Genomic DNA, 119,171 nt, shown 5'->3' with positions numbered 1-119,171 from the left:
GGAGGGTTAAATCATTTAATGTCTTTGTGAAGAGTAAGTTGTCCCCAAATTGAATTGAATGGTCCCGTATGATCGATGACCTAGGTAAGTACTATAAATATGATAAGTATTAGTTTCGGGGTTGTTGTAAACCGTTGAAATACGTTTTTTATTATAGGGGTCTATGGTTTTTCTAAATCAAAAGGTTAATTCAGGGTTATTTGCTAGGCCTCTTCTAGATTGATATCAGCTGAGGACGTATTTGATTATTTTGTTTCATGTTTTTTGTGACGGTTTTTTTTTAATTTTTACATTTTATTTAAGCATAAAGGGTTTTTTACAAACTATACAGTTACATAGTTTATACAATATACCTACTCATAAACAGTGAAATAGATAAGACAAAATAATTGTACAAGGAACAAATTAAAGATACATAGTATCAAAAAAAAATTGACACCCTTAGCCATCGAACCAACGCTCTTTTGCACGGACAACAGTAGGTATCACTAAATAAAATAACTCCACTACATGAAAGAAAACTATTTCTACCGATTTATAACAAGTTTCTCGTGAATTCCTTAATTTTTTAAGTTCTAAAAAAAGTTTTTTTTTGTATAATATATCTATACATTTTTATGCCGAAAGGTTATTATATGAAATTCCCTCTATAGAAAAAAATCGCAAAGTAAGTTTGTTCTGTTATTTAATATGTTATAGGTATTAAAAAAATCACAGTGTATATTTAAATGCAACTAAAGCATTTGTCGGGAGATTTTTGATCTATTTCAAGCGAGTCGTGTTTTATTAAATATTTTCACCATTTTCACTTAATTACTATCGTTTTTTAATATTAGTGCACTCTCTCTAGCATTTGCACTTACATATCTCCCTTTCAAAGCATCTTTGAAGGCTTACTACGGGGCCTTAAAGTCAGATAAATATTAATGAACTAGATAGATGTAATATCAACAGCATCGGAGTATATTCCTGAATAATAATTGTTACAATGATATGGTAGGTAGGCACTGTCTTGTAACTGTCCTGCCAGTAACATAAATATGTCAATTTATTTAAAGGTAGTATTCAACATCGAATTTTATTTATAATTTTAAACAAACACATTGAAATCACCAATTTCCTTTCCGATAATTTTAATAAATTAAATACCTACTATAAAATGACGCTATTCATTACTAATCATAGTAATAATTTGATAATTTGTACAGCGCCATTTTTGTAAAAAAAATCACTTCAAGGGCGCTGTTCAATTTATTATGAGTTCCTAGGCTCTATCTAATTTTATAATTTACAAACAGTTACAGAAAAACATACTCCAGATAAACACTTTTATTAAAAAGTTTACGACTGTAAATATACTGAACATTTTTTTTATATTTGCTATTTCACCTTCCATTACCATTGTTATTACATTTATCAGAAGATTAGTGGCAAAAATATTTATTTTGAAAGACTGGCGATTCTAGGACTCTTTAGGACTGAATTTTTAAGAAATGACCTTAAAAGCTAACAAATTCATATTTATTTATATGCTTTTTTTAATTACTAGTGGTTAAAATATAATCAGTCGCAATTCTTTGATCAAATGTTTCATTGTTGATCTAAATAGTACTGAAATGTTAATTAAATTTCTTGTCCATTGATTGACATCGAAGCAAGTTCTGTAAAACATCGTACTTAAACAATAATATTATTTTTTTTTACATACCCACACAATATAATATTTACCACATCAGTTAAATGATTAATTTTTATAATTTGTTTTTGGAAACTGCATTATCATGGAAATTGCTTGACACCACTAGTCACAAATTAATAGTCAAACCAAGAAGTAAGTAGGTTAGGTACTTAACTACATATTGGACAACATGATACCTACAGATCGGCACGGATAGCTTTGTATAAGTGAAGATTTTTTGATTGTATAAACAGAAAGTACTTTAGCTGATAAGTTCCTTCTTTGACCGCCTGCAAAATTATGTTTATGAAACTTTTTTTTCAGGAAAACTTCGAACATTTTAATATTCCTCCAGAAATTTGGTTTTTCCTTTATTCAAGTACTTACATACCCCTACTTAATTTCCCTATAGTACCTACCTAGGTATATTGGAGGACTGATGTTGCCATATTGTATAATAGACACTTAATAGGGTAATATGAATTTAAGAAGTAGGTAGGTACCTTTAACCTCTAAAAATAAATACAAACACATTCCCTAGAAGAGAAGCGACGATGACAAATGATAGCTATCCATCATGACACAATGGCTGATGGTTTGAGAATTAGGCATTACTTGTTGAATCAAACATCTGTCTGATCCTTACCGGAATAAAAATAGGTTTGTATCTTCACCCTACTGCTTTAAATTGATACAGATATACATAGTTAGACAAATATGAGCAAACTACCAAAAGAAGAAGGCTAGAAAATGAATAAATCGATGTAAGTATAGACATTGTAGAAGTAATAAAATCTTTACAAAAAAAACAAAAACTCTGTGCGCTGAAGCAGTAGCGAATGGTATGACACATTGAAATTTGCAAAGCTTTTCAGTCAGTTAAATTTCTCATTTCGATCAATATCTCTCAAAATGTAACACAATACATGGCATATGGTTTTTCTTTCGTTCTTATGATTCATTATTTATTTAGGCTTTTGCATCTAATAAGCACGATTTGTAGGCAATTTTAAAAAACAAACCAGGTTTCTCATTGTAGTGGAGAATTTTTTTAGATACCTATTATGAAATTAATTATTATGCAGATTACCTATGACAACTTGTTAGAACGAAACTAATATGATAATAACCACAATTTCATCAACTAAAGAATTGCTTGGTGTAAGTATTGATAAGACTATAAGAAGTTGAAGTTCAATCACAAATTTGTTGCGTAATATTCAATTTTCCCTCCATTTTCAAGCCGGGAAAGCGTCAAGCAACAAGCAACAAGTTAGTAAAATCAAACGCAGCCAAACTTGCATTAATCGGCTTTGGTGAGGATTTTCACAGAGTAACGGAGACCACGATATAAAACTTATCTTTATATCCTAAACAATAGTGTGCTAGAGGAGAGCCGATATAGTTTTGAACGTCTGTCAATTTCGTTATAACAACTAGACGGAGTAAAAAACGCATACAAAAACTAGAAAAAACGCCAAAATGTGACTTCATTTTAGACTTGTGAATCATTATTTAAGAACATATATTACGAACTTTTTACTTGTTGGCCTTTTCTACCGGTGTCGAGAGATTCGTAGAATTACCACCGATGGCAGCACTTGCCGGGCGAGTACCAGTGACACCTCGTGGCCAACATTGAGAATTGTTGAGTCATGCGGGTGCTTATATTATTATCATTTTACGCTTTCAATTTGTTCATCCAGAGGGCTAGTTTGCTTAATAATTATGCATTATCAATCTCTATATTTTGTTAAATTTCTTTCAAAGTATCTCTTTTAGAAATGCTAATTATAAGGTAAATTTGTCAGTGATGATTTAGTTAAAAATTATCATTTTTTTATTAAGTACGTATTTCATGTTATGAAATTATTGCCGCGTATTAAGAATTTTTTCAAAATGTGTTTCATGTTTTGAAATATTTTTTCCATGTAGATAAATTTAAGGGAAAATGGTTTAATTTTTTCGAATGTAACGTACAGCACCAAATTAATCAAACGTAAAAAGCTTTGGCAATGAATACTGCAAATTTTTCATTCAAATATTAAAGATAATAATAAATTGACTCATTCGTATGATGCCGATTTTGCCAAACGTCACCTAGAGGGCGCTTTATTTAATAAAATAGAAATATAATAAATCACGTAGGAAAGTGCCCTTGAGGTGAATTTGCACACAAACGGCGCTATACAAATCATCCAAGTATTATTTTATTATTATTAAATATTTAACTTGTAAACTTAAAGTGATATAACCTGATGATTTTTCTCGAAAATACCGTTTTTGCAAATAATTTAGGGTGACGTCAATGTTTTTCTTTACTTATTTTACACATTTTATATTAAAAATCTTCGTATTTAAATTTCACTTACTGTGAACATTATGATATAAATTAAAATGTTAAAAGATGTTTTACTTTTTAAAAAGTAACCAACTATAAACATTTTATATGTTGTCAATATTCGTACGCAGGTTTTTTTCTATCTAGATCAATGACGTTGTCTCTATTTTGTTGTTTTTATTTTGATGAAAATGTATTGTATTTGAAGTTTGAAATTGTTATTATTGTATTTAACGACAAGTGGAATTAGTTTCTGATATCTCAAAAAATCACGAATTATATGCTTCCAAAGTGAACTTGGGAAATACGACCACTTAAAATACATATGACGTCACGAGATACAATTCAGTACATTTCACAATTCGAATGACAATACCCATCGATATAAGATATTGTTGGTTTATGGCGGTACCGAATACTACCGCGCCAGTCATTTTACGTATTGTGATGTCACACGCTTATCGGCCGGCGGGCGGGAGAATGTCTTCTAAAATATCAACATTTTGACGGCTTGTATCTTCGGTACTATTAGTTATTTTCCAAAAATTCTAAAAGCTCAGTTGTCAGCATCCTGTGATTTAAATTTGAAACATTTGTAAGTAATATAAAATTTCGTTGTAGGAGACAACCTCATTGTTTCATTTCGAGTCGATGAGTAGGTATGTCATCCTCTTTGCTGTCTCTGAGACTTCGACGGAGACGTATTATTATAATAAATTACGTGTAGAGTTAAGTGAATGAAATTTTTCCACAGTTTTGAAAACTCACCAACATTTTAGAGTTCTCTATTAAAACTTCATAATACATATGTGGAGGACTCGAAGCCAAAAGCTTAATCATTATATCTAAATTTTTCAACCTCCCAGCAAAAAATATTTGTTTTCTTTCGAATTGTGTTACGTGGATTTTAAATCTTTTTAGACGAATTCCACTATGTATTTATAATTAATTACTAATAACAGGAATGAAACTTGTGTAGCTTCTAAATCGCAAGCGTGCTAATATATAAATAACTAACAGCTACAGAATAATATTAATTTATTTACGCTCATGGTATTAATATTTTCATCATTTTATAATAACAATGTTGGTACATTTAGAGCAAATTTAAATACATCAAAATAAAGTATTTATAATGGAAATAATTAAAATAACATTATTCCTAAATATTGTATAATATTATATACTAGTATTTAAAAAAAATTAGTACCGACATGAAAGCTATAAATAATTTTAAAAAAATAGCTGTTTTTCTAATTCAGTTTTTGAAAGTAATAAGTGAACAGTAGTAAAAAAAATATTTTATAAAATACGAGTCTGCACTGATATTTCTGAGATCGTTCACGTCGCTAGCGTGTTGCTGCCGTCGCTAGTGGCCATTTCGATTTTAGTGGCTCCCGAGAATCGTTGCGCGCCGGACGTGTCGCGCGCTCCGTCAGTTATATCTTGGGCGAATCCATTTTAAAATTTGTGCTCATCAACAAATACAAAAACCAAAGACCGCGAAATATATTTACATTGTCAGAATTGAAATATCGCAAATATTTCTAATATATGGTGTCGTTACTTAATCTGTACTTCGTTATTCAGTGTATAAATAAACCTGTGTGATTTTTATTTAAGTTTTTGCTGGTGTTGAAAAATATTGCCTTGTGGACTTGTCAGTTTGTACAAAACTCTAGAAGAACCAAATATTGGATCGTTATTATCGTGCATTTTTTGTAAACATTTGTTTTAAATATGTAAGACTAGGACATTTATGTCTGATTTTTGTTATAAAGTGACGCGAGCCAAACACGGCGCAAATCTGGTAGACACATACAACTACAACACGTCTGTAGAAGCGACTCGTACTCTTATAGTGTGCGTTACTATCGCATCAGAAATACTATCATCGAAATAGTGCGAATATCGTGATAGTTTTGTAAGTTTAATATAACTTTAAATATGTCTACAATGAGTGTGAGTGTTTTGAGTCCCGCGTTGTTGAGGAGGATCAGGGGTCCGAAGGGCGCGAATGGCAGGGCGGCTGCTGTCGCTGGGGTCAGGAGGAATCTGTTCGGCAGCCCCGGCGCGCCGGCCAAAGCTCTGGCTGATCTAGAGCTGAACAAGGCGACAGACGAGGGCTGCAGGAGATGGGGATTCGACTTCAGGGCCGAGTGTCCGCTGGCGGGCAAGAACAGGTTCGATTGGAAGAAGATGGAACCGAGGCAGACGATTCTTCGCCCCGCCGTTATCAGCAGCACTCCGGCCATTATCACGCCGCTGGTCACACCTATGGAAGTCGAGCTGCAGCCTACGCAGAAGATCGAAGAGAAAAAGAAACCAGATCCATCGAAGATTCAGACAAGAATTACAGGTAGGAAACCTCTCCATTATTTGTTGTGCAATAAATCTTGTGTCAATTTTCACGCCTTTTTTGTAGTAGTAATATTTTGTTTATGAGAGCGAAATTAAGTTGATTCGAAAGGATAACAATAGTGAATTTAATATTATACATATATGATTCGGTAAATATTTACCTAACCGCCGCACTTGTTTCTAATCCGTGCCTAATAAAAGTGCGGCAGTTAGGTAAATATATACCACTACCCCTATCTATTCCTTGATTTGCAATAATATTCTCAGCTCTGCCAAGTCTACGTAATATTCTCCTGCAACTCGCGTTGAGATGATCCAACACTAATCCAAGGCTATTAACACAATTATTATTAATAATTTGAATTCAATCAGTAAAACTCAATCCGTACAGCCGATAAACCAGTGAAAGTTGCCTACGAATATCTCATTAATTTTATTTGTAAATTTGCTTTTACGATGAAAGTTTCGTTTCCCGCCACAAAAAGTAGAGGGAAATTCATTCGCAATTCTGATTTAAAATTAGATTTTTTTCAATTGAGTAGTTCTTGTTTCGCCTACGCCATAAAATAATTGCGTAGGTACCTACTCGGATGATTTTATTATTCAATAGTGCAGTGAAAAAACGCAAATGGCATTTAGTTCTTTGCACCAAAATATTGGGCTCAAATCCACCAGTTTGCCGAATTTGCAATTTCCATCTGATTTCTGCTCTCCGGTGAAAATTGTAAAAAAATATCCTGATTTAAAAAAAATCAAGGTTACGAAATCGAACTTATCACTAAATAGTAAAAGATGTTTTAGCTACACAAAATATTATAATACAATACATCCATTATTATGTGGTGAATTATAAATTTAAAATGCATTTAATGATAAAACGTAATTTAAATCCTATTTTTTCAATTATGTATACACATAAAAAAATAAAACCTAATTCAGATTTTTATTGCTAGTACAAAGATTAATTTTCTCAGTAGGATAAATATGTATATTTATACCTACCTAGTGGACAAGGATGGATTCACGAATAAAATATATTTCCTATATGCCATATATATATATGTGTGTGTAATTTCCCCAGATCTAAGGGTATTTCCCTAAAAATTCTAACATTAATTTTTACCCAAATCTAGGGAAATTTTATATTTTCCCAATTCTTCCACCTTCTTTTCAGATAATAGAATATAAAACATGAAAAAACTTTATATTTTCTATCATATATCTTGGGTTTGTTTACAGCAGCGACAGCAACTCATTTTTTTATTTTATTAAAAATAAATATATATATGTATATATTATACAAAAATTTTAAAAAATGCCGCTGCTGAGAATAAGCTACCATAAGAACGGCGATATAAATTCAAAATTATAATGAAGTTAAATATCATGTAATAATATTAATATTTGAATGATTTGTATAGCATCGTTTTTAAATTATCTCAAGGGCGCTGTGCAAATATATATAACTATAAACTAGTATTATCAAGACTATTATCAACTTATTGAAAACAGATTGCATTCACCGGTTCGTCGATCACTAATACAAAACAATATGTAGGTACAATGCATTTGACCAATGAACGTAATGCTGCGTGAGAATGAACATATAATTTTTTTAATATTCTGTACAGACAGACCATTCTTACCTGGGAGGTCACTTGAGATTAACATTGTTTATATTGTTTGTTCGCATTCACACTCGAAACAACATTGTTGAATAATTAATAGCTAGGTACATAATAATTTTATGATTTTTTTTTACCGACATCAAGATAAATTTTCTCATTTTCTCAATTCTTCACTGCCATTGTAGTCTAGCCATCTCCGACCATGATGCGTTTAGAACTTGACTTTTCAGATACACAATTATTATCAAAGTAATCTCTAGGTTCGTGAAGAATCGCCCCGGCCGCAAATGATGGTACCTACCTACCCAAGTTGTAACGGTACCGCGGCGGCCATAGCACATGATTTGGCAAGTCGGCCGTAGTAAAAATTCGTTGAGGCAATTCACGTCCGTTAGTCGCAGCTTACTACTATTTAATTTACAACCAGAGAAGACGGCGACATTCCTCTGCCACTACTACGCTACCTCGTTCTACTTTCACGACATTTTGTTTACCAACAAAATGATATAAATACTGTATTGTGTTTTTATAAGATGATTGTGGAGATGCCGCGGAGAGTTCGTTTTACCTCGCTTTCTGTTACGTGTGTCGTTTTTGAAAAAGACGAAAAGGTTATAACGGAGTTATCAGCCGTAGTATATAGTAGCATTTGAAAAAACATGGCGTCCTGCGTGGGGTTAGTGTAAAAAACAAAAAATCTATCGATTGAGCTCTCGCAATGGCAAGACGGTGTAAGAAAATTAATGCAATTTTTGTGTATTTTGTATATCCAAGCACTCGTAACTGTGACGTGGATTTCTTAGCTATCGGTAAAGGAAAAAGGACAGATTTTGAAAAATTGCACCATTATACCTTGTTTCTATCTGTTCTTCATTGTAATAATATTATCAGCATTTCCTAAGCGATGTGCCCTCACCCCAATACTTTATAAAACCCTAATAATAAAGCAATTATGTAACAGCTCAAGTTCATTTCCTTCCCCTATAAAAGTAAATATTCCCCTAATGAATGTAAAAATCTTACCTTTATTAGGGCACTTTTCTGGTGGGATCATACTTTTACGCTTAGATGCGCAGACCCTTACCGAATCGGGGTCGTTAGAGCGTGCCGTGCGCATCTGCCACAAATGCCAGATGCGAAATAATGAATCAAACAATTAAATTGTTTTGGTACCATGTTAGTTTCGTCATTGTTGATGGGCCATATTCATTGCCGATGAAACCTTCGGGTTCTTAATAGAACGTAAGGTGTATAAAACTTTCTATTGTTGTTCGACAATATGAATCTTAGATCACCTGTGAATTGCACCTTTTGTAAAAGTACCTTATTTTTCTTTTGGTGCAAGGGAAAAGGTCTATGAACTTGTTATATTTCGCTGGGTGTATTATTATTATTTGTGAAGGGATCTTTACTGTATACTAGATTTATTTTATTTTATTTTTATTTTTGTTTATTGCAGAAACAAACAGTACATAATTACATAGATGACAATAGTTACAAAGTTATAAAAGTTAGTATAATAATTGGTACCAATGACATGTCGCTGACATATACAGGGTGTCCGGAAACTCGTAGTACAAGCGGGAAACTGGTGAATCTACATCACATTTGGAGTCGATTTTGTAGTATATTTTTTTTTTATTTGAGCTTCCGTTATCGAGTAAATCGAGTTTGAAGTTGATTTTTTTTTTTTTTTTTTTTTTTTTTTAATCAAATTCTTATAAATTATTACTGAAGATCAAAGTACCCAACTAATTAAAACTATTTGAAAGTAAAACAAATGAAGAAACTCGGATTTGAAGCATTATTTTGAAATCACCCTTCATTTAACCCGGTGTAATCATAAAATATTTCTGCTCTGCAGGGTTAAAACATCTGTTATTCAACCCTAAACACCAGAAAAAACTTTAACCCTTAAATAGCCGAAAATTTTTTTTTTTTGTTTTTTTTTTTTTTTTTTTGAAAATGCTCAAATCAAAAAACTTTATGTTTTTTTGGGTTCCCCATGTGGTGTAGATTCTCCAGTTTCCCGCTTGTACTACGAGTTTCCGGACACCGTGTATACATAGGAGGTATATTATACATTTACGGTTAAGTTACATTTTTAAGTTAAGTTAATTAGTGTGCTGGGGAAGGAGAGAGGTGTGTGTGAGTGTTTGTGTGTGTGTACGTGTGCGTCTGTGTGTGGTTGTATGTGTTATGTTGGCGAATTTAGTGTGCTAAAAAAGTTTTTCTTAAATAGAGGGAGAGAATCAAAAAATATATCGGTACTTGTGCTTGTTTGAATTTGCTACCCGGTTTCGTCCTGTAGTAGATTTCGACAACCAACACTGTTTCTTATTTATCAATATGAAAAATATAATCATAAATTTCGTGTTTTATATCTCAATAGCTCATTATGGAAATTAAGTTGTAATTTGAGAGTAGTAGCGTTGGCTGATAAGTTTCAGTCAGAAATGAAAAATTAACCTATGAACCTAACCTGTTTTTGTTTCTTCACTTTTCATGACTTTATATCACTTTTAAAGGTGTGTTGACTTGCCATTTTGATGAGTTATCTGGTCACCATAAAACATACTTTAATTCAAAGTTTTTATAAATTATCTAAATCGATTTGCTTGCTTTACGGGCAACCTTCAGGTTACTTGCGTTTTCAATAGTTTTTCATCGTCAATTTATAACACTTAGACGGGTTGTTTCACAAAATTAAAAGTTTTTATTCAAGTTCTGTTATTTATCATTATTGGCCAGTTGCTTCACACAACTGAAATAATTATAGAACCTTTACAGAACTTTAAAAATTATCTTTGAAATTTGATGAAATGTTCAAATTCTGTAAGCAATCGTATAAAGACGCGAAGCCACATTCGGCTGATACTGGAAATGAATGAGGAAAAGAAAGAGACACATAAGTCTCGTAGCAGTCGTTGACAATGTGTCAAATCAAAGTCAATCACAACGTACATACAGAAGTCGGTTCATAGATAGATTAAAGTATTTATTTTTATTATAGAATGAAGGCTATTATCAACGTGTTAGGATGTACTTACCTACCACCTCTGAAAGATATACAACCACTCCTTTCTCTTCAAAAGTAACTCGAAAAAACCTCGGTGATTGAGAAATGTAGAAATATTATTTTTTTAAATAATGACAAAAATGCGTCGGTTCATTTTTGCTGCGTTTTTCATGTGCATCGCGTAAGACCGGCAGCTTCGCTTGCGCGCAAGAGAAGATCCTCCTTATTGTGAATTTATTGTAATAATAATGCCGATCTGTTTGCGTTATCTCTGTTTGCGCCGCCGACTCCCGCGAGCATACGTGGTCGAGACGAAAATAATATCATACGCGCGCCATTACGCGCTCTTTGCCCGAAAGAAATCACATTCACGGATATTGTATTGTACCTACCTATACGATAATATCACGAGACCTGCCGCGCTGTCATGCCAAACTACGCACACGCCGACAAGCGCAAATTCCCACAAAAGACAAATAAATTCCAAAATACAAATTGCTGCGTTCTTTTTACTCGTACGATTTCGTGATGTTTCACATGCACGCACGTACGTTCATCTATTGTTTCATTCATCGCAAATGGGATAACTGCGTGTTAGAAAGAGATAGGTAAATTCACGCCGGACGTTCGTTTTTGTCTGTGCGATCCGTGCATGTTGGAAAGGGACAAGGTATACGCGCCGCCGTGCTTGCTTGATTTCTTGTTTGTACGTACAGAAATACACGCTGCGCTGTGCGTGGAATGGATTCGTTTAAAATTTGAATTTTCCTCAACGGACCTCCGATCGATTGCGGAGACATCTGGCGGCAAGACTGCGAAGCAATAATGGCGGGAGTTTTGAAAATACTATTTCTACGCTAGTGTTATTGTTTTTTTCGACGAATTGCCAACGCGTTGACATTTTTTTACAGTGACATTATTTACGATAACAGTGCACTATTGGTATTGAGATTGACGCTTCTGCGGAAGGTTAAAATAAATAATATAATGTCTATTATAAACATTGAGGACTACATTTGATTCGTTTCAAAATAAACAATTTGATAAATTTAACTTTGTACCTATTTAGTGATTTTATTTTTATTAATTGTATTTACTACCTAGTTTCGCCCAAGATTTCAGCACAATTTTTGTCATTGAAAGATTGAAGAATATGAATTAAACAATATTACAATATCTTGTTTTATACTTTTTTACGGTTTCGCGATGAAATTAGCTTGCGTTCGGACAACATAGCGGACTTGTGCAAATTTCGCGACTACAGACTCACTGTTTGAGGGTTTTAACTATGCGGGTACTTCATATAATCAGATTTATTCTTTAGTACCAGGTACAGGTACATCGGTATTTGTACAGCGCCCTGATGGTTTTTCACAAAAAATTGTATATTAATTATCCAATCATTATTATGGAAAATATCAATCAGATATTATTATAAAATACAATAACAATGCTCCGCGTCATCTCTCCGCAGGGGTAAGTGGAGGAGGTCGTACAGATTTCAGATGAAACAATTCCACAATAATGGTAGCATCGGTAACCGGTTGGCTACTAGGTACAGTAACTGTGGCCAGCTGTTATACCCCCGGCCTCTGAATGCGGGGGTTGTTTTCCAAACTGGTTTAGCCGAAAATAGGGGTGGATATTATTGGATTCAACACGACGTCAAACTCAGCATTGCCTGGTCTCTATGGTGTTGCTGCTGAGAACTCCGTTGTGACATCTATTTCTTGTGAGAAACGTGGAAACGAACGATGCTAAAAACGAAATACAATATTTTTCTGATCTGCAAAAAATATCTAACGATGAAATTTGAATCGCTTTTTATTTCTATACCAATTAAACTATTTTTTAGTTAGTAACGTTACGTGAGTTCCACCATTAGCTGTTTAGTTTTAAAGACCAAAGTCATTATTACGTAGTTTTTCAATTATTTTTTAAACTTATAAAAAAATAGCGTTAGAAGCTCGGGCAAAGCCGGGCAGTATAACTAGTTACATATTTTATGAATGATATGAAACGTTATTGACATATATATAACGAGTTATGGTGTCTGGATTGCATTGTAAATTTATCTAGGTGTAGAAATATTGTATTTTTTTACATTTTTTGTATCTATGCAAATTTCTCAAGGACTTATAGTTCAATACTCCAATTTGATATGACCCCTTTAAAATGCGTTTGACCCCGTTCTTATCGGCTTTTCAAAGGAACCAATTTCTTTCAAGACGTGTTTGTAAACTGAATTCAATAGGTCGCACCAGTTACTCACACAACTACATAATGAAGACTACGTAGTTTTATTATTATTACTATTTGCGAGGATTTACTACCATCGCACTTATCCCTCTAGCGGAAGTAGTATAATCGGCACTCATACATAAGTAACTTTTCTTTGTGTAGTATCATTACTCGTTCCATTATAAATTTACTGTAAGGTTGCTTCAATGCGATCGTGTAATAGTGTTTGAATATCTGCCCTGATAAAGGACGGGTTTGACTGCTTTACTCAAAGAGATGTCGGAAGTTTTGGTGGCCTTGTATCCTCTGATGCAACGTGATGTAATAATCTTTATTTTTCTTTTTTATGTGAATAGAAAAAGGTGAGGTATGTATATATCATCTGCTCTCGGCTGTCCGAAGCTAGTCTCACTAACTATGACATCCCAGAATTGGGGTAAGTTTGAGGCTGCAGGGAGTGAAGAAAGGAAGAAGAAAGTTGGGAAGAATCTGGCTATTCTGATCTGGTCACCAAACACGTTTAAAACAGATGCAAACAACATTTTCGGGAATATTGTGGGGAGTCGAATTGGGTTGTCAGTATTCTTTTTTTTATATTAACCCTAAACTTGAGGTCCTGAGGACATTAATTTTCCTAATGGTCTATGTCATATTTTTGGATGCTGTATGTAGGGTAAGGAGAGGAAGTTCTGGGAAGGTAAAATATATGAGGGTTGGGTAGGAATCTGGGAATCAGTGGGTCCAAGAGTGGCGGACATATGCGGCGCAGTAGAGAGATCAGTTGGAGAGATCAACGGGTCTCCCCAAACCAGCCTATCCCGATCTGGCACGCCACGTAGTTGGTGGACAGGCGCATACTGAACACACCTCACCAGATGAATCCGGGTACCTCCGCTAAATCACTGAACGTAGCGAACCACTTGGATTGACCAATGGCTGAGATGCTGGTTATCCAATTAATGGTTCCCGGGGCGGCGGTATCCAAAACCGCCTCTCAAATAGCAACTTGACGAACGCGAATATCTTTGAGCCAACTTTAAAAAGCTACTGAAATATCGGCCCTTACAACATATAACATTCTAAAAATCTCATTTGTAAGTTTATTCCAAGCCTGATACTCAAAATCTATACTGCGCTTTGTTTCCTTCAACCTTCCGATAGTATAGGGTTTTCCAATAAGAGGTGTTATTTTGAATAGCCCGCTATTTCGGTAGATGTTACTTTTGAAGCTGAAGCGATACACGCTTCAACAACGCATTGAAATTATTAAAATTCACATGGTGAAAATTTGGCAGAGACGGTTCGTAAAACATTTTTGGGTCGTCATGAAGCACCTTGTCGGACCGCAATACAGAAATTGGTGGAAAAATTCGAGCTGTTGGGACAATTTAGTGATGTGAAGAATAAAACCCGTGTACGTCGCTCAAGATCAGCCGAGAATATTGCTGCTGTAGCCGAAAGTGTTGAAGAAAACCCAGGTTTGTCCATTCCTCGTCGTTCTTTGAAATTAGGCATTCCACAAACGTCATTACACCGTATTTTGCATGAAGATTTGTGTCTTAAGGCTTATAAAGTTCAGTTAACATAAGAACTCAAGGCGGCCGATCATCAACAACACCTCTAAAATAAAATAACACCTCTTATTGGAAAACCCTTTATTACTTGCTGATAAATATCGTTTATTTATTCAGTTAGATAGATGTTCCGACACGCTTTTTTACTATCATTCCGATCTGCACGCATATATCTGACATCTCACGTCTGTTGCGAACAATTAACGCACCCGTTCGACATATTTCAGTTGTACAAATTTAGGTAATCTCTTGTTCCATCTCTGTGCGGCGCACAGGGGCGCGGGCGACTAGGGGTGAACGCGGGTCGATAGCGCACCTCGCTACTAAGCACATCTGCCTATCGGGGGCGCCCGTCAGACCCAATCATATAGCACTGTTCCGATGCAGAACCCGGGGAGGGTGGCGAAAACCGTTACTGTTTGGTATTTTGTATGATGTCCTCCCCGCGCGGCCGTTGACTCGCGCGTGTGCGTGCATCCGTCACCCCTATTGTTTTAGCCGGGGCGGGGTGGATTATATTATCATATTGTGCATTAAGATGACGGAATTATCATGTGTTAAGAACTTATGCAGTCATGATGAGGCCATTTTATTGTGGAAACACCTTTAGGAGTAATTTATTATTCAAAGCTTTGTAAGAATTGGCTATGATCATCGTTTGATGGTTTTGACTATAAATTACCGAGTGTATTCCAATTCCTGGTATTCTAATTTCCTCAGTTAATTACTTTGGTCTTATACTTAACATTCCCCAAAAGGGGGGTAAGTCAAAGCCAAAGTAACCAAAACAACGAAATAAGCTGAATAATCGTTTAGTAGTTGCAGTTACGTTTAGAAAGTTTATACCGTGAAAAACCTAAATATTATAAATCCTATTTAAAAAATATTGTTTTCTTAAAATATTATATTAAGAAGTATATACTTAATCGCTTGTCTGAATTCATCACAGAATCAGTTCCAATTTTGAAAATGACACTCACATCCAAAGCAAAATCGAGTTAGTACTTTTACTACCGGAGTTAGTACTTTTTAAAATGTCCTTACGTCTTTGTTATTATTAGATTATCTTTACAGTTGTTATTATGTGGTTAATATTTAAGGATAGGCTAAGTTAGTTTTTAAGTTTCCTTGTGTTTTGGCCTAACTGAAAAACGTCCTAAGGCTGAATTCTCACACAAAGAGTTATAAATAATGTACATTTTTATCATATATATAAATAACTAATGCATACTTCAATAATTAAACATCAGGAATGTTTACAGAAAAAAAAACGTCACGTGCATAATTATGAAAATACGTTCGTGCATAATTCGCGAATAGATTCCTTTCTCTTCGATTCTTTGCGCACAAGTGACCAGCTGGCATTCCTATTTCCTATAGCATTCATCATATATATCCTATACTCTTGCCACCATCAATCAATAACAATTCCATGAGAATCGCACTATCGATTAACAAGCCCTTTCGCTCTGCGTTACCGTCGCCATCTATAAACGGCAGTTATCGCTGCACCCCTGTTACCGTGTGAAACGTTTTCGATGATATGCTAGCGTTACCGCCTCCTACACAGGAGCGTTCTAACTATCATGATATCGTAACGCCAATAAACCGTTAACTACCCCATGCACCTGATAATCACCATGGGAATCATATTAGCCCTTCAATGCAGTATCGATCGTTAATGGCATTCGTGGGAATAACTTGTCGATTGGACTGCTGCTCTCCAGTCCAAGTTCCGTAGCCCATAATGGAATCGACATTGCGAGCTAAAAATAGTTGCGTTGTCATAGAGTTGTCAGACGGCAAAATCTGTGCTAATTTCATGATCTCGTGATTCTTATATGAGAGAACACAAAATAAGTTCTCGAAAATTCTCATAGCAAATTAGAATAGCGAAAAAGAGTTTCAAAAGTAACTAAAATGTTATAGGAACTGAATTGACTTAATAGTGAAACAGATGCTGACCTTGAACGCGATGATATTTATACATAAAATAATAAACAAACTATTACCATTTTTTTTCAAACAAATTTATATACCAGAACATTCACAGATATTACAAAAGAACGTGATATGAAATAACGTTATAAAAAAAGGACAAAGCCAATACACAAAACAGTACTATTCAAAGGAATGCAGCTCTACGATAAAGTTTGCACCGATTAATAAATTCGACATTTCAGACTTGGATATACAAATGGAAAAAAATTAAAATAAAATTGGTATTTACAGATGTCACGGCCTGTGAAAAGATTTACATTTCTGAATAAACTGAAGTGTGAACAAAATTCAATTATATTTCTGTTCTCTTTAACCCACAAGAAGACATTAATTTGGTGCGATGTTCACTTTTCATGCCAGCTTTCCAGGCATTATAATGAAACCCCTAATTAAATCACAAACATCTGTCTACGATACATTCCTTTCCTAGCTGTTATTATTATTAATACTAGTAAACTAATTTAACTATGATTTATCGATCGATAATCCAATCCCCCTACAACACAACAACGGTATAATATTAAACTTAATATAACCATCTGCTGCCAGGTTCTTGACATGCAGATGTATCGGGATCACAGCATACCCCGGCGGGTTATTCGTGCCAATTACCACTTCATTCGGCCGTCATCATTGTGCATGTTCCCCGCTCTTAATTAAATAGCATCATCACATCATTGTGTCCCCTGTCCCCTGCACATCAATGAAAAACTGAGCATCAAATTAATGATCTAATCAAAAATTCTTTACTTTATCAAATTTTACCAATGTATACGAAGAACAATGTTTACAAAGGGGTTACAAGTTTGATAATTTCTTACATTTTACCTATATTTATCATAGGTATTGCATAAATTACTGTATCTGTGCACCAATTGCCCTGGTGGAAGATTATAATTCAAATGGAATTATTGCTTGGGGAGGAGCAACAAACTCGGCTATCAATTACATAGAAACCGCACAGAAAACGATCTTAAAGGTAATACTAAAAAAACATAGACTGACTGATACAGACCAAATATTCAACAGCTGTGACGTACTAGATATACGCCAATTATACGTTAAAACACTACTAAACTACATATTTGACAAAAAAAAATTTCAACATACACAAAATAACACTAACAGACCAGTTAGACAAGCGTACAAAGAAAACATAAAAACTCCGACAGTAAATTCAAGCTTTGGATAAAGACACTACCAATACCATGCTATAAAAGCTTTCAACCGTGTAAAACTTGAAATTAAAATTGAGGAAAGTGAAAATAAATTCACACACAAAATTACAAAATGGATTAAAGAACAAAAAAGACAATATTACCAAAATTTCATAGCATAAAATAAAAATAAAACCCACACGTAACACACAAAACCAATATAAACACACATCACTCACAAACACACAAGATTATATTTTAAATATATTAATTGTGTATGTAGATTATATTTTCATATTATAAAATGAAGGCCTCAGCACGGGCAAGCATTACTGGAAAACCTTAAAATGTAAAAAATATTGTACCAAATAAAAAAAAATAAAAAAAATCAAAGCGTTGCTGGATATGGATAAAGAGGTCTTCGCGGTAACCAGATGTAAATAGCCACGTACTTCCCTACCTTCCTTTTCCTTGTATCCTTTCCCTCCCCGCTCTGATTGCCTTACTCCTTCAGGGATGCCATAGTCCCACTGGTAGACGGACAGTTGGGACTCTTGTGTGGACTCTCCAACCTTTATAATAGTTTGACAACACTAAATTTACAATCTTTATGGACAGGTTAACGTAGTGTAAAGTATTTAGTTCTGCTTAAAGCTCCAGTGTCCCTTTTCAATTCTTCGTCAATTCTGATTGCTTTTCCAAAATTTACGCTTGCAATCCATTTGCTTTGAATGCCGACTAAAAGTATTTCACAATGCCAGGTCCCGGAGCCTGGTATGGACTCGACGGAATTTAGAGCAAAACTCACCTTTTCAGAGAGTCGTATCCATAAAGTCTGAAACCTTTTGCCTTCACAGTCCATGCTCCAGTCTTTAAAAATAAACTTAGCCAAATTATCCAATTATTATTACTCGTTGACCGCGGATAATCGAAACCGTGGTTAAAAAAAACCCGGATAGTGAGGAATTTCTTTACTACCTCTGAATAATTCGTACACGCCGAATAGTAAAACGATGATTGCACAGGAAGTCGTGTCCATACGGAAATTGACATCATGATATAACAGTTGGGTTTTTTTTGGTTTGGCGATCGCTTTTTGAAATCGTTTGACAAATAATGTAGAAGTGTATTCCGTTTATCACACGAGCGTGATTATGCGGATTATGATTACGTTCGTGATTATGCCTTCATTAGCGCTGTCACAAAAGTGTTAAAAGTTATCAGGTAAAACCTATTAATCAATGATAATGAGTTGATACATTTACGTAAGTCGTGTAAAGATTAAAATGCATTAAAAACGTTGATAAACTTCCATAAAAATTGAAATAAAATACTACAAGAATGATAATTTTCAGTTTTTGTTCGTATTAATGATTTTGAAATGAGATTCACAGTAAGGAACTATAACTTTTACTCGTAACATTAGGTGAAGGCGAACTTTTCCGGTTTACATATAACTTGACAATATTTTGTGCATTCTCCTACTCCCACCCATCTTTGAAAGTGGATATTGTTGCTTATGTAATGGTGGAGGACTCAGCTAGCCGAAGATCAAACCCGCGAACCCTGAGTGGGAAACCAACGCTTTGGACCACTCAGCAGTTAATATTTGATGGGACTATTTTTTAACAAAGGCGCATGTGTTAGTAAAAAGTCGTCTGGTAAATTACTGATTGAACCATTCAAGTACGTGGCGGTTTCTTCAAAGTATTTTATTTGTAGGTCGGATGCGATAATTTTTTCCCACTTGACGTTTGTGTAAAATATAAATACGCTCTCTCAAACACATGACGAGAAAATGGTTCCGAAGTATATATGCACTTTAAAATTAGCCGAATTGCCGGCATATCCAGTTTGACTTTGTAACACCTCGCATCTGGAATAAGTCCTCAAGTGCCTATAGATGCACTCTTAGATCTTAAGTGGTTAGTTAAAGCGATTCCTTACTTACTTTACTTAGCAATATATTATAGTCTTTAAAAATTCCGCTAAAGCTCTTCAAAACGTCTATCCAAGAATGTAAAACAAAAGACATTCTATGTAAAGTTTTGTGTGGTATGTTGAAAATACAAGCCTAAAACGAGAGTTAATGAACATTGTTTTGTAAAGCTTATGTGGAGTTTATTTCAGGTTTCAATGTTATGATTTGCATGCGAATAATTTCTGCGTACGGGATTAGAGTTATTACAAATTCTACTTTCTATTTGAGGCCCAAGGTGTCCGCTAACCTCGCTCTATTGGCGGTGCAATGTACCTACCTGTACACATTAGTTGGAGGAGAATGGCACGGCACAGATTGTACAGTTTTATTACACAACATAAAATAGCTTGGTAATATTTACGCTGTTTCTCTACAGGGAAAGGCAGATAACACAACGTCACACATCTCTGTCCTGGAAAACACTCCTAGCTTCATCAACGTTCATACATATTCATTCTTCTGCTTTCCGATTCAACCATTTGATTTGATGTACCAATATATTTCCCTGCGACTCTCGATTTCTTCCGTCCTCTTGCTGTATACTGTATACCTAATTACCTAACATTTCTTGTTGGAAAATTTTTATATGTTGGAACTCAACAATTCGATTTGATATGGCCACCACGTTCATATTGCAACAACTATTTTTTAACGGTCATAACTAACTAACCATCACGTTGTTTCCTCGCAGGGGAAGGCAGAGAGGACGGACCGCCAAACAATCGGTCTTGGCACACACTTCTTGCCTCATTAACATTCATACATCGTCTCATACATACTCTGTTATTCCAACTCTTGAAATGGCCAGACTTGAGTATCTGGTTCACTTGGATCGTGCCATGTCTTCCTTGGGCGTTCCCGACTCCTTACACTCATTTATTTGCTCTAAACGCGCAAATCATCTAAGCGATCGTTTCTTAATCTTATTCATTACCCTTACATCAGCTTTGCATTATTTGCGAATCTTCACATTTGTCACACAATCATACATGGTTTTACCACACACACGCCTCAGGGAGCTCATTACAACAGCATCTTAATAGTATAAAATAAAGTCGCTATCGGCGTCTTTTTGTGGACTTCGTTCTTCTAAACTGCGCAACGGATTTTGATAAGGTTTTCACTATCAATTAGAGAATTTATTCCTGAATGTTTATATATATACCTATAATACATGTATATTATATTTATAAAAGTAGAGAAAAGTCAATGTTTATCCTTAAAATTCACAACCTCAGAACGTTATTCCGAATCATTCATAACGCCGGGAACACGTCAGCTAGTCTATATAATTAATTCATTGTGAAAAGGAGGATGTATTGATTTTCTAGTGATAGCTCGATCAGATGAGCTTGCTAAATTTTCAATTATTTTTCTAATACTGGTACCGTAGTCTGTACTGTACCGAACGTCCATTACTTATTGTCCGTTGTGCAAGCTTCTGTCGGCAATTAAACATTCGGAAATTTAAATATAAACGGTAATGTTCCGGTGGGTGGTCATGTGTCCCCTCTTTTATATCCCTCCACCATTTATTCCTCCAATACCAGACCCGCTTCAAACCTATCTAGCCCTTACGATGTAATGAAATGGGGTGCAATATCGCTGACGCTACCTCTCATCCTTTGAATAATATCCCTTCACCATATGAAATTTACTTCAAGCCAAACCGATCCTTATGATTCCTATGACTACTGCGATAGGGTGCAATATTGCTTGCGTTAGCCCCATGGATGGCTCGTGCCCTATTGTTTCCGACAGCTGCTGGAATCTGGTCGGCTGAAGTCTGTTCGGAGAAAGTAAAGCATACAATAATGTTGCTTCAGTTGTTACCAAATCATAGTTTATTTGTTTTGTCGCCTTGCTTTCGTTTGTTTGTGCTGTTTCAACGTTTTTTTATACTACCGTTGAACTGCCTCACTGAAATTCTATACCCTATTCACACAAAAAACGGTTAAGATAGTACTACAAGGATAATAGTAATAATTTAGTGGTGATCGTAGAAACATATCTTGGATTCTTATGAAACGAATATTTTTTATCTGTGATATTTCTTATTTCCTACAGGTCACTTATGAATTGCAATAAAACACAAACAATAACCTCCAGAGAAAGGGCAGAAGTCTACAACATTAGCTTGCATAATTTGTGTTAATTTTTAGTTTTCATCGGAGACGGAGTGTCAGGAGAATAATATTATGTGCAAGTGGATGGAAGGAGATATCGGACACGCCCTAGGAAGACGCAGCTAGATCAAGTGCTTTGAATAATATAATAATATCTTTATTTAGGAAAGTTTACACATTACAACTATACATACATATTATGGTGTACATTGATTTGTAACTTTTATATTTAAGGTTATAAAATTGAAAGAACTATTAATACAAACATAATATTGTGAAGGAAGAAAGAAAATAAAAGTACAGTTGAGGTTTCTCAAATACCGCCTCACTAGGCTAGCCTGTGTTGAGGCAGAATTTTTCGTGTTAGTTCCTAGTACCTTTGAACATACCTATACTTGTAGAAGTATTCGCTCAATAATGTGGTGACTTCAATAACTGCGAATTTGGGTGAATGCACCGGTGAAGGCCCTATTCTTATTTTTGATCCAATTTTTTACATTATCTATTATGTAGATACTTATGTTAGGTTGTGTTAAGATTTGGAATAACAGAACGTTCGTATAATTATGAAAGAAGCCACGTAATGAGGTACATTTTAGAAGATAATCATTTTTGTTTTAGCTGGTTTCGCGCAAATCTCGTTCTATGTTTACGTCGCTCACTTTGCTGTTTTTTTAGCTCGGAAATTTCCGCGTCATATTCCGTTAGGCGTTTGCTCGGTTTGCAGTACTATGAGCCCGCAAAGTGGGTCGGTTCGGCCAGCGCCGCTGTGGCTGGCCGCGCGAGACCAACCAACCAACCAACGGTCGGGGGAATGGCATCATTCACAAGCGAACAAACCTAAACACCAAACAATGCGTAAGGCCGAGCCATTGCCAAATAATCGTTCACTAGCCAATCATCTACTCTTGTGGCTTTGGTGATGTGTCGCTTTGCGATAGCGCTTCAGAACCGAGTCTTGGCTTTCTTCTCGTTTATCGTTACTTCTGGCTCATAACATAACCCTAATCTTATCTTACCCTAATCTAACATTCCAGCAATAACGGCCGTTGTCACCATCAAAACTGAGCAGCCACTGAGTTCAAATTTGTCAACGCTAACCTATCTATTACCTATCTTCGATCTATATAATGTCGAGTTTCCGTGACCTGTGAAGGGCGGGCGGCGTGAATTTGATTTTTGTACAAATCTATATTTTATTCCGAGATTGATGAAATTTAGCACACTTGGCATTTAAAACGAGAGGAATGTCATTGTCTACATTAGATTTCTAAAAACTTTGTGTTAAAGCCATCGTACATAATTGTGTGTTTGAAGAAAGTGTAATAATCGACTGGCTGGCGAAAGCATTCAGATAATAATGGAGTGTAAAATAACTATGTATTACAATCCACCAAATTCTATAAATGCGAAAGTCATTTAAATATGAAATCAACGTTAATCTGAGACCGATAAAATTGTGAACAATGTTCCTCTATCGTATATTGTATAGATACTATTGTACAATATCCCTAAATCTGAACAATGGCTATCTTTGTATTGTGTGGCGATGTTGTGCACGCACATCTCCTAGTCCTTCCTTCTTTCCATTACTATAAGTAAACAAGTAATATAATAGACTGGGAGGAAACTGTGGATACCCTTCCAAGAATCGCCTTTCTTTCTGCCCCGTATGGTGTTACGTTGATGGATATGTCTCGTCATGATGTGATCTGCTACTGATTCTGGATAATATTGTCTTTGGGCCACAAGGCGAGACGAATGTAAATGCTACAACGTTTTTAAATAATGCCACCTGAATCAAAGGCCCATAAGATGGCCGCCAATCCTGTTAAAACAATACGCAGACAAATAATGTGTAGTTCCGTTGTAACCTCATCCTAAGGAACGACGCATGCAACAGTAGAAGTTACGGCGGAGCTTTCAGCAGCAGGACCACTTTTTTTTCATAAAGTGTGTATTTTTGTAGCTCTAATAATGTAGCAGCTAAACAATGATAGAAATTCAAAATTGCGGAACTTTGTTCCTTTGATTTATTTCTGTCTCAATTTGGCAAACAACACTTAGGACGCGTTATTTCACAGAATTGAATTATCAAATTTCAACGTTAATTTTGCAGTTCTGTGAATGTCATATTCAAATTTCGTTATTCTATCATTATTGGCCAGTTGCAACAATGAAATAATAACAACGTGACTAGAGCTTTCACAGAACTTGAAAAATAACTTTGAAATTTGATGGATTGTTCAAATTCTGTGAAACAACCCATCCTTACCCTGGGTATTACTCTGAAAATATTCGAAAACTATTACAATGATTTGAGATTTATAGTACTGTAGAAAAGTTGTCGTGGGACTTAGAACTCCACAAGAAGCTAATACATACATTTTAATGTTGTTTGCCAAGAAATTATCTGCCAAGTATGTATGGACAAATTTTGTCATTCATCAAACCCTATTTTACCTGTACAAAGTATGCTGGCCTTTTATACAAGCGGCACTTGTTTAAACCTCAAACTGTGTTCTAATCTCTACAAAATCTCCTATTCCGTTTAATATAAGTTTAGTCATCCCCCGTAATGAAATTCGGTTCCGAGAACTTCAGTGTTTTTTTTTCATGTGGAACCATTTTTTTCCTCAAAAATCTCGTGCCTTCTGTGTGTATTTACAAAACCTCGCCATAATTATTATATTGATCTTGGCATTTAACATGCCACACCCTCGTATTTTTTATTACTATAAATGGCCCTACATTTCATTCGGGTAGTATTTAAATTGCCCACGGTAAATATTTATGATTGATGTATATAAATATTAATGATATATGGATCATTGCGGTTTTTTTGTGAAAAATCACAATTATCGGTAGAAACCTACTTTATTAATATAAATTTTGCACAAACATACTACAGTATTATCTTATCTCAATTTTCAACTATTCATTATTTAAATAACCAGATAAATTTGTAATATAGTTCATTAGTGAACACCATATAAAACAATATGTATAAAATGAAAAACGCGCTTTGTAATAGGGACACCACTTTTATTTAATCAATACACGACACCAACCAGGTTTCACTTAACTCAAGCTTCGTCAGGGCTTATGTATCAACTAATTATAATTAAATACAGACAATTATATGAAAATAATACAATGACGGAAAGAGATACAACTAGAAACGAGGGCGAAAAATAATTATTGGAGTGGAAGGTAATCCCGAAGGATGCTTTGTTGCAGAGGTGTTGGTTATCCAATAAATGGTTCCGGGCGTAGCGAACCATTTATTGTTTATTAAGTCCAAGTATTTACTTCCTTCGAAAAATTAATATATTAAATAAATCCGTATGGTTAATAAATAGATTATCTAAGCATACATAATATTTACAAATCAGGTCATTTTTGAAAAATAAAGTTATTTTTACAAGTCTGAATTTAGATAATAATAAAATATCGTATTATTTTTAACGTTATTATTACTATCATGTTTGCTTAATGCGACCGTCAATGATAAAGGTATGCAAGTTTTCTTGATATGTAATTGAAAATTGACAAAAACAAAATTAAGTATGCGATAAGAAAGATAGCATTTTTAATTGATAATGCTTTCCACGTAAATTTGATTGTACGATTTTAGATTTATCACCTTTATCTGTAATACCTACATTATGTTCAATTATTGAAATGGCTACTAACTGATCTAATTATTATTTGATTCCCAAATGTTTGCCTTTTATCTTCAAAAATAATATTTGAACACTCCTTCAGTGACACTCAGGTAGTTATATTGTAATATATATAAGCAGAAATAGCGTATTTCCCTAAACAGACTGCATACAAGATATAAGTATGTCGTATTTTGTTATTTATTATTATTATGAAAATATTTGCATGGCGGATTTCCACCGACGCCCGTAAGTATATCGAATTATGTGGTACGGCCGCATATCCTCTCTGCGTACTTACCACAGACATAGGAATTAATAGACGAGAAGCTAATGGCGAGGGGTAAAATCAACTGTTGAAGAACGAAGGGAGTAAGGCTGACTGTGATTCGTCAATAAATCAATCTGACAGTAAATAGGCATCTCGCATTATAATATCACCATTTAGTTCTTAAAAGTAAAATCTGCTTTTGAATGAATAGACATTTCTACATGGGAGCGCAAATTACTCGCCACGTTATGAACTAATTTGCGAAGTCCAAATTCGGCAAAGTAAGGCAGCTTCTATTTTCAGAGTCGTAGTTAGTTTCAGAGTATTTAGTTAAGACACTTTTACAAATGTCTCATAATTTACTTACCCCAGTAAACAACGATGAGCACACTTGAGAATCGCTACATTGAGATGTGATAGTATATGTTTCTAAAACTGATCCATATAATACGGTGTGAATAAGCTTAAAATAAAGTAAAATAATGCTTACTTATGGAATGTAATACGACAATTGGGTTTATTCTCTTTTTCACATCTATTTTTACAAGTTTTCATATCACAAGTCAACATTTTGCCGTTTTATTTCGTAAAATGAACCGATGATGCCTCGACCATAGTTCGCACAAGAATGATGACGTCACGTTTTCAAATTTCACTTGAGGCCATATGCGAGCCCAGCCGGCTCAATGGAACCGGTATGGGGAGTGGGGATAATACGCTTTTAATCACTTAGGGCAGGTCTACTAATATTCATATGTCTATGGTACTTACTTACAATGACGACATTTGCAACATTTGAAGCAACGTAAATGGTAATCACTACATGCATAAACACAAAATCTCACAAGGAGAAAAGAAACACGCTCTATGAGTAAAGTTGTCACTTTACTTTTTTGGTAGCTTTGTAACAATATTTGAACCATGCCAGAATAGTAACACGAGCTAACCTAATCTATTAAATTCTAATGTATTTGTATAAATATAGTTTTATATTAGATTTCCTAGGTACTTACTTAAATTATCGTTCATTTATAATTAATTTGGTGTTGAATGCTCATTATAGTTTCCAATTTAAATTTGTAAGTGAACAGCCAACCAAAAACAACAACTCTCAGTTTTACCGTCCTGCTCAGGCAAGTATAAACCTGACTCCGGCTTTGTTCTAAGAAAGGCCACGCTTCGGTCTTACTTCGCATCTCTGCCTCAAGGGGAACAAAAAATACCGAAATCCAAGCAAGCCTGTTATTTATAATAATATTATCGTCCTTAGCGTGACGTCAGTTCGGGATCCAGCGTTTGTGGGTCATTACACCCTGGGCTTCTTGACACTCGAAAGGTCGGGCGTCTTATCCCTCCACACAAGCGATTCCCATCTTATTTACTAGGCTCCAAGCGGTCACAAGGAGCTGTTTCCCTCGATGGTGTACCTAATCGAAGGCGTGATTAGAGACCGCACGAAGAAAGGCCACGGTGATCGTCCATCCTTTTCACACGAGCACGTGCGTAGTTTGTGGGAAAGGGAACAAGTATCCTGTTGTATTATGAACACCAAGAAGGCACAACGCACTCTGAAGAAAATAATAATATTATTTTGTAGTGTTTTTCATATGTTTTCGTGCCGTCTCTCTCACTCTCGTAGAGCTTTTCGTCTTTTATCCCACCTTGGCATCCCACTGGGAGCGGTCTCCATTCACATTCGGTTTTCCTTTACTACCATGACCACTATAAGCCAGAAAGAAAGAGAAGAGGATATAAGCGAAGATTGTGATACAAAGAATATCTACGCACCTGAGTTTTTTTTCTTCTATTCTACGAGCCCGTTCGGAACAACGTTAAAATATTATGGACGCCAACAGTTCCCGTAGTTTTTTTATGTCACAACCTACCTACTGAACCTATTGGTTGCGTACATCGTGTGATTAATATTTAAATTTTAATGTTACGCCCATATCGGAGGTTTGATGAACTCAATGTCACGTGGAACGTCGCACAAACGGTAAAACAAACATAACGATGTTTACTAATTCGTGCATAAACATCTTAAATTTGTTTGTGTTAGCTCTGTGTTCATGTATTGCGATGAGGTATAGAATTGAATCGAAGGATAAATGTAGACGGAATGCAGTAGAAGGAACGTTGCACAAACGTTAAAACCAAAATAACGATGTTTATTAATTCGTGCATAAACATCTTAAATTTGTTTGTGTGATGACTCTGTAGCCTCTTGTATGGCGATGAGGCATAGACTTGACGTAGGAAGGATAAATGTAGACTAAATGGAGTAGAAGTGAAATCATAAGCATATAGAGAATATTATTTTTGACGTCAACGACGCACCATCAAGACATCTAACGATCAATTGAATCAAACATGAACTTGAGTCGGGTCATATCAAGAATACGTATGAGACAATATATGAATTTTCTGCTTATCCCGTTAAAACTGATTTCACGACCACGTCGTCGATAATAATGTTATGTTGTTGTAACGTTGTCTTTTGCATCATCTTACGCTACGTATACATACGCGAGCCGAACTGAACCCCAACTTATGTCAAAGAAACAAAGCAACCGCGAATGGCGCGAAACGCAAATGTATACGTACCATTAGAGAAAAGGTGAAGTGGTTACAATTGAGTTATTTATCGGGATATGATATATATAACATAATATCCCCTGAAGAAAAATAAACGAAAATCCATGTTGTTTTTTATTACTCGGTTTAAAAGAAATGCTTACAAGTCGTATTTACTACATAAGCCAGGCACGATAATCCTTCGAGAAATGATGTTTCAAAACTCGTGTAAAAAAGCTCGACCCAAAACACGACCCTCTTATCCCAAATCGGGATTTGTATTTCTTATTACTTCCATATCTCCGACACTAAATGCACACAAGAGATGCATTTCGAATGCATCGTGATCTAGAAAATGCTCACAAAGCAGGCCTTGGCTAATGTGAACGACTTAATGCGCTCATATCTTCTCGAGTTCCTAGAAAAGTCGTTATTCTCATAAAAAATACAAATTTGACCTTTTCGAAGAGTTTAGGCTATACTTCAATCCGGGTTCTGCGGTCCACTGAAACCTATGCGTTAAGACTCTACTATTGTACAAGATATTACATTTAAATGTTTTTTCTTGTAATAATTAAATTATGTTTTAAGTGTTAAGATTAATTTTGAAATTAATTTCTAATGGTAACTAGACTAATTCGTAATTTTAAAGAGCCCTAGCTATAAGTTTTCATTTAAAAAATGGCGCTATGTAATATGTTATTTTATGTGAAGAGTTAGAATAACAAGAGTCCCAACTACTACCCTCCGTCTGGAGCCAATGAAATTATGGCATCCCCAATTAGGGTATGTTGTCAGGCTGAAGGTAGTGAGGAGGGGAAGAGGAAGGGGGGGGGGAGTACCTGGGTTAGGTAGGTACTACGTACTAGTATTCCTAGGTTAGGTAGGTACTACGAATAACGACGGTGAAAATTTTTCAATTCCTAGAACTTCCATTATTGTAAGCGGAAAAAGTTGCTTGTGCAATGATGGAGATCTTAACTAACAGAGATTTGATGAGAACATTTGTCCACTCGGCTACTAACCGTTTATATTCACTACTAGCTGTACACCGCCAAGCGTTGGCGAGACTTAGACTGTCTGTGCAGATAGAGAAACAATAGCGCGTGTTGCTTTTACTTACAAAAGATGGCCCTGTTTTTTTAAAAAGCATGTTGACATCTATATAATAAAACACACACGTATTCGAACGCAACGTTGTGTCAAAATTTCAAAGCAATCAGTGAAGAACTTTCCGAGATTTAGGAGTTTGAACCACAGACATAGGAATTAATAGACGAGAAAATAATGGCGAGGGGTAAAATCAACTGTTGAAGAACGAAGGGGGTTAAGCTGACTGTGATTCGTCAATAAATCAATCTGACAGTAAATAGGCATCTCGCATTATAATATCACCATTTACTTCTTTAAAGTAAAATCTGCTTTTGAATGAATAGACATTTTTACATGGGAGCGCAAATTACTCGCCACGTTATGAACAAATTTGCGAAGTCAAAATTCGGTTCTATTTTCAGAGTCGAATATTTCGTTTAAGTATTTAGTTAAGACACTTTTATAAATGTTCATAATTTACTTCCCAGAAACCAACCAGTTTTGTGTTTCGCATCCAGACGTTTCTCGATGCGATAGTAACAACTGATTCATATTATACGATGTGAATATGCTTAAAATAAAGTAAAATAATGCTTATATATGGAATGTAATACGACAATTGGGTTTATTCTCTTTTTCACATGTATTTTTACAAGTTTTCATAGTACAAGTCAACATTTTGCCGTGTTATTTCGTAAAATGAACCGATGATGCCTCGACCATAGTTCGCACAAGAATGATGACGTCACGTTTTCAAATTTCACTTGAGGCCATACGCAAGCACAGCCGGCTCCAATGGAACCGGTATGGGGAGTGGGGATAATACGCTTTTAATCACTTAGGGCCAGTGGCGGTTCGTGGTCTTTTTAACAGGGGGTTCAGAAATTCAAGAGAAGATAAACATATCTAATTAAAATTTACTTACTGTTGTCCTTCGTCAAATAGTCGAATACGGCAGCAGTCACACAACTTAAATAAAGTTAGTGGGAGGGGTACCTACATATTATTGTTTTTAAATCACTTTACCTAGACACAATTATTAGATAATGAGAAAAGTTTTATAGGAATTAAATTGTTTAATGTTTTTATAGCACTCAATGTAGGTATGTTGCTAATTATATATAATTATTAACGCTTTCAATTTGAAATCCGAAAGAATACTGGAGATAGTGGAGATGGAGAACTGAACTGGAGAAGACAAAACACAAAATTGCATAACTAGCGACGACAATGGGGCGTTTTCCGAAACTTTCGCAAATATAATTAAGGAATATAACGACTTATCTAAAAAAAAATACGAAAACAGTAATCAAAATCGGTCTACTTCAATAGGTAGTAGATTTACAAATGCCATAAGAAAACGGTTGGAGAAATGCAGAAACAAGAAAACAAAAATATGTACAAAAATGACTACATAGTTAAATACCATAATATAACATAAAAAAATAACACTTAACTTGCATCCCTATGGTTCAAAGGTCAAACGTCGGCCGCGAAGTTCTCGGGTTTCTTCGGTTACATTCGTCAATGTTCGGAGGTCACGTGATATCGTAACGCGTGTTCGACGCACACAATTTGTCTTATTTTTGCAAAGAAAGACCAAATTTTGTATATATCACCGTCATAGGGTCTGTACCGGCTAAGATTATTTTGTATGAAGAGTTTGGCGCGGATTTCAACTCGCACAAATTTGGAATAGGTATCGTATTTTTCGGTGGCGCGGGTTTTGAAGGCGAAATTTTAATAGCGTGCTATCTATAATGTGCTTATATTATTATAAAACAAGTTTGTTTTATTTTCTCATCTTTTTAATGGGGGTTCGCCGCACAAACGCACTTTAGAGAAAACCGCCACTGCTTAGGGCAGGTCTACTAATATTCATATGTCTATGGTTTGAACAGACGAACGTTTACATTTTTATTTATATAGAAGATTGTGCCGAGAAATATAATTTGAACACTTGACCAACAATTATTAACCTGCTTTACCTTACTCTAACGGTCACGTTTACATTTAATGTAAATATTTTGGATTTTACGATCAAGCCACAGTGAATGTTTATTTGTGTGTTGTGGACTATCTTCACGATAAGATTAATTTTTAAATATTATTATTATCGATATGTCGGATATTATTTTTACTCTTAAATATTTAACGTTTACCTGCAGATACACGTAATATCGTATTCATAGATACATACGAGTATTATATTATATTTAAGTTTTTATCTTACTGACTCACATTTCCTGTTTGTTCAACCCTGTCGATATGTTTTGTTTGATTAAAAATAAAATCAATACGTATTGAGGTATTTTTAATGTTACCGTATAGTTAATAATGAAATTTATTGTAACACGCGTTGTTACTTAATATAATTCCACTTTATTGATTACATTAACTACTGATGATAGCTAATATTTATCTCTAACCAATCATAATAAGAATTTTAATGCATTATCAATAAATTATCGTGCCATTAAATATAATCGTGAAAATGATTATGCGATGATACAGCCAGTAAAACTTTGAGACACCTATTGTGCAGACTGATTGAAACAATTCTACCAAAAAATTTAATTATCTGTTAATATTCAAAGATTATAATACATAATAATAAGTGTTTTATTATCTTTTTTTTATAACAAATAGATGTAATGATATCTTCACTGGGGAGATCCCAGTGCTAATGATATCATTATACTGAAGGTTGATTAGAACATAAACGTGAAAAAGTGGTATTTATAAGCTTTTTGGTCATTTCATAAAAAATTTACAGTCCTAAAAAAACCTGGTCAATTTATTCGTTTTCCTGTTAAAAACAGGACTAGAGGCCCATAACGATTGATTAGACATATTTCATATCAGTAAAGCACGAATATGTTATAAGGAAGTTGGAACACGTGTTCTTCAAAATAATAATATATTTTCATCTCTTCCATTAGACTCATTTGTACAAGGGAACCTGCGTTGAACACGTATTCAGACATATTCTGAATGACTAACAGTACCGTAGTACTGTATCTTGATAAAAAGAGCCTTACTCGTTTTTCTCCGTGTAGGCTTACCTTGCTAGTAAGGCGAACCTAGGAACCCACATTTGTAAAACGCTTTTGAGGTGATTTTTCACAAAAATGGCGCTATACAAATTACCTAATTATTAAACGTGAGCGAAACCGAGCCGATCCGCTAGTAAGATATCCGTTAGATGCGTTGTAACTACACATTTTTTTATGGCACGATCAAGTGAATCAGATACTTGAGTCGGGCCATGTCAAGAGTCAGAATAATACAAGAATATGTATGAATGTGAATGCGGCAAGGGTTAGTTAGTTGGTTTAGTTCGCAGTGGCAGGACTATTATTAAATTTATTTATTTATGATTCTGATGTCCATTTACCATCTCTGTCATCCGACTTAGAAGGAGCCCTTCTCTAGAAGAATTCCCGTCTTTAATGATCGGAGGAAATATAAAAGCACACATCTATCTTATTAACAAAGCATGTAACAGAAATATAGGCTACAGCGGAGCTCTTAGCGGCAAGACGTAAGCTAGTAATATTTTTTTATTAATCTGATGTCCATTTAAAATCTCTGTCACCTTAGAAGAAACTCTAGAAGAATTCCTCTGTCTTTAATGAACGGAGGAAAATGTTAAGGCATACCTCTTTCACAGAAAAAGAGGCGTCTACAGTGGAGCTCTCCGCAGCAGGACGTAAGCAAGTAATATTATTTATAAAACTGATGCCCATTTAAAATCTCTGTCATCTTACAAGAAACCTTTTGCTAGAAGAATTCCTTTGCCCGTAATGACCCGAAGATAATGCATCGCTCACTCGGTGGTCCGCTCTAGGGACTAGGGATGCTTGCCGGATGATCTCCTCCCCTCTCCCACTCCTCCCGCCGCAGCCTCTCAGTCTGGGGTAGATTATTCTTTTCTGTGGTTAGATCAGTCCCTCCGGCTACCGGTTTTACGCGGCGCGATCCCCGCCCGTTCATAGTATTGTTAAAAAATATATTTAAAAAAACACATTTGTAAGGTTAATAATGATTCGGAAAGGGTATTATTGGGCGTGGTTGCTGGGTTTGATATTGTGGTATTCGACACTTCTTTGGAAGAATGTGACTATAATAATATTCAGTTTGTATCCTAAGGTAGATAACAATAAAATGTCCCGCGTTTAAATAATGTTTCCTGAAAGAATATCTATACACATATAGACTTTCTTTTGTTATTTTGTTTTGTAATTTATTTTTTACCACGCAATACATTCATACTGTTTATATTTGAATTTAAATTACTTTTATGATATTTTCCTTTCCGGAATGAGTTTATTCCAAACCCTGTTGGGAATATTGTTGGTTGCTTCTGTAAAATAATTTTATGAACAATTTATTTTTTCTCAATCCCGTCACGTAGCATTTGAAAATAGTGTTCATATTTAACAGCCCAATTACGCAATAGTGAAAAATAATAAGAATTGAGTTTTAATGGGTTCTTTTGATTCTGGATAATATACACTTTTTAAAATGTCATATACAGGGTGCGGCAAAACAGACAGTGCAGTTCTTAAGGGTTATTACATTGATGAAGGCGATTTCTGAAGTTTTTGGTCGCATTTTGGCACATCTCGATGGGTGTAGCGGCGATTTCCTCTCGAATTCGATCCTTGAGTCAAGGCTTGAGACCTAAGTTAAAAAAAAAATCTTCTTGTAGCCCCACAAGAAGAAGCCGGAAGGCCCGCTGGGTCGTGACGAAAAACGGCCATTTTCAAGAAAAATGTGGACGGCAACGGACGGACCAAACCGTGGTAACGACTGAAAACGGCACGACCCTCCCGACACAATGAGACCACTCCCAGGTTTCTACCCCAACCACACGGAATATATCGGCCCTTCAAACCTGTAACTGTCTGATTTGCTGCACCCAGTCAGTACTTATTATGTTAATGCAAGGATAACAGATAATAATATTCTAAAAGGACCTTCTCCTATAAGATAATAAAACTATGTAAATATACGACAAATTTAACTAAATAATAATTGCAGTCTTTTCGTAGTCTAAACCCCAGTTACACGAGAATGATTAATAATAAATAATGTATTCTTTTAGGTATGCGACACGTTACGCTATACGCATCATGGCTTAACGTATTTCAGCATATCGCTCACCATACACCACCAATTGTAAGTAAGTATGGTGAGCGATATGCTGTAACAGGCCAAGTCACGAAAATATAGCGTGGTCTGTAACAAGCTTTAATTTCTTATCCTACTACAAATTAATAATAAATTTACTACTTCTACTTCAATACCATTCCGTTAATCATAAATCATTATAATCGAAAGGAAATCTGACAAATGTATTCAGAGTCGTGATTCGTTTGAATGCCAACACTTCACGATGCAAAATATAATAATACATAATTCTTCCAATAAGCAAGGCAGTAAGCACTATGCACTCATCGCACTATAAATCGCATTTGTTACAAAAAAAGGATAATGAAACACTTTTATTATTATACTGGATTATAATTATTATTATTATACTGGACAGAGTAGGCCAGGCCGTAAAACCTATTTTCGATTTGTATGCGACAGGGAAACGCAAATGTGGCCCACTCTGATATCGATAACGTAAAACAAATTTCGTACTTCTTTTGACTCTGTACCAAAGACGAAAATTCTTAATGTAATTAGTACCGATAGTTTTTTGTTTGACCCCGCATTAATCTTTTCCTATTATTTAGTTAGTATGAAACTACATTTTTCATCATCTATCTCTATTATACTAGGCTGACTAAGTCCTCCATCACAACACAAGCAGAATTTTCCGCTTACTGTGGTGGTAGTAGGAGATTTTCAAATATTGTCGGGTTATTCGTAATCCGGGAATGTTTGTCTTTCTTTTAATAAAAAAAAATTATAAGGTTGCTATCCGTGTCTGTATGTTTGTGCGCTTAGTTCTTCTAATTATATCTGTAGAAAGTCGAACAACGCCGGGTACGCGCCAGCTAGTCTAATATTATATTATTTGGTTCCCAGGCGTCGTGGGTTCAATTCCTTTCCTAGCTATGCCGATCATTGCACAAGCAACATCTTGAGCTTCTACGTAGGTAGTAGGAGTTTTTCAAATATCGTCATGTTATTCGTAATGCTAATGTGTTAAATATGTTTTATTTTATACTTAATATCATGTAATTTATTTAGACGTACGCTTTTATACGGCAGACAGAGTATTGCACTCGCCACTGTGTTCAGCTGAAGTAAACAAACATTATTATTGAGAGAACGACAATTCAAAATAAACTTGCTCAGTATTCACCCTACTGTGCGATCTGTATTTCAGTCTTTTGTAAACTACAATGTGCATACAGTACCGCATTGTGTATTGTGGTTCCCACACGCGAGTGTTATTACTCCTGATATTACCAGTTAATTCGCTCATCTTGTTGCAGACTATTTTTCCTTTGTTATCTCGATAGTAACGACCTTATAATTGGAGCTTCTCCGTTTCTCTTTGTCCGATTCCCGGATTCGGCCGATTGCGACTGTTAGCGCTCTTGTTCTGTTGCACTGATGTTCTGCTGCTTGTTTCCTCTTGTAATGGACCTCTCAGGAGTGGCCAACAGTTGGCTCATGTAAAACACGCTTACCATACACCATGAACTCGCACACGTTTCTTTTTTTACATGCTCCACATATCATTGCACATGTTATAATATTTTATTATAATCCTGCCACTGAGAGCTCCGTTTCAACCTCTCTTCTTTGTGCTGCGCGTACGTCGTTTATGAGAAAGAGGGAGATTTTCAAACGGATCTATCAGCAGTCTGTTTTCAATAATGTTATTTGTCTTATTTTAAATATTCTATTAGGCAATAAGACAACGTTTTACTTTGCTAATGAGTACGATTCTCGCAAGAAGGAAGTAACAGCCATTTTTTCAATGCTTTTTAAGTAAGCATATGTATAACTAACTGTCCATTGTACCGTATTAAATTCGCGAATCCATTTGTAAAGCCTTGTTCACACGTATCCAATGTCCACCAGCAACTAAGTCTCCGGGCATTGTCTTTGGGCACCAGACCGTGAAGGCTGACGTCTAAGGACTTGCTGATTAAAATGACCGTTCCTTGGAGAGGAACGCACCTCTATAAGTATCAATCGCAATAGCTGTCTCAGCTGTTACGTTCCATCATGGGGTGGAAATCAGAATAATGTGTAAGACGCATATATTATGAACATGACTATATTATGAGCATATATTACTTATAAGGAGTGCCTTGATTAAGTCAGATGCAACTGGCATAAAAGTTTACACGTTTTTATGTTACTTGTGCGTTTCTTTCATTATTCAATTTTCTTACTACAGTTTGCGAATGTTACCATAATTATAATGCATTTTACCCATGACAAATGTATACAAATGCGTTTTTCTTCTTTCCCACATTATGCGACTTGCAATATTTTATTTGCGTTTTTTTATATTCTTCATTATCCAATCAATGCCTCCTCTGTAAAAGGCCCACACACTGTCGGACAAGATGGTCACCAATCTTGTTCATACATAATTGAGTTCTCTATTCAAGCTAAAATCACTAATAGATGAAAATTCAGAAAGTAATTACAACTCCATTCAATACTAACCCAATATGTGTATGATACAACGTATTGGGTTTTCCACGTAGCATTACTTCATAAATCATATGACTTCTGAACCCTAGGAGTCTCAAACTGTCGGCAGATGTCCATAAAATGACCTAATTTATATTAAAAGATTGCTCCCATCAATCAACACGACTCGACAACTAAATAAATTGCTCCTATCGTCGCGGCTGTCCTAAATAAGAATAATACAGTACCTAGATAAATAGTTCTGAAAATAAAGACGCACGTCAATCTTTTGCCAAATGATATTATGCTTTTTAGATGTTGATTTCTACATCAAAATAAAGATTTTTTTAAGTAGTTATTTTTTTGTGGACACATGTAAACCCAGGCTGATCATTGTATTCTTGTATTTTTGATATTACTGTTATTAGTAACATCTTACTTTTTTAGCTGACTCATGTCAGTAATAACCAATTTCTTGAATGCATAGTACTTAGGTATCTCCCTAGCTTGAGATGTATTGAATTACCTTTCTATGTAATCCATCCTTCGCGGCCTGTTAAATTCGTTGCAATATAATCCTGCAACAACTAGATTGCCCACAATGTAACCGCGTAGCGTCCTTAATTCCCGGTGTTTTCCACCCGGCAAACCGCGCTCTAAACAATCATTTTCATCGACATGCCTCCGCGGTATGTTTTCATTTTCACTGCCTTACTTCTTACTTCAGTTCTTACGGTCACTAGCAGAATGGAATGCAAAAGATGAAGGTCGCCGATGCGCTGGAATGACCAAGTCTACAAGCATCCAGTCTACATATAAGTCTCTTTGCAGCGCAGGATCAGGAAACGACTGAAGATGAGCTAAGCTCCTAAAAATATTATCTATCACTTTTTTATTAAATATTCCGAGGGCTCCCAAACTTTGAAATACTTTAAGCATCCCACATTTGAGAATATGTAATCTAGGCTCGTTCGTGATGGTATCTGAAGTACGGAAAGCTATTTGGTGGATCACGCCATCCTGCTATGTTATAGGAGGTCGAGGACTAGAACCGGGGCGTTGACCCGCCCGAGAGGGATGCTCCTATTGTCTATCCCCCGCGCTAGAGGGAGACGGGAGGCGGACGTCACTCGATCCACGAGGAGTGCGTACGGACGCGTAGATCTCAGCCCACCTCCTCCCCCCGCCCCTGCCACCCCCCTCTAATATAATACCCCACTATGGCTATTATATTCCTAACCGAGAGTACTTGAGGTCGCATTTGAAGAAGTTAACTCACGCACGAACACTTTATGATTTGCCTCAAATAATGTGGTTTTATTCGTATACCGCACTGCCAGGACCCAGTGGGACCATGGCTTCCCAAATTGGGGTATGTGTAAGACTTGAGTTGAGAGGGGAAGGAGATAAGGTTGGCTATTCAGAAGCTTCCTCTTGCCCTCCCCACTACATTCAGTCTCACAACATACCCCGATTGGTGATGCCATAGTCCTGCCGGTTCCGGGCATATGAAAATCTTGTGGGGTATTCGCGTTAAACTATAAACCTATTCATTCGAAGAAAGTATGTAGTATGGTGTGTCCCAAGAAATTGTTTTTATAACGTTAATCTCTGCCTACCACTTTAAGGAAATGTCGCAATGGATAAAAACCAGGTAGATCGATGGATAAATTAATAGTGAAATAATTATTGGGGAATATGGTACCTAATATTTTTTCTGATCTTTGTTAATAATAATAATGTTTTTCAAGTGCCTATGCGCATACAGTACGTAGCTTCGATTGTGTTTCCTAAATCTATCTCTCTACCGAATCGTCTGGCTTTTTTGTATAATATTGTGTCCTGTCTTGTTCGTCCCTATCGAAGCTTCACGCGTTGATGTCTCTTTGAAGGGAGTCCTCTCACCGCCCGGCACGTTCTGCTACGTCGATCCTGGAAGTGATTACGTACAATTTTGGGGGAGAAATCCGACACGGCTGGGATAGTTCCATCATTTTGCGTTGTATCCGCCGAGCTAACCACCGATTCATGTTTTATTTTAACGCATTTTGTCGGTTACAAGTTAAACTCTTCCGAAGCGAAACGACTCAAAACGCATTAGAGTTAATTTATGTTCTTGGGTACCGTATTATTGACGATACCCCCAGCAAATCAGGTCATATGAATTATGATGTCGCATTGTCATCACGTGATGACCATCTTTAGGTTTTTTATAATATGGACAGATATTAATTACGAGGAGTATAATGAAAAGTATGTTATCCAACAACACGTTAATCATTCGCTTAATCTAAAGAAGGCACTTAATTATCTTTAATTTTGATATAAATTTATAGGAACATTGTTTATAGGGCAAGAATTTGTAATGCATAAAAACAACCATGCTGATATTTAATATTATATTTTTATCCATGTCAAATATGTATAATATTGTATTTCAATTGATTGATTAATAAAATACTTGTTTTGCTCTTAAAAAACAAAGTAACGACATTTATGTTTATTAATACAATTTCTTTCCAATTTCCATCTATGATTTGTTCTAACAATCTATATTATTTTGGTTACTTCGGCCATGTAAAAATCTGACGCAATATTCGCCATCTTGGTTTGCGTTCTGTTGTTTCTTCCACGTCGTACATCATCTGTCAGTTTGACGTTGACATTCTAACTGTTAAGCACTGCTTTATCGACAATTTGGAACGCGGCAAAATCCAAAATTAAAGGAAATACATTTTCTTTGTTTTTTATTACCGCCGCGATATTCCAATTCCAACAGTGTTGTTAATTCAATATTGAAAGACAACCGTGGATTTGAATGTTGTCACGACGTCTCAGAGGTTAGAGCTTCCCAGTATTCTAATCCCAGTCGCAATACTCCCTTTTGTATGATTTTCTAATTGTATATATTAATGTTATTATCACTGTCACTATAAACGGTATATGAAATCTCCATAGGCTCTGTACTGAAACATTAAAAATTCACTTTCGTTCTGCAAATTGCATACGTACATCGTAACGTCTACAACATTCATGAATAACATCAACTACAATATACCAAGCAATCCCGACTACTACAAACGTCCGTTGATGAATTTCTCATCCATCCATTCAACGCTGGAGGTTTTTTGCCGCACATGCAAGCGAGGCGCACAATCGTTTCTAGTCATCAATTATCTCTGCTATCCTGATAGTTTTTTTTTTTAAACTTAACCCACGTTTCTCCGCATTCGGGGGAAGAATTTCGTATTTTTCTGCAGTCAAATACTCATTTACAGCATTACTGTTTGTTTCTCGTAATTCTTCTGCTATCCTGGTAGTTTTTTCAAAATAAAAATAGATTCCAAGAAGAAAGAATTTCGTAATTTTCCTAGAAACTAATTTCCTTTGTGTCTGCACGGGACGTGTTTGTATTTTTTGTTGCATAATATACAATAATCCTTCGAGCCTAGGCTAACCGCGTGAAATTGGGTCTGAACAAATCGGAAATCGATTCATGATGATCAGTATCCCGTAACGACCCGTCTTCGTTGATAAGCATTTTTAATTCCTCACGCCCCAGATTTGTGGAATTCTCCGAGCCTTTTTCTGAGCTCTTGGTCGATAGTGAATGTCGAATGCATTCTTTGTATAAAACACGTTTAATTCTGTAATCCTATTTTTTACCATCGTGCTGTCGCCTAGCGGGTTTTCAGAACCATATTGAATTATTGGAAATCAAATACTTGGGAGAAAAGTGTTTCTTCACGCTGTGTGTTGTACATGTTCAAGTCCCTTTAATAATAATACTTGGATGACTTGTATAGCGCCGTTTTTGTGCAAAAACACCTCAAGGGCGTCATCGCGGTTTTCATTTGGTGTTGTGCTATTTCTCCTGGTTCCAGAATTCCCAGTTGAGCCTTCTTCCCATCAAGACATTTAGCAATTTTCCGCCATACATGTTCAGTGTATCTTCATCCTGTTTATATTTCTTACAGCTATTACCACTTACTTTACCTTCAGCATGTATAGGATGCAGTGGCGGTTCTTCACAAGGGGACCGTGGGGACAGTCCCCACTACAGATATTCCAGAAATCTACCAAGAAAAAAATGACAATTCTTTCAGTTCGCAAAAAATAATGAATGCATTCTTTACATGAAAGTAATTAACAGTTGCAGAAATTTCAACTAAAAATTCATTAGGGTAATTTTTAAGCTCGAAATTTGAAAAGTTTCTTCCGACGAACGTGCGACTAGCCTCCTCCGTTCCTTGCAGCATTCTAATTACTAATATTACTAATACCAACGCGACCGACGAGCCACTAGCGTCCAGTTATGCGCAGAACGTTCTGCGCAGTTGGGGGACAACCCCAGCAATTTATTCCTACTAAAATGATTATTCTACTTGAACTATGAGATTTTAAGAATTTGCGCATGCGTATTTGAATCTTCTAACGAAATCGCAGGGGACAGACTTGAAAATCCCCTCGTGATCGTTTGTTTTAGTTCTAATTATTGATGTAGGTCAGTTATGCACGGGTCAGAATATGCGTTAGTCGTGTTATAATCGTTTGTGACGTTTAAGTAAAATAATAGTATTGATATCGATTGATCGGATCATTTCGTATTTCTATAGCGCCGTTCTCGTGGTAAAAGCGCTTTAAACTGAAATATCTACGATTAACTTGTGTTATTTTTTATTAAACGTAATATTTATGAATATTTGGTGTTTCTGGTTAGGTGCGTGACTTATCTTCTTATCTAATAATAATTTTTGTTAGAAATTATTCGAAAAAATGAATGAAGTCGACTTTTTACTGAAAAATAAATTCAGTACGTTAACATTTGACGAAAAAGTAGAAGTGAAACGCCCAGGTGCTCACCAACCTAGAGACATTGTAATCGAGTTTCATGTTGTTAAAACTCGTAAAAAGTTAAATTTTAATCCAGAGTGGTTTTCTAAAAAATCTTGGTTATGTGCTAGTGTTTTGTTAAAGAAACTTTTTTGTTTTCCCTGTATACTTTTTGGTGGTGATACAGTGTGGACTCAATCTGGGTATATTGATTTAAAACATTTATCGGAAAGATTGACAAAACACGAAAATTCATCGGAGCATATGAAAAACGCAATAACTTTGCAACTTTTTGGAAAAACAAACATTATCGAAAAACTGGATAGTGCTTACCGACGAGGTATTATTCGTCATAACGAGGAGGTCGAAAAAAATCGTTACGTTTTGTCAAAAATAATTTCTGTTTTAAGACTATGCGGTTCATGTGAAATCGGTATACGCGGCCGAAATGAATCCTCGGACTCGTTGAAACCGGGCATTTTCAGGTCTATTTTTGAGTTAATATGTAAAGATGATTTGACCTTAAAGAAGTATTACGAAAACTCACCGATATTCAAAGGCACGTCAAAAATTATTCAAAATGAACTCCTAGATTGTATGTACAGTGTTTACCGGGACCTTATAAAAGAAGAAGTTTCAGAAACCAAGTTTGTTTCAATCGAAGCGGACGAAACAACGGATGTTTCGTGTAAAGCCCAACTTGTCACAATTTTAAGGTACATTACCAAAACAGGAAAAGTCACGGAAAGATTTGTGAAATATTCCAAATTGTCGGACAAATCTGCAACGGGTGTAGCGAGCGAATTGAGGAGTGTGCTTGAAGAATGCGGTGTAAAAGCTAACCAACTCGTGGCTCAAACATATGACGGTGCCGCTGTTATGAAAGGCCGGCTCAATGGCGTTCAGGCCCAGCTAAAGATACATTTTCCGTATGCCCATTTTGTACACTGTTACGCACATCAAATTAATTTAATAATGCAGCAGCTATGTGCCACAACCCATAAGGAATTGAAAATATTTTTTGCCAACCTTTCTGGATTTTCTTCCTTTTTCTCGGTTTCTTCGAAGCGTACGTGCGTTCTAGATGAGGTGGTCAAATCTAGAATGCCGAGAACCATCACAACACGATGGAATTTTTCAAGTCGCATAGTGAACACCGTTAACGAAAACTTGGAGGAGCTCAAGGAATGTCTCCTGAAATTTCAAGATGAACTTGGATGGGATGCAGTCACTATAAATGAGGCATGTGGACTCCTAAATCTTTTAGGTGACAGAACTTTTTGTAGTCTTCTTTCTTTTTTTGCCCGAATTATGCCAGAAGTAGATATATTGTTTAAACAATTACAAAAAACAACGGTTGACAATATTACTGCGAACAATGCTATACTCTATTTTAAAACAAGAGTTCAAGAAGTGCGGGAAAAAACTGACAAATTCGCAACTATGCATGATACCTTGCTAAGCAAGAGAAATTTCTCCCTAATAGATTTATCCCGCATCATGAAAGAGGCTTGTGACACGATACTTATTAATATTGAAGATCGATTTTCAAGTTGTGACCACCTTTCTGCAGCCAAATTAATTGACGTCAATTTTTTTAATGCATATTTAAAAAAGTTTCCCATTGAACATCTAAAAATAGCGGTCGAATATTTCCCAATTTTAGATGAAAAAAAAATGCGAACTGAGCTTGAAATTCTTTACAGTCACACTGAATTGACCAAAAATATTAAATCAGCTACATCTCTACTGCAATCGTTACAAGAAAATAACGTCACAAACACTTTTACTGAAGTAACGAAACTTCTCCATATAATTATTACCACCCCAATGACGACTTCAGAATCTGAGAGATGTTTCTCAACATTAAAACGTGTTAAAACGTGTTGGCGAAACACCATTGGAGCTGAAAGATTGAATGCACTGGCAATGCTTTCAATAGAGAATGATTTCATCAACGCCATACCAGAATTCAACAACAGTGTTATCGATCGATTCGCAAAAATGAAGAACAGAAGAATTGATTTTTGCTACAAAGTTCTTTCGGATGGCGAAACTTCATGAAAAAACTGCGAAGGTAAAAATAAATACTAGTAGTTCATATACCTAGGTAGTAGAAGAAATATTATGTCATGTAGATAGTCCCCATCCCTGATTTATCTTAGACTTTAGACCTTAGAATTAGGCACAGTAAAAAACCTATTCGTGTATATATTTATATTGGATCTCGTACTCCAATTTTCTGGCAATGAAATGTCAGTATCTACACATAAAAAATGACGGTCCCCACCACCGAAAATGTGCTCGAGCCGCCACTGATAGGATGAATGTTTTTGGTAAGGAAATTAAATGACACCTAGATAAGTCAAGTTATTCAAGAAGTCCAGTTCATTTGTATGTAGGAATTTATAGATTGTTTACGAAGGTTGTTCAAGATAGTGTAGGCGTCACATAAAGCTAACGAACCTGCTCGTGAAAGTACGTCCAAGTTGAAGCCGTAATATCAGAAACCTTGCACAAGCCGTGAGTCAGAAAGTGAACGGACCTCATCGCATAACAATAAAATTATACAATAACCTACCACAAATATCAAACACATAAAATGAATCTATCAAGATTACAACATCGTTAAAAACATTTCTACTAAACAAAAACCACTACAACTTAAATGATTACTAATCGGTCTTATCACTAACTCGACTTTCAGAAGTAGTATTTTATGTACCCTTTCTCTTTTGAGGTTATCATATATTGTGTTTTTATTTATTTTTCATTTATATGTATGATTTTCTAGGTAATCTGTACGAAATATGAAAATCCCATAAACCCAACTATTTGTTCTTTCTTTCTGTTGTTGTTACTAAACGATGTAATATTTTTTATTGAATCAGGTTTTTATATGTTTTTTTTTGTTTGTTTCAGGTATTTAATGTTCACCCTTCAAATCTTCCTCGAGAAAGGTAAACCGTTTAAATTAAAATACAATTGCACTTAAATTCACACGGTGATAATCAACAAACTATTATAGAAATACGGTATCACTTGCGATTAGAATATAAGCTACCCCAATGAGAATAATATGTTAAGAATTCACTGCTAAACGCAAGTGTTTGTGTTACTATGCCGCATTTTGTGTAGATATTGCAAGAGTATAAAGGTATAATAATAATATATCATAGTTACCCTTCGTGCTATCTGCTAGCCGGGTCAGTTCGCTATTCGTGAGGTCGCACAATAGATCTTTCTCTGCAGCTTCCCCAACAATGGACCACATTACACAGTCGAGTGACATCTCAATCCTCCGGCATCTTAATAGCGCAATTACCCAAAGCAGTCTCCCTCCTCGCTACAATAGACTCATATTTTCTCGTCTATTTTCACTAATAAACGCCGCAATTTATTCCTAGAGAAAGGACCTCTCGACAATCGCCGCTGAATTAGAATCACAAAGCGGTGTGCGCATGAGACGGGATGAGGGGTCACTAATTTATGTACTGATTTCATTATTGTAATGCGATTTTATTAAAACGGAATGTTTGTTGTTTTTTCTTCGACTTTGTAGAAAAAAACCTTTGTAATTAAAAGGCCTTTCTTATTCAAAGTTCCTTTATAGCCTGGAGTGGATGTGTGAACATTATTTGAATATATTTAGCTAGAAGAAGGTGAACCTAATGCGCCAAGTTGATTTATTACATTTTGGATTGTCTCTGCAGAGCAGTCAGTGGCTTTTAACGACATTGTTATCTCACTATTCTGATAATTTGACCTCTCGAATACTATTGCACAACAAACAGATAAAAATGGATACTTCTTACCCTATCCCCAAATATTCTTTTTATATTAACCCCACACTGCCCTGAGGAAAATACTTTCCCTCAGGGCCTATGTCATCTTTTGAGATGCTATATGGAGGGCCTTTTTTAAGGAAAGGAAGGAGAAGAAGTTCTGGGAAGGTAAAAGATATGAGGGTTTGGTCGGAATCTAGGGATCAGTGTGTCCAGGAATGACGGAGATATGAATATATCCCTCCCACTGCGGCGCAAGGCGATGGGTCGGGAGAGGTTAAAGAGTCTCCCGATCTGGCATGCCACACAGCTGGTGGGCAGGCGCATCCTGAACACACCGCACCCGGACACCCCTGCTAAATCACCAAACGTTGCGAACAACTAATAGATGGACACGGGCGGCGGCGGGCGTAAAGTCTTGCAGGGGTCAAATAAACTAAGGACGGGTTGTTTCGGAGAATTTGAACAATTCATCAAATTTCAACGTTCATTTTCGGGTTCTGTGAAAGACTTATTCAAATTCTGTTTTTATATCATTGTAGGCTAGTTGCTTGACAAAACTGAAATAAAAACAGAACTTGAAAAAGTCTTTCACAGAACTTGAAAATTAACGTTGAAATTTGATGAATTGTTCAGATAAGCGTATACCACTAGACCACGGCCGGCGTGGTCTAGTGGTATACGCTTTTGACTACAGATCCGAAGGTCGCGGGTTCGAACCCGGCGTGCGCAAATAAATTTTATTTGATTAATTTGTGTTATTTCACAATTAATTAATTTAAAATAATATATAGTATATTTGCGGCACGTTCCAGAGTGGAAGATACTCTCAGTATCGCCCTGGTGTAAGACCACCATTCAGAATTGAAACGTTGCTTGAAATGGCTTTAGCCGTGTTTGGTGACCAGATCTGAATAGCCAGGTACTTCCCCACCTTCCTCTTCCCCATCTCCCTCCCCTCCCCAATACCCTCAGCCTCACAACATACCCCAATTGGGGATGCCATAGTCTCACTGGCTCCAGACGGGAGCAGTTGGGACTCTTGTGCGGTATTACTGTAAAAAAAAAAAAAAAAAAAAAAAGATTCTCCGAAACAACCCGTCCTAAATGTTTAATATTAGATTATTCCATGGGTTGGCTTTCCGATCACAGGGTCACGAATTCGATTCCAATCGAACACTGTTGATTCGTGTTTTTCTGATGATGTCACATTGACATTATTTGTAAAGCTATTGTTAGACTAGAAAAAAGGCAGAATTCCGAACAGTTTTAGCAATACGCGCCTTTTGTTAAATAAATGCATTCATGTTGTAAAGTATGAAGGAATTACGTTTATATTAACAAGTCCTTAATTAATGTAGCAAAGGAATTATAATAAATAATAATGGTACTTGATGTGCTTAACAGACCTGCAATAATTATTGTTGCTTTATTATTATTAAATTTATTAATTATTAGCCCTCGGACAATAATATTATTCTTATATTATAATTCAGCATTGTTCGCACAGCGTTCACTATGAAATTAATAACCCTTCGCTAGACAAAAAAATAACATTGTTCTAAGGCAGTAATTACAGCTATTGTTGTGATTTTGATCGACGGGCATCGCACATAGAGTCTCCGCTAAGTGGAATAGAACCTGCCAAGAAATTCTTCATTAGTATTACTGACGAATTCATAACGGCTTTTACGAGCCACGATTTCTTATACCATATTTGATTTATTTACGCGTAGGTTATGGCGTTGAGTTATGAATTATGCCATAATAATGCCATGGTTTTCGTGTTACATAAATTATTACGTCAGAAATATTGTTTAAATTAGAAAATCTGATGTAGTAAAAACTAGATCGATAAACTCTCCCATCATGAAATTTTATCAATTTCAGATCCTACCATCGTCATTCTTATCGTAAGATTAAAAAATAAATTAAGCGAACTTTCACGAATTACCTGACAATATTTCAAAATCTCCTATTACCACCACAGTAGACTAACTAACACAGATACTCGTACCTATTTTTCTATTCTTAGGTCGTAATTTTCAGTATACTTTGTTTCCCTATTAAGAAATCTTTGGTTTCGAAACATTTTATATTATATCAATTAACAATATTAAAAATAGTTGTAAATACAAAGTTTGTTATTATCATTAAATTAAAAATTATACCACCAAGTAATTGTGCAATTATCGAAGAAGATTTTTAGAATTATTTTAAGACTTCTAGCTGCAGCGCCCTTGAGTCAATTTCACAAAAATTACGCTCTAAAACTAGCCAAGCGTAATTATTTTGGTGAATATACAGAAAATTGGGACGTGCTTAGTAGTACACACTTAAAAAACACTTTGTAGTAGTTAGATAATAGCGAGTAGTAAGTATTTCAGTTTCCGGGAATGGAAATTTATGCATTTAATAGTTGTTTATTTAAAATTAAAATCGATTGTTGGCGGCCATTGTTATTAATGCGAATGTTTTAAGTTTATTTTTATTTTTTTATTTAACCTAAAATATGAACTCATGATCCTAAAATAGGTTCTCAATCTGGGTTTGATTTTAAAAAAACTAGTTCAAAAAAACATTTCTTTTCAACGAAATACCTACTAAAATGCATTATTTTCCTCTTCCTCAACTGAAATACTTACATCTCATTATTATCTAACAGAAATAAGTGTTAAAAATATAATATAATAAAATTTGTTAATATGTATTTTTTTTGTCTATTTATCATAATTTTAATGACGTATCAAAATAACGGTCATTCATAATGAAACATCATTACTCATTACACAATAAATAACATCAAGACTTGGGTCTCACTGGCATCTTGCTACCTGTTGCGCCATGGCCCCTAGCATTGTATACTTGCACGAATATAATGCACAGTGCGCACCGATTGTAACGAATGTAGCCCGCAACCCTTGACCCCAACTTAAAAATAAACTCGGGACAATTCACAGTTTAAACGCTTCCCAATCTAGAAGATCTACACTTACAACCCCTCGGGTTAGTTGCGTCACAATAAATGCATAATAATATTCAGGTCGTTGTTGCAGCGTTTACTCGAGTGAGCGGATCTGCATTGTTGGTTGCAGCTCGCATGACCCCAGCATCTCGTCTCATTCCGTCACTTCTCATCTCGTGCGAGATCTGCCATGGACCGGTTAACGTGTGAACGGAGCAATAGACGTTTTTTAATTACAGGATTGGGCCATTTCGACTCCTCCTGTCTTAGGACAACAATAATATCAGAATTGTTCAATCTAAGAAAGTAGAATTAATTTGCACGTAGGGCAGCTTATATTTATTTACAGTGAACTTATTTTTATTTCAGACATGATTTGAGATTTATTTTTGGGATATTATGCCTTTTCGCGATACCTCCTTCTTTAGCCAACGTTTCAGGTAGTGTTATAGTGTCCACCATCAGGTCAGATGTGTAATCCTGCATTTTCCTGACGATGGATACTGTATCTCTGTCCGAAGCGCTGGCTAAAGAAGGAGGTAGCAATACACGGCATAAATACAAAAATAAATCATGATAATTATTATAATATCGTTCATCTCCCGACAGTATAATATTTTTTTTACTACCTTCCTTACAAGGTGTTAAGGAACGTGATTTACTTTAATTTATCAGGAATTCTTGACATTATTTGGGGTAAAAAATTAAAATGTAATTTTGGAATCCGGCTACTTTTTTAACCTTTTTTTTTCTAATCATGTAAAAAAATCTTCTACATTTCGTCACTGGTCACTCAGCCTAGTAACCGACCGAACCCTCACCCCGATTCTAAGTGTCCAATACCTACTGAGTTTTTGTGTTTTAAGTAAAAATGTTACTGGATTCCAAAATTTCATTCATATTTTTACTCCAAATAATGTCAGGAATCACTGGTTAAAAAGTCATGTACGTCCCTTTACACCAGGGGTGCTCAAACGGTCGATCGCGAGTGCTTTTTGAGTCGATCTCCCGAATGCCTTCTTTTTTATTATTTATTTGTAGCTTGTAGCGGACTGAGTTACTGAACGGAGTGTTCTGGAACATTGCAGATAATATCAGATATACATCTCATAGCCACAGCATCTGACACAAAATTCTGGTATTTTATATCTGAAGATAAATATCCGAATCTAAGGCAAATCGCCCTTCAGTTGACGGCAATGTTTGGGTCAACTTACTTGTGCGAGTTTGCATTTTCTGAAATGAAGATAATTATGTCAAAATATCGCAATCGACTAACTGACGAACATATGTCATCGTGCTTGCGATTAGCACTCGGTAATTACGTACCATCGTATGAAGAGTATGCTGAGGACATGCAGTGCCACGCTTCAACATCCAAAGTCATCATTTAGTTATGTTTAGAAACTAGAACTTGTTTGTTTTTGTAAGAACCAATAAACTTGCAATTTTGAATAAATATAAGTTTTTTTATTGACTTTTTAGTGCAGACCTCCACCTACCTTGACTAAAAAATGCATATTTCGAACTAATTTCTGTCGTTCCTCCAAATTCTATGTGGATTCGTGGCCATGCAATTGTGCAACGTCCCTATATATACACTTATACCTGCGCCACGATACACCCTACCTACATAGACGACAATCCTGCATCACACATACTTGCAGCCTCTCAGAGTCGATCGATCGGAATCTAATAATATTGAGGTAGATCGCCAGCAGTTCAAGTTTGAGCACCCCTGCTTTACACCTTGTTAAAGCAAGTCTTAATTTTAGCTTGCCCGGTAGGTTTTATAATGGTTTTCTTTTTGCAATCACGCTATTGGTTTTTGTGTCTTTCATATTGCACGGCCTGGGATATTTATTTAGGATGCGGTAACATTATTTGAGTAAGAATGTTTTTAATTTAATAGGATTATGTGTATCATGGCATCCACTAAAAATAGTACAAAGCTTTTTTTAAATCTATCCTACACAATAAAAAACAACATTCCCGACCAAGGGTTTGCTGTAAGATTAAGTTTACTAGGGTGTAGTGAAGTTCATATCTGACTTATTCATAGCATTGCATTATAATACTTGCTGGTCAGAGGTCTTAGGGTATTGTTGCCCCAGGGCATATTATAGGTCGGGTTGACACATTGATAGACAGGGCCACTGCTGACCTCGGTATGGAACATTTGTGTGCAGAATTGTAATTACGTATGCGCAACCGGATTTTCCACCAAAGGGTCGCTCCATGAGAACTTATTACTTTTCGGGTACGTTTTATTTGTAATTGTATGCAAATGTATTATTAATTTTATTCGCGCAGTTTGGGCAGTCGGGCATGCATGTCAACATACAAGAATATAGAGAATCGATTTTCCATCCCTTAAATCGGCACTTCTGAAAACTGCTAATTTTAGTCTTAACTTTCTGTGTTTATGGAAATGTCGTTTTATGTCCGCTTTTTCTATATCAATCCAAACTTAATCTATCTTAACCTGCCCATCACTAAGAATTTACCACTACTGACTTACGACTAATGACAATAACTCATAAAACAAATTGGTAAACTTCTATATTTTCTATTAACTGAAATATAGTTTCCTTAATTGACGGGTTTTATACCTGCTTGATTACTTATTATATGCACATCTTATATGTTTTTTCATATATTTTTTTAATAATATATTTTGTTTAGTTATAAAATATATCTAGAATATACATATTCTAAAATTACTATAATAATATTCTAATACCTACGTACTAATATTTGGACTTCACATCATTGAGACATAACCTACGAAAAGTTGCAAGACTTTTAGCTTCCTTAACATTTATAAGACTGTTATAAAATAATGGTTTGATTCGTACATCGACACAATAGAACTGTTAATTGTAACCTACATGTGTAGGTAATTCAATTTAATTTTTACACGATCTTACACGTTACAGGACGCTCGTATATTTACAAGAAATTAGTGCTTAATATTCCTTTGTTTTCTCCCTGATATCGACTCGGTCTATTTCTTTGATAGCTCCATTATAACATCTCCCTCTTTCTCATAAACGTCGCATGTAACAGAAAGAGAAGTTACAACGCAGCTCTCAATAGCAGAACCATCATAGGTCTCACAGGATCGCGCCCTCCAAAATATCGCGCCACATTCATATTCATAGGCTTGCGCCCATTCTTCTCCGATCCACCCTGTCATCAGGCATTGCACGAATATCCCTGCTAAAGGGTCAGCGACCCCCCATATTCCCCATTGTGACAGGACCTGTGAACGTTGAACCCTGACTCCCATTGTCACAGTTCATCACTCAAACTACTCCGGTCCTCGTCCATCGGGAACCAGGCTCCATTATCCTCATCCCAGTCAAGAAAGACAAAAGGAAGTATGATGGATGCTTTTTCGGTGGATCCAATCCGATTTCATATAAACTTACCTCTTCCCAGATGACACTATTACAATATGACAGAGTTGTTTGATCGATCACCTTTGAATTATGAATTCATTAGTGTTTATGAAGTGATCCGTGTACAATTTGACTTCGTTCGTCGTTATTTTGTAGAGTTTTACAACAAATAATAATCCCCTTCGCAATACGAATTCACTGATGTTTATGAAGTGATCCATTTGTAATTAACACGGGTGTTCAATTTTTTAACGTTAACATTTAGAAAAGATGCGTTTTTCTTTGTTCGTCGTATTTGGGAGAAAATGACAGCAAAATTAAAACCATTTGAATTACGAGTTCACTGACGTTAATGACATGATCCATTTATAATCACACTTGTATTCAAGTTCTTTAACGTTTAAATGAAGCAAATACGTGATTTTTCTTCGTAATTTGGTAATACAGAAAATTCCCGTTATTTTTTCATCGTTGTGTTTTTACGACTTCAGGTGCGTTCAAACATTGACCTTCATTATTCTCACGCTAGGCGAGCGCTGTCCTGTTATTTCAGAAATCAAAACGCCTCGAATAAACTATAAAAATTTCAAATAAAACCTATTTTTTCCCAAATAACCCGATTAGTCCAAACAGTTTTATTGTTTTCGGGACATTAAATCAGTCGTTTAATAAAAAAAGCCCGTATTTTTTACAACCGAATTAAAATTGGTTTGACAAACCGAAGATATAAAAAAGGGTAGAAGGAACACCGACCCTCCGTTTCTTGTCTTTGTATATTTTTATGTTTTCTTTTGTCGCACGATCTTAACACTTGGAGCATGAAAATAATGACTTTAATAACTGCAGTGAATTCACACAACCCTCGTGGAGTGGCTTTTTTATCCAAGTGATTACGACCCTCTTCCATTTTTTTTGCTTTTACACTGTGACCCAAATCTTTACGAGATTTAGCAATGCCGCCTGTTTAAAAGGCCCAGACATTGATAGCCAAGATGGCCGCTGATCTTGTTCCAACGTTATTTCTTACATGGCAATAACAGCACCCAAATATGATAAATTATAAAAACTCAGAATGCAATGCATTATTTTACGGTCATCGAAAATCGTCCGTTTGATAAATTTCTGTCACAATTCGGCACACAATGCGTGCAACCGAAATTACAATATTCGAAAACTATTACAATGATTCGAGTGCGATTGTATTGTGAAAAGTAACTGTTTTAAACATTTTATACAGCGGAGCTCGAGCGAAACAAAACGCGAATATCTACGCAAATTTTGATGGTTGTTGACGAAATTGCTGGCATTTTATACAGGCGGCATTGGATTTGCCTGCAAAAAGCCCGCTTTGATTAGATTGTCGATCGAACGATAACCGTGATTCATTGTAAGAATGCTACGAACCCTGGTGATTGTATTACCAACCTGGCTGAGTGAATTCATTTCTACATTAGATTATGAATAGAATTGTAATCAGTCACTGATCTTTTCTATTATTTGAAAACATTTCTAATATACGTGTAGTTGAACACGAATGGCTAATTTATATTGTCCTCTTTGTTTGAATTGTAATAGGAAAAGCGTTTATTAAAATCGCTTGGTTTCATTTAGCGCAGAGACCGATTTAGAGTTCAGTGATACCGCAGCACATGCAAGCAAGCGATAGAGAACGATTAGACGGAAATTATTGTGCAAGTAGGTCATAAACTGTCATACTCAAAAACATTAGCAATCATTTTGAACTCATTAAAGTATACATTACTTGAATGTGATGTAAGTGTATTGGGTGATGATTTTTTTAGAATTCTCCCTGAAATAATACATTATAAGTAAAAATATTCTTAAAATCCTGGTGGCAAAAACAGATTGTTTAGTTGAAAATCCATTGCATATCTGCATGTACGAGTATATTTGCTTTTTAAATGAAGCAATGATTAACATTAAATATGTCGAAAGAGCAAGTTTCATTCTGCACACAATGCAATCTCTGTGGACAAGAATTGTAGGTACATAAACTACATGACACGGAGCACAGAATATCTTGTTGTATTTATTAGGTATCAATTATCTTATAATTATTTTGTATATAGTTACGTCTGTGGGTATGTTCTTCTGAAGAATGAATTATTGTCAACTTTGCTCTAAAATTGACTATATTTCAAGCTTTATGGCATGATACTTAAGAAACGCGGTCTCCAAACTTAGTATATGGACTGCTTCGGTCTCTCCAACCTTCTGTAGTAGCTGATGACTTCATGATCTAAAATAGCGTATATTTGTATAGAGCTCCTGACACGCCTATTCTAATAATTATTATTATATAAACCCATCACTTAGTACCTGTAGTATCTGAAAAAAATATTTTTAACAAAGCAGTGGAATTGTTAATCTCAGTAACCTCCAGCATTTGTATGTATAGTGTATACGCAGATGATGCGTGTTATTATTAATATGTATTATAATATACATGATGCGAGAGTTGTAGTTTGTGGAAGTCGTTGCCCTTGCGTAAGCCGCATTGTGTAGTAAACACATAACGATACGTCGCGCGTCGCGCAACCTTGCGCGTCAACGACCGCCTCCACCAATATTCTGCAGCTCTAGAGAATATATATTTTAAAGAGGGAACTGTTATTTGATAGTAAGTCTCAATTTGCTAACACTGAAATGTAAACTAAAATTTTGTAAGCTTTTTAAGGTCATTTCTTTTAAAATATCCAGTCCTAATCTTCTAATAAATGTAATATCTGTTGTAGGTAATGGAAGGTAAAATAGCAAATTTAATGTAAAATCAGCGCCCTTGAGGTGATTTTTCACAAAAACGGCGCTATACAAATTATCTTATTATTTTTATTACTTATGTATTTTACCCTGACTCTTTATGTATGGTATCTATGATTTTGTTAACACAAGACTAGACACAAGCCCTAAATACATTTTAGATGTATACATTTAAAATGTATTATATAACAGTCTAAAGATGAATATTGTACATATTTGAATACATTCATTAATCATTCTTTTCCATTCAGACGAATTGCAATTCTTAGAGCACAGGCGTCAGGTACTTATGCTGTCCTTGTTCTACCGGTATTACAATGGAAGATGTTCCGAGGAACTAGCGTCATTGATACCTTCGCCACAGGTGCATAGTCGGGAAACACACGAAACGCGCGCCCAACATATGTACACGGTTGACATTTGTCACATGAAAACGGGTCGGTTTTACGACTCGTTTTTGAGTTTAAAAGCTCGGCTGTGTAACCATTTGCCGGCCTCCTTACAACACTCCATTCTCTCCTCAAAAAGACCCTTCCCTAAATACTGTACCTACTAAAAAAATATTTAATTGGATTGAAGTTCAACGTCGATTTCTGATAATTGTTTTGTTAGTCTAGATTCTAGATAACCTTACTAGCCCCATATCGAGTCATTCCGGTCGCAACTCGACCTTTTCAAGTTCAATAATATATTATTATGAAGCAGCTATGACTGTATTTGGCTTATACTGATTGTTGTTTTATGTGCAAGTGCCACTCGTATTATTGTTATGGATGTGACGCAATGGTCCCGATAATAATGGCTATTCAAAAGCCCGACAGACTTATCAACGTTTAACTTGCGGTTTAGACTTTAGACGTTTCACAAAGAAATAACGTGATATGAATCATTCATAATGTGTTTTTAAATATTTTGTTTGTCTCCGGTAAATCCTTCAAACAGTGAGCTCTGGCGTCGTGAATTTTCCACAAATTTTCCGCCGAGCATTTACAGGTCAATGCAACGGGTTTTTAGATCGCTGCATCATTTCCATCGTCAGCCTTGTAGCTTTAAAATACCCATTTAAATACCCTCCACAATATCGACCACATTCATATAAAAGTAATCGAAACTTTATTTAAAATGTCTTTAGTCAAGTACTTCCCAACCTTCCTCTTTCAATTCTCCTCGACCTCTCCTTTTAGCCTCTCTACTGGGGATGCGGCTCCGAGCAGTGAGCCTTATGATGCTATATTGCTTGTTCCATGTTCTGCGATTATTCCATTTCGAACAAAGTGTTAAAACTACACAACCACAAAAACATGTAATCTTTTTCTAAGAAATTTCTGTGATGTAACATTATCTTCGCGCTAATACAAATTACATAGTATTTCGTAAGAGATTTGGGTCAGCAATATGGCATCAACAGCGACCAATGCTCCCTACCACATGTGTCAGGGTTCGACTACCAACTCTAGGAAAGGCTATAAATAGTTGGTTATAAATGAAGATTGATAGATTGGGACAATTCGGTAATAAAACTCTCCCTACTGTCTACGTGGTTAAATTATCTGACATCACCCAACATGAACAATGTCTAACAGTGACCGAGCCATGGTTTAGAAATTACTTTCAATTAGTTACCCTATGTCTAAAGCTTTGAAGGATAGATGGCACAGGAAAGACTACGACTTCTAAATCCATTACTATTAACTATATTGAAGAGTACAACTGAACAAACAATTTAACGTCTTATCTATTGCTTAGATATCCAAAGCTAAAGAAATGACATTGCGAACTAAAATTCAGTTAACCTTTAAAAAAAATTATTAGAATGTTAAGTATTTTTTTCTAATTTGAACCGAAATAAGCAGCGAGCTTTTAGTACTGGTCGGTGACTTTTTTGATCCGACCACGCTAGAATATACGTCATGACGTGATGAGTTCTTCGGGTCATTTGTTTAAATTTAAAACTCGTAATAATAAATGACCCCTCGCAGTCTCTACTGCACTTGTTGGTGCAGTGCCAACTTCCCACGAGTGGGCGACTGATCCGTTACTAGGCGTACCACTGATAGCTCCGTTGTAACATCTTTGACATACGTGTCAGAATAAGTATGTAGTTACAATCAATGGAGCTCTCGGCGGTACGCATGTCTTTATCGATTCGTATCGCTCGTCACCTCCTAGAATTGGTAAGCGACGTTTATAGCTAGGGTTGGTCATCTACCGTCCTATCGACAGCATCTTTGATGGTTTTAACATGTATAGCAGACGGACGTAGAAAGGAGTGTCAGGAGAGTGTATGACTTGCAAGTTAATGGAAGAAGAAGACGAGTACGCTCCAGGAAAATAATGTATGAAGAGAATGGAACACAGTCAATTAACATAAGTGTATGTATGTACGCGAGTAAAGCATTTATTGAGAGCAAAGATATTAGAAGAACGAGATATGCTATGTTGGCCGCCGGACCGTAGCCGGAGTACTACCTAATCAGGGTACTTTGAACGGTATCGGGACGTGTACGCACAGAAATCTGTTATATGCATTAGTGCGGATACCTTAGCGTAAGCGAAGGTCTGCAGTAGTATTGGTGAACAAAGCCGGCGACACTGGGCAAAACAATTCCACACAGTATGAACTGCTCATAGCACATCTCGTTCTTCTAATATCTTTGATTGAGAGCAAACACAGAGTTGTGTGGCGTTTCATCCTCTCTGCCTATACCTGCGGAAAGTGGCGTGATAGTTAGTAGATCAGTGTTTTTATTAAAAAAAAATGACAACTCCTACACTCGAAAATTACCACGTCGCTGGTTCACAAGATTCAATATCTAGAAATCTAAAAGAAACTTGATTGGTTCTTTCTCACAATTTGTTCCCTAATTCTCCTTCCGTTTTCTTCTAATTCTCCTTTGTTTGATGTGATTTGACATCTTACTTACTATTTCTTGTTTAGAAATAAATACCCCAATTTCGGATTGTACTTTGAGCAGTATTTAAGTGAAAAATTTCGTGTACAATAAGCATGTAACTTTGGATTAAATTATTTATATTATATGGATGTTTTTTTGCAAGACTTCGTAAGACTGGTAATTCGCTAGAAATTACTTGTAATGTATGGTTCTCGTTTCATTATTCCGTTTTTTTTTAACATTGTTGGAGATATCTAACACCTAAACCATGTTTACTTTTCTCGTGCAATCTTTAAATATGTATACCTAACTGATAGATATTTGTATGCATCTAAATATAAAACAGATGTTTGTGTTTGTCTCACTAAAAGCTACCGGACGGTTAGCTGGAACCGTCGTGAAGACGCCCAGATTTTTCTGTCAGTTTCGATACCAACGCTTTTTTTTTGTTTTTCACCTTTTATTATTTTTACAACTGGAAAAAGGTAGCTAGCTTAAAAATAATGTGTACCTATTCATTTTCTACAATTTCTCCAGTTGACAGTTTTACTATTAAATTAACCTTTATTTAAATATTTGATTCGATCTCCAATTCAAATTAGCTCCGTCAGTGAATACATTTGTTCTCGTAATATACATTCTAGGATCTGCCTATTCGAGACTGGTTCGGGACATGCAGGTTGCTCAGCCACATTGTGTATTCAGCCGTGTCACATTTCATGGCATAATACACTGTGTCTGAGCCATGACGAACGCCTGTTTTGCCCAAGATAGTATTAATACGACGATAATGAATGGGAATAATGCTTCGGCACCATTTCATAACTTCTATATTTCGGCTTTGTTCCCATTGTTGGATGCTGCTAACATGTATTATCTCGTAAACTGGTCCAAAACTAGATGACAGACTCCCCTAGCTGTAATGATGTGTGAAAAGTTGTTTCCCTTAATCCCTGTGGGCATGCTGCTGATAGCTCTGCTGAAACTTTTTCTTCTTTCTCGTGAAAGACATATGTAACAGAAAGAGAGGTTACACCGGAGCTGTAAGCGGTAGGATCATATCTCGTTGTGGTATCTGGTCCAAGTTGGTCAGTTGGATCGTATTACGAATTATTACGATTGCACTTTTTGTTGCGTTTTTGATATGCAGATATTTTGATAATTCCTAACGGAAATACAGATGATTTTAAAACGAATATGGTAATTCCATTATTTGGTGGGAATTATTTATATGTATGTAATCATTAGGTATTGTCAAATATCACCCCAAGAGTGCTGAGAAAGCTAGAAAATTATTGTTCCGTATAGTTTTACCTCTTTTGTTCATTTCGTCAGATCAAACGGTTCAATAAAATAATTGGCGTTTACAGAGTTCGCAGCCCATGAAAAGGTTTATGTTTGTGGGATAAACTCGCGAATAAAAAAGGCAAATAAAGATAAAATTTTATTTGGATACTATGGTGCTGTGAGATATGATTTTTAACTTTATTATTAACTGGCTAAAGTTCCCGGCACTGTATGGGCGTTACGCAGATTTTTTTAAATCGGATGTATGCAGACAGGAATATTCGTCTTATTTTGAAAGTGAAATGTGCAAAATTTCATCAAGAAATACCAAAATTCGAGGGGAAGAGAGTAGTTCATGTAGACAGTGACCTTCCTATTGTTTTGATGGTCAAGTGTGCAAAATTTCATCAAACACAGACTAAAATAAAATTGTTGATTTGTATAAAAATGAAATCCACGCCACCCGGCACACTTCTTTATATAAATAGATATATTTGTTGCTATTTGCAAGACTTAATGGAGGAGCTTCTTGTTTACATAACTAAATTTAAACCTGATCCGAGTGATCCGAAAGTGTATCGGGGTTCCTGAAAGCAACACTCTAAATTCTATTGAGATTTATTGCATCTTCGCAAAACGCACCGCTTTCTTGCATTAATGCAACTCATTTAAAGCGGGTCACGAATGCATTCTCACTGGCCCATTCACAAGCCGGGGCATTTAGCCGACAAGAGGGCTGACTGCATTCACAAAGTGAGGGGTCCCGTCTCCCCAGAGATTAGGAAACTAGGAATGGTCGCACAAAGAAATAACACTCGTTGCATCCTCTCACGAATCGCGATCTATAGTAGCAGACCGCGACAGGTTTTTCCCGATTAAACGAATAAAGTAACTGAACTCGTCAGGTATTGTATAATGTTATTACAATGGGGAACATGTCTCGGGTCAGCTACCGAAATTGCGGACAATACATCTCCTTGTAAACAAGCTTATTCGGTCCATATCGGTGAGATCTCAACTGGCGGTTGATGCTGCACAAATAATCTCTTTCTCGATGATGACCCCGCGATTGTTTCAAGGTCAGCGCTACTGCACTTTAGTGCATGTTCACTATTGTGCCTTTTGTCTGCACCAGACATCAATAAATCTATAGATTGCTGCAGAGAGATTAAGTGAACAGGTTTTGTTTATTTAGGTTTAACGGTTATGGGATGCTGTTAAATGTTAAGTAGACTTCAATGGATCCTAGTTATTCTCGGACTATGTTTTTTCTAGTTTCTTTTCACTGGTGCATTTTCTATTCATCGCTGATGAAAGCACTCCTTTCAGTTTATCTTTAGAGGAATGGTTCAACATGAAACAAGGTGGCATTATTAACAGTTTTCAAACTCGTATGTGTCTTGTTCCCATGCATCTACAAATACAAACTAAAATTGAATCTGGCACTCAAACGCACAGTGTGCATCTGCTACGGGATGCAGTGCAGCCGACCGCCGATTTTTCGCATTTGGTTATAATCAGTAACACCACTACGGTTATGCCACTGAAAGCTTAATCACAACCTCTCTGTTAGTTTCATGCTGCTCTAATGAGAAAGAGGGAGACGATACAACGGAGCTATCAGCGGTATACCTTTAACAACCCTCTGGCGGTCATGTCCTGAGTGGTAGAAATATAACGGATATTCAAATTTAAACACTTTTTTTTTTCTCGAAGTTCACGGTTATTATTTGTTTATGTGGGTCGTCCGACTGCCGCAGGATCCGCACGACTTTGTCTGCAGCTGGATGTTTTTTTTTTGGGCCACCAACCAACCACCTCCTTCAAGTGTCAAATTTCTGTTTTGAAATCTGAGAAAACGCCAGCCATCTTTTCAGCAAGGGTGAAATAATGAACTGGCGTTTTGTTGCGCCTTATTCGATTTACGTACAATCGAGCTTAATTTGTTTAAACTCCGATCAATCAAGAACGTAACACCTTTATGATTGATGGCAAATTCATTCTTTATTAACCCGAAACATCATTTAAAACCCCCAGCAGCAACCCCCCTAATGTTTCCGTCAAAGTCGACGAGGCAGACCTGAAAAGATGGATTAAAATAAATAAGTTATGCCTGCGTTCGAATGATATTTCAGAGTAGAAATTGATATATTTAAAATACCTAACTAGTGTAGTTGTAGTAGTGGAAATTTCATTTGTATGTATCATAGTATCAGTGACCAGATGACTTATCAAAATCACAATTCAACACACCTTTAAAAAGTGAAATAAAGTCATGAAAAGTGATGAAACACAAACTAGGTTACGTGGGTTAGGTTTATATGTTAAGTTTTTTTAAAAATCACTTTTAATAATAATAATAATATTTGGCTAATTTATATAGCGCCGTTTTCGTGGAAAATCACCTCAAGGGCGCTGTATCAATATAATTATTTAATAATTTATACTCTAGAACTTAAAACTAGTGATTTAGGACTAAGGCCTATAACTACTATCTCAATGACATATATTTACATACCTAGAAACTTACAACTAACATTAACATTCTAATTTTACTAGCGCCAAAAGAAGAATGAAGTTCTTTAATATTAGGGTGTTTTTATAATTAATTTTAGAACACGGGTGCAAAATGCGCCCAATGGGTTAAATGGATATATATCTTAAATTAATGAATAAAATGAATCGTCGTTCTTTACCGTATTTAGATGATTCATCTGCTTACACTTAAACCGATTATCGTGTTCTGTTCCCACTGATATTGTCCATTGTCCATCGGTAGGCAAGTCAATAGCATTTTGACTTTATCGTAAGTAGTTGTCACTTTTAATGACTTAATATCACTTTTTAAAGGTTTGTTGAATTGTAATTGTGTTAAGTTATCACGGAAACCCATGATATATTGTATTTTATGACCGTGTTTCTTCCAAAGTGAGATAATATAATAACGCTTACATACTTTTGCGGTTTGATCTGTTGCCACTTCCCGTATAACTTGATGATTCCCGTATGACTTGATGATTCCCGTATGACTTGATGATTCCCGTATGACTTGATGATTCCCGTATGACTTGATCTCCTAACTTAGTACCTACCTAAACTTCGGTTCTTTCGAACTTTCTTTCTTCTTTTTGTTCCGAGTGACCATTCAACGCATGAAGACGACCAAAATATTAATGTATTAGTAAATTTATTAAAATTAATGTTCGAGTCAAAACGAACAGCATTCAAATTAATATCCAGCGTGAGAGAAGGGATAAGCACGAAGCTTGTGTTATGAGATGTGAGGGAGTCGTGGTCCACGCGTTCGCAGACCCGTTCGTAACACCGGGGGCAGATTCGCGGCAGACAGCGGTAGCGAATTACACCTGCATACATCATCCAGGGTCGCTTTACACAACCAACACAACTCCAGCTTTAGTTAATCGCATGCTGTGGTCCAGCGGATTGTAATTTGTCAACTTTCATAAGGCCGGTATTTCAGTTGCTTTTTTAAGCTCGATTAAGGAGATATTTACGTTCGCTAAGTTATTTCCAGATAAGAATCCTGACAACCCAACCTACTGAAAACCGCCCGTTATTAATCATACCTACTTGCGTATTTTAGTAATAAAAAAAATACCACACATTTGGCGTCAATTTTGTGGTATAACTTTCTTGATTTGAGCTTTCGTTTTCGAATAAATCGAGTCCGAAGCTAGATTTTTTTTTATTATTCCGTGGTTAGAGGGATAGCTAGCAGTGAAATGTATTTTAAAATGCGTCAAAACGTAGACTCAGTTCCAAAAGTTTAAAAACTTTTGGTTGCCGAAAGAGCTGGAAAAAAATCAAAACGCTCAGGTGATGAAATTCACCAGTTTTCCGCTTGCATTACTATGAATTGAGATCTATAAATGTGAATTGGAAAGAGCGATCCTGCCTTCATTGTAACCTCTCTTTATGTAACTTGCGCGATTTATACGAAAGCATGGTATATTATAACGGATCTATCAGCAGTACGCAAAAGCCCACCACTTTATGCCAATTCCCACCCTCCTTTCTGCGAGACATGTTGGAGAGCACAGAGATATAATATCGAAATATTTCAGTGTGAGTTCAGCGTTTATTCGAGAGGCTTTACAAATTCACGCAAATCTCCACAGCCAGAACGTATTTATTGCTAACCGAAGACCTGAATCACCCCATCCTTCTACAGCAAGTCCATCACCAGTATCCTGCGTACCTTGTACCGAGGGGCATCGAGTTTAGACCGCCGGTGTTTTCATAAATATCATCTGACTTCGGGAGCGGACTTGCAAAACGAAGCAAAACATACAAACGCAAAAAACCGAGGCAGAAAAAGCCAAGGCTGCGTCATAGTCATATAGGCTAAGCATTGCTAAAGGCGTACCGCTGATAGCTCCGCCGTAACCTCTCCCCCTTTCACGTATACGGCACATACAAAAGGAAGAGAAGTTGCAACGGAGCTCTCAGCGGCAGAACCATTAGTACCGGGTTTATGTTCGAACAATAATTATTGCTTGGTAGGCAATTAATTATGTGCACTGTTGTTCAGGTCATATTCACTTCATTAAAAATGGTGTCCACTATAATCAATTTTATAGTACGTCATGCTAGCAAAAAAACAGTTGCATTTTACTTGCGTGGCCAGGGTGTTTCATCCTAAAGCTGCCAGATTTCGCCAAAACTTCATATTTTATCTTAAAAATGTTTTTGCCTGTCATGCCTGTTTTACTTTTCATAGGGGACATCTATATACTTTAGGTATATAAAAAACACACTCGAATGCAACGTTGTATCAAAATTTCAAAGCAATCAGTGGAGAACTTTCTGAAATTTAAGATTTTTATTTATATAATACTCGTATACATAGATGTAGTATATTTTCGGCACGCTCTAGATTGGAAGATACTCTCAGTCTCGCCTTGGTGATACTGAGATTGGCCACCATTCATAATTAAAACGTCGCTTGAAATTGCTTATTAGCTGTATTTGGTGACCAGATTAGAGTAGTACTTCTGCATGGTCCTCTTCCCCACCTACTTCACCTTCCCAATACTTTTAGCCTCACAAAACACCCCAATTCGGGATGAAATAATCTCACTGGCTCCAGGCGGTTGGTAGCAGTTGGGATTCTTGTGCGGGATGCACATTAAAAAAATAATAAACGCATTTCGCTTAAAATATTACGCATGTGTTATTATTATTGTAAATATGTGTGGCAAATAACTCCAGATCCTGATACATCAGGATAAGGGGATGTTAATGGTAGTTTAGCCTCTGAATAGCTCCCGGGCACGCAGCACAGCACGCTGGAGAGATAAATACCGATTAGCCCCTGGCTGCTGCGGTCCACCCAGCATCTGCATCTAATGCCTTGTCTTGTTGGATTCTACTTGTAAAATATAATACCTCGTATGAATACAGTGTGTAGCAGTACGTAACCGAAGGATTATAATCAGCGATTCCTGAGCAATTGAGCATATTTATTCAACATTTGCGTGAATATTTTTTTGGATCAGCTGCGTAAGTTATCAAATACATCCGTTGCAATTTTGAAAATGACTGTTAAAAAAAATCCAATTGTCAAATAGTCGATAGAGAGTCATAATTTGGATGTCAATTATAAGTAGGTACTTTATCGCTTGTTTGAATTCTTGACGCAATCAGTTTTAATCTAGGTATATTGAACCACCGTTACAATTACTAACAGACCCACAACCGAAATTATTATTTTTGATTATTTGATGCCAATCACATATCATCGAGCTTCTCAATCGATCCCATACTCATTTCGTGACTTTGGCCTAAATTTTTTGAAAATATTTCTGCGTTTTCAATTTAATTAATTTTGTACTGCTCCGGAAGCCACGGTTAATAATAATAATTGGATGACTTGTATAGCGCAGTTTTTGTGCAAAATCACCTCAAGGGCGCTGTACAAACTTATTTGGATTGGTTGTCTTGTGTCCAACACTAGCGTTGAGCTAAAAATGTTTATGTGTACAGAAATATGTTTTAAATACAATACAGTATTTTTCTGACAGCACTGGTCTCAGAAAAGAAGAAAGCATGGTTGTGTCTGATTGCGGCTGGCAGTGCTTCCAGCGAAGAGAAGTATCGAGCGAAAGAAGTATATAAGGAATGTAAGAAAAAAGTAAGAGTTGGAGTGAAAGAACGAAAGAAACGCCTGGAAGAGGAAGAAGGAATGAAAATGACAAACCATTTCCAAGAAAACATTAAGTTGTTTTGGAAAGAAGTCAAAAGGTCCCGGAGTGGCCCAGAAAACGGAAGCATGAAAGTGATAAAATCAAAAGATGGAAAAATGTTGACGAATGAGGAAAAAATAAAAGAGAGATGGATGAATTATTTCGAGGAAGTCTTCGAAAGCGAAGTGAATGACAGTGATTCCAGTGGCGAATCAGATATGAATGACGATGGAGTGAATGTTACCGAAATTAGCATGGATGAGATAGAAAGCTCGATTAAATGTATGAAGAATGGTAAGGCTGTTGGGTTTGACAATATTGCTGCTGAATATTTTAAAGGAGGTAGCCGTGTAATTCTCACATGGTTGTGCAATCTTTTTAACCAATGTTTAAAGGAAGGTTACACGCCTTTAGATTGGAGAAGGGCTGTGATCATGCCATTATACAAAGGTAAAGGGTCACGTATGGAATGTGGGAATCATAGGGCTATTAGCCTGCTTAGTTCAGTTGGCAAGCTGTATGGTAGAATTTTGATTGAAAGAGTAAGAAAGGAAACAAAGGATAAAATATGGGATGTGCAAGGTGCTTTCATGAGTGGAAGGGGGTGCATGGACCAGATCTTCTCATTGCGTATGCTCACTGAGAAGTTTCTGGCAAAAAACCAGAAACTTTTCTGTGCCTTTGTAGATTTACAAAAAGCATACGACCGAGTCGACAGGAAAAAGCTATGGAAGGTGTTGTCCAAGTATGGAGTGAATACGAATCTGATTCAGGCAATTGCGTCTCTGTATGAGGGAAGCGTTGCATGTGTTAGGGTAAACGGTGGTTTTACGGGGTGGTTTGATATCACAAAAGGTGTTAAACAAGGCTGCGTAATGTCACCGTGGTTATTCAATCTATACATGGATAATTGTATGCAAGAATTGAAAGAGGTGGGATTGGGCGCGAATTTGAATAATTTTAAAGTATGTTGCCTGTTGTATGCTGATGATGCGGTGCTGATTGCTAATAGTATAGATGATCTACAGTCTCTCGTGTCTAGGATGAACGAAGTATGCATGAAGAATGAGTTAATGATGAATGTAAGTAAGTCTAAAGTAATGGTGTTTGAAAGAGAGAGTACGAAAACAGTGTGCAATATAATTGTGAATGGGGAATACTTGGAGCAGGTGGATGAGTTTGTGTATTTAGGAAGTATGTTTACGAGAGATGGGAAGGCTGACAGAGATATCGAAAGAAGGGTAAATGCAGGTAATTCCGTTAATGGAGGACTAAACGCCGTAGGCGCTAACAAAAAATTGTCCAAAGAAGCGAAGTTAGCAGTCCACAACGGAGTGCTGGTACCTACCTTGATGTATGGAAGTGAGGCATGGAACTGGCAAAGAAAGGATGAAAGTAGATTAAATGCTGTTGAAATGAGATCCCTGAGGCGTATGTGTGGTAAAACCATGTTTGATCGTGTGAGGAATGTGGAGATCCGCAAAGAGTGCAAGGCTGATGTAAGCGTAATGAGTAAGATTAAGAAAGGGACGCTTAGATGGTTTGGGCATGTAGAGCGAATGAGCGAAGATAGGAGTGTAAGGAGGATATATGATGCAAATGTGAATGGTAGCAGAAGTCGGGGACGCCCGAGGAAGACATGGCACGATCAAGTGAATCAGATACTCGAGTCGGGCCATGTCAAGAGTCAGAATAATAGAAGAGTATGTATGAGACGATGTATGAATGTGAATGAGGCAAGGAGTGTGTGCCAAGACCGAGTTGTTTGGCGGTCCGTCCTCTCTGCCTACCCCTGCGGGGAAACGGCGTGATGGTTAGTTAGTTAGTTAGTTAGTTACAGTATTTTTATCACAACATTTTGTTGTCATGATAGTTCTCTTCCAGTAGCTATCATTAATTTACAAATGGACTCTGTTATTTTGAAGGTTATCTTATCATACATATCACGTTCCCACTTATTTTCTATCTCATCGATGCGAGTAACAAGTTTAAACCTGGTCATGCTAACCAATCCGGAATGACGTAATGTTTTCTTTTTATCTTTGGGCAGTGATTCTTTTGGCTGTGTCTTTACTATGTATTTATACATTTTGAGCTTTGTTTACTGGGAGTAAAAGCTCTCGGCGTATTTTCCTCGTAAAACAAGAACAATGGCGGACACTGTTTACACTTTTTGAGGCACATTATAAGAGGGAAGGGAATTCTTCTTTTAATCTTTTTTAAATACATCCATTAGAATTTCTCTTTTGTTTTCATGAATGAATGCAATCTTGCAAGGGGAAATTAATCCACTTTTTGACATCCGATTGAACTAAAACTCGGAAGGTCGACTAACGCGTCGACAACGATCGATAACAATTTATTTATTTATTTATTTGTAATGGGTTTTTACAGACGATCTCACTTACGTGAGGATAATCCAGTTAATATACAAATAGGTACAACAATTACCAAAATCTACTCAGCCATAGGACACATTAATTTTCATATAACTAAATAAAGATTAAATTATAAAACAAATAAAAATTAAAAATGTATATGAAACACAAATATTACAGAAAAGTAAGAGACGCAATTAATACAATATAATCAGTACAGCATATTTTTGACAAAAGCAGATTTTTTTTTCTGAATCCATATAAATTATCGACGAAAATATCTACTTCAGCACACTCAATCTTATTACAAAGAATTCTATCAACTTTTGGTGGTAATCACATACACACACGCGTATGTATACGCATTTCTCTGAAATCGGATGACATTTCAGTAGCTAATATACGAAATAAATGTCGGTCCCACCCAATGGGAATTTGGCCAGGTTGTTAAAATTGTCGACTCTAGTTCCTGAGTTAGGAAGGTTCAATCGTCAGTCAAACCAATGTTTTTTTTACGTTTTAAAAGACATTTTAAAATAGATGTATAATATTAAAAAAAAAACTTTGATTTTACGGTTTGATTTTTTTCTGTTTAATGTGCATTTTCTTGTTGAAGCTATTTTGTCCAATTTACAGGTGGGTTGATAATATCTAACGTTTGTGGTCGTCTTTACTCTGTAGACGCAACACGACATGTCACGTCAAGTACCTACCTACTACGAGACAGGTAGTGGTAAAGTACATTATAATGTGTATGAACATTTATTAATAATCCATTTTCTCTTGTTACAGGTAAGATGCTGCGTCATACAATCATTATCATCCTTCGCATTACCTGACATTAGTCCACTGAGAAGGTAGTACCATACTTTATCTGTACATAACTTTAAGGCGATGTATATTTTGAAATTATCACTTTTTGATTCGGGAGTGTCCGTGTATTCCGTGCACTAGTTGAGATTGCCTTGCTGAGTCGACTGTCTCATTCGAATAATTAAATTAAACGATTTTTTTAAATGTTTTTCACGTCAGAAAGTACTAATTTTGTATCCTACATTAAAACAAACTAGAATAACTACTAATCTAAGTAGGATATCCGATAGTTCATAGAAGGTACTTGGTATTTTTTTCTGAGGTTATGGGGAAGTAGTGTATAAAACAAAATAATCGATCGAAATTTAGTCAAATGCGTGTTTTACTTGAAGTATTTTATTATAGAATCTGGAATAATCGTAGGTGTTATTTCGGACGATTCAAAAAATCAATCCGCTTAATCAGCCGAGATGGTACTACATATAAACCTATGCCACCGATGTTAATTCTTGTGTTCCAAATATTACAAAGCTCAAGCTGTTTTCGACCATCTGCTCGGACGGTAAAAATACTAAAGATGCCCAATCACTTCTCGTACCACAGACGAAAGCTGCGCGAGCTACCACGCTCAATTTAATCCTTAATTTTCCATTAAAAGGGGCCACTAATCGCGCTTGCTCGTTACATGAAGGCAGAGTGATGGGGCAGAAAGTTAAAAACTGATTTACAACCCTTCGTTGAATAGTGTACTTATAATTAACATCGGCAGGTTTACCCCTGGTAGATATAAACAGTGTCGAATACGTATTGTATTAAATAGTTAACTAAGGTAGGATTTACGGCTTATTATTTTTTCAAATCGGATAATGATTTTCGTCATTGATGAAGGCGGTTTATCGCAGGTATTATCATCGTAAACTAACTAACCATCACGCCGTTTCCCGCAAGGGTGTGAAGTACGAAGAGATGAAGAACCGCCGTATAACATTGTCTTCGTAGAACACAATCCTAACTTCCTTCGGCTAATATGAACTCTTCTGTTATTATGACTTGACAGAACCCGACTGAAGTATTTGATTCACTTGATCGTGTCATGTATTTTTCCGGCGTCCTTTACGTCTTCTAAATGCAGGTACCTATTCTCCTTACACTCCTTTCTCGCTCCTCTGCAAACTAGTGCAAACCATCTCATTGTTCGTTTCTTAATCTTATTCATCAGCCTTGCATTATTTTCGTCGGAAACTAAACAAAAGATTTTTTGTAACCTCTATTTGGTTGACTGTCTCTTGACCTGGGGGCGATATGGTGTTTTTTTTTAAATTTATTTGGTTCTTACTTTCAGTTCATGGAATTGATTGGAATCTTTGCAGCTGCTCTGCTTTGAAGAATGCATCTTCACGGCTTCGGCAGATGATAGCAATATCGGTTAATGTATATTAGCATGGAGCGACATTGCAAAAATCAAATCTCGGTATTGTAATAGCTGCCAAAAGATGCTTCATGTCATTCATATTCTCGTAAAAATACTTAAAAAAATCTAAACTTATGTCTTCATTCAACAACCTAGCGATTTCGTAACGTACAAAAACGTAAATTTAGCCTTTTTTTCCCAAAATCTGAGTACAGTCTCAAAAATATAAAATAATATCCATTACTTTCAATTGCATTTACCTTATTGAACATTACATGTTTTATAAAAAAAAAACACTGCATAAATTGCTGTTAAACTAGTGAGTTTGTGAGCGCTGTGGAGGTGGGGGGGATAATTTCGCTCCTATTGTTTCGTCGCAGAAACTAGATGCGACTTGCATCTAGTTTCGTTTCGGCTACCGCTGACCGTAGACGTGTTAGAATCCTTGTCCGATTAAATTTTAACACATATAATTGTTCTGAAAATGAATGCAAATTACACGAGAAGCAAAATTTTATGTCCAATATTAGGGGCACCAACTGAAATGAACTCTCAAGAGTTACCTTCTGTCTCAGAAGTGATTAAACATGATTTGTTCTTACGATATGAGCGTAATCTTAACTCTACAAAAAAACCGTCAGTATTCGAAATAAAAAAGTGTTATATCTGCAATTGTTGAAGGAATTTGGAAGCGCGCTTCTATTCCCATTGTTTCACACAATCGAGTGATGAAACTGATCCAAGATCATTATAACGAATACTTAAAACTTAAAAATTGGCCAAAAAAAAGTGTGCATTATTATGTTAAGTTAAATTCTTATAAAATCAAAATGAATAAACTTTTCGATATTGCTTCATGCAAATGTAACAATCTGAATATGTGTTCCTGCGAAAAGACGCGCAAGGTACCCACCAAAGAACAAGCATTCCTTCAAGACCAAAGATCTTCGAGAAAAATGATGCTGGGAGCAATAGACACCGACACAATTACATCGGAAAATGAGGATGCAAGCTCGTTTATCTGAACTTGCTTCGAAGGTAAGCTCATCTACAGCATCAGCGACAAAACCACGTCAACCCTTTTTTGATGAAAACCAATCATTTTCTTCACATTCTTCGCAACCTCCAGAAAATTCCCGTATGATGTTAAAACTCCCCACTTTGGCCAAAATCTGCGATCAGTATGGTTTGTCAGACAGGTCGGCATCAGCTGTTGCAAGTGCTACATTACAAGATTTTGGCATAGTAACCGAAGACGACTCTAAAATGGTGTTTGATAGGAGCAAACTCAGACGAACTAGACAAACGTGTCGCACTTCTTTAATAAAAACATGGCAGATGTCGTCGGAGTCAACAAAAATTCGAGGTCTATATTTCGATGGAAGGAAGGATAAAACACTGTCTCAGGACAAAATAGGGGATAGATATCATCGGAGAACGATTTCAGAAGAACATTATTCCATTTTATCTGAGCCGGGGTCTCAATATGTTGGACATGTTACACCATCATCAGGAACTGGCAAAAACATCGCAAAGAGCATGTTACACCATTTAAAAATGAACGGTTTTAATTTGAATGATTTATCAGCGATTGGATGTGATGGGACTGCTGTCAATACAGGCAAAAAAATGGAACTATTAGATTCATGGAATTGGAATTAGGTCATCCGTTACAATGGTTTATCTGTCAGCTGCATGCAAACGAACTTCCCCTTCGCCACTTGTTTCAACACTTAGATGGTGCTACAACAGGACCTAAAGGGTTTTCAGGACCTATTGGAAAACTTCTTTCAAGCAGCTCTAAAAACACCGTTATAAATTATTCACCAATACACTTTGAGATGCACAAACTCAACGCAGAGGAATTGAAAAATTTGAGCACGGACCAAAAATACTTGTACGAAATACGTTTTGCAATTACAACAGGTCACTGTCCACCAAATTTAGCAAACCGTCATCCAGGTAGTATTTGTCACTCACGCTGGTTGACGACAGCAAACTCAATACTTCGATTATATATAGGAACAACTAACCCTTCAGTGAACCTAAAAATTCTTGCTGAATATGTTGTTAAAGCATATGCTCCGACATGGTTTGAGATAAAGAGGCACCCGTCGTGTAAAGATGGGGCATTACATGTTTTTACTATAATAAAACTCACCCGATATTTGATCACCGATCTACGAGATATAATTAATCCAGTAATTCAAAGAAACGCCTATTTTTGCCACCCGGAAAATCTGCTACTATCCATGATAATGGATGACAACCTTATTGTAAGAGAATTGGGTTTGAGACGAATATTAAAGACACGAGATAGATGTCCGAGTCCATCTGTTGTTAGAGACTTTATTATTCCAACAATAAACTTTTCAGCAAGTAAATATTACGATATTATCAACTGGCAGGAATGCGAAATTACACCGCCACCGATACTATCTGAAATCAGTAATGACGACCTAGTCAAAATGATAAATAATTTCGGAGAAGAAAAGGACAGTATTGAATTTCCCAGATTTCCCTGCCACACTCAAGCAGTCGAGAGGTGCATCAAATTAGTTACCCAGGCATCGTTGTGTACAGTTGGGCCTGAAGCAAGAGATGGATTCATTCGGGCGACAATAAAATCTAGGCATATAATGCCCGAATTTCACACCAAATCTCATTTCAAAATACGATAAATATTATAAAACTTAGATAATGTTTAAAAAAATTCTCTTTGTCAAAGTATTTTATTTAATAAAAAAACATGTTTCTCAAAAACACGAAAAAAACAATAAAAAATCAATAATCCTCTTCAAAAAACCAAAAATAGACCCCCCCTTGAAACTATGCTAATTTTATTTTTATTTTCATATGTGGTATGCACATTATTAGCTATAAAACCCCTAATAAAATTGTATTTTTGCTATGAATATCGCTTGTTTATAATGCTTGGCAGAGTTTTCAGCGACTTTTTTCATACAATTTTTTTCTAAATATAAATGTGCTGGTTGTTGAATAAAGGAATGTTTTGATCGAGTTGATTTTTTTAGACGAAAGAGGTGTTATATAAAGGCAACTTTTTTTTGCTATTACAGTACTGGCATCTTTAAAAAAAAAAGTCCCATACAACGTCACTCCACCCTAATGTATATGCCCCCTAATGATTCAAATAAATATTTGACTTATATGTTTTTAGTAATCACGTTGTGGTGTGACTGCCTAGTAATAATAATAATTGTATAATTTTTATAGCGCCGTTTTTTGTGAAAAATCACTTCACGGAAGCTGTTTATATTTAGGTATACCCACACGAACCCAATTTGCTAATTTATATAACCCCATTTTTGTGATAATATTATCACCTGTAGAGCGCTTTAAAAATCTAGAAAATAATGAAAATGAACCTAAAATGGTGTGCTTAGATTTAAACAGGCCTTAATCTTAACTAACTATAAGGCAGAGATCGTTGTGTGAATCTGTAAAAAATCTCGAATCTCGAGCTCTGAAATGATGTAATTTGCATAGCTTTTCTGTTGTTCAAATTTCTAGACGAGCTCATTTTTTTTCAGCTGGCAAGTCATTTCGGACCTATGGGGTTTTGAAATGTCGAATTAACCTAAAAACAAGTCTGCATAATATTATTGACAGATAAAAGCTGTGAAAATTTCATGACGCCAGAGCTCACCGTCTGAGATTTTTTTCTGCTTTATTGCTTAGATATTATAACTTAAATCTTTTGTGCTTATCCAATTTCTATGTATTCCAATAGATGAACGTCGGTTGTAAGTTGTAATCTAATTTATCAAAAAGTGCGTGTCTTTGACCTCTGCAATGTTCTAAACCGGTTTCTACTCATCGATGGTATTTCTACACCATTGGTCCATGGTGCCTGGTACCATAACTCTATTATTAATAGTAAATCTCTACTCGAGTTCATATCGGTTCACCAACACCATGGGTCGCCATCTTGACCATTTATTTAAAGCTTGAAGGGCATTTACCTTTGGAAGAAAAAAAACCATAGGCAGGATTTCAACGGTGATATCATGGCGTGAGTGATCAAATTCCTATGTAGGTACTTAATATCCACGTATTCCTAATATGTTCATTTTAATGGGTAGGTATAAAATAACTAAACGTAAGGACACGATCATGTCGATCAAATACTCGTGTTAAGAGTATGTATGAGACGTTTCCATGATAACTCAACACACCTCAAGTTATATAAAGTCATTAAAAGCGATGAAAAAACTAGCCTTTATACCTAAACCATTTAACCTAGTTTTTGTCTCATCACTTTTCATGACTTCACTTTTTAAAGATGTGTTGAATTGTCATTTTGATGAGTTATCCGGTCACCGCACGAGATGAAGTATGAATGTAATTGAAGCAAGGAGTGTGGCGGTCTATTCTCTCTGCCAACCCCAGCGGTTAAATGGCGTGATTGGTAGTTGTTGGTTGACCATTTCCATTGGCTACTACCACCATAACCACCTGTGGGCGGCAGTGGCTAGTTGTGAAGAAAATTAGGCAGGTGGGGAAACACTGGTTTCTTTTTAATTAAATAGTTCATTTCTGGCGTACGTTCGTTTCCCTATGCAATCAATAGATGGTCTCCGAGCTGTTGCCACAAAACAATCTGATCTGAGTATTATTATCTTAATGACTGTACGGTTTAGATAGTTGCAAATGGAAGTGGCGCCCTCTGTTATTTTCAAAAAGAATCGTTGAAGTTATCAAACCGAGAAAGCGGGTTTTTATCTGCTAGTATTAAAGTATTTCCTTTGATGTAAAACATGACGATTTCACAGCCGACTATATTCAGCAACAATATACATATACCTTCCACAGACAATCATTGGTGCTTTGCTCCTACAGGCAGGAAGATAGATCAAATTATGTTGACGCTGTCTTGGGAAACACGGAGACCTATGCTCTCTAAATAGCAGAGTATGCAAATTATAAAAGTGTGGCCATAATGCTATTATTATGCGGGAATTATTCATCAGCGGGTAACACAGAATTGCCGTGCGCCCATTACCATATACTTCGGGCGGGCGGCAGTCGACAATGCAGCTATGATTGTCATTCAATGTCAAATGAAATGATACTCGAGGCAATAAATTTGGGTCTATTATCATAAATCACACCGCAACCAACAACCGGCCGGACCTTGAATTTTTGTTATATCATACATTATGCAGAGCGGGTCGCGATATTTAGCATCCCCGGTGCTACCGATTTTTTTTTTACTCCCGCAGATTTATTGGCTGAAGTTGGCGAGGGATTCATTTTTATGCTGTAAATAATGCGGGGTCAGTGTCTTTTCATCGATACAGTGATGTCTAGTCGTCTGAGCAAATAAAATAAATCGACTGCGTATTAATTAATTCATGAAGACAAAAGTTGCTAGAAATGCCTTCCAAATAGATTGTAATGGAAACCGACGTCACCACTGACTTAGTTCAATACCTTTTGTTTCTAACTTATATAATATAGCACGCGCTCTGTCTATTATATTGCTTGACATCGTACAACGTCGTTCCATTTGATCGAAATGAAAATTTAAAATTTTGATACGAATTTCTGTAACACAAGGTTTAAACGCATTTCTTGTGTTCTTCTTTATCTTTGCTTAAAGCGAACCTACCCTTCTTACTTGCATTTTCCAGTGGTTTTGATACCAAGCCTGAATACAGTGAGACTAAGTTCACAGAATGCAACTGGGTGCAACAGACGAGTACCTAAAGCTGGGTCCAGACATGTTCTTTTGTCCGTACCGTACCTCCGTTTCGTACCAGCGTCGCGATCCAAAAACTCTGGACGCATCATCTTTTGTCCGTACCGCACCTCCGTTTCGTATCCGCGTCGCGATCAAGAGCATCCATCTTCTTCTTCATATCGTCGACACCGCACTCCATTTCGAAAGACAGTTCCTCCCATGCATCTTGCTTTATATTTTTATTGTAATAATTCCTGTTTCCGGGATCCCACAGAACTTCCCTGGCCCTATATCCATCGATAAGCTTCACAATATTATAGTTATCCCACTGCATTTTTCACGCTGATTCGGGTAGTGATAGAGAACACGACCAATGCACGCCGCGAACACGTCCAGACTGGCGCAGACCCGTACCGTATCGCCTTTGAACGGGTCGAAAAACCGACTCGCGATGGATCGGAGCGTACCTCTATCCGTATCGAGACGCCGTACCACCGTACCGTACCGAACGGGCGTCCAAACTAGCGTTCTTGATCGCGACGCTGATACGAAACGGAGGTACGGTACGGAGAAAAGAACATGTCTGGACCCAGCTTAAGAAACAATGCATCCACGTACATCATTCTAGGCCACAGTTGCGTGGCGTTCTATCCTTCCACTGCGGTTATTACAGCATTAGGTTACACTATAGCAATACCATCCGCATCTTGGTGTTCTACTACTTAAACAGATCCTTTATCGCCATTGAATCGATCTTCCTGCCAGGAGAGTTGCGGGTGAAGAGGTTATCTTCAAGCCACCTGGTTTTACCTCAAAAAGATACAAATCTCCCCAAAAGATCATAACCATCTCCAAGGAACAGATTTCCGCAAGGCTTCAAGCCTGGGACCTTTTTTGTTTCGTGCTCCACCTAATTCAATCTTGCGAGCGGTGATAGTCTCGAATCTGTCTAACAAAGGAAGTTAAAATCTGCGTTTGATAGAAGTGGTAATTTTATTTGTAATAAAGCGTAGTTGTTTGGACTCGTTATTGTAATATCAAGTTTGGGTTCTTTCACGTGTCGTTCTCAGCCATTTTATTTTTTGTCCGTGTAAAAGATTGGGCTACCGACCTGTGATGACGACCTACCGGTTCGGCCCGTTGCCCGTTAGCGCGGCAATGCCCGCACGCTACTCGCTATCCTCGTCATTGTGTTTAGCTACTTGACGATTCGCTTTTTATTACGGATTTATTACAGAGTACATCGCTCGGGCACCTTAGGCGGCTCGCACAATTCAACCTGTGAGCACAATGGTTCGCTAACGTAACACGAATCTAATCGTGTAGGCTTCCAGAAAATAGCGAATCACAAGAATAATCTATTATAAAAGCAAAGTCATCAGCTATCGGAAGTTGAAGGGATCCTAGAGCCTCGCGCTTTCGCGAGTGTTAGGTCGTTAAAACATAGATTTATTTATTTATTGCATCTCACTACACATAAAACACTTCACATAAAAATCAACCTTACTAGGACTAAGCCTGTATCGAGGTTAACAATTTACATTTGAGTGAAGCAAACTTAAGAGTAATCACTAACATAAAGTAATTCTACATTCAAACACAAAATATTTCAAAATTAAAGAAAAATATGTATTAGATGTGTTACCAGATGGGTAATTTGACAGTATATAGTAAGAATATTTGAACCATAACTAATCATTAATCATTATTCAAAAGAAGAAATCTAGTAGATAATAAAGACAGACAGAAGATTAAACTTCCACATGAATTAAGTCACATAACTCATTGTTATACGTAAGTCAACACTCAAAACTCATTTCAGATATAGCCCGTAGTGTCTAATTTTTATGCCTAACTTGCTGTACCCCGCCACGCTGCTGTGGCTCAGTCGGACTGTGCAGATAGAGAAACAATAGCGCATGTTGCTTTTAAGTCCAACAGATGGTGCCGTTTTTCTATATTATATATATATAGATATCATATGTTATTTTCTTTTTCTTTTTATTCCTTTGAAGTGTATCCTTACCCTTTGAATTATTTTTAATGGTAAAATAATGTTTATAAGATTAGGTTTTTATGCATAGCACAGAGGATAACAAATTATTGCTTATAATAATTTGTTACCCTTCACAGCCTGCGACACCTATAAAATTTAATAGGTCGGCCATTCTTCGTGCAATCTATGTGAAATAGGTATTTGAATGTAGTTTAATTCTAGCCATGTAAGGTGTCATTGAGGCGACATTTATATTATTATTACAGTGAAAAATATAACACAATACAATTATTGAAAAATATCTCTATTAGCTTATCTCATCTGAAAATCTGATTGAATCTCTGTAGGTATGTACGTACAGGCTTCGTAAACCAATCATAAAGTTATTGGATAAACCGATGCAGAGGGATTCGAGCAGTTTCCTAACGATCTGTGATATCAGTCGGTTTAACCATAGCTTCATAAATCACAATAATTTACGGAGGCGCTGCGAGGAAATTGCCAAGCAATTGCCTTCGAATAAGCATTGCCTTTTGTGGCGACCTCAATTTCATACCCAGCGGACTACTGCCGGTGAAAATCTTTAATAGCTATCTGATTTTCTCCGGTGGCTTTATAATATTATAATCCACGTTGACTCGGGGACATTGCCAACGCAAATGCGTTATTAATAATTATAATAGGAACCTACTTAGTTTGCTGTTGAATAAATGTTGAAATATTGCTGAAGTCATCATTCAACGTTCAGCAGCTGATAAATGTATTTATTTTATACTTTTATTTATTTTCTACATTAAACTCCACTCGTGTTTTTTTTCTACTTGCACCACCACCACCGCCTACATAATATTCAAACAGATTAAAATGTCAAACTTGGAGACAAGCGCATGCAATAAATATTCACATATTCCCGTGAATCGCAAGTCAAAAGAATCCACCAGAAGAGGCAAGAATATTTTTGAAACACGTAGCAAGAAGAAGAGAGAAACAAAAACCAAAGCTCAATCAATTCCTTTATTCCTAGCCATCCTAAATTCTTTTTTTTATTTTTTTTTTATTTAGTAAAAGATTATACATTTATATACATTATTTAAGAAATGTTTTGACTGCCCAACTAGGAGGATTCCCGTTTTAGGACAGTCAAATTAGGATGAGTATTAACATTTTGATAAGTTGTTTGATAAGTATAGTATTAAAATAATAATGAAATAATAGGTAAATGTACTTTTAACTGGTGCCTAAGCCTACTAACATATTTTGTATAAATATGAATAACAAAGAGTAGAAATAAAATAAAATTCCAACATTCCTTAACACAGTTTCCAGTAAAAATGTGTACAACGCAATTATTGTACCACACATAAATTACTGTAGCAGCATTCTATTCTTATCCAACGACGGTTTAATGAAACAAATGACAATTCTACAAAATAGAGCAATGAGAATCATATTGAAGAAAAATAGATACACAAAAATTAAGAACATGTTGAAGGAGTTAAATATCTTGTCATTTAAACAAATTATTTACTTTAATACCATATTTTTAATCTACAAGATAATCAATGGCCATACGTCTAGTGAATTCCTAAGAAAAATTGATAAACTGCAGAATAAACACACACATGAGACAAGGAAAAGAAATGAATTGAGACTCCCCTTCAGGAAAAAAAACACAGAGTCAAAAGTCATTGATGTACGGAGCGTTGAAGATATTTGGAGAGCTACCAGAAGAAATAAAATCAGAAGAAAACATAAAAACATTTAAAATTAAATTAAGAAAATATGTGATTGATTCACTTTAAATATGTTACCATAATTATATGTATATGTATATAAGGATTGTATTAGGACATAGATAACTATGTACCTACTTAAAATACCACAATACACAATACACATTGGCTTGATAGATTGCCGTATATACCGGTCGATTAAGCGCCAACCTTCTCAGTCACCTTCTCACCAAATCCTCAGAACACATGTTCCAAGTCCTAACAAAACAGTGCCCCCTGGTGTACCGGTTGCACCGGGAGTGGAGTTCCCCTGGCTTCGCTGGTACATTCGTATAGTACGCATTGCAAGTGAAAATAATCCAAGTGGCGGGTGAGCTGTTACAGATGCCATCGTTGACCATAGTGTAGTGTGAAACGAACGAAACGTCAATCAAATTGAAATGATTTGAATTATAACAGAACAATACAATTATTATAGATTATTAATAAGAGTAGCAAGAGAGGATAATAATTGATCATTGAATAAATATTAAAATCTTGCAGCAGTCATCGTTTATCTTTCAGCAGTCATCGTTTATCTTTCAGCAGCCGCCAGCGCGCGGAGCACAGAAGCTTTGCGAGATTACTGCCCACTCATCAATTAACTAGTGTACAGTTCAGCCTTGTGTCATCAGGCCGTGTGGACATTGCCTTTTTAACTACTTGCATGTTTGCACTAACTAAATACACACATTATTTAGATAATGAGTTTGCCGATGCACTCTAAGGACTGACAACCACGCAGAGACTAGATTTGTACTTGTTCGCATTAGAATCACGGTATTAATAGTTATTACCAGATTTCACACTCTGTTTTATTATTGAAAGATATGATACGTTGACTGTCCTAAAACGGTAAATTCGTTATACATAGTTACGAGTATATACATATAGCCAAAGTATGTTTTTGTTAAATATATTTCAATTGAAAATTATTATAAAAATCATCCCGTGAAAAATAACTTTTTTTACGTAAATGGATTTTCCAAAGCTCAATTGCTCACGATTGAAATGAATATGTCGACCTATAAACTACGGTCTCGCTATCAACTATATTTGATGCTTCGCTCAGTTTATAGTTCAGATAGTACGTGTAAGTATAAAAATAATAGTTTCAACATAATTATTTATGAGGCCACCGACAGTAATATTTTATCAGCGGCGTCCGAATGTCTGCTAAAATAAGAGAAACGATCAATCCTCTTCAAAATAATGTATTGTTACTTTGTATCTCAGTCGAATTATACACACAAAACATCCGATCCGCGATACGCGGGGTGACTGAATCACATTGTGTTTACCAAATTACGACACTGCAGACAGTGTGGAAACACAGAGTCATTACACTTTATTATTCTGGCTAGCAACAAAATGTTTTTTATTCGCTTCTCTTGGAGTTTAGTCTCGATTCCCTAATGTCACAACACAATGGAGGGAAATTCTCAAGTCAAAAAAGCCATATTAGATCTAGTTTTCTATGTATTTCAGCTGATAAAACTTCAAACTCCTTCCCATCCTCGGAGCAGATGTTCCAAGTCCTCAAATACAGTGTTTCCTGAGGCATCGGACGCATCGGGTCAGGAGTTGGTACTCCTCACAACACTAGGGTGGTACGTGGTGCAATCGTATCGATTCCACACTGTCACAATAGTTTGTCGTGAAATCGATACACCAGGAAAGCATGCTGAGTGTGGGGAGCCCATCGCATGCCAGTTTTTGGGCTTCCGATACATAATATCCCATTTCCTAATATTGTCTCGTATTTGCTAAGGTCTGTTAAAATGTCGACCTATTGGCGTGATCGATCAGCGATGGTTAATCGAATCGCTCGCGGTTAATTAGACTTAAAAGCCAGCTGGACAACGCGAATGGTTCGCTACTTAACAAGAGTGACAGCTGTTGAGTCGGATAATCGACCACCCCTAACGCCGGGCCAGATTCCCATGAACGCGTACAAAGCAATTAATGCATGTTGAGATGGTATAGAGTGGTATTTGGTCCTCCTATTTGCCTCTGCGGAGAAATGACAATGATTACTTTTTAGAGTGTTCCATCTTATGGCCTAGATCAAGGCTGCCCAACCCCAGGCCCGCGGGCCACAATGTGGCCCGCGAACGAATTATAAGTGGCCCGCGTGAACCATTTTCAAAAAACCCGCCAATCCGCCAATTTGAAAAAGTGTCGCGGGCCCGCGGTAAAACAAACAATGCAGCTTGCGCGCGATCACCAGTGTTGCCAACGAAGGCGATCTATCTTTATTTAGGCTACTCAGAACGAGAATCAGCGACGAAAAAATCTAACCTGTTGAACTTATTTTTTAAACAAAAATACACCGGTTTTTTGATATAATATTTTATGCGTCCGAAATGGAATCTTGTAGCCACCCCCCCCCCCATGGAATTCGAAAAATTGTTGTGGGGAATCACACATGATGTTTTTGGGTGCGCGGAACTTTTTCTCAGGGAAGTTCCGTAACAACCCCCCCCCCCCCATGGATTTCAAATATTTTGTAGGGAGCACTCACTTTAAATTTTTTTTGTGGGGAATTATGTTTCATAGAAATTCTCTAACAACCCCCCCCCCATGGAAATAGGAACCGTCAGGTATTCAGTGGCCCGCCAGTGATTTAAAATCGTCAATTTGGCCCAACTGTTAAAAAGGTTGGGCAGCCTTGGCCTAGATAAAGGCGATATTCGCTGCCGCTGTGCGTAACGAAAACCGATTGGGTATGCGGCATTCCCACTTTTCAAAATAGGCGGATTTCGCTTTTACTATGGGTCGCGAAATTTTGTTGATTTTTGCTTGTCTAGTCAGACACGTTCGTGCCGTCCATGAATAAATACAGAAGAAAGCATCTCACTATTGCAATGGATAGCTAAAGCGCATGTTTCGAAAAATAAGCGAAAAGATACCGCCTACCCATGCGGAATTGGCAGGGTTCTAGTTTCGCGCTAGCCGCGAAAGCTCATACAAGATGTTTTTCGCTACCCAGAGCGGCAGCTCGCTTACATTTAAATAGGCCTTGGGATTTTGAGAATACCTACACTCCACCTCCATGGCATAGCGAATAGTAATAGCTCCTCGATTATGAACCCAGTGATCGCGGTTTTACACAAAAGTTTATAAAATTTCTTCATAATTTGAGTGGGCCGTAAGAACATTATAGAAAAAATGCTAAATTGAAACACGTAATAGAATTTTATTCATAATTTAGTTACCTTTCTCCTATTGTTATTATTTTTTTTTGACAACCGTTTCTACTTATTTCCTGTTTAATTTTTAAGGTCCATTGTTAGCCACGATTTTACCACATACCTTACAACACAATGTCACAGCCTATTTACTATTAGCCTTTTATTTGTCTCAGCTATTGAACATATTAATATTCCCGCAGCTTGCCTTGCTCCTATGTGTCCATTGTTTCACCACTGTCGCCATTGTTGTGTCCCGAAGGAGAATGAAATCGCCGCTTTGTCGCCGAGTTAAAAGGATGTCGAACAATTGTGGAAAATACTACAAGTATCGCCCTGGTTAGAGATTCAGAATCGTGTAGGCGAGTCAGGCAAATTTCCCATACTTTGGGGAAAAAATATGAAACTTTTTCAAATATTCTTGAACAAACGATAAATTAGCGACATCACACTTCTAGGAATTTTCTGTTCAGAGCTTCCCATACCCCACGTCATTCGGCTTCGCAGCATCTGGAAGAGGGGATTATGTACTGCGTTTTACATACCGGCTCCGTACAGTGGGAATGTACAGTATCACATTCGAAATTAATTACTAGAGTTTGGGAGTTCCCGCTTCACACGCTCATTCATTTTACCGTCATCTTTAAATTTTTAGATTATAAATCGTCGTCTTCCTGCTTAGAATTTTAACATCCACACTACAAAGGGTGATTTTAACTGATGACATTAAAATTCTCTACTCGTCTTCAAAAAATCTCGTAATAGTTATCTGAGAATGCGACTATGACCATATATAATTTAATATATATTCAGTATTCATCCTTTAGATGTGTTTGAAGTTTGTGTTATTTTCGGTAAGCTATGAATCCATGCCGCTTGTTTTTACGGTGGTAATATAAATATACCCAATGTAAACACCTCAAGTTCGTGACTCTGTAATCTGTTTCCTATTTGCACACGCGTTCAAATTTTATATTGGGAACTTCCATCCGCTTCTCTTCTTTGACAGTTTATGTTACCTTTCGAGATTAAGAAACAAACCGAGTTCAAGTTAACACTAAAAATAACGCGATGTTCTCAAAAGAGTTACTCACGTTTCGACATGATTTTCTTTTGGTTGATAGACCTCGGGTATTTTTTTACTACGTGGTATTTTTAATGTGAAGTGTGACAGTAAGAGGTAGTAATGAGATGTCTGATTTCAACACTACCATACTTTAAACTTGGCATTAGATTTATGTAGTGCGAGGAACATTGAACACGAGCCCGAACGCCATTTTGTTTCGGCTGTCAAATTATATGGTTAATAAATTAACTAAATAACTTTTGTAATACTTATCTCTCAGATATCAGATCGCAGGTATTTTTATTGACGGTAAAATTACTAACCTTTTAAATTTTATTATATTGTGAATCGCAATAATAATTTAAATGCGTTTGAAGAATGTTCACTACGGATGGGTTCATTGTTTCACAGAATTTTAACTATTCATCAAAGTAAAAATTCAAGTTCTGTTATTATTTCATCATAACCTAACCTACTTAAACCAGTTAATAAAGTTGTTAAAGTTTGTTTCATCACTTTCCATGACTTTATATGTATAACTTTTTAAAGATGTGATGAATTATCATTTTGATGTGTTATCCTGTCATCCTAGATACAATGCTAGCATTCGGCGCACACCTACCTCCAAGTCTGAATAATCTCGACGCACTGGGCGCTAATTGTGTAAAAATGTATATAACTATTGATAATTTCATATTTAAACCTATATAATTATTTATATCCTATGAAATCAAATTATGTCGTTATTTTTCACAAAAACTGCGCTATAAAAACTATCATATTATTATGGATATTCTCTGAGAGTTCTGTAGTTTTTTGATATATAGCGGTTGGTTGATGTGATTGAACGGACCCACTCGCTAAGCGGAAGTTTCGCCTCACATTTCACCCCGGCTGTCATAATACATAACACTCCTTTCACACGCGTATTATTGTTCTTGGAATTATAAATATTATTGTGTGTATTGAAGTATTGGCACTCGACAAGTCAACCAACCGACCCACCATTGTGATTTAACGTCGAAACACTTCAATCAATCATCTATAAACAATGACTTGGTGATGACAACACGAGTCTAATTCCATTTATTTCGTCACAGTGAAGTTGTCGCCAATGGTTCGTGATTGATATTAAATAAGAAATGGGTACTTGAAATATTTCCAACGGATTTTTTATTTTGTTTTGAGAGGGTGGGTGCAGTGTATATACGTAGCTTTGACGTATATCCTGTAAGTGCTTTGTTTCAATATCCTGTTTCAATATGAGTCCCAATTGCCCGGAATAATAATACTTGGATAACTTGTATAGCGCCGTTTTTGTGCAAAAACACCTCAAGGGCGCTGTAATCTGTGGGACTAGCATATAACATCCCAGATTTGAATTAATGATGTGAAGTAAAAGTAACATTTAGCAACGTTTTGATTTTGAACGTCAGATCATCTTCAGAAAAGCTTCAATTGATCCAAAGTATATTTTTGTTATTCATAATGTAAACCGATTCGTCGTAAAGATTAATCGAAAATAGTGATTTAGTTTATAGATTCTCCTCTGATGTAACTGAAATATCAACCCTTTGAGAGTTTTCTCAGTTTTTCGATTGGTGAAAGCGGCCAATAAATAACATTGGAGTCACAATTCGCCTGTTATTTAACCAGTGACCACAAGTGACTTGTCAAAGCATCCGACCAAGTGGTCGTCGACTGGCCTATTATTCTATTACCACAAACTCTCTTCCGCCCGTATTAAATTACAAAACGTTTCAATTGTTTTAATAGGCAACGCGTTGTGTTTTTTTCTGTATTAATTTTATCTGACTTTGTAAGTCACGCTCTGCCTCCACCGGCAGGTAACCCCCGGTCTAGATGGTCAACAAATACCAGATTGACTCACACGGAACGGATTTTTGAGAGTATAATAATACTATCCACCTCCCACTTTTTTTCCAGCCAGATTAAAAGATGGATATAATCTTCCCTGCGGCAGACTACCCCCTAATTATCCATTCTTGCCCTTTCTTCGTCAGCTTATTATTTTGATTTGAAAGATGAATTATTACTTTAGATCAGGGATTCACGAACTTTGTTAATACATCGACCCAATTTTGGGGGAAAAAAACTTTTCCATTTAGAATAAACGTGATGGAAAAAACACAAATGTTGGTATTATTTTGCCAAATATTCAATAATTTAATAAAGTCCATTCAGTACGTGTCTATACCTATATACACTAGATATAAAATGTAAAAATTTATACCTATATGAAATATACTTAATTTTAAAATATATATGTAATATTATTATTTACTGTATTTAGAAAGGCAAAAGTGCAGTTCTGATGTATCAATTTTTGGATGGATGCATCATTATTCCATATTATGCATAATATGTCGACAATAATTCAAAACCGTAAAATTTCGTGCCATTATTTTTTCATTCAAAAGTTTAGAAATTTTTGGAACACAACATCATGGACCAGTGATGTAATCTCATACTTTAATTCTCTCGGGCTTACAGACTAAAACCAAACAAACACCCCTCATACTTTAAATTATTTTATTTGGTTTTACGCCCAGCTTTTTTTTTTTTTTTTTTTTTTTTTTTTTTTTTTATATTTACTCCACACAGGAGGCCCTGAAGAAAATAATTTCCCTCAGGGCCTATGTCATCTTTGGGGATGCTGTGTGGAGGGTCTTTTTGTGGAGAGGAAGGAGTGAACATGGGTCTTGAAGAGTCCCATGTTGTAGGAGGGAGGAAACACAGAGGCCGGCAGTTCGTTCCACAGCCGAGCTGTTGAACTTAAGAACGAATCATAGAAGCGACCCGTTCTCATGTGACAAGTGTCAACTGTGTACAAATGTTGGGCGCGCGTTTGGCGTGTATCCCGACTACGCACCGGTGCCGAAGGGATCAATGACGCTAGTTCCTCAGAGCATCTTCCATTGTAATACCGATAGAACAAGGACAGCATACCTACCTGACGCCTGTGCTCTAAAGATTGCAGTCCGTTTGTTAAGATTGGGGAATCTATCAAACGGACCGCCCGTTTCTGCACAGAGTCAAGGGTTTTTTTCAGGTATTTTGGGGCTCCAGACCAGAGATGGCTGCCAAATTCGACAGTAGGGCGCACTTGCGATTTGTACAGGGTGAGCAGTTGTGTACTATTAAAGTATCTGCGGGCCCTGTACAGTACGCCCAGCTTCTGAGAGGCCAACTTTACTCTAGCTTCGATGGAGCCCCCGTACCTGAGCTGGTCACTTATAGTTACACCAAGCATATCAATGGAAGGCCTGTTCGGAAGATTGCTTCCGTTGAAGGAGACTAGATTATCATTTGGATCCCTTTTAGACGTAATCAGACAGGATTGGGTCTTTGAAACATTAAATTCGACGAGATTATTTTTACCCCAGGAGGAAATACTCTCGAGATAACCGTCCATTCTCTGCTTCAAAGCCCTCCGAGCCGTTGGAGTTTAGCTGAACTTTTACACGGATTGTGAGAACAGAGTATACCTATCGAAAATTATACAAAAGGTTTTCAAAGCATGAGATAACGTTAAACGATAAACTAAATATGAAACGATATTAGTAAAGAAATTAGAAACTAGAACAATACTGCATATAAGACAAATCACTAAAACTACATTATCAACGCTACTATAATTTGCAGGATTCAACGAAGTGCTGGTATATATTACGCTTAATTCTATAAATGGAGTGAGTACATTTATCAATAATCCCCAAACTTGTGCCCAGATCATGCGTCCTATTTATTAGTGAGTTAGATAGTTAGTTTTGTATGTTTTGCAGAAGAATGTTACATTTTGTATTAAATTATAAGTTACCTAACTCAAGTTACGAATTCTGCAATTGAGAGCTCCGTTCTAACCTCACTTTCTGCTACATACGTCGTTCATGTGAAAGAGGAAGAACTTAAAACAGGACTATCAGCAGCAAAACTTTATGTTAATTTGTCAATAATATCCTGCGTGAGAAAAAAATGAAAATTTTACAGGTAGATACATAAAACCAAAATCCGTTGTCAATTATTATTTACCTACATTTATAACCCTTATGTTTAATTAACAACGTCATTAATATTCAATATTATTGTGCGTTTTTTACGGTTCGGCACTTTGGTACCCCTGCAGTGAATGCAGGGCCCCGCTTCCCACGGGGTAGGTGGGCCCATGCGTGACTTACCGTAGTTCTTTTTATTATAATATACGTGGTCCTGCCGCCGAGAGCTCCATCGCAACATCTCTTTCTTTAGCAAAAGTCGTTTGTGTGAAAGAGGGGGAGGTTTCAAAGGAGCTATTCCTATAGGAGGTAGTCTACATTCTCCAGTAACCCTCTCTGGGCTGGCTTCCTTCACTGGAGTGGGCGGAATACGTAGGTAATTTTCGTAATGGGTTTTTACTGCGTTTCTAACCCTTTCGACGGATTCCTGAAATAGTCGTGCCTTTCCATAAAAAGCAGCAGCTTGACTAAGGCAAGAGTTTTTTTTTAAATACACTATTTGAATTTCACTTTTGTTTTCGGGAATGAATGAATGCGAATCTTGGAAGCGGAAATTAACCCACCTCCCGATATCCGATCGGGCTGAAACTTGTAAGATAGACTCGTTGTCCATGATAATGCGTTTTATCAACTTTTATGGTGAGGTTGTTAGCGCGGTTGACTCCAATCCCTGGGAAGGAAGGTTTTGGATTTTTTTTTATAGAAAATAATAATAATAATAATTGGATAATTTGTAGAGCGCCGTTTTTGTGAAAAATCACCTCAAGGGCGCTGTTCAATTTATTTCCTAGGATCTACATTTGTTATTTAGAAAAGATACCAAAACATACTTACCTGGCAAGTCACTTCCGACAAACACACTTATATTAAATTTTTTAAATAGATGTATTGTTTTTTACAGGTTGATTTTTTTTAACGATCAATTTTTTTTTATTTAAGTTCTGCTGCATATGCAATGTTTTACGAATTTATGAATCGGCACTTCCAATAACAAAAGTCAGAAAAACAAAAGAGTATGCATGAGATGATTTATGAATGTGAATGATGCAAAGAATGTATTCCAATACACATGGGTTGTCCAGTGGTAGTGCAGACTGGATTGTTAAGCTTTTTTTAACCCTTTGGTTGTGTTTGTTTGGTTTGGTTGTATGTAATCATAATCATAATCATAAAAACGTTTATTTGACAATAATTTTTTACATGTTTGCATATAGTTTGTACACATACATTTAGATGATTATATTGCCAAAAGGGCAACTGCTCAGCTGTACATTCCGGATTTCTCCGGGAATGTAGCTGGTTTTCAGCAGTGCCTTTAATATAATGTGTTATAAATCGATAAATACAAATTTCTTTAAAATAAAATAAAATATAAATTCAGGATTAAATTTACATAAAATACATAGATAAAAATAAAAAAAAATAATAATCACAAGTAGGTGTCCCTTTCATTTTAAATTCGATCAATGATGATGTTGTGCGGTTGACTGTGCTGTCAGCAACCATTCGCTGCAGAGCTTCTTAAAGCACTGCAACGATGTTGTTGTTCGAATAGGCAGTGGTATTTTATTCCAAAGTTTTGACGATGAGTAGCTAAAACTACCCTCAAAAACAGCAGCATTAAGAGGTCATTTATATTTCGTCAAAGTTTTCAAATGAGCTGAAATTTAAAATACAGGGTGCAGCAAAACAGACAGTGCAGTTTTAAAGGGATGTACCCATCCCGTGTGTGTCGGGAGGGTCGTGCCGTTTTCAGTCGTTACCATGGTTTGTTCCGGATAACACCTTCTTGAAAATGGCCGTTCTTTCGTCGCCACCCAGAGGGCCTTACGGCTGCAATTTGCGACTGCTTCCCGCGGGACTACCTGAAGGAAAATGTTTTTAAACATTGGCCTCACACCTTGGAAAAACTCAAGGATCGAATTCGGGGAAATCGCCCCTATACCATCATCTTTCTGATGTTATCTTCAGGACTTGGTACATAAAACGACATAATGTACAGAATAAAATAAAATAAATCCCATTTTTGTTAAAAAAAAAAAAAAAGTTGCGCCGTTTTTTTAATAGCCCTGGAATACGAGATGTAGCATAGACATCCAGATTTGTTTGAATTGCTTTAGTTCAAATTTATCCTTTTTTATGGTGGTTTAAAAAAGTACAAACGATTCCCCAGTCGCACGCTCTCGGAATGCCTTCAGCAATGGTAAACGTTAAATAATGGGTCCAGTCGGGATGTCGCTATAATTCAGGGGCTTCGGGAATGCTGCCCCGAGCAAGGCGCCGCGAGGAACACTTTCCTCCCTTGTCGCATGTACCAAGTAAGCGTACTCCTTTGTAGTTGCATTCCTCGTGCATTCAAGGTACAGAAAGTCGCTGACAGAAACTCGTCACATTAATTTCCATTTTAATAAGACTTGTGTATTTTTTGGTTTTGAGTAAAAAACTAAGATTCCTCAAGCGTTCAGGTTATGTACCTAACAAGCCTACATTTTTTATCACTAGACTGAAATGTGTAGATATCTCTCTGAGATCACCTGAATATACACGGTATCCGGAAACTCGTAGAACAAACTGGAAGCTAGTGAATAAACATCACATTTGAAGTCGATTTTCTGGCATAACTTTTTTTGATTTGAGCTATCGTTTTCCAGTCCGAAGTTGGATTTTTAGGTCAAATTTGAAAAAAATCATCGCTGGGAGTTAATATCAGCTGTTAATAACATATTTTTAATGCATCGAAGTAGATCTGGTGCAAAAAGTTTTAGGCTAAAAAAAATGGGGTTCTCTGTGTCGATGTACATTCACCAGATTCTCGCTTGTACCATTAATTTCTGGACAAAAAATAAATTTGGTTGCAAATCATAATAAGTTTGGAGATTGTGCTTTCGGAGTTTCGGATTCTAAAGATTGGTCTGACAACTATAACACGTCACATGTACTGTACTACGTAAGACGAATAAAATACTCGAAAAAAGCGAAACTAAAAATAATAACTTGGATGACTTATATAGCGCCGTTTTTGTGCAAAAACACCTCAAGGGCGCTGTACAAACTTATAATACATTTCTACAGTGATCTATGTTATTACTTAACTATTTATGGAGAAAATATACAGTACAATACTTACCTGGTAGGTCACTTGAGATTAACACTTAATTAACATTATCTAATTGTTTATTGGCGAAATTTAGATACAGGATTTAGGACTTAATTGAAAAATTGAATATAACTGGACTTTCTCTTGGGATTGGTATATTTAATTTAAGGGTACGAAGCATCATATCCTATAAAATAATATTTTATTTTTACAAATATTATGCTTTTTGTATGTTGTCTCGGAGAAAACTTACTCATATGAAATATTGTTAATTTATTAAAAATCTAGTTCAATTATTCGTGTTCCTGTTAAAAATGCGACTGGAAGCCTATAACGAAAGAATTGACAAATTTCATAACAAACTATCAGTACAGCACGAATATGTTATGAGAAAGTCGGAACACGTGTTCTTAAAAAGTCCACTATATTTATTCTGACAAGGTCACCTGCGTGGACACGTGTTCAGATATATACTGAATGATTAATATTTTATAGTGAAATGGTTATGCAGTCACAACAGTGTGTTGAAAAAAGCTGTACTCATTTATCTCCTAGCAGACGTACATGGTTCCATGATAACTCAACACAGTGACAATTCAGCACACTTTTAAAAAGTGATAAAAAGTCATTACAAACGATGAAATTTTTTTTTATCCTTACCTAACCTATTTAACCCAGTTAATAAAGTTTTTGTTTTATCACTTTCCATGACTTTATATAACTTTTTAAAGATGTGATGATTCATCCGGACACCGCCGTACCTACATATGTCCAAAACCAGTTTTCGTTTTGATCTATATGAAAATCATGTCCATCTCGAGGGCCATAATACAATATTTATAATGTACTACACTACACCTGTAAAACTAATTAACACAGATTGCATCTCCTTTCTCTGTTTTTTTTTTCTGTTAGGGGAATCTCCGAGCCCCAATGTTGCCGAATCATCGGTAGTAATTTCACTTTCCTTGGCTTTTTGCTGCCAGAGCTCGGGCTAGCCAGCTGCAAGGAACTCCCACGCTTGTTTGTATTTTAATTGATGATGTTAATGTATGCTGGATCATATCCTGAAAGCTGAAATCCCGAATGACCAAGTTCCTGAAATCGTGGCATCAATTAAACGTGAACCGGAAAGTCATTCAAAACATTAAGTTAGTAAGGTGTGAATGCTACCGGTATTTCAATGGAAGCCGCTCCGAGAACTAGCGTCATCGATACCTTCGTCACTGGTACATAGTCGGAAAGAGTTCAACAGCTCTCTTAAAGACCCTCCACACAGCATCCCCACATATGACATAGGCCTTAGCGAAATTATGTTTTTCAGGGTCTCCTGTGTGGTGTTAATGTTGATAAAAATAAAGTAACATTTTAAAATCACGGTAATTTAATTGCAATTGTTTTTGGTCATTTGGTGATCCGAACCCGGAAATAACACTAACGTTTTCTTCATATAGAGTTCACAAATTTGATAGCATCCTCAAATTATTATATACACACATTATTATTCCTCTGATATAAATGTAGGTCAATCCCCATAATCAAGGACACGCGCAGCTTCCTGCTTCCACATCCAAAATGCATAGATTACCTCATTACAGTAATATGATCGCTCAATATTTATAACATAACAATATTTAGTTTTTCTGTCCAATATAAAATTTTTTTTTGCAATATTTAGGAATGTTTGAAGTCGATCTATGAATATCGACTTTCCCCATGAATTTGCTGTTCATGCGTTATTTAGCTGACGCTGTACCTGTAGGCTTACCGCTAATAGGCTGTTACCTCCCCCACTTTCTCAAGGTGCATGTAACGGAACGAGCAGAATCGTGGCTACCTTTCTCACCACGGATCGTTGTCAGTTTTGCATATTGCAGTATTCGACGTATTCGTGTCAGTGATTTGTGACGCTTGACTCTGCGAGGCCGCTAGCTTTGTTCTGCTTTCTGTTGCGGAATTGCAAGCGGCATTCAAAGGTCGCTCACGCACACTGACTAACTGTGTCCTGTGAACCTCATTACGTTACATTACTAATTACTCATTGTCATATACTATACGTAATGCCTTTTAAACCGCGCCTCTAATGATCAGAAGGAATTAAAAAAATCTATTCTAATTTCGATTTTGTTTTCGTCAATAAACATCGGTCCTATATCCAATCTGGATTTGGCTAAGTTAGCGCTGTTGACTTCAGTACCTGGGGAGGAAGGTTTACTCCTCAGTCAAACAAACAAAAAAATCATCTATTAATAAAAATATGTAGATGTATTATAGTAAAAAAACTTTGTTTTTCATTGGTTTATTTTTACTCTGAATTACTCTGAACTCAAAACTCGCGTGGCAAAAGCATATTCATGGAAAGTTCTATAAGTAAATTGAACTGTTCATATCTCTAAAATTAAAATACGATAAATGCAAAGATGATTTTTGTTTTTGAGAATAGTTTTCCCTGTATTGATTTTCCACTTATTACATTATAAAACTATTTTAATGTCGGACTATTTATTTTAGGGACTTAGCTGCGTGTCCCTAAACACTTTCAAAGATTGAAAGCCCTACCAAATATAGCCCAACATAGACTCGCGTTGGATACTCATAGGTTGATCAGAGTTAATATGGTTAAATATTCAATTATACATTAATATCTAACCATTAGTTCTCTTGTGACTTCTCGCAAGAACCATCAACTTAAAATATAGAGTAATCCTGTACCCATCGATAGAACCGTCGAAGCCATATTAAATATATGTACCAAAAACGATCCGTCAGATATCAGGTATGGTAAATATTTGCAACTGTTTGAGCTCGTTAATTGTTATTTTTGTTAAAATAATAACAACGTTTTCATCACACGAGCAAATCATTACTTTAGCCAGTAACAGTAGGTCATTTGATGAACTGGCACATGCCCAGTATGCCCACTCATTATAAAATCACATACACTTGAATAAATAGCATAGAGAGCGTGAACTCGATAATATTATAATCTTTTATTCTCAATAATAATGAACTGCGATGTTTGTTGCATTGCTGTATGTTGGTTGAACAATTAGCTAAACATTAAAGTGCCAGTTTACACATGTACACTATGTACAGTGTTTTCCTAAAGCTGAGATCGTGTTTGGCGTGAACCATTTTATCACAACATGATCGGCCTTCAAAGCAAATTTATATCAAAGTTAAACAAATAATCACCAAGCCATTTCCCGCAAAGGTTGATCGAGAGGATGGAACACCACGCTTCGTCTGTTTAGCACAAGTCCCAATATAATATATCCAGGAAGACAGAGTATGTATAGTTACATACTCCCTTTGAGTTGTGGCTCCCATTTCTCTGTCCATCCGCTCTGCGTATCCAAATCAAATCATCAAAACATCTCATTTTTAATCATATTCATCGCGCTTTAAAATGCACATTACATTGGCCTTGCATTTTTTTTAATCTCCCCCATTCGTAAAATGGTCGCACATGATTTAACCACAATTTTACAGATCTCATCTGCTTTTACCCTTTCTTTGCCAGTACCACACCAAGTCCCACAAATCATGGTTCTAATCAAAACCCGATTATGGGCTGCTAGCACTTCTTAGCATAACTTATTTTACTACTTGCTTCTACTAAATTAAACTAACCCGAATAAATAATTATGAAAATTATTTTTATTAAAATTATTCCCACCCGAAACCTGACTTGTAAAAATAATATACGCTACTCGTCAAACATTTTGGTAGATAGTGTGACCATTGACCAAGTGGAATCTGTATGTATTACAGAAACTGCGTAGCAAATAAACATAGTGACGTAATTCAGCCTCGTGGTGTAAAAAAAAAACCTCGAGAATTTGGCGCCATTTTATTTTACTATCGTGACAGATCCTTCATTGAGGCACGCCATTAGTATTACAGTAGTGGAACTCGACATCTACGTCATTCCGCGATAATGTTATAGTTATATTATGCTATAATATTGTGTGTTGCCTACTTTATGTGTATGTTTGCGTAGCTTGTGGCATTGGCGTCATTTTGACAGATGTGTCCCACATTTTTTAGTGTTTCGCACGGCGCGGCGGAATGTTTCGCGCAAAAAACATAAACTCATCTGACATTTAAAATTTATACCAAACGTAGTTAAACAAAATCCGCTAGCTTTGTCCCAATAACACACAAATTAATAACGTTTGTTATCGTGCAAATAATGTTTGTTATCGTTTCATCGACATCATCCACCGTCACTATCTTTATTATCTTATCATTATTGTAAAAAGTTTGATAAACAACAGAAGAGAAAGTAACCCAACATGATAACATTTAAGGCTAAGCTTAATGTCAAATCACTATTTTGATTATTCTTTATAACGAATTGGTGTACATTATGAATTCCAAAAAATATGCTCTAGATAAATTGAAGGTTTTCCTATCGTTTGGCTTGAGTAGAATACAAATAAAAATAAAAATTTCAGTAGAAATGTATGAACGCGTAAAAGAAATAACTTAAAAAATACAGTATTATAGCTAAAATTATCGTGACAGTTTCACTTGATTACGTGAAATACATATCTTAGAGTAATGTAAGACTTTTATTTCAAAGGAGGTGCGTGTTATGTAATGCAAAATCTCAGGGCAAGTGCAACTAGACCCTAATAGCGCCAGTATACATCGATAGGCTAACGTTTAGTTTGTTTTTTTTTTTTTTTTAATTTTCAACAAAGTAGAAGATTGCTGTGAAGTTATCTTTTTGTTCTGTTAAGAAATTGTGTGAAAATATTCACAATAATAAAATTCGGTAGGTTTCCCGCCAAATATTGCGACGCTGTTTTTTATGACCATTTAATTTGATGTTTGTTTAGGAATTTACTGTAGACTCTGGGTCCAATTCCAAGATCGTTCGGGTTAAGACGTCTATGTCCTGCCCGCAATCTGTATAACCAAAGTAGGTAATAGTCGCGAGGCTACCTGTTGGGAGGGTGTTAAAATTTCGCCCGATGCAAGGTCACCATATTTGCACCGTGCTTTAGAAATTGGCCACATCTCGATGACCTTGTGTGGCTGGCTTTTGGGCAACTTTTTCTAACAGACGGATGAAAAAACCTGCCGCGTGTCTATTGGATGTTGTTGTGCATTTGTTTGGTGGGCAGGATAGCTAGGTATCGACCTTCAGATGCGTCTACCTAAATGCCAAAACTGTTTGGGCGGGAAACTGATTAAAATCTCTCGGTTTGTTGGTAGAAATTTCCACCTAACCTTAAGCCTTATTTTTTTATGTGAAACCGCGCAAGAGTTCCAACTGCTCCCAACCGTATGGAGCCAGTGAGACTATGGCATCCCCAATTGGGGTATGTTGTAAGGCTAAGGGTAGTGGGGAGGGGAAGGAGATGGGGAAGTACCTGGCTATTCAGATCTGGTCTTCAAACACGGCCAAATCCATTTCAAGCAACGATTCAATTCTGAATGGTGGTCTTACTCCAGGGCGATATATAGATAATACACATTATTGAAATAACACAAATTAATCAAATAAAATTTACTTGCTCACCCCGGGATTTGAACCCGCGATCTCTCTTGCTAGTCGAGAGCCTCACCCTTCGACCACGGAGGCCGTCTTCTCACTAATAAAAGGTACTTACTAATAATTGGTATGATAAACGTAATGCAAAGGGATAGAAATAATGTGATAGCAGAAATGTGTTCAGTTTTCACAAGAATTGTTTTCAATAAGTCCGTCATGTGGTTAGGCATGGTCCAATAATATCATAAATATTGTAAATGAAACACCATCTTCGAGACACCACAATTCTAGTCGCAACTAAGTTTGCCGTTTAAAATCGGCTTCATTGATGCTGATATCCGGATTCTGTTCCAACAGCAAGATTGCCTTCCCCACCGGTATGACCATTGGCAAGTTAGTTATTCTGCTTTGAGGGTTGTAAAAAGGGGATTAGGTGGTTGTTCGAAAGCACATGTAGATAGTGATCTTCCATTTTGAAAGCCAAGTGTGCAAAATTTCATCAACCTAAGAACAAAATTTTAGATTTTTATTTAAATTAAGTCCACGGACACCTAGTATACTTAAAGATAGATATTAACCTTCCTACTTAACGTAACAGTAAATTACTTATCTTATTTTCATTCTAGTTATTTTTCCTATCAGAGGTTGACTATCATCACCAAGGTGGACATATTCAACTCATAAAACCCTCATGTTGTGTTATAAACAACTAATGTTTGAGTGCAATCTGTGTGAAAAACCTCCCGACGTTTTATTTTCCACTTGTATGTCAAGGCAGTACGCGTTTAGTGCACAAATCACCTCGACTTAGGTAAATTGCATGCATGTATGTGGCGCGTACAATGTACAGAGAATGTTACGGGTCGAGTTACGCGCGTAATTTGGTCGGCCTGGATTTCGCGCGCTTTCCCCGCCCGCGCATTGGCCGACGGAATAATATCGCGGCCTTGCCGTGTGTTTACTACGGACTACTGGCGGGCACAACCGTCTCGGCTTTATCGTGCTCGTGCAATACGCCATAGTCCATAGTACGCTCCCAGACGTACATCATGTAGCTGTAGCCAGGCCTGCTACTGTGGGGCACAACAAGCCCGCCAAAATGAGCGCGCCGTTTTTTTCCGAATTCGCGACCTTCATTTTTGGCGCCAACGAACAAGTGTCAGCTATTGTTGATTCGTGTTCCCCTCGTTGATTCTCCTGTAGGGCAGTGGATGGACGGTAATTGTTAGGGAAAGCACAACGAGAAACCTCCTCAAATGTCGTCCACTCCATTACATAATATGGTTTACATTTCCAAGATATTCAAGAGCATTTGGTATTTCTGCTAACTCTATCAGAACCCACGCAGTTAGAGATAATGCCGTAAAAATAGTCTGCCGTCGTACGTTTTGTTCGTAATTTAAACAAAGAAAGCACATCACTACCGTTGTCCTTCAATTGAGAACTCTCTTCTAACCTCTTTATCTGTTACATGCCTCGTTTATGAGAAAGTGGTTGATGTTAAAATTGACTTTTCAGCTGTACGCCTTTGAAGCAAACAGACAATGATGTAGTCCTATGAAAAACTTTGTTGTATTTCTAAAAGTATCGCCATTTCATTATTTGATTTCGTTCATTAATAAAATGCATTGTACATACAGTTTTGTATTAGTGATTGATGAACCATTGGATGCAATCTGTGTATATTTAGTAATAAGATAGATTATTGTAGAAATGTGATATATAGTTGTAAAGCGCTCTTGAGGTAATTTTGTACAAAAAGGGCGCTATAAAAATCATCCAAATATTATTATTGCATTTGTACTGGACACCTACGCCAGTGACAGTTTTCCTTTTAATGGTTACCTTGGAGGAGGATTTGTAATTGAAACAACTTCACAAATGTCGTCGGACAACTGACTGATTGGACCAGTTGTTTGCATATTTATTGGGTTAAAATTCAACAGTTTCTACACGTGTTAATATGCAGCGATTATTCTTATCTACATATAAACAGGATGCATTAAGGAACAAAGAAAATAACAGAATTTTAATTACTACGGTTGAATCCCACTTGACACATGATACGTGTCCAGTGATAAACCTAATAAAGGTTTCGGCATTGTAAAATGTGTGATAACAGATCAATATTAATTTCAATTATTATTTAGGTATATCCGTCTGCTGTCGTTTCGGCATTGTAAAATGTGTGATAACAGATCAATATTAATTTCAATTATTATTTAGGTATATCCGTCTGCTGTCGTTTCGGCATTGTAAAATGTGTGATAACAGATCAATATTAATTTCCTTTTTTTTTGTGCTTCCGATTTTGTTGTCCGGGTTAAATCTTCCCCATAGGAAAAACTAAACCCTTCCACTCACTTTTCCACAAATGATCAGCTAGTCAATCAACACTATGCAAGTGCATTATATAAGTAAAATAAATATAAAACAATACAAGAACAACAACACGTCAACTCACCAGAGATAAATGGGAAAAAAAAATTTACCGACTCCAGATATTTTCATATCAGAGGGTTCGGCTCGGTACAACTTCTAACAGGGCCTATAAATCCTACTGATCCCTCAACATAAATATTTAAAAAATCTTTCGTTATCCTACATGTATTCAAAATGACCGACTTTTGCATCTTTATATATAATTTTTTTGATAGATCTAATAAAATTATTATCTAAATATTATTTCAATTATTATTTAGGTATATCCGTCTGCTGTCCGGTACAGCATTAGTATTATTTTTATGAGAATAACTTTTACTAATTACTGAACAAGGTAATTCAGGATACTAAAAGATACCAATAGAAGGCAAATAGTACAATACTTTAATAGTTCTAGTATGACTTTACAAAGGAGGATTAACGAGAAACCAAAGCGGATTCTTACGTGATTCTTACTACTTAAGTTATTGTCTATTCTATTCGCACCCTGGAAATACAAACCATCAAGGAAATCATCTGATTCCCACGCGTTTCGAACCCCGGACAGGGTGTCATTGCTCAACTTTCACACGACTGCACAAACATCTTCTCTAATTCGAACACCTCCTCGGCGGATACGGAGTCCCGGGCCGGATGTCAAACCAACGACTTCACACAAAAACTGGCCATGCGTTCACCACCGTACTCGTAAGTCGCACACTGTCGCTTTTACCCTACTAGGCTTTCTTAGTTCAGCTGGTTACATAGCACCCTCCAATCGTCAACATATCTTAGTACAACCTTCACGTATCAACTAGTGCTGTGAATATGATGCAGATGTAACCTTCGTGCTTACCTTGGCCGAGTACTAGACTAATTATTTTTATTATTATCTACTGTTATACACGGCGCCCGGAGACTCGTAGTACTAGTGGGAAACTGGTGATTCTACATCACACCAGAAGAGAACCAAAAACTGGAAGTTTTTTTTTTTTTTTTTTGTTATTTGTTTTTGGGGTATTATGCCGTGTTGCGCTAACTCCTTCTTTAGCCAACGTTTCGGACAGCATTGCAGTGTCCATCATCAGGGCAGATGTGTTATTTATTTTTAGTTTAAATAACACATCTGCCCTGATGATGGACACTGCAATGCTGTCCGAAACGTTGGCTAAAGAAGGAGTTAGCGCAACACGGCATAATACCCCAAAAACAAATAACAAAAATACTTTTGGCCGTGAAAATCTTAAATCAAAAACTGGAAGGGTTAAAAAACCTTTCGATCCTGGCTCTACGCTTTCACGCATTGTGAAAGATATTAACTAACTAACTAACCATCACGCCGTTTCCCCGCAGGGGTAGGCAGATAGTACGGACCGCCAAACATCTCGGTTTTGGAACACACTTCTTGCCTCATTCACATACTCTTCTAGTTATTATTCTGACTCTTGACATGGCCCGACTCGATCTGATTCACTTGATCGTGCCATGTCTACCTCGGGCGTCCCCGACTTCTGCTACCATTCGCATTTGCATCATATATCCTCCTTACACTCCTTTCTTAAAGATATTGATTAACAGTTGATACTTAAGTATGTACGATTTTTTTTTTTGACATAAAAAATTTAAATAAACTTCGGACTCAATTTACTTAGTCAAAAGTTATGTATTTTATTAAGTTAAACGCCCTGATGGGCTTTTAAATGTTACATATTTTACATCATTTACTGCATAAAATACAGTGACAACAGAAGGTTTTTATTTTTAAAACATCAACACATAAATAACAACTTTTTTTAAAGTTCACAACATATCTACAAGAATTCAACAAATATACACAATCGCTCCTTAAATATGCTATATATATTATACCACCAAATCGTCTTCCAATCGTGATGTAGATTCACCAGTTTCCAGTTTGTACTACGAGTGTCCTGACACCTTATATACTAATTATAATCGTCGATTCATAAAGCGCAATGTTGTAATATTTCGCCTTAAGTGATCATTTTTAACGACACTTCATGCTAAGGACCAAATTCTTGCTAGGATTATATTGTGAAATCCGGAAATCGGAAGAAAATTGTATTTATGTCAGGTAGCAGAACTATATTTTCGATTTTCTTGCGCTTTGTAGCTTAGATCTTCAAATGAATCTCAGATTTCGTATTACTTTTATAAAACAATTGTCGTTAGCGTGGAAGGCCACTAATAATAACGCATTTTCACAAAACTACAGGAATTCCTATAAAAATCGCTATGTATATTGATGACCGTATTAACTAACTATTTCAAAGTAAGATCATGTGATGTGTTATTATTCTGCGCGCGTGTTTTCAAGGTCTGACTTTTAACTGGTGCTTTTCGTGATGACCATTGCCTTTTCCAATATACGGGTGTTTTGGGTTGTACTTTAAATGCGTACGCGCTGGGCACCTAACCTGACCCATTCACTCACGATTATGTCATGTTCAATTAACTGAAAGTTATTGTGGGTAATGTTCAAAATTGTTTTTGCTAGCGTGAGAACGTTAGATGGCAGTTGGATAATAAAATAATTGAATTAATACAGAAAAAAACTAAAGTAAGTTGATAATATAACTGCCCTGACTTTATATTAGGTTGGGTTAGGTTAGTTCATAATATATAAAGATATAAGGAAACGATTCATAAGTGAAACCGGTAGTTGATAAATATTTCATATTATATCATTACATATCACTAATTTACTTTGGAGTTTAAAATACTTGCCGTTCTATCTGGCAAGTTACATCGATGGATGTAATTAACTTATTTTGTATTGAAATGGAAAAGCAATTGTCTTTTATATATAGCTAAAATCTATTAATTTGTTTGTCTGAATTAGTTAAAACTCTCTAAATTTCTACGTAAAAGCAAATATTTTGAGCTTAAAACATCATTTGCCATGGTTTTTTCCGTATTTTTTAATCTATGTTTATGTCTCAGGCGAAGCCGGGTAATAAATTATTATTCAATGCTAATATCTTACTTGTTAGTATCAAATGTAAGGATTCCCGCTTACTCCGTTTTACGTTAAATCACAAAGTAATTGTTTTTTTTTTCAAAAACAAATTGAATAAATAAAACCAATTCGTTGGAAAAATGGATAGATATGTGTCTTCTAGTTCACTCGGCTCTCTGAGCTTCTGAACCTGTAGGGATCTTGTAAGCTCTGAACAATCGGCTTCAAGGGCAATAGGTACATCATAGTAGGTAGATATACGCTGCCTCGTTAGAGAAGTAGGCACTCAGTACCTGTTATGTACCCAATGGTACCTACGCTACCTGCTACCTACGCGGTACACGTGTGGGGACCAGAGTGTGTAGTTGTGTAGTGGCAGTAGCGAGTACTTGTTTGTTGTCGGGCGAGTTTAGTGGTCAGAGCTAGTCGTTGAACTCTGTTAGCAAACTAACCTATCCTAAACTACCTGTACACGTACTACAGTGTGGACGGTTTATATCTCCTCTCTTCTCTCATCTCTCATCTCTAGCAGTTAGCTCTAGCCGGAGGCAGGAAACTCAACTGGTTCTCGATTCTTGATTCTTTGGACAGGACCGGAGTACCGCTCTTTCTGTGACACTCGTCGTTTGTGAGAAAGAGGGAGAGGTTACGATGGAGTTTTCAATGGCAGTATTCGAGTAGATGAGAGTGATGTTCGGAAGATGAGAGGATGCATTATCACCTGCCACTTGATAAGATAAATAATCCCCAGTGGAAGTGGTAAAGTACATCACATTACTTATGCACACTGCACATCGGTTTTATGTTATCTTTTTGGTTCTTGTCATTTTAATGTTTACCACTGTTGTAGATCTGGAAATTATATGATAACAACTTCACTATAAATAATAACTAGGTTAGATTATGGTGGTTTTCTTACGTTTAAGTTGTAATTATGTTGACTGCCTGCTTTATCATCTCTTGGCTTGGTAAACCTGATATCGATAAGTTAAGTACCCTCTTCTGTTCTTTAGATTGATATTGACAGATCTCCTTTTTAAATTTGTAATTCAAACTCATCCCCGCTGAATTCGAAAAATTCCGTTGTTCCTAGTAAATTATATTAATATCGTTGATTGAGTCAGGTGGATAAGACGCTGATACCGACGTACTCCCTTATTCAAACGGGTTATGCTTAGCGAAATTATCTATATCTGTAGTAAATCATATGTGTGGGATTGTACCACCTATCACATACCGGAATAAACCTGATATTATCATAAAGCGTTGAATATCAATCGACTGTACTGTATGCCTAGCAATTTGTGATTTCTAACGAATACTGAACACTTGTGCAGTCATCCAGTCCATCCAATAAAGAAACCCCCTTTGATAAGCTACAACAGAGATTCCGCGCACGCGCCATGTCTGCAAACATAAACACGCGCCGTATCACGATTCGTACACAGTAAGCACGGGGCACATCGTTCCGGGCCAAACGGCCGACCTAACCGCAACCGGGAACCTACAACCCGCAACCTGGAAGCTATGCTAACCAACACTAATCTTATATCCATATACATAATATATAACATCTACCACCGTATCAGATTACGGCCATCCCAAGAGCCAGGCAGTTGGGAGTGTAGTCGTATTTACTGGGAATAAAACAGCGCGGTTAATTTCGGAGAAAGTAGAAAACTGCGGTTTTATTAGATCTGCCCCTTTTAATCTTGATAGAAATAAAGGGAGATGTGGCATGAAGGCGTTAAGACTGTCACCGCACGTTAGCGTCACGTTAAAGCCAATGAAATGTATGCTTTTGGTGTGTAGGTAGGTACAAAAGCGGGGCGCCACATTATCCTTGGTATTAAAATACATACTAAGGTAAGATTCCCTAATGAGGGTATTTTCCGATGTGTAGGTACCTATATCCTGCCTGAGATCTTCTCCCTCATTCCTGCCACCCTCCTTATAAGCTAACGGCTACTCGCTCCTTCGTAAAGATTAAATAAGCGCTGCTTCCCTACCTTCCTCTTTCACATTTCCTTCCCCTCCACACTGTCGTCAGTCAGCCTCACACCATATCCCAATTGAGGACGCCATTGGGTTCGGTTCCTGTGCGGTATTCAATAAAAATAAGCTCTTATTTTGGTGCATTATTTTTCAGTAACACCATGTATTCAAATTTAGTATGTTCTATAATGTATGCACTGCCTTTATTAAAAATTCAAGGTAAATAAACAGCATTTAGCTATGCCATAGAGTAAAGTATGACAACCTTTGTTGTCGTGGTCGCTAGGAGAATTGCTGGCTGCACCCATTTGCAGTGGGTGCATTGATATCCCAGGGTCACTGTTATCAACTGCCGCTGTTGAGTATTGATTTCATTGTATCGGGCCGCGCATGACTGACTGTGACTGGTGCGCATTTCCTGTGGGAAAGTAGCGCGAAGGCCTTTGGAACCTCTCCCTCTTTATCATTAGCAACTTATTCGACAGAAAGGGTGGTTGCATCGGTAGGAACTTAGAAGTTTCTCTAGAACCTTTTTAGTGGGGGAAAAGCGTAAGTGATTTGTTTGTTCGAAAGAATAAAGGAGACAAGTCAAAATTTAAAAACGTACACTAAATCATTTCTTGTATCTTGTCACATTATAATATTATGTCCCTTGCTTCAATGAAATGTCATAAAACTATACATCAGAACTCGTCTACTGTTTCATTTCAGGATATGTAATGTACCAACATTACGCTCCATATTTCGACTCATTCTCTTTTTCTTTTCGCACACAAATTTGTGTGATTCGCCCCTAATAAAATTCTAATTTTATTTGTTATTTTATTACGCCACATCGATAATAAAATACTTACAGGATTTTATTTGCTGTTACCATTGCAAATTTCACACCCTTCTTATTTTGCTTCACTTGATAATTTCATAAAATTACAACATAATGTCCTCAATTCTGCCATTTGGTATACCGATAAAGTGGCATCATCTTGAATCGTAAAAACGTAAAGTCAAAAGATAGAATTTATTATTATCCCTCAACATCTTTAAATAACAATGCAATTACATTATTTATCACGGCGGCATCCTCCCAGGGCATAAAACTCACACCCTTGTGTGATTTATACTCTCTGAAGATTTAACAACCATATTTGTAGATAGAATCACAGCAACCCTCACGGAAGTGGTGGTTGGTTACGTATTTTGTAACCGTCCCGAAATTTGACATTTACTTTTACGAGCTGCTCCCGTCCGCCCATTTCGGATTAGGAGTAACCACGTACCTCTGATAGTTCCGTTGTAACCTCTCTCTCTCTCTTTCCCATGAGCTTCACATGTTTGTAACAGAAAGGCGGGACCTTTTCGCTATCTCCTTTGTAACGTCTTCTTCATGAGCTATGCATGTAAGATTAACACATGGAATAAAGAAGAAAACTAGAAGGGCCTTCCACATAAATTTGAATGGAAGCAAATATTCAAACTTTGGTTCTAGACCATTAATTAGTACGGAAATATAGACCCAAATTGAGCATACATATATATATTTGGATCTCGAAACACGCTCACAAGCGTAGCGCCTAAATTATTTATTCTGCGATTTAACAGAACGATCCCTTGGAATAACAAGGTTCTATCTTACACGGTAAGGTAGCTTTCCATATATATCATTATCGCATGACATTGCTGTCAGATGTAATGTTGTTTCTAGCAGTGACAAAGAGTTGTTAAAGCAGATCTCTCTAACCGCATACTTCTTGATAGCTTCGTTGTGAGCTCTCCCTTTTTCTCACATATAACATGAAGATGGGTTACAACTGAGCTCCCAGCGACTTCCTCCCATAAAAAAGAGTCGTTAAGTCGACGACGGCAGTATTATTTCGACGTCGAGGGCGCAATAAATCACGCGCAGTTCCATGCCAGTTTCTGCGTTCTCTCCGCTACTGCATATAGAATACAGATGAGGATAATGTACGGTTATATATGTAGTTATTCAAATCAGCCAGAATAGTAGAACTTTGCGGATAATAACTATTTATTTGGCTGGACCTTTTCATGAGATGAACTTCCGTACGCAATATCCATACAGTACTTACTCTGTAATTCAAGCTGGGTCTAATAAAATAATTCAACTAATACTAATACGTCATCTTTATTTTATGTGAGTAAACAGTCAACTGCTCCCAAGTTTCCGGAGCCAGTGGCAATATGGCATTCCCGATTGTGGTATGTGGTGAGGCTGAAGGGATGGAAAGGAGAAGAGCAAGAGGAAGGTTGGGAAGTACCTACCTTCTAGTCTACTTGCATTACGGAAATAATGGTAGAATATAATAATTAAGAACGTTTATGCGGGAAACAAACTCAAATAGAGTAAATCTAACCAAAACTACACAATTTCTTGTAACATCTATAACTATAATTATTAAACTACCCGGTTTCACCCAAGTTTCAACTCCTTACTTAACAATACACCAAGTCATTGTCTTGTCTTATTCTTTGATAGTTAAATTGATAGTTTTATCTTTTTTTACATTAGGCCCACACAAGAGGCCTTGAGGAAAATAATTTCCCTTAGGGCCTATAACATCTTTTGGGATGTGTGTTGTGTGCACGTTGTGGGCTGAATTGGTTGATATACAATTTTCATTAAACCAGAACTCATCGTTCGTGAGTTTTTTAATGCGACATATTTTCCCGTTTTTTGCCGATTTGATTCAAACATAGACATATGAATATTAGGTAGACCTGCCCTAAGTGATTAAAAGCGTATTATCCCCACTCCCCATACCGGTTCCATTGAGCCGGCTGGGCTCGCGTACGGCCTCAAGTGATATTTGAAAACGTGACGTCATCATTCTTGTGCGAACTATGGTCGAGGCATCATCGGTTCATTTTACGAAATAACACGGCAAAATGTTTACTTGTACTATGAAAACTGGTAAAAATAGATGCGAAAAAAGAGAATAAACCCAATTGTCGTATTACATTCCATATATAAGCATTATTTTATTTTATTTTAAGCATATTCACATCGTATAATATGAATCAGTTGTTACTATCACATCGAGAAACGTCTGGACGCGAAACACAAAGCTGGTTGGTTGCTGGGAAGTAAATTATGAACATTTATAAAAGTGTCTTAACTAAATACTCTGAAACTAACTACGACTCTGAATATAGAAGCTGCCTTACTTTGCCGAATTTGGACTTCGCAAATTTGTTCATAACGTGGCGAGTAATTTGCGCTCCCATGTAAAAATGTCTATTCATTCAAAGCAGATTTTACTTTTAAGAAGTAAATGGTGATATTATAATGCGAGATGCCTATTTACTGTCAGATTGATTTATTGACGAATCACAGTCATCTTCACTCCCTTCGTTCTTCAACAGTTGATTTTACCCCTCGCCTTTATCTTCTCGTCTATTAATTCCTATGTCTGTGGATTCAAATGATATTACACCTCCAGAATACATGCAGGTTTACTGCGTCTGATTTTCGAGCTAGTATTGTATTTAGTTATGTTGCTAGGGGCCTGCGTTTCCGTGTTCCACAAGGGAAGATTGTGTGCGGAGCGCGCACGTGGGGCGGACACGTGTCCAGGAGTGCTGCTGCTTGTTTGTCGTTGGGGGACGCAGTAGACAGAGACAGCTTCCCGACCACTGTAGACGCTTCCTGCCGCTCACACGTCCCGTTCCCGAGGCATTGTCTATAACAGGGATGCACAACCCGCGACACAATTTATGTACGGGAGAATATTAGTAATTTATAAGCACGTGCTCCGACATCCTCATACACATGCGTGTTTACTGATGCTTATATACTAATGCGTGTTTATAACAGGCTTCCGAATAATTTGAAGTAAGTTTTCTCCGTGTACTTTCTTCCTTCCTCTCTCAGTTCTAACAGTATTTAAATTACATCACTAAGCAATTGCAGCTTGTGCTGCGATTCCGACGCTAGCAAACACTTGTCTATAAACAGGTCAATTGTTTTGATATTTCTTACAGTGCAGGCGAGGTATTTTACTCCTTAGGTAGTTTACATATTTATGTTACGCGTGTCAGTTTTCCCGGGAAGCTCTTAAGCAATATTAAACACCTCTGAAGAAGAATAATAATAATATAATTTTGTTAAAAAAAAATTAAATTTAAAAATATAATATTATTAAATTTTAATGAAACATGAAACAGAACAAGACACAGAATAAAAGTTAACGAATACAACTAGGAACCGAACCGGGATCTCTGTCTTACTGGGATAACGCCTTAATCCCCTCTGACCCAATTCATTAACGTCATTTTTATATTTCATAGTTGCGACCGTTACCTTTTTTTATTTTCTGTGTCTTGTGACGTTTCATGTTTCGCTTAGATTAGTATTATCTTCTTCAATTATTAATATTACATTGATGCCATTTATGACCGTCAAAAGGTTATTCTAATAAAAAAGAAAATTAATAATTATTGTTAAAAAGGTTGGGCATGACTGTTGTTCTAAAAACAATACACAATGCACCCTCCTAGGTGTAGGAACGGGGGGCCACGTACTCGAGGGAAGAAAACAAACAGATGATAATAAATATATTATTATGCGGTACAAACAAACGTTTTTTATCGTTAATGAATCTTTTGGACTATGCCGCCATTGTACTGAGAATTTTCGTGCATAGGTTGGTTCACAGGCGACAAAATACCGAAATATTATCATAACCCCTTATCTATATTAATCTAACCTTACCTAACATAGTCTAAACTCACCATAACCCAACCTTACATAACATAATCTAACCTAACCTAACATCATCTACCCTTACCTAACATAATCTAACCTTACCTAACATAACCCAACCTTACCTAACATAATCTAACCTTACCTAACATAACCCAACCTTACATAACATAATCTAACCTTACCTAACATCATCTAACCTTACCTAACATCATCTACCCTTACCTCACATAATCTAACCTTACCTAACATAATCTAACCTTACCTAACATAATCTAACCTTACATAACATCACCTAACCTTACCTAACATAATATAACCTTACCTAACATAATCTAACCATACCTAACATTATCTAACCTTACCTAACATCGGAATACTTATACCTTGTTTCGCTGAAACCTCAGTTAAACCCACAATGCAAATCTTATCTTATTGACTACATTCTTTACTACTCTGTTTCGTCTGAGATTGATGGTAAATAATGGAAGAAATAATATGGCATCTTGTCTTATTATCCGACAGATGTATATTTGAACCCTCCATAGGTCTTGGTGGAATTTGCGTTGCGAGCTACTTTAGAAATTCCATACAGAAGTTCTGCAAATCTCCGTTCGAGAATTGCTGCATCACACAAATAAAACAGTTGTCTGCTAGAATAGGATAATGAAATTTCTGAAACACCTGAATAATTAAATATCCCGATATCTTTTTTTATAGATTTATATCGTTGCCTTTTCCCGAATTTGAAATTTCAAATTATTATTAATATTTTTAAGATAAACTAATTCATAAGTTGAAAAGTATAAAATTCTACCGTGCAGCACCATCTGTCGGCCGATGTTGAGAACTATATTTTCGGACGTTTTATCTGCTAGTCATTTAGTTTTGTCGCAAGAGGCGCTATTTAAAATTTGAATAACGGAGGTAAAAGGTGGAGTTTTTACTAAAATATGTATAAATTTGACTAAATAAAATATGTATAAAGATTTTGTGTGAAACAACTTAGCCTAAACGCCTTTGAGCTATATTTTTAGGTAGTTTTATGAAAATTGAGATAAAAATTTGTCAAGTATTTTTTTTAATCATATGGCTAATTTTTTTTGTTTCTTGCAGATTTCATGAAGCCCCGCAAGCGCCCCGCTTCCGGGGGCTCCGCGCCCCCCGCCAAGCTGGCGCGCCCTTCCCTTCCCGTCGCTCACCTCGAGCAGCGCCCCTCAAGCTGAGGGAATCCGGCCCCGGGGGCAGAGCGCCCGCCACCAGCGGCCCTTCAAGTGCCCGGTCTATTGGCCCATCATCGGTGACGCTGTCCGAGGTGTTTCAACATTACCAAAATTATAAATCCGTACTTCTCTTGATGCATCTATGTAAAGACAAAGACAATCGGAGTTTTCTTTTTAAAGTTATATACATAATATATTTTTGAAGTCTCCTGTTCTAAATTATATTTTATCTTTGATTGCAATCTACAATCATTTCTGGATCATCTGAATTGGGATAACTTCCACGGATAAAGTAATCAACTCTTAAATTTTCTAAATTCCAAATTTAAAAACACGTAGGATTAAACAATTTAAAAATGTGAATTTGCTTGTGTATATAAGCTGTAACACTACGTGCCCGACAGATTTCAACCTGCGATTCTAAGCATATTTGGAGTAAAAAGGTAGATGTCAATTTGCTCTAATGTGAAATTTCTTTTCCATTAAAAATATGATATATATATATATTCGCACATGTCGACACTGGCTAGAACATGACGCGACGGTTACTCTGTAAAGCGATTGTTCTAGCCGATGGCGACATGTGTAAATAAATATTTTATTTTAATACAAAATAAATGTTATCTTAGGGCAAAATGGCATCTGTTTTTACTTCAAATAAAGATAAGAATCACTAGTTGAAGTGTGTGTCGGTACTTCCCTGTATAATCCGATATCTGTTTATAATGGTCAAATAACATAATTTTAGAATCTTTGATTTTGACTTCCGATGGTTGTAAATTGTGTAAATTGTGCAATTATTATTTATTTTTCTCTTTCATTCATAATTGACATTAACTGATTGCCCGTAAGAGACTTGAAATCATCTATATCTATAACACGATAACAATTTGATCTAAGACGGTTCGATGGTACCTAACTACCAAGTATGGCACTATGTAAAATATCACTTGCAAGACACTTTTTATTTATCTTGTATTTAAACTCTTATTTATAAACCTTCCCCTTAAAACCTGGGACGAGTTTATAAAACGAAGTTTGATTTTTTCTATAAATTACTTTACATTTCTTTTTCTATTCGTCTTGATTGAGATTGGTTTTCACATTTCTTTTCATTATAAAACATTTTGGTACAAAATTTGATAGATTTAATGTATTTTATAAGTTAGCATATAAAGTATATTTGTATGTTTTCCATTGAATAATAATATGATTTATTAGCTGAGGGAATGAGCACGTCATGAAACCAATAATTAATTCGTATCGAAACCGAGATTTCGCATTGAATATGATTGGTGTTTGTGCGGGTGTAGATATATTTATTTTAATTTACCTTTGATAATATTATTGTGTCGGGATTTTCGTGATTACACCAATCAAAAGTCACCCTTTTCATCATTGACAATTGACAGTAATTCAAATTAAGAACGAATCAGAATCCATTGATTTCTAACCAGACATTCGCCCACATTGTTGCTTTTGACAAGTGAACGCTGTTCACTGAGAGATCCGTTGCAACTTTTCTTTCTGTCAAGTGCATTGTTTATGAGAATGAGGGAGAGAATGCTTTAGATTATGTTCCCACCTTATAGTAGAAACATAGGTTATGGTTATCCTTAGCACGTATCGGATTGAAATAATGTACAAATTCATCCAGTCGTCTATAATAAAACATGCTTAGCAAGACTCCTGACATTTCAACCGGTTCTGCCCCAACTCTGTAATCAAATGAAATCAATTAAAGAGTAGGTTAGGGTTCCGTGTATTACGCGACTTGCGAGGTTATTTTATTATAGCGAACAGTATTGATCTCTGTGAACTGGTACACAAGAAATTGACCATTTCTTTGTATCACAAAGCGCTAAGGTACAAAATTAATTGTATTTAATTATATTTTCGTTTTATGTGCAAAACGATTTTTTGTAAATGATCTCCATCCGTTTCTGGAAAATTATTTACCGACGAGAATGTTGGCGCATCTTGGGCTAATGTCAATATACTATCAACTTGTACATTTCTAGGGCATAAATCATTCTCTGGTTCATATAATTCTATTACAATAAACAAAATAACAATATGTAACTCTCAATTTATTTCAACATCATTTCTGATGTAATTTATTTGTTTTCACAAAACTGTTTAATTTATATATAGTTTAAATGCCCTATTTCCATTTCGATGGCTTATTGCACAAACGTCGTATCTCCACCCCCAAATAAAATTAGTAAGAAACTTCTAATGCTACGTATACATACGCGAGTCGAACTGCCGAACTGAACCTCAACTTATTGGAAAGTAATTCGTGGCTCGGTTCGCGTTTCGGTTCGGAAATGTATACTTACCATAAGAAGAACCAATATTTATACGTGTTTAAAATGTGTCATTTTTAATTCTCGGTTGTTTCATTTGTGGTAAAACTAATGCAGTGGTTAAAATCCAAAATTTAATATATTTATCTCCGTTCTAACATATTTAATGCCTTCAATTTTATTTACCCCGTTACTAACTCACTAACTCACGATCAAACAATTGAATGACCATGATCGGTTAAAACTACAACTTGGCTATACCATAAATAAGAAAACCGGGCTAAAATAGTACTAATATTTGTATTTTGTAATAATATAATATATCATCTCTAAATCACACCAATTAAATTATTGTATTTATTTAGAATTAAAAAATTTCTAATTTTATGGATATAAAATACGTATTTACATTTATGGAGATACAATTTATGTTTTCTAAGCCATCGATATAATACATTTGTAACCTGTAAAGCACGTAGAGAGAATGAGTCAAACACTGGATCAGATTCTGGTATCTGTTTTGTCCAGGGGGTGATTCGAATAATACGTCATTTGTATCCATTTTCTAAATGACAAGAATTCACACGATGCAGAAAGCGCCCGTATGCAATTCTCTTATTTTATAAATGAATATAAAAAACTACGTGTATTATTTGATTTTTTTGCCACAAAAATATTTTATTATTTCACATACATACCAGTTTATAATAATATTAATTTTATACAGCAGTTATTTTACAAAACGCGAATAAATTTACGCGATTTTTTCACATTATTTAATTTAGACAGATAAACATATTTGTAGCACGATTTTTTTTATAAAATTTATTTATAGAAAATATAATTTTTTTTTCGCTATTACGTTTTTTTAATCTTTTGGCTGTGCAAACAAAATGAAGGTATCATCACAATGGTTTAGTGCATAAATGTGTTCAGTGCACTTTGCTTAAGGGTAAACGTAACGTACGTTATAATCTACGCGTTCATAGATGGCGTTAATTTAAACATCTTTTTTAATATACTTTGCAATTTGTGCTTTATAATATTAAGACGAATTATTTGTTTGCTCATGAATAAATATTTTTTTCCGTATAAAAACTCAACTCTTTCATGAAAGGAATATAAATACATTTTATACTACCACCACAGTAAGCCGAAAATGTTGCTTGTGTTGCGATGGAGGACTTAGCCTGCCGAGGAATCTAACACACTACGCCTGGGTGGGACCCAAACGCGATGTCAACTCAGCCACCGACCGGTCAATATTGATTCGGTGTTTCAATCCATTGTATTTATATATGCCTTTCTTGAAAGAATTGATTTGAAATGACAAAACTGTTTATTCATGTTGCCTATTTACGGACGCAAACTTTATATTGTAAAGTATAACTTGCAAAAAGTGTATTTTAATAAAATAATTAAATTAACGCCATCTATGAGCGCGTAGATTATAACGCACGTTACGGTTAACCTGAAGAGATGCGTTACAAACTATGTAATTATTATTGTATTTACATTTACATTTGTGCACTACACGTTTATGTAAAAATGATCGTTTGTTGTCTTAGTTATTGTAAAGTTGTAAAACGCTCTTTCATTTTGTTTGCATAACGATATTTTTATTTTGACTATATATCTTAATGTTGATCTAAAATAAAACGCAAGTGGATCAACAAACTACGGTTAGGTTAGAGTCTGGGTAAAGTGCAGTTCAGCTGCATTGAGTCTAAGCTACAGTAAGTATCTAGGATGGTTTGTGTATAATATTATGTATGTTATAGTTTCAGGGCCAAGAAGGGTATGAAGTAAGATCTCAAAATACATTTAATATTTGTACAAGTCGCCGACTTTTTCAAAAAAATATTATTAAATTATCGTTAATATAAATAAATTTACTTTAAGTTGACTAGGTTTAAAAATAATAAATAAATCGCAAAGAAATGAATGCTGATTAATTTCATTCCATGTATTTGGCATTTCGTAGATTTGATGTGTCAACGTTCGTTTCTTTGCGACTTATTATTATGTTTTATGTAATTTAATTGACTAACCCTAGGATAGTAGCAAACACTATCTTAACTCGTTATTTTTTCAATATCTAAAGAAGTTTAATAAAGCAATTTTACATTCACTAATCCGTAATCTAATAAACACATGAAAAAAATTAAGCCAACAAATAATTGATATTTATAACAGCAAATCCATATTTGGATTGAAAAGTGTTATTTTATACTCAAATAACATTTTGCATATCAAATAACACTTTTTGTTCATTTTTCACATTTTGATAGTGCTTGCAAATTTACTACGTAATTTCTCTTTTTTTAACTTCTGTGATGTATTAAATATGATCTCATTACATAATTTTACTATATGCAATTGTCATATTTAATAACAAAATATATATTATTGGTTAGTTTACTTTTAAAGATGTGTTTTTATAATAATATATAAATAAGAATGTTCAGGCAAACCCCCGCTAGTTACACATTTATTCTGTTTGAATATGAAATTAACTTTAGCCAATTTGAGTTTTATCAAAACCTTCCTATATTAAATGCCCTGATGGATAATTTCTTACGAGGCAATAACAGCAGTCATTCTACTTGAACAACGAGTGGTTCGACTCACTCGTTGTTCGATTGGAATGACTTTTAACGTTTGGCTTATGAAAGTACTCAAAAATACGAATTTCGACCAATGTATGTACTTTTGACGGCGCCCTGGATTGGAGAATCGATACCCAGGCAATAGTATTGGAAGATTTTGGTTTCGCCCGTTGGATTTTCTGAAATTTAAACATTTTTTTTCGATGGTAAGGTGGTAGTATCAACTATAATGTTGGCAATATTTTGACAATACTCCAACTAACCATCGACGAAAAATACTATATTCTAAGTGGTCAGGTACTTGCAACCTCTCACCAAGCCATCCTTGTTGGATACCAAGCTCCTACGGGAGATGTTTGCTAAACAATTTGTAAAAAAATCATTTGAATTGTATAGAATCAAAGTAGCTATCAACCCCTTGAGATAGCAAGAACACATCTCACACAGCAATCTTATGTGATAATAGGCTCTAAAGTACCCTTTTCTATAGCTCATTATCACATAACACTGATGTGTGAGATATAAATCTTGTTATCCCAAGGCATCTATCTAGAATTCATTAATCTATGGCAATCAATGTAAAACGTTCCAAATTTGGATTGACACCTCGGTCCCTAGGAATAGCAAGGTTTCATCTGACACGTTGTGTTTCGCTATAATGGGCTTTAAAGTGAATTTCTCTAGGGCCCATTATTGCATAACCATTGCTGGTTAAGATACTACCTTTGGATAATAATCCCAAAGGACAGATACTAGAATTATTCAATAATTTCCAGCCATAATCATCGAAAAACGTTTTATATTTGAATAGACTCTAAATTAATGGTTTCTGGTTAGTTCTACTTTTAATTATTATTAACTACTTATTTGTTCACTGCACGTAAATGTACAGCACATACATTAATTTAATATTTCCCAACATCAATTGAAATAATAACATTTTGTATTTAGGTATGTAATAATTTATTTGGCATTCATTGAAAAAGTGTTTGTTGGGGGAGCCTTGTGTAATATAATATATATGTATATTATGTGGACATGTTTGTTTGAATAACATCTTTAATCAGACAGAGATATCGGATAAAGATTATATCGTTTGTGTCACATAGATTATAACAACATTATTTTATTATAAGAGGCATAAAATTTATTACTAAACCTAGTTTAAATAAACCGGCTTCTTTTGTTAGTAAAACACTCTTTTCTTTTTTCCTTTCCCTGTTTTCCACATCCTTCCTTCGTTTCTTTCACAACACTACACAAGAAGGACTGGAGCGATTCGACCTAATACCCCCAACATTTGGCGCCCCTGTGCACAGACTTAATGACGCCCTTTATAAATAGGTACCTCGTCTCAACCAAAATACTGTACTCACGCCACACAGTGGGCTGAAAATCGCCTTTCATAGACATTTTTTTGAAGAATTTAATTAAAATTAAATTTAATACTTGCAGAACTTGAAAATAACTTAAACTGTTTTGGCTTGCAGTGTAAATAAAATATTGTAAACTAGACAAAGCATACTCATATGTAAAGCATTTAAGCATTAAAATGAATCAAACATAAAAAAGGTTTTTTTTTCAACAAAATCGCAAGTTGCACCACAAACGAAGTATGTCAAAAAAATACAAATAAATAGTAGTATATCTGTGTGTAAGGATAGAATGGCCAACCTTATGATTCCAGAGAAAGCCTCATTTTTAATGTCAGTGCCATACAAATTTTTCTTAAAAAAATGATAACTTCTTCATTTGTACACGCAATTGCTTCATACGAAATTTTATAGCATATTAATGATCAGCAGAATCCATTTCTAGCCAAAAAAAAATACACTTGAAAATTCAAGTCTCTATGTCTATGAAAGGCGATTTTCAGCCCACTGTGCGGCAGTAACAATAAATTATGCAGGACAAACTAGCGGAAGTGCGTACAGTTTACATAACTTGGAGGAATTGGAGTACTTACATTTACATTCCTTTGTGACACATATGCACCCTTACACATAATCCTTAGTAACCACGAATTACGGGAAGAAACAAAGCAAACGCCACTTGCGGATAAAAGCAATTTTGTCCTGATTATACGCACCCTAACGAGATGAGACTGATTCGTCGAAAAATTATATTAAGACGATACACTACCCTTAAATAAAGTCGGAATCTTAACGACGTAAGTGAAGAATGCGTGTACAAAAATATGCAACGCACGCCCTCGTCGTATTGGACGGACCTACGGTCGATTTTGCCTTAGCAAGCCCAGAAAAAATAATATTCCACGGGGTTTATTCTAATTAATTCTGATAAACGTATTACAAAAATCACAGATATTTATAATTGAATGCCTCGGGAAATTACAAATGCATCGCCTAGAAAAATAAAATCTGGTGCTTTCCTCTAATTTGAAACGTTTTGTAAATTTCATTTTTTTTATATTTAAATGGTAAGGTAGGTACTGTTTTTATTAATCTTAAATATAAATAACTTACACCCGTGGGTATGCGTCTGAAAAAACAGATACACGAAACTTTTCTGGTAGCCCAAAACATATCTACATTAGCGACGCCCTTTAATTTAAATTAATGTAATTATGTCAATCTGTAAAGCCTTTCGCAGAAAGAGTTATTTGCTCGATATATTTTATTGATTATTTCGTAAAAATGGATTCTCCAACCTAGCAGCAAGCTAAGCAACTACCCTTTATATTTTAGGAGGATAGAGCCGTGTAGAAAAGCCCCCATGGGGTGATTTTTCACACAAGCGTCATTACATAAATCCAACAATTATTATTATTTTCTATCTAACTACTCGTAGAACTGCGACTCATTTGGCTTTGTTTATCACAATCACATCATGGTTTCATTATCCGGCATACTCATAATATATAATATGGAGGGATAAGAACAGGTTAGTTGAAAACGTTACTCATAATGACGCCATGTGTACTGCGTATACCGGCCGTAATACCGCAGTAATGTGGCTGACAGATTTTTAAACCTTCCGACCCCCAGGATTAGGGACGTATTAAGAAAGAGATCGCAGACTTTGTAACGATCTGGTTGATTTGACAAAATATATCGATCGGTCGCGCAATGAAAATGTAAAAAGCAGTAGGTAATACATATTGGTAGCACTATCAAAGGAATATTTTTAATCGATTTACAAAAGCAAATACGGAACACATAATCATAATCAGCCCAACAAGGCCACGGGGCCAGATGGAATCCCACCTCATATCATTATCATGTTGGAAGAACATTTTTGTTTAACCCGATATGCTTTATCTTCAACCTCAGTATTTCAACTTCCACTTTTCCTCAATCCTGGAAACTTACCAAGGTTAGCCCGATACATAAATCTGGAACAAAAACGGAAGTCCAGAACTATAGACTAGTTCTGTCAATACTCCCAAAAATATTTGAAACAATAATTTGCGAAAAGCTAAACAAACAAATTAAACCGTTTCTTTGGGGAAACCAACACGGATTTCTATCAAATAAGTCCACCGTCTCTAATCTTCTAGAACTCTCACAGAGAGTAGCAAGAGGATTAGATGCTCAACATCAAACTGATGTGATCTACGCGGATTTCGCCAAGGCGTTCGACCGAGTAGATCATGACGTACTGCTACGAAAAATACATAGAATTGGTTTCGACAAACCCCTCCTAAATTTTTTGTCACGTATTTAAGGAATAGGAAACAATATGTTTGCATCGACGGATACAGGTCTAGAGAATTCTCTGCATTCTCTGGAGTGCCACAGGGGTCAAACCTAGGGCCTCTACTATTTATAATCTTAATTGATGACATTCAAGAATGCATCAAACATTCCACTTGCCTGCTTTTTGCTGACGATCTAAAATTACTTAAGAAAATTTGTGATGGTCAAGATTGTGTCAAATTGAAAACTGAATTAGATTCAATTTCATCATGGGCTGATGAAAATAAATATTTTTTTAATACAAAAAAATGTGTCGCTATGTCGTATACACGTTCGAGAAACCCTATCAAATTCGATTATTGCATCAAAAATGATATATTGTCAAAAGTAAAATCCATCAAGGACCTTGGGGTAGTCTTTGATCCCAAACTTACGTTTTCGGACCATATATTGCAGTTGACGACATCATGCTACAAGCTTCTCGGATTTGTCATAAGACTCTGCAAACAATTTTCCAATCCCGAGTCAATGATGACTTTGTACAACTGCATTATAAGGTCTAAAATTGAATACGCCTCTGCTGTATGGGCCCCATACCAACAAAAAACATTGAAAAATTAGATAAGATTCAAAAAAAGTTTTTGATATACATGTATTTGAGAATGCACGGAGAGTACCCGCGATTCATGCATCACGAAGATTTGCTTGCCGAAACGCGCTACCAAAGTCTCCACTCGAGGAACAACTACAGCCAGGGCCGGTTTTAGTACTATCAGCGCCCTGGGCGAGATTTTTACGGCGCCCCCTAACTGCAATTCAATTCT

At 36.1% G+C, this 119,171-nt stretch overlaps 1 protein-coding gene across 1 annotated transcript; it reads left to right on the top strand.

The window, feature by feature from the left end:
* Positions 1 to 5,422: 5,422 nt before the first annotated feature.
* dap (cyclin-dependent kinase inhibitor dacapo) lies at positions 5,423 to 115,861 on the top strand. The gene is made up of 2 exons (XM_089644557.1): positions 5,423 to 6,378; positions 109,664 to 115,861. Exons 1-2 carry the CDS (start codon positions 5,967 to 5,969, stop codon positions 109,771 to 109,773), a joined length of 522 nt encoding a protein of 173 aa, XP_089500683.1. The 5' UTR covers positions 5,423 to 5,966; the 3' UTR covers positions 109,774 to 115,861.
* The last annotated feature ends 3,310 nt before the right edge of the window (positions 115,862 to 119,171 follow it).

The sequence above is a fragment of the Hesperophylax consimilis genome, chromosome 21 (assembly GCF_061612785.1).
Source record: "Hesperophylax consimilis isolate HC1 chromosome 21, BYU_Hcon_1.0, whole genome shotgun sequence".
Lineage (NCBI taxonomy): Eukaryota > Metazoa > Arthropoda > Insecta > Trichoptera > Limnephilidae > Hesperophylax > Hesperophylax consimilis.
Note: the sequence above shows the minus strand (reverse complement) of the source record. Positions and strands in the feature narration are given on the sequence as shown.

Bases quoted from the DNA above. Each gene is read 5' to 3' on its own strand.
- dap (XM_089644557.1), top strand. From the start codon at position 5,967: ATGTCTACAATGAGTGTGAGTGTTTTGAGTCCCGCGTTGTTGAGGAGG. The intron at 6,379-109,663 runs GTAGGAAACCTC...TGTTTCTTGCAG, and splicing joins GATTCAGACAAGAATTACAG to ATTTCATGAAGCCCCGCAAG.